Source organism: Aquarana catesbeiana, linkage group LG01 (genome assembly GCF_042186555.1).
Source record: "Aquarana catesbeiana isolate 2022-GZ linkage group LG01, ASM4218655v1, whole genome shotgun sequence".
NCBI lineage: Eukaryota > Metazoa > Chordata > Amphibia > Anura > Ranidae > Aquarana > Aquarana catesbeiana.
In genome coordinates, this window is record NC_133324.1 from 309,413,941 (window position 1) to 309,558,119 (window position 144,179).

The 144,179-nt window shown below is 42.5% G+C and overlaps 4 protein-coding genes across 9 annotated transcripts in view; 2 read left to right on the forward strand and 2 right to left on the reverse strand.

Moving 5' to 3' along the window:
* Nucleotides 1–4,665: 4,665 nt before the first annotated feature.
* SRRD (SRR1 domain containing) lies at nt 4,666–37,639 on the reverse strand. 2 transcript variants are annotated; one of them, XM_073629368.1, is made up of 8 exons: nt 37,570–37,639; nt 32,745–32,923; nt 24,955–24,995; nt 22,114–22,331; nt 18,792–18,890; nt 12,748–12,899; nt 9,350–9,395; nt 4,666–5,911 (listed from the first exon to the last, which is right to left on the reverse strand). In XM_073629368.1, exons 2-8 carry the CDS (start codon nt 32,900–32,902, stop codon nt 5,720–5,722), a joined length of 906 nt encoding a protein of 301 aa, XP_073485469.1. In that variant the 5' UTR covers nt 32,903–32,923; nt 37,570–37,639; the 3' UTR covers nt 4,666–5,719. The 2 variants fall into 2 exon arrangements, with proteins under 2 accessions (XP_073485469.1, XP_073485470.1); XM_073629369.1 differs by lacking the exons at nt 32,745–32,923; nt 37,570–37,639 and adding an exon at nt 25,364–25,628.
* Nucleotides 37,601–104,861, forward strand: HPS4 (HPS4 biogenesis of lysosomal organelles complex 3 subunit 2). 2 transcript variants are annotated; one of them, XM_073629366.1, is made up of 15 exons: nt 37,601–37,721; nt 40,440–40,514; nt 42,325–42,466; nt 46,683–46,773; nt 52,777–52,920; nt 54,390–54,497; nt 55,398–55,511; nt 57,621–57,715; nt 58,395–58,461; nt 69,781–69,811; nt 72,682–72,778; nt 74,791–75,685; nt 97,630–97,762; nt 102,025–102,133; nt 104,509–104,861. In XM_073629366.1, exons 3-15 carry the CDS (start codon nt 42,429–42,431, stop codon nt 104,678–104,680), a joined length of 2,094 nt encoding a protein of 697 aa, XP_073485467.1. In that variant the 5' UTR covers nt 37,601–37,721; nt 40,440–40,514; nt 42,325–42,428; the 3' UTR covers nt 104,681–104,861. The 2 variants fall into 2 exon arrangements, with proteins under 2 accessions (XP_073485467.1, XP_073485468.1); XM_073629367.1 differs by lacking the exon at nt 58,395–58,461 and having other exon boundaries at nt 72,699–72,778.
* A 24,788-nt stretch (nt 104,862–129,649) lies between these two features.
* On the forward strand, nt 129,650–136,928 carry LOC141144024 (uncharacterized). The gene is made up of 3 exons (XM_073629370.1): nt 129,650–130,315; nt 132,404–132,545; nt 134,893–136,928. The coding sequence occupies exons 1-3, from the start codon at nt 129,667–129,669 to the stop codon at nt 135,107–135,109; spliced, it is 1,008 nt and encodes a 335-aa protein (XP_073485471.1). The 5' UTR covers nt 129,650–129,666; the 3' UTR covers nt 135,110–136,928.
* A 4,178-nt stretch (nt 136,929–141,106) lies between these two features.
* The window catches only part of ASPHD2 (aspartate beta-hydroxylase domain containing 2), a 163,455-nt gene continuing 160,382 nt past the window's right edge, over nt 141,107–144,179 (reverse strand). For all 4 annotated transcript variants that reach the window (XM_073629401.1, XM_073629393.1, XM_073629379.1 and 1 more), the window contains one exon: nt 141,107–142,468. In XM_073629401.1, the coding sequence (XP_073485502.1) occupies nt 142,359–142,468 (110 nt within the window). In that variant the 3' untranslated portion in view covers nt 141,107–142,358. The remainder of the gene's footprint in view (nt 142,469–144,179) is intronic.

Consider the following 144,179-nt stretch of genomic DNA (forward strand, 5'->3'; position numbering starts at 1 on the left):
GAGTTGTGCAGGTTCAAAGAGGAATTTCGCTTATTGGACATTAGGCAGTCTGCAAAGACCTACGGCTCAAACCTTGAGGTCATCCAGTTGACATCTTGTATTACAAAATTGTTATATTGCATGAGATCCCGCTTACGTCTCTACAATATGTGAGTTGTGAACCTCCTGCGCAGGTGACCAGTTGTTTGTCACTCTCAAAACCTTCAATAAAAATGATTGTACCAGTAAGAGGGAAACTTCACAGGACAGGAGGGTCATCAAAAGATTACAGTTTATCTGAACCAATGTTTTGGTGGGGACCAACCGGGTTATATCAAAGTAACAGTCACCATACCTTACAGTGCTATATGCTAAAGGTAAATACCATTCTCACAAACTTTACCCATCCAAATGTGCAAAAAATAAAATACACAAGGTAACATCAACAAAATCACTTTTAAAACCCAGTGTGCAGCAACCTGAAAAGTTAATTTTTTAGCCCGTTTTTCTGTGAAAAGCAGCAGAAAAAAATGTCATAGATAAATTATGTTCATCTGCTAAAGAAACATACACTCATTATAGAATTTTGGTAACTAAACATACACATATTATAGTTTCCTGTGGTGATGACAATTATCTAAGTGAAAAAAGACAATACAAAAGTACAAGACAAAAAAGTCTCAACCAGGACTTATGGTATTACAAAAATGACATCCTGTCCAACACTTTTATGTCTCATTCAGTTAGTGTCAGTGGTTTAAAGTCTAAACCCAAATACAAAAATGTAATATATTGCAGTTAACCAGTCCTTAGATGTGGTGGCGACACTTACTGTACTTTACTGAAGAGCAGCGTTGTCCCCCTAGGCTGCTCTGCTGATTGGACTACAAACATGCACCTTCCTCATCTCTATTATATAAAGGGGAGATGTGTGGTATGCAAAAGAAAAGACAGCTGGAAAGGCTACCTTCATTTGGAATAACAGTACAGAGCATAGGGCACTAGATTTCTAGCATGATCAACCAATTTTAGACATCTTTAGTCCATTTATTTACAAGATGATCAACACACACTCCCCACTGAAGATAGCCACTGTATCTACAATTACACCCTGCTTAAGGGTGAAACATGTAAGTGCGCTGATCGTCTCAAAGTATGTTCTATATGGGTGTGCAGTGATTTGCCACATTTGTGCTGCTGTTGTTGAGCAGGGACAGGCTCATCAGTAGGGTGGACACCCAACGGTGTGCAGGAGTCCTCACCTGCTTGGAGGATTGTCAATTCATTCCTGGGGATTTTGTTGCACCTGCAGAAAAGGTAACTAGCTTGAAAAGGAGAAAACAAATGCAGTCATTACATATAAGGCCCCTTTCACATGGGCTTTGTTGGCGTGTGTTTCAGCCACCTGTCAAAACTTGGCAATGGCCACCAAACAGCCCCGTACATACTGATGTGGCTGCAAGGCTTTGTGTTGCAGCAAAAAAATTAAGGTGTGTCACGTTCAGCATCCGGTACCACCTGCCAATGCACCCCTTTGAAGTGAATAGGGAATGCGCTGCAACTGTGTCTGATGGACATGGTTTCTGCAACATGTAGAGGGATTTCAGTGTAAAAACCCACTTCAAAATAGGTGCGTGGGAGGCAGCACATCACCTCTTGATTGCCTGCTAACTGTGGGCCAGCCACTGCTGACAAAGTGATCCACCAAGGCATCAGCACCACTGCCCATATGAAAAAGGCGAAAGGACTGGTAAGCTGCTTATACAGTATTATTTTCTTAATTAAAAAGTACCTCTTTCCTGCCTTGAAAGAAAACATTGGTGTAAGCACTGCCTAGAAACGTCTATGGTTAGCAAATGCCTTTGTGGGTGTTTGCAGTCATTAGTGACTGCAGACAATCTGGCGTTTTCAGTCCTTTTTAATCTGATAAAAACATCAGCAAGTAGGAAAGTCAACTTATGTAATAAGCAAATATGGCTTCCCCCAGGTGCATATACAATTACAAACTATATATAAAACTATTTCTTTAAACATTAACACACTTTGTAGGAGTTAGCTGAAGTTTTTTTTGTTTTTTTTTTTCACAAGGATCATATATTCAAAAACAGTCCTTTCTTCTGAGATCGTCACAAAAAGTGCACCTATCCTTTATTAGATATTTTCATATTGGATCAATTCTTATTTAAAAAAATAGAATTAGGTGTTTACAAACAACATGGTTTTCATACCCGGTTTAAAAAAGTAGATGTAAACCCTTCCTGGATGACATTTAGGTTGCTAAAACACCATCTATCATAAACAGTTGCCATATATGTTTTAATAAAATGCAGCTTTTGCTGTTTTTTACATTCATTTTTTCTTTTTTTTTGCACGACAGTGCTGCTTATCTCTCCCTGACTTTTTTTTTTTGCATCCAAGACCCCCAGACTTTTATTTTTTTTTTTTGCTATTTTCTGTCTATGTGTATTTGCTCCAATGTCTGCTGCACATTATTGCTCAGGACTGGCTTCCTGATAATAATGGTAGACCATGCCTGCACAATATGTGTTATATCACTCCAGGTTACATATTATATATTCTACTACAAAGCAAGTAAATATTTGTTATTTTTGTTTCACAATCAAAACCAGCAAAGTGACCATCAGACTAGTATGCAGATCTCATGTGGGTTAAGCAATAGGTAAATACCCACTAATGGCTGACCTAATTTAACACTGACACATAATTGCAACGTCAGAAGCTAAAGGCTCAATGACCACTTTCACAAGCTTGGGGTTCCATTCTTGTTCTTTGAAGACCTTGCGATAAGCTATAAAGACTAGCAGTGCCTGAATAAACTCTATGGAGGCCCCAGGCAGTCAAAACCTTGGGGTCCTTACAGGTTTCTCGTGGGTGTGCTCTAGTGGGATAACACTGAACTAGTAGTGTGTATGTCAGCCGCTATACAGTATCTCACAAAAGGGAGTACACCCCTCACATTTTTGTAAATATGTATATATATATGTATATGTATATATATAAAATATATATTTTATTATATGTTTTCATGTGACAACACTGAAGAAATTACACTTTGCTACAATGTAAAGTAGTGAGTGTACAGCTTGTATAAGAGTGTAAATTTGCTGTCCCCTCAAAATAACTCAACACACAGCCATTAATGTCTAAACCGCTGGCAACAAAAGTAAGTACACCCCTATGTGAAAATTTACAAATTGGGCCCAGTTAGCCATCCCCCCCCCCCAGTGTCATGTGACTCATTAGTGTTACAAGGTCACAGGTGTGTTAAATTTGGTGTTATCGCTCTCACTCTCTCATACTGGTCACTGGAAGTTCAATATGGCAAAGAACTCTCTGAGGATCGAAAAAAAAGAATTGTTGCTCTATATAAAGATGGCCTAGGCTATAAGAAGATTGCCAAGACCCTGAAACTGAGCTGCAGCACGGTGGCCAAGACCATACAGCGGTTTAACAGGACAGGTTCCCCTCAGAACAGGCCTCACCATGGTCGACCAAAGAAGTTGAGTGCATGTGCTCAGCATCATATCCAGAGGTTGTCTTAGGGAAATAGACATATGAGAGCTGCCAGCATTGCTGCAGAGGTTAAAGGGGTGGGGGGGGTCAGCCTGTCAGTGCTCAGACCATACACCACACACTGCATCAAATTGGTCTGTATGGCTGTTGTCCCAGAAGGAAGCCTCTTCTAAAGATGATGCACAAGAATGCCCGCAAACAGTTTGCTGAAGACAAGCAGACTAAGGACATGGATTACTGGAACCATGTCCTGTGGTCTGATGAGACCAAGATAAACTTATTTGGTTCAGGTGGTGTCAAGCGTGTGTGGCGGCAACCGGGTGAGGAGTACAAAGACAAGTGTGTCTTGCCTACAGTCAAGCATGGTGGTTGGAGTGTCATGGTCTGCATGAGTGCTGCTGGCACTGGGGAGCTACAGTTCATTGAGGGAACCATGAACGCCAACATGTACTGTGACATACTGAAGCAGAGCATGATCCCCTCCCTTCGGAGACTGGGTCGCAGGGCAGTATTCCAACATGATAACGACCCCAAACACACCTCTAAGGCGACCACTGCCTTGCAAAAGAAGCTTAGGGTAAAGGTGATGGATTGGCCAAGCATGTCTCCAAACCTAAACCCTATTGAGCATCTGTGGGGCATCCTCCAACGGAAGGTGGAGGAGCGCAAGGTCTCTAACATCCACCAGCTCCGTGATGTCATCATGGAGGAGTGGAAGAGGACTCCAGTGGCAACCTGTGAAGCTCTGGTGAACTCCATGCCCAAGAGGGTTTCAGCAGTGCTGGAAAATAATGGTGGCCACACAAAATATTGACACTTTGGGCCCAATTTGGACATTTTCACTTAGGGGTGTGCTCACTTTTGTTGCCAGCGGTTTAGACATTAATGGCTGTGTGTTGAGTTTTTTGGGGGGGACAGCAAATTTACACTGTCATACAAGCTGTACACTCACTACTTTACATTGTAACAAAGTGTCATTTCTTCAGTGATGTCACATGAAAAGAAATAATAAAATATTTACAAAAATGTGAGAGGTCTACTCACTTTTGTGAGATATTGTATGGAGCTGACCATCACTACCATACATTACGCGTACGTAGGTTGCACCTATTTAATTTTGCAAACTGGCAGCTGAAAGAAGATGACACAAACTGTGAACCAGATGTCTATAGTTTATGTACTTTAAGTTGTTATTGGGTTACATTATTACAGTAATTTCTCTATAAAGTCTTTAATGTAAAGTTTTCTGAGTTGATTTATGCTTTCAAGCTTCATTGTAATTTTCTTTCAAGGTCAAATCTATTTATTTTGAATCGTTGTCACAGGGCCTTTAATCAGCATGGGGCCCATAGGCTGGTGCCTACTCTGGCACTGAAGACTGGAGCGAAGTGAGGTGGAGTTGTTGCTCACAGTATAAAATTAAATGGCATGTTTCATTTTTCTAGTGCTGTTTAGAAGGTAAAACCTAAATCCCTGCATAGCTGCTGTCAACAAGAGGACACATTTCGAAGATAAGGCCAGCAGCCATACACGCGTAGATTTCTTTTTTGCAGCCTGCAGGCTGACTCAGAGGAATAAATTCAATAATTTTAAATTCAATAAATTCCTCCATCTACGTCAAACAGTCTGAATACCTGAACAGTCATGTCTGACAGGATGCAGTCACTGTACAGCTGATAAATTAGCTTGTTGGTGTCAACAGGGCCACCCGAGCCTTGTATGGCTAGCTTAAGAATTACATTCCCCAAAATACCTCCACCTTATAGAGATGCAGTGATTACATCTCTCGCCAGCCACTGTCATCTTCTCCCCAGGCTACATCCGGGTGCCGGAAGCAGACAGGCAAGTGTTTATTGCATGTCTTTTCTGCAAGAAAGCTGCCTGCATGCAGTTTTTTTACACATTAAGTTTAGTTCCACTTTAAAGCTGACCATACATGGACTGAAATTTGTCCAGTTCATCAGGAACACAGACACCTATGTTACGCCCCTACATAATTTGTATGAATATCTGTTATCTGTTTGGCTTCAGCCGAGCACAGTCCTAGTTTATTTGCCCATACCTGACAGGAAACCAACACAATTCTGTGTAGTCCTCCATGTATTTCCAGTCTGTAGAACTACAGGGCACTTAGCAAAGTCGTCATATTACCGAAGATGTGCAACTTTATGAGCCGCCCTGGTTGGATGACAGAGTACTTTCAGTACTATATTGTAAGACTTCGGATGATCTCCAGGTCACCACACTCTTCATACTGAGGTTCCTCCAGAAGCTGCCATAGATCTTTAGGAAAGGTTTCTAGTTTGGTAAGAGGAAAGCTATGTATGGATGTGTCATTAAAGATATCGCTGTACTTCGGGCACTCTGGAAACAGTGTTTCTTCTACGGCTTGTAAACTCTGTAGTGAAATAAAGGATGAGAAATTATAGTACACTTTGGTTTTATCTAAACACATATACAGCACCAGGTACTACCATCTTAGCATTTTCCATAATCATTTAAAACTTTAACAAAATAACTTCCCTTGGGATTAATAAAATATCCCAAATCTGCAAACAGTTTTAACTTACAAATATGCTGATCTTCCCTTTTTGAAATAAAAATTCTAGGCCATCGTAGCATCATAGTACCTGTTACTTAAAGCTGAAATCCAGGCACCACTAAATACATTTGTAAGAGCTGTTTAAAAGGGAAATGATTTGAATTTAAATGTTTTCCAGTTCTGAGATTTACACAGCTCTGCCACACAGCACAGCCCTGTCTGGCACTGCAGTTGACCTGATTTTTCTCTGCTGCAGTTAAGTAACACTTACTTAGCCTGTGACTGGACAGTGAAAGTGAAAGCAGCCGTCTGATGAGCTTATCTCTCAAACTCTGCTCTCTCTTCCTATCAGCATGCTCCATGTTAGTGCTTGTGACACTTCTCTAAATATGAGCTGTATTCTATAGGGACCGTAAGATGCTTATACTAATTAAAACAAAGGTGCTTACATTTCTTGTATTAAAAAATTATGCATCACTGCATTAATTTATGTCTTTTATATATGCTTGGAGTTCAGCCTTAAGGTGGTAGTAAACTCTGTTACACCACTTATACCTACAGGTAAGCCTATAATAAGGCTTACCTTTAGGTATTGTGAATATCTCCTAAACTTGCACTGTTTAGGAGATAGAGTGTATGCAGCCGATGATCAATGGCACATGCGTTCTGAGGCTGGGTTCACACTGAGTAATGGAGCGGTAGGGGGTTCAGTGTAGCTTCATTCACTGTTTCAGGTCCGATTTCAGTCCGAATTTTTGTCTGAATTCGGGCCTGAGACAGACCAAAAGACGCAAAGAACTTCTGTGCAATTCGCACCGGAGCCACTCTAGGTATGTGTGAACCGGCTCCATAGAGAGCCGGTCACAATCTCCTGACATACGAATTGGATGCGTAATTCTCCGCATCCAATTCCCACTGGTGTGATCCCAGCCTGAAGGTCTGGCATACAGTGCCGGACCTTCAGAGCCCTTGCCTTGGCTCCCATGCATGCATCATCACGCCCCCAGCCACTCATGTAGCCGGAGGCCACAAACCTGAAAAGAAGACCGGGGAAGATGGAAGCCCTCTCAGTGGTGACAGTGCGGTGCTGGAGGGCTTCGTTTTAAGGTAAGTTTCTCTTAATGTGCTAGTATGCAATGCATACTAGCACATTATGACATTGCCTTGCAGGGAATTTTTTTTTTTTCACCAACTGCAGTCTACTACTGCTTTAAAGAAGAACATTATACAAGCAATTTGGTTACATGGTTTAGGGGTTCTTTATGTCAAAATATTCCTTCTGCTACCCAAGTGCCTAATTTTGTCATGCTGAAAGCCCTTCACTGAGCCCTTCCACAGTCCATGTTTTTGTGTTACAAGTTTCCCCCCTACTTCATACAGAGATTTTCAGTCTGCTCAGTACTTTCTATTCTTTGGATATGTTGCACCAAGAGAAGAGAGAATTATATTTCCAAAAACTGGAGCACTTAATGCCCTATAAGTACACCTGTCATGACAAATACACAAGTGCTACCTCTGCAGACCTCTCCTATGGAATATGCTTTTCACCTGGCTATCATTTTGATCCTTTGGGTTAAATTATTTGAAGCACTGACTGGAACCAGTATGGGGATAAGTACTTTTTTTTTTTTTAACTTTCCCGATCTACATTGGACGTCAGTGACTCAGAAAGTACTGGAATCAGTCAGGCAGCTAGCTTTTTCAGGAGGAGATTACCAATTATATAAACGTACTGAAAAGGTAATATCCCTTATATATGTTAAGATGTCATAGCAGCCAAAGTCATATCCATAAAGGAAAGTATTTTTATTGTGGCCCAAGACCGCTATGAATCGTAACTTACTTAAAAATGTTGATTTTTTTTTTACAAAGATACATATACTCATAGGGGTTGCCCCAAAAAGTACAACAAAGTTTGGGCTAAATGGCTGGCTGAGCCCTCGACAGCGGTGGTTGGTTGATTCCTACATATATTATTATTATTGGGAGCGGCTTAAGGCTTAATGGGTGCATAGGGCTCTTTACTGGACTTTTAGAAGTTTTATCTTCCCAAAGAAAAATACCCCACTGTTCACAATCACACCTTATTCATGTCATCAGTTTTCAGCAGCATCTATATTTGTGAGCAACTATATTGTCAAGGATGAAGCACACAAAGGGCAACATTACAATCAAAATATCTGATGAACACCTTGAGAATTCATTGAGAATTGCTACTCCATCCATGGAACCAGATATTGATGTTTTAATTTACCAAAAACCGTATATCACATTAGTTTTATGTTACCCTCTCTTACTTTTATATTTAAAAAAAAAGACGTTTTATCACTCAGATAGGTACATTATCTAATCAGTTAACTTGTAATCTGCCCGACTTTTTCTGCTCATTAGTAGAGTTGGGCGAAAAGTTTAAGCCGGGCAAAAGTTTGGCCTGAACATCGCCTGTTTGCCCGTTCGGTGAACACCTGAATTTGTGGGATGCTCACCCGCCGAACGCCCCACAATGCACTGCATGCTGCACTCTAAGCAAAACTTTGCTCAATCAGGGCACAGTGAATAGCTGGTTGTTAAGGAGCAGGTCTGGCCGCGACATCCTTAACAATGGATGAGACATCAGCTGTCAACGGGCTTCCCCGCTGACAGATGAAAAAAATACATTGCCAGCCATAAAAAAAAATGTAAAAAAATTAATTAAACGGTGAGACCCTTATCCAAGCATGCAGCCTGGCAGGCCAGAAAAGGGGGGGGTCGCTCATCCCCCTCTTTCCTAGCCTGCCAGGTTGCATGCACCCCCATGCATTTTTTTACATTTTCCTTATTGCTAGCAATAGTATTGTATTGCCGGAAATTTAAATGTCATTTTTTTTTCTTTATAAATGTCAGTTTTGCTGCAGCAGGTTCTATACGCGGTACAGATGGGCCACTTTACAGGCAGACTAAGGGGACCCCCCCCGCACTATATTTTAAGAAAATTTTAATTTGTATTGTTTCACTTTAAGCATCTTTAAAAAAAAACATGTTATGCATTGATACATGTCCCCCAGGGCAGTACCCAGGCCCCCACCGTTTTTAAGGCCAATAAATTGCATATAAGCCTTCAAAATGGGGGGGGGGGGGGGGGGTGTTCGGCCCAACACTACTCATTAGCTGTCCTTATAGTTAGTGTATTTTATGTGTGGCCTAAGATAATTCCTCTTCTTCCAATGTGGCCCAGGAAGGTCAAAAGGTTGGACAGCCCTGGGGGGGGGTAAATCATCTGTTGCAAACAAAAACCTTAAATTAAAAAAATCCTACCTTAAAGATGTAAGTATAGTCTCTTTGCAAAACTCTGGATAGCAATCTAAAAAATAAAATATTTTACAAATGTAAGTATTCTACAACATTATACAGAGCATACGAAGGAAACAACCTATAAGCTAAAGTCTAGAATATCAAAAGTGGAATTACGGTAATATTTTTTTTAGGGCTCGTTCATGTTTTTTTATCTCTGAGATGTTTATCTTCAGAGAGCATTTGACAGGCAGTGAAGAAACACTGTATAATTTCCTCCCCACCTGCTTTAACTCCCTGAACCCTGCAGTAGAAACCCACAACTGTGTGCATTGCATGTGGTTGGAGGGCGACCCTATTCAATAGAATAGTTTGCATTAGGTGGAAGCTATGCCAGCTGGAAGCAATAGGGAGTATAATTCCTGCTAATGCTGCAAAACATCACGGCCATGGCATATGTACACTCTCGGCTGTTGCCTCTGTAACTAAAAGGGGTAGCAGTTGGGGGGCAGTAAAAAGTGGAGCTCAACTGCAGGATTTTACCACCCCCAACCTCACATGCGAACGAGCCCTTAGTCTGTTTTGTAGCTAACACATACATATGTGTGCATCAGTGTTTCTTTGCTCATAGATGCTGACACAGAAAAGTCCCAATAGTTCTGATGTCTGATAAATCCTTTTTGTGTTAATTTAGTCTTATAGGTTACAATTTAGTGAATTGCCTGAATAAAAGAAAACGAATGCAGCCACCACATCCAAAAACTGGAAAGATGCAATATATTACATTTTTGTTTTTGGGTTCAGATATGTTTTAAGGTTAGGGTAACAGTAAGGGTTAGACAAGAGGGACCAGGAGATTTTTTTTTTCTTTATAGGTTTTATTGGTTAGGTGACGACGGGGATACAATTTATTGTCAGCTTAAAGGAGAAGTTCAGCCTGAGCTTTTTAGACTAGGCTTCTCGAAGGGTCACAGGAGTGCAATTTGTTTTGCACTCCTGTGACCCCGTTTTCAGCGGAGAGCAGTCTGAAGTCCGCTCTCCACTGACGTCACTGCAATCAGTCGAGGCAGCGCGTCATCCCGACTTCGAAGTCCAGATCCGCCAGCTGCCTTGACTGATGGCAGCCTCAGTCTTTCAGTGAGCCGCTAAGATGCTGAGACGGCCGCTCACCGCCCCTCCACAGCTCAGCGCTCCAATGAGCGTGGAGGAGCAGAGCAAGAGAGCTGCTGATTGACAGTCAGCAGCTCTCCACTGGGGGGGTGAGAGAACTGAGCAATCTGCGGTGTTGGTTGGCTCAGTTCTCAGTGCAGAGATGCCAGGGGACATCTGCAACATCAATCTGATGCTGCATCCACCTTCTCCACCCATACTTCTCTTTTAACATGCATCTGTGCCCACACTATGGACAATAAACTATTTACACATTCCTAGCAAGCATAAAGGGCCATCCCTGGTCACTACATGTGTTTTTAATGTGAAGGTGTTCTTTTTCAGGAGTCAAAAAAACAATGTATTGTGAAATTTTGAAAATGAATTCATTCACAATGCACCTAGATACATAAATAAATGAGGACCTGTTTAAATGTGCTTTTACTGCTTGTTCTGTATATATCAATACTTATGCCGCATACAAACGGTCGTATTTTCTGACGGGAAATGTTCGATGGGAGCTGCTTGTCAGAAATTCCGACCGTGTGTAGGCTCCATCGGACATTATCCGTCGAAATTTCCGACAAACACAAATTGAGATCTGAATCTCAAATTTTCTGACAACAAAATCCGTTGTTGTAAATTCCCATCGTGTGTACACAATTCCGACGCACAAAGTTCCATGCATGCTCAGAATCAAGCAGAAGAGCCGCACTGGCTATTGAACTTCATTTTTCTCGGCTCGTCGTACGTGTTGTACGTCACCGCGTTCTTGGGGATTGGAATTTCCAACAAGATTTGTGTGACCGTGTGTATGCAAGACAAGTTTGAACCAACATCCGTCAGAAAAAAAACAAAACATGGATTTTGTTGTCGGAATGTGCGATCGTGTGTACGCGGCATTACAGTGCATGATATGGGCACAGGTTCACAATAAAACAGTATTAAACCCAAAATCAAACATTTGTTATATTTCAGCTTACCAATTCTTAGATGTGGTGGCTGTATTAGTTTCCTTTTTTAGACTTACTTACTTCTATTTTCATCTGGTCATCCAGCCAGTAAGTCTGTTGTTTTTCACAGCACAAACTTTCTGGCAAAAGTTACCAGTTTACATGGATGAGACAAACCACTTAACAGTGCCAGGAGTGATTAAAATGATCAGCTTTAAAACCAATACAAAGATTAAACACACACACAAAAAAAAATAATAAAAAAATAAATAAAATGATCAGCTTTAGTTATTCATGCAAAATATCACATTTTTGGTTTTGGGTTAAATACTGCTTTAACCTCCCTGACGGTAATCCTGAGTGTGGCTCGGGGTTAAATTTCAGTACCATTAGCAGTAACCCTGAGCCACAGTCGGGATTACATCTCAGGATCCTGGAGTGGTATACTTACCTTGTCCCCAGGATCCTGCGATGTCTCCCCGCTGTGTCCTCCGCTCGATGCCTCTGTGTGCTGGGCTCCGTTCCCTGCGAGCGTTGCGACGCACGGGGGCGGAGCCTGGCGGCAAATTCAAAAATTTGAAAATTCATAACACATACAGTACACTGTAATCTTACAGATTACATTACTGTATGAAATTATTTCACATCCCTTTTGTCCCCAGTGCTTTGTCCTATGCCCTGCATGCAGTTTTATATGATATATACTGTTCTTTCTGCCTGGAAACTGGAGATTGTCCATGGCAACCAAAAAGTGTCTCTTTACGTCAAAAGTGGTTTTACACCAGCTAGAAAACAGCGATAATAAATTAGAACACTTGCAGAATTGAGTGATAGTGAATCGTGGGGAAATTCATTTTATTATTATTATTATTATATTATTCTTTTTTATAATTTATATTTATTATATTATAATTTATGAATTTATGTTTCAAACTTTATCATACCCGGGATATCTACTAGACTCTTGTTTGGACAGATTTAAGTGTGTTATTGCTAAGAATTACAGACCTACAGTATAAAACGCCAAATTTCTATGCAAAATAATTATACCGCTTTGATACGCAAAAATCTGACAAAATCATACAGCAGGGGAGGCTACGGCTAGAATCAGGGACATCATTTCTCACTTAATTCCCTGTACTGAGAACTACCAGAGCTGCTCTTTTTGATTATGCTCCTTCCTGCTTTGGCACTGTTTGTAGGGCAGCTCACTAGACAGAGGTGATACGTTCTGGGTATTCAGCTGTCTCGATCTAAACACTGTCAAATCTCAAATCACAAAGGTCTTTAAAGCCATGTCATCAGGGGTATACAGCTTACCGTTCTTCAATCCCTCTGAAACTGTTGCCAATGATAATTATTTGTGACAAAGCTTCCAATGACCAGTTCCTCCACAGCAAGTTATTGTAAAGAGCCTTGCCACAATGTAGCATGTAGAACACTGTGGGTTTCTGCACACCACGCTTTCCTTCCTAGAATGATAAGAGAACCTTATGTAGCATCTCTTGGTAACGCTATATGCAGTGCCTTGAAAAAGTATTCATACCCCTTGAAAATGTTCACGTTTTGTCATGTTACAACCAAAAATATAAATGTATTTTATTGGGATTTAATGTCATAAACCAACACAAAGTGACACATAATTGTGAAGTGGAAGGAAAATGATAAATGGTTTTCAAATAAAAAAAACAAAATATCTGAAAGTGTGGTGTGCATTTGTATTCAGCCCCCTTTACTCTGATACCTTTGACTAAAATCTAGTGGAACCAATTGCCTTCAGAAGTAATCTAATTAGTAAATAGAGTCCACCTGTGTGTAATTTAATCTCAGTATAAATGCAGCTGTTCTGTGAAGCCCTCAGAGGTTTGTTAGAGAACCGTAGTCAACAAACAGCATCATGAAGGCCAAGAAGCACACCAGACAGCTCAGGGATACAGTTGTGGAAAGTTTAAAGCAGCGTTAGGTTATAAAAAAAAAATATCAAAAGCTTTGAACAACTCATGGAGCACTGTTTAATCAATCATCCAAAAATGGAAAGAGTATGGTACAACTGCAAACTTATTAAGACATGGCCGTCCACCTAAACTGACAGGCTGGGTAAGTAGAGCATTAATCAGAGAAGTAGTCAAGAGGCCCATGGTAACTCTGGAGGAGCCACAGCTCAGATGGGAGAATCTGTCCACAGGACAACTATTATTCGTGCACTCCACAAATCTGGCCTTTTTTGGAATAGTGGCAAGAAGAAAGCCATTGTTGAAAAAAAAAAAAAAAGAAAAGCCATAAGAAGTCCTATTTGCAGTTTGGGAAGCCATGTGGAGGACACAGCAAACATGTGGAAGAAAGTGCTCTGGTCAGATGAGACCAAAATTGAACTTTTTGGCCTAAAAGCAAAAGCTATGTGTGGCGGAAAACTAACACTGCACATCACACTGAACACACCATCCCCATTGTGAAACATGGTGGTGGCAGCATCATGTTGTGGGGATGTATTTCTTCAGCAGGGACAGGGAAGCTGGTCAGAGTTGATGGGAAGATGGAAGGAGCCAAATACAGGGCAATCTTAGAAGAAAACCTGTTATAGGGCGTACACACGGTCGGACTTTGTTCGGACATTCCGACAACAAAATCCATGGATTTTTTCCGACGGATGTTGGCTCAAACTTGTCTTGCATACACACGGTCACACAAAGTTGTCGGAAAATCCGATCGTTCTGAACGCGGTGACGTAAAACACGTACGTCGGGACTATAAACGGGGCAGTGGCCAATAGCTTTCATCTCTTTATTTATTCTGAGCATGCGTGGTACTTTGTCCGTCGGATTTGTGTACACACGATCGGAATTTCTGACAACGGATTTTGTTGTCGGAAAATTTTATCTCCTGCTCTCCAACTTTGTGTCGGAAAATCCGATGGAAAATGTCCGATGGAGCCCACACACGGTCGGAATTTCCGACAACACGCTCCGATCGGACATTTTCCATCGGAAAATCCGACCGTGTGTACGGGGCATTAGAGTCTGCAAAAGACTAGAGACTGAGGCAGAGGGTCACCTTCCAGCAGGACAACGACCCTAAACATACAGCCAGAGCTACAATGGAATGGTTTAGATCAAAGCATATTCATGTGTTAGACCCCATACACACCATTATATTTTCGGCAGATTTTTGCCTTCAGATTTACCAAAACCATATAACAGGAGGTCAAACCTTGAGAGTTTCAATTTGTATGGAATCAGGCAGGCCCTTGCATTACATGGTTTTGGTAAATCTGAAGACAAACATCTGCAGAAAATCTAATAGCGTGTATGGGCTTTAGAATGACCCAGTCAAAGTCCAGACCTAAATCCAATTGAGAATCTGTTTCAAGACTTGAAAATTGCTGTTCACAGACACTCTCCATCCAATCTGATGGAGCTTGAGCTATTTTGCAAAGAAGAATGGACAAAAATGTCACTCTTCTAGATGTGCAAAGCTGGGAGAGACATCCCCAAAAAGACTTACAGCTGTAATTGCAGTGAAAGGTGGTTCTACCAATTTTTGACTCGGGGTGCTGAATACAAATGCACGCCACACTTTTCACATATTTATTTGTAAAAAAGTTTAAAAACCATTTAGCATTTTCCTTCCACTTCACAATTATGTGCCACTTTGTGTTGGTCTATGACATAAAATCCCAATATAATACATTTATGTTTTTGGTTATAACGTGATAAAATGTGGAAAATTTCAAGGGGTATGAATACTTTTTCAAGGCACTGTAGGTTTACAAAGCATTAGTAAATAACTGTAAAATTCACAATGGAACTCGGGTGTTTGTTCAGTAAAACAGAATAAAAAGCCAGGACTGTTTTTTCCACTTTTATTTTCTGTGTTGTATTGAACTGCATCAGGATACTATTGCTCTGTGGTATGCTGAAATCTAGTAGGGGTTTAAAGCCACTACAAATTGTTTACTATGTGATTTGGTTTCTACTCCTGTCCTCTCTTCCTGTTTAGTGATAGTTAGTTCAATCTTAACTAAACCTTCTCTATTCCTTCCATGTTCCCTCAGTGAGTGTTAGTTATTTGCAGACACAGGGCTTATGCTGCATACACATGGTCAGAATTTCCGTCAAAAAAAGTGTGATGGGAACTTTTGGTCGGATATTCCGACCGTGTGTAAGCTCCATCCAACTTTTTCTGTCTGAATTTCTGCCAGCAAAATATTGAGAGCTGGTTCTCTATTTTTCCGATGGAAAAAGTTCTTGACGGAAATTCCGTTCGCCTGTATGCAATTCTGACGCGCAAAAAACCACGCATGCTCGGAAACAATTCGACGCATGCTCTGAAGCATTGAACTTCATTTTCTCAGCTCGTCGTAGTGTTGTACATCACCGCATTCTTGACAGTCGAAAGCAGAACTTTTGTGTGACCGTGTGTATGCAAGCCAAGTTGAGCGGAATTCCGTCGGAAAAACCATCCAAGATTTTTCCAACGGAAATTCCGCTCGTGTGTACGGGGCATTCGTCTTTGCTATTGTCTTCTTGCACTTCAAAACGCTAGAAAAAACATCCTGTGTACTGCAGTTATCTAAAATAAAATTCCATTGGATTCAACTTCTTGAAGAGTTGAGCTGCTTATGGACGGTGCCAAGTAAGCAGGTGACCATACTGTCCAGATAGACTGGGTCTCAGAAGGTATGTCAGTGCATAAAGCAAAATTTGAAAAATAACAGTGACAATGTGCAAAACACAGCAGCCCATATGAAAAGCACAATTTAATTTATATTATTGGCTTTGAGTAACTGCACTTTCTGTATTGTTCACGATCTTATTAAACAAGCTCAATAACATGTTACTGCCTATATAATTCTATAGGAGATTACAGAGACTGTAGACATATTACAAGAGATGGTCAGAGAATGGAGACATGATTCAGGAGATGTAGAATGGAAACCTGATTCAGGAGACTGAGGACATGTAACGTGTAATGGCTAAAGATCATTGTCGTTAAAGTCCATTTGCAAATCAATGCTCCAGCACCCACTACTGGGGGGTCTGCAAAGGGCTAAAAGGCAAGCACCAAAGGGTCGCACGTGGCCCTCTGGCCATAGGTTGAGCACAGGGGGCTTTAGGAATCCGCAGATAAAGAAATAAGGTATTGCAAATGTAATATGGGTGATGCCTATCTCAGTGGTAGATGCGTTTTCAGTGAGTACACAGCCAGCAGGAACTTCAGTTTTAGGGCGTGGTAGCCCACTTTTATTAAAGATAACAAAATGAAAGTTCATACACACATGGATTGCCCCCAAAGGGGTTTCTCTCCAGCAGAAACACAATAAATGAAAAATGCCAAGCTACCTGGCTCTTAAGGCTCACTCGGCCTTGGTTGTAGTACCATGCTGCACAGGCCCACTCCTGACCTCTAGGAAGGGGTTCTCCTGAAACTCCAGGCTTTGTCACCCCTCTGAGACTCATGGTTTCCTCTGGTCCCTTGGACTGTCTCTCCCTGTTGTCTCAGCTGGCCCAACTCTTGCCGTCCACTGACCTGGAACCTCTCCCACATGGAGTGCCGTCTCAAGGATATTGCCTCAGTTCCTAAACAGGATCACACTTCTCTCCTGGCTGCAGTAACTGCAACCACTACTCTACCTCTCTGGGCTATGCTCAGATCTGCCTTTAATGAATGTGTGCACCTGGACACACACACAACCTGCAGAATTTCTGGAAAACCTGGACACAAGACTGAAGACTCTATCCCACCCAATTTGGAGTCTTCAAGTCTCCAGCCCCAATCCAGACTTACCAAATCCAGAGAAAATGTAAAACATCATTTTCTCAGCTCACAAAGCTTCTGCTGGAACTTATGAAACTGACTCTTTGAGAGTCCTGTGTCCATTTTAACCACTTGCTTACTGGGCACTTAAACCCCCCTCCTGTCCAGACCAATTTTCAGCTTTTAGCGCTGTCGCACTTTGAATGACAATTGCGCGGTCATACAACACGGTACCCAAATGAAATTTTTAACATTTTTTTCCCCACAAATAGAGCTTTCTTTTGATGGTATTTGATCACCTCTGTGGTTTTTAGTTTTTGTTGAAAAAATTGAAAAATACAGAATTTAAAAAAAAAAAATTATATTTTTTTTATATTTTGTTATAAAATTTTGCAAACAGGTAATTTTTCTCCTTCGTTGATGTACGCTGATAAGGTGGCACTGATGGGCACCGATAGGTGACAGTGATGGGCACTGATGGGTGGCGGTGATGGGCACTGATGGGTGGCGGTAATGGGCACTGATGGGTGGCAGTGTTGGGCACTGATTGGGCACTGATTGATGGCAGCACTGCTAGGTGGCACTGATTGGCACCACTGGTGGGCATTGATAGGTGGAACTTGTGGGCATTGATAGGTGGCACTTGTGGGCATTGATGGGTGGCACTGCTGAGCACTGTGGGCACTGGCAGGTGGCAATGACTGGTGGCACTTGTAGGCACAGATGAGGCACCTGTGCCTCCTTCCTCTTCGGGACCGATGTCCCTTTGACATAAGCCGGTGATCGGCTTATTTTTCCTCCTCACGCTGACTTTTGTTTACATCATGTTATCAGCTGTCATTGGCTGACAGCTGATCACATGGTAAGGGTTCCGGCCCCTTACTCGGATCTGTGATCATCCGAGTCTCCGTGACTCGGTGATCACAGTGCGCACACCACGCGCCCTGCAGGGTGCGCGCAGTGCGCATGCACAGGGGAGGACGTCCCATGACAGCCTCCCGGAGATTGAGGTCCGCGCTGTAGCCGTCATTCAGCTCAAGTGGTTAAACAAATTTTCACAGAGACAGGGGCTCTCACTCTTACACAAAACATTAAATTAAGACTATCTAAGAATGTAAAAATTGCATGGATGTATATTTATTCAAGCCAGTAACTTATTACTAATGCCTACAGATCAGTATGATAGTAGCAAAAGTAGCAAAAGATTTCTCTTCTGGCATGTAGACCTTTTAGACCATTGAGAGGTCAATACACACATATACAGTATATATATTTTTTTATTCCAGACTACATGCTGTAAATTTTGGTTTTCCTTTTGCCAGTGGTGGAAGTTATAAAACCAGATTTTTTGTTTAGAATCCCATTTATATTCTCTACCAGACATCCATGTACTGTATTTCTTTGCCTTTCTCTTTTACAGCCCCTAGGCGTTTATTTAACTAGATTGTGAAAATAGCAACTACATGCTGTAACTCATGTCAGCTAGTCTGTAATTTGTCTGATTGGTTGCCATGCAAATCATTGACTTGTGATTCTGTTTTTAAATAAATCTAATCTGCTCTGCCAGCATTTCTTTCTTATATGAAATAAGTAGCACTTTATTAGCTTACCTCATTTTTGCAAATAACTTTTAAGTCCAATTCTTGAAGCACAGAAATCTCCAACGAGGAAAACACTGGATCAAATACATAGCACTGCTGATACGGAATCTGAAGGAAAAAAAAAACAAAAAAAAAACATTTAGACCCAGATACTCTAAAATACATAAGCACATTAAACAATATACAGGCAGTCCCCAGGCTCTGTAGGTTTGTTCTTTAGCTGAATTTGTATGTAAATTGGAACAGGTTGATTTTTTAAGTGTAGGTCTAGCCAAAAAAATATTTTTATGCTTCAGATAGCATGGCATAACATTTGTTTTGCTGTCTGTGAAACCTGTTCAGAACATTTCATCTCACTTTTTTCTTTTTTTTGAACATTAGATTTTTATTGAAAATTTGTTAAAGAGAAAGTAAACCCTGATGGGTTTACTTCCTCTTTGTTTCCCTGCAAAGGTAAAGCATAATCAGCCGATTATGTGTCACTTACCTGACACAGGTCTTTCCGGGTCTTTCCAGGTATCGTGGCTCCGGCGCTGTGATTGGCCGGAGCCATGATGACGTCACTCCCGCGCATGTGCATGGGAGCCGCCACTAACGGCATATCGCCGTTAGCAGCGGCATGCTCAGTGCACCTGCGCGCCGCTGTCTGCGGTGCATGCGCCGTAGACAGCAGTGCCTGTCTTTTTGCAAATATCTCTTAAACCGTGTAGGTTTAGGAGATATTTCTTTGACCTATAGGTAAGCCTTAATCTAGGCTTACCTGTAGGTCAAAGTGGTCTTTAAGGGTTTACAACCACTTTAAATAAGAGCATATGCAGATGCTTAAAAGCATATGTACCAAGTGATGCATGGTAAATACAATGAAGAGAAAAAGAAACAAAGGAATCAAGATTATGCAACACGACCATTTCAAATTTATAAATTGCAACACAAACCAATATATAAGTATGACTAAAGGGCCACTGGGTCATGTTTCACTATTTTGACCCAAACTTCACTCTATCCAGGGTTGCCAAACCTTCACAAATTAATTCTGACCAGGGAGAGAACTTCTGAAAGGATAGGTGCTAAGAGGGATTTCCAGTGTCTGACAAGCATAGTTCTGACCATCAAAACAATATAGGTAATAATTGTACAATATTCTTTCGGCCATTGATCGGTGTCTAGATTTAATATCGCTATGGCAGGATTAATGTGCCACAGTATTCTGGTGATTTTAGAGATTATAATAGATATCTTACGCCAAAAACTGGTTAAGCACTTGCAGGCCCTGAGTATATGGTACAGAAAGCCCATCTGCCTGCAGTTCCGCCAGCATATAGGTGAGCCGGTGGAGGAAAATTTGGATATATGTAAAGGTGTGTAGGACCATCTAGATACCATTTTTTGATGCAACTTCTTCACCTCACTTTCTGCTCTTGTGACAATTGGATTTTGAAAATTTTGGGTTGTCATGGAAACAAGGATTGGTGATCAAGATTTCCTCTCACCTCCTGTTGTCTTTCTCCTTTTGTAAGTATGAGTCATATGTAAGTCAGATGTATTTTGTGTCATCTCTGTGTATCACCTGAGGCTATTCACTTCACTGGGTATATGAGAGAGTTTACAACCACTTTAATATACTGACAAACACTAAGCCACATGTAATGGGATGCAGATCAATGTCTATAAAACTGAGAATGGTAAATATCTGTAATGCAGGGTTGGACAAATACAGAATTCAGGAGCCAGTAAGTCCAATCGAGGAGCCAGGATTATTTTTTGGAAACCGGCTTCATTGACAACAACTAGAGAAAAACTTCAAACGTTATTTGCAACTGTAATATATAAGGAACATTGGCTACCTGGCATTTGTCCAGCCCCACTGTAATGTTTGCTACAATCCATAAAAATGTATATAGTTGACCTGTGAGGAATGATTTATTCTCTGAAAAACTGGAGTTTCACCAGTACTAGATTGCTGTATAACATCTTTCCTTTAGACAAGGAAAAAATGTAGTCAACAAATGATGTATTTTATGGTAGAAGTTGACAATGCAAGTCATTCCTGAATCCAACTTCCCATAGCAAGCACAACTCCCATGTGAAAGTGTGTTCAGTAGGAAGTACTAACTTAAAGGTAATTTACAGCGGCCTTGTACATATGTCCTTTCTTTATAACGGCTAGGACTAAAAAAATATGAAACATTGCATATAAAGATTTTGAATCCCTGTGGCTATGCATCCTTGTTATGTTTTCTAGTTTCTGCTAACCACCTGTTTGAAAATGCTTGTTCATAAGGCTCAGATATTTACACTGAATAAACACACACACACACACACTAATGTGCCCCCATCCCTCCATAATGCCGCGTACACACGATCAGGATTTTGGTCGGAAAAAGATATGATGGCTTTTCCTACGAGATTCCGCTCAAGCTTGGCTTGCATACACAGGGTCACACAAAAGTTCTCTGAACTTTAAACCATCAAGAACGCAGTGACGTACAACACTACGACGAGCTGAGAAAATGAAGTTCAATGCTTTTGAGCATGCATCGAATTGTTTCTGAGCATGTGTGATTTTTTGCATACAGACAATCGCTTTTTCGGATAGGAACTTTTTCTGACCGAAAAATAGAGAACCTGCTCTCAATCTTTTGCTGGCGGGAATTCCGCCAGCAAAAGTCCGATGGAGCATACACATGGTCGCATTTTCCGATCAAAAGCTCTCATCTGTCTTTTGCTGGCGGCATTTCCGATCGTGTGTACGGGGCATAAGAGGTTTCTTTCAGGGACAGGGTGTCTGAAATGAAACTGCAGTGCTCTGGGAATCCTTTGTCATGGGTGTACTCTCTGTATTAAATGTTAATTTGTAAACCAAGATTGTGTTTGCGTGTGTGTATGTACATATATAAATTCTATATTTTCAACAGCAACACAGACAAAAGTAAAAAGCATTTCAATAATATTTTGAGTAGAGTAGGGGGAAAGCTAAAACCCCATCAGCTTTTTATTTCTTTTGTGTTGCAGATTTCACCTCACTTCTGTCTGGTGAAATTGTTATCATCAGGATAGTAGGGGGAAATCTCTCTAAACAGAGCCCTGGATAGCAATTAAATCTGACAGGGTTTTTTTTTTTTTTTTAAATCCTTCCCTAGGCTATCCAAAATTAAAACAAAAGAACACTTTGGGCTCTAGTTGTGATTAAAGTGCATTAAGAGTGCTTTAACAGGCCAGTGAATTTTCACATATTTTACATGGTTTTGCTCGAGTGCAAAGCCAATTTAAACAACGGCAGTCCCTAATCCACACTACTGTGTGCTGTGTTCTCATTAGTTCAGACTTCTACCTTAAACTGTTTGAGGAATAGCAGTAAGAAAGCCAGCTGATGCCGAGCTATGACACATGTAGTGAAATTTCCTAGACCATAACAGACACATTCATAGTCTTGCAGACAACGGTGAGAAGGCACAGCTTCCTCAAGGCACTGATTTTTCATTAACTCTCCATTGTCACTGTTGTCTTTTGAAACTGCTGGAGCTAGATTTTGACATTTGCGAAAACAACCTGCGGGAAAGAAAGGTAATAATGTCACTGCAGTTGGAGCTGGCTTGTAAAAACTGTGTCAATAAATGTTTGTTTTGCAACATTGCACTCTACAAAGGGCTTCACTTAGTTACATCATTTGCTTTTGCAATGTCATCTGGAATACAATTCGGAAAGTAAGGAAATCACATATTTAAAATGACATTATTTCATTCAGATGAAAGAAGTACATTTTAAGTGTTACAGAATCTTTCTCTAAAACAGTAAGGGCCAGTTTACAACACAGAAACACAGTCCGGATGCGTTTCTGCATGCAGGTTTTTGATGCGTTCTGACGCATTTTTGATATGGCGTTTCTTTTCCCGTTTTTTTTTTTCCCCCAAAGTTTTCTGGGGTTGTTTTGCTGTAATGCATTTTTGATGCGTTTCAGTGCATTTTGATGTGTTTTGTCAAGTTCTGTGCAGAAAAAATGAAGCATTTTGTACTTTTTTCTTCCTCACTGATCACACTGGTGTGAACTCATATAATCAACTGTCCATGCCTTTTTGATGCAGAAAAAAAAAAACTGCACTGGACTGCTTCTGGTGTGAATCGGCCCTTACTTCTAATAATATTGATTCTGGGCTATTACATCATCATTTTTTTAAATGGTATGTATTACCTATACAGTTCTGATATGGTTGAAGAGATTTATAGCCAATGAAAATGTTTTAAACTTGTATCAATAAAAGGTACTTACATGTGTAGAAAGTAGGGATGCACAGATGTTGATACCAAGCATTTGCGCAAGTATCAGTACTCCCGATACCGAAACTGATACTTTGCGGTGCAATTTGCGCCAATACAAAATGAATGGGCGCAAATCGCACTGCAAAGAATTGCATGTTATTTTTTACAGGAATGCAGTGCCATTTTTATCCGAATTGCATGTGATTTTCCCCCACTGCTCCTGTGTGTGTATGTATAGAAAGAGAAAAGGGCTAATTTGGTGGGCGGTTTAAAAAATGTTAGGACTGGAGGAGATGTAGAGACGATCCACCCCCAAGCTGACATCACTTCCATCCTATACCCACGGGGTCCCAGAACTTCACCTCCAGCCCTGTGAGCACCTCTAGCGGCCCTGATTTGCTATCATCGGCAGACTGGGACACCTATGTAGATTATTTTGCAAGTGGCCAGATATATACTGTGAGTTCTAACATTTTTTAAACTGCCCACTAGATGGCACTTTCCCTTTCTATACATGTACTGCATCCCTGTTCAAAACGCATACGATTCTTTGCAGTGCAATTTGCAACAATTTTTTGTAATAGCGCAAATTGCACTGCAAAGTTACTTGGTAACAGCGAGTACTTGACCGTAAGTATCACAGGCAAAATATTTTGTAGACATTGCTGAATGTCATATTAGCCATAAAAAAATAATAATTATATATATATCTATATATATCTGTCAGTTCAACAGGCCTATATTTACAGGGGTCCTATACATTTACAATGTTCCAGTTTGCAAAACAGGAAGTATAATAAGGGCTCCTTTACACCAGGTTTGTTGAGCTGTGTTGATCAGCATCAATGCTGATGAAAGGAGGCTCAAAACAAGGACACGTAGAAGAAAATTTTTATATGTGTCCTGCTCACATCACACGTGTGTTGGAATGCACTGCATGAAAATGTAGTATGTCTGCATTTTTTTGTTGAGCAACGCATAAAAACAAATATCAACCCGCAAAGCATGTTTTGCCTAGAGCTGAATGAAGTGTAATTTTGTGACATTTCAATAAGGTTAAAAAAAAAAGGAAAAATAGAAACACTGCAATATGCAACACACCAAGTCAAAGAGCAATGCATTTGGATAATAAAACGTATACTGAAGTGTTAAGGGAGCAATGACACTTCTATGTCCAGCAATGTCATCTGAATAATAGGCCTACTTTTACATTTAAAAAAACCTCAGTATTATTTTAAATAATTAAGTGCGGTCAAAATAAGAAACACAAAAATCAGAACAAGGGACATCATTTACAGTCAGTAGGATGTGTCCCTTGTGCTGATTCCTCTTCCGTTAGGTGAAAACCTTCTCCATCCATGCCACCCACCCTCATGATCTTCTGGGGTGGCGGGGGGTTATTAGAACTGTGGGAGCTGTAACAGGATCTCCTCAAGAGTGCCTGACTATTGTCTGCCCTTTTTCCCTAGCTCCTCTATTTATAAAAGCCAGCACTACAGCTTCTATAGATTAAACATGATCTATGAATTGAGGGGTGGACCTATCAATCATCTGCCCCTCCTCCATTCTTAGATGGTTTTTCATGCATAGAAGGCTTTGTCTCTATTTATTATTAGCAACCCTTTTCTAGTCTAGACATAAAAACACTTGTGAGGACTAATGCTCTTTCACTTATTTTCAATATTTTACTCAAAGAGAGGAAGCAGAACAGTTACCATATGCAAATATTTTAGGTTTTAAAATAAGTTTCAAGGGACCCTCGGTATACAATAATGTATAGCAGTTCACTAAAGATCTCTGCAAATTCGTTTCACTAACACTGAAGCCAAGTAGATTTTTTGAGAGGTGACATCACTTTATTTCTTTAACTGGATTTATGGTTTGTAGAAAAGGACTTATAATACAATGTACTCACCTTGACAGGATTTCCAAAAGTCAGATATTCTTAGGGTTTCCCTATTGGATCAAAAACAAAAACACATTCACAGCTAATACTTTTAGAAATGCTGGCACAAAACCATAAATATCATTCATAAAATATCACACTATTTTCAGTCCAAGTTATTGAAAGTCATTTTGATAAATGGATACATATAGCTCTCATATCTCCTCCATGTGCTGCAAAATGCATTTGATTTATGTATATGCACTAAATCAGTCACTGCAGCCAGATGTTATATCCAGCAATATTTGTTGCTGTGCTACACAAAATAAGACTTACATTACTCTTTCTTTATATACTTCCTTTGTGGTGGACTTTATAACCCTTGGCTGCTTATGCTGACCAAACGTGACTATTCACCATTTAAATGGACAAAACCTACCTGCACAATGATTTTTCGTAGTGCACCAACATCTACAGTATGGTTGCCTCTAACCCAGGATCTCTTCGGGACTTCCTTTTCTATGAACCTGGATTCCAAGTTTGTAACTCTGCCCACATAGAAACCATTCAATGTATACATGCATCTGATTATTTAGAAGCATACTGGCAATTTGTCCTTTACATAAATAGCCATTCACTGAAAGCCAGGCACACTCCAACATAAACTGGAGAAGGTCCTACAACAGGGGTAGGCAACCTCGGCCCTCCAGCTGTGGTGAAACTACAAATCCCATCATGCCTCTGCCTCTAGGAATCATGCCTGTGATTGTCAGGGTCTTGCAATGTTTAATGGGACTTGTAATTTCAAAACAGCAGGAGGGCCGAGGTTGCCTACCCCTGTCCTACAACATAAACACACAAGTCAATTCATTCAGTTGCATTCTGTCTTTGTGTGAAAACATATATATCAATATATTTTTTTATCATTATTATAATTTTTTGGAAATAACCAAGCGTCATCAGTGAAAAGAAGAACGGAGTCCTGGAAGAGATGGTATTGCCCCCAAAGAGTCCTGATCTCAACAATATTGAGTCTGTCTGGGATTACAAAAAAACACCAGCAACAGAGACAGCCTAAATCCACAGAAGAATTGTGGTCAGTTTCCTTAATGTTTGGTATAACCTGCCTGCCCAGTTCATGCTTTTTCTTTTTTTTTTAAGGCAAAAAATAGGTACACAAAATATTGATTTGTTTTTTTTTTCTGTTTATGTATTTTGCAGGTTAAAGCAGAACTAAAGGCAAAAAGTACCTACCTTAATTCCAGCTGTTCGACTCCGCATGCTCCCTCGCTGGCATCTTCTCCCCTGCTTCTTCCAGATTCCGGTCTTTAGAGGTATAGATTGGCTGACATGGGATGACGTCAAACCTGTGCTTGTGTATGGGCGTGGTCATCCTGTACATTCTACAGGGGATTGCGAATAGGCAGCTAGGTGTCTTTATTGCAGAAGAGACACTGCATGTCTCTTCTGCAAAAAAAAATTAAAAAAGCCTGTTTGCAATGTTTTGCTTTCAACCCTAGTTTCACTTTAATTAATAAAAAATATTATTTGCAAAATTTATATATATAGTTGTGCTCATAAGGTTACATACCCTGGCAGAATTTCTTGGCCATTTTTCAGAGAATATGAATGATAACACAAAAACATTTCTTTCACTCATGGTTAGAGTTTAGCCATTTATTATCAATCAACCGTGTTTACTCTTTTTAAATCATAATGACAACAGAAACTACCCAAATGACCCTGATCAAAAGTTTACCCTGGTGATTTTGGCCTGATAACATGCACACAAGTTGACACAAAGGGGTTTGAATGGCTTTTAAGGGTAACTATCCTCATCTATGATCTGTTTGCTTGTAATTAGTGTGTGTGTATAAAAGGTCAATGAGTTTCTGGACTCCCGACAGACCCTTGCATCTTTCATCCAGTGCTGCACTGACGTTTCTGGATTCTGAGTCATGGGGAAAGCAAAAGAATTGTCAAAGAATCTGTGGGAAAAGGTAGTTGAACTGTATAAAACCAGAAAGGGATATAAAAAGATATCCAAGGAATTGAGAATGCCAATCAGCAGTGTTCAAACTCTAATCAAGAAGTGGAAAATGAGGGGTTCTGTTGAAACCAAACCATGGTCAGGTAGACCAACTAAAATTTCAGCCACAACTGCCAGGAAAATTGTTCGGGATGCAAAGAAAAACCCACAAATAACTTCAGATAAAATACAGGACTCTCTGAAAACATGTGGTGTGGCTGTTTGAAGATGCACAATAAGGAGGCACTTGAAGAAAGATGGTCTGTATGGTCGAATCACCAGAAGAAAGCCATTACTATGCAAATGCCACAAAGTATCCCACTTACAATATTCCAAACAGCACGGAGACAAGCCTCAAACCTTCTGGCACAAAGTCATTTGGAGTGATGAGACCAAAATTGAGCTTTTTGGCCACAACCGAAAACACTACAAGGCCTATGATGAAAGGTACGGAGGTGGATTGCTGATGTTTTGGGGATGTGTGAGCTATAAAGGCACAGGAAATTTGGTCAAAAATGATGGCAAGATGAATGCAGTATGTTATCAAAAAATACTGGAGGAACATTTGCATTCATCAGCCAGGAAGCTGCGCATGGGACGTACTTGGACATTCCAACATGACAATGATCCAAAACACAAGGCCAAGTCGACCTGTCATTGGCTACAGCATAATAAAGTGAAGGTTCTGGAGTGGCCATCTCCGTTCTGGAGTGGCATCATTGAGCCACTCTGGGGAGATGTCAAACGTGCAGTTTATGCAAGACAGCCTAAGAATTTACAGGAACTGGAGGCTTTTTGCCAAGAGGAATGGGCAGCTTTACCATCTGAGAAGATAAAGAGCCTCATCCACAAACACCACAAAATACTTCAAGGTGTCATTGATGTTAAAGGGGCCAATACACGGTATTAAGTACTGGGGTATGATCAGGGTCATTTGGGTAGTTTCTGTTGCCATTATGATTTAACCACTTTACCACTGGGCACTTAAACCCCCTTCCTAACCAGACCAATTTTCAGCTCACATTTTGAATGACAATTACTCAGTCGTGCAACACTGTATCTATATGAAATTTTTGTCCTTTTTTTCACACAAATAGAGCTTTCTTTTGGTGGTATTAAATCACCGCTGGGTTCTTTATTTTTTGTGCTATAAAAGAAAAAATACCGAAAAATCTGTAAAAAAAATGCATTTTTCTTAGTTTCTGTTATAAAATTTTGCAAATTAGTAATTTTTCTTCATATATTTTGGCCAAAATTTATACCGCTACATATCTTTGGTAAAAATAACCCAAATTGGTGGATATTATTTGGTCTTTGCGAAAGTTATAGAGTCCAAAAACTATGGTGCCAATATCTGAAAATTGGTCACACCTGAAGTACTGAAGTAATTTCTTGAGACCCTAACATGCCAGAAAAGTACAAATACCCCCCAAATGACCCCTTTTTGGAAAGAAGACATTCCAAGGTATTTAGAAAGATGCATGGTGAGTTTTTTGAAGTTGTCATTTTTTCCCACAATTCTTTGCAAAATCAAGTTTTTTTTTTTTTACTTTTTTTTTTTTACTTTTTTTTTTTTCACAAAATTGTCATATTAGCAGGTTATTTCTCACACACCGCATATGCATACCACAAATTACACCCCAAAACACATTCTGCTATTACTCCTGAGTACGGCGATACCAGATGTGTGACACTTTTACACAGCGTAGCCACATACAGAGGCCCAACATGCAGGGGAGCACCTTCAGGCGTTCTGGAGCACCCAGGCCAATTCTGACATTTCTCTCCCACATGTAAAAATCATTATTTATTAGCAAGAAAATTACATAGAACCCCAAAACATTATATATGTTTTTTTAGCAAAGACCCTAGAGAATACAATGGCGGTCATTGCCACTTTTTATCTCGCACGGCATTTGCGCAGCAATTTTTTGAACGCTTTTTTTGGAAAAAAAACAGTTTTGTGCTTAAAAAAAAACAAAACAGTAAAGTTAGCCCAATGTTTTTGCATATGAAAGATGAAGTTACGCCGAGTAAATAGATACCCAACATGTCACCTTTCAAAATTGCACACGCTTGCGGAATGGCGCCAAACTTCGCTACTCAAAAATCCCCATAGGCAACGCTTTAAAAATTTTTACTGGGTACAAGTTTTGAGTTACAGAGGAGGTCTAGGGCCAAAAGTATTGCTTTCGCTCTACCGATAGCACCGATACCTCACATGTGTGGTTTGAACACCGTTTTCATATGTGGGCGGGACTTATGTATGCGTTCGCTTCTGCATGTGAGCACACAGGGACAGGGGCGCTTTAAAAATTTTCTTTTTTTTTTTTTTTATTGTTCATTTTACTTTATTTATTTTAGTTTGATGCTTTTTTCAAAAAAAAAAAATTTTACCTCTTTTATTCCTATTACAAGGAATGTAAACATCCCTTGTATTAGGAATATGGCATGACAGGTCCTCTTTATAGTGAGATATGGGGTCAGTAAGACCTCATATCTCACCTCTAGGCTGGGAAGCCTGAAATAAAAAAAAAAAAAAAAAAAAAAAAAAAAAAAGATCCTGGCTTCGATCGTAGCAGTGAGTCTGTAGAAGCACCGGAGGGTGGAGGGAGGGGGGGGACATCGCCTCCCGTAAGAACGATCAAGCAGTGGAACAGCCACTATGATGGTTCTTATGGTGTAAGGAATCGCCGGCTAAAAAAGCTGATATCTGAATGATGCCTGTAGCTGCAGGCATCATTCAGATATCCCCACACAAAGTCAAGAACGTCGTATGACAGCTGGCGGGCAGGAAGTGGTTAAAACGCATTTTTTTTTTATAACACAAAGTTGTCCATTTATACATTATTTCTAACACATAACATGTACATACCAAAAATGACACCCCGAAATAGATTCTCCTACTCCTCCAGAGTACGGCGATACCACATGTGTGAGACTTTCACAGGCTGGCCACATACAGAGGCCGAGTACAGCCGAGTATGGCTGAGCATGGCAGAGTATGGCTGAGCATGGCAGGGTATTTCAGAGTATGGCGGGGTATTTCAGAGTATGGCAGGGCATGGCTGGGTATGGCAGAGTATTGCGGGTTATTTCAGAGTATGGCGGGGTGTTTCAGAGTATGGCGGGGTATTGCAGAGTATTGTGGGGTATTGCAGAGTATTGTGGAGTATTGCAGAGTATTGCACAGTGTTGTGGGGTATTGCAGAGTATTGCAGAGTACTGCAGGGTATTGCCGAGTATTGCGGGGTATTGCAGAGTATTGCAGGGTATTGCAGAGTATTGCGGGGGTATTGCAGAGTAGTGCAGGGTATTGCAGAGTATTGCACATTATTCTGGGGCATTGCAGAGTATTGAGCGTTAGGGATGGCTGAGCATGGCTGGATGTCACTGTGCAGTGCTGTGGGCACTACACAACCAGCCCACAGCGCTGCAGCCATCCATCCATCCCCCTCTCCGCTCACAGTGTACCGATCGGTACACAGGAGGGGAGGAGAGGAACCGGCATCATCAGATGACGGAGCGATCACATGGTAAACGGCCGCGATCAGCGGCCATTTACCGGGATCCGTGATGCTCCGGGTCCTCAGGACCCGGCGGTCACGGATATGTTCAGGTGCGCGCCCCAGGGGAACTTTGGGAAGACATCATATGACGTGATCCCAGAGTTAAGCAACCGCCCTGCAGCCATCATTCGGCTATGGGCCGGTTGTAAAGTGGTTAAAAAGAGTAAACACAGTTGACTGATAATAAATGGCTTCAGCCAAACACTAACCATGAGTGAAAGAAATGTTTTTGTGTTATCATTCATATTCTCAGAAAAATAGCAAAGAAATCATAAATTCTGCCAGGGTATGTAAACTTAAGAGCACAACTGTATGTGTATAAATATATACACACATATACACACACACATAAATATTCATTTCATTATTATTCAAAGCATCCTGACTGTACAACATTTTTTCACAACTGCCTACATTTTGCACAGTACAGTGTATATATTTACAGTATATTTATATAGCGCCGTCAATTTACGCATACATTGTATATTCACATCATATAGATATCCACAATATTTGTGGTTGCAGCACTCTATAAATTTATTTCACAAGATCAAATAACAGCTTTTCATGCAAGTACGAAAGTCTGCTCTTCCTTAGGCTCGAGACACTGAATAAAAGAAGTTACATTATACATAATATAAAAAGAAGCAACATTTTATATAGTATAAAAAGAAGTAACAATTTAGTATTAACACAGTTTCTGGTTCCTGTTTGTATGATTTATATTATACTATGTAAAATGTTACTTCTTTTATTCAGTGTTTCTGACCTGAGGAAGTCCAGACATTGCCCCAAAGATTGTACTTGAATAAAATGCTGTTTTTTGACCTTGTGAAATAAATTTACAGAGTGCTGCAACCACAAGTTTTCCTATATACAGCAGTTGTTCTGCTGAGGTCAGTACTGTTGCAAGAGCACCAACTACTAACATTATTGTGCAGTTCTTGCATACATCCTTATTTTATATACACTCTATTAGCAAAAGTATTGGGACGCCTGCCTTTACACGCACATGAACTTTAATGGCATCCCAGTCTTATGCCCCGTACACACGGTCGGACATTGATCGGACATTCCGACCACAAAATCCTAGGATTTTTTCCGACGGATGTTGGCTCAAACTTGTCTTGCATACACACAGTCACACAAAGTTGTCGGAAAATCCGATCGTTCTAAACGTGGTGACGTAAAACACGTACATCGGGACAATAATCGGGGCAGTGGCCAATAGCTTTCATCTCTTTATTTATTCTGAGCATGCGTGGCACTTTGTCCGTCGGATTTGTGTACACATGATCGGAATTTCCGACAACGGATTTTGTTGTCGGAAAATTTTATATCCTGCTCTCAAACTTTGTGTGTCAGAAAATCCGATGGAAAATGTGTGATGGAGCCTACACACGGTCGGAATTTCCGACAACAAGGTCCTATCACACATTTTCTGTCGGAAAATCCAACCGTGTGTACGGGGCATTAGTCCGTAGGGTTCAATATTGAGTTGCCCCACCCTTTGCAACTATAACAACTTCAACTCTTCTGGGAAGGCTGTCCACAAGGTTTAGGAGTGTGTCTATGGGAATGTTTGACAATTCTTCCAGAAGTGCATTTGTGAGGTCAGGCACTGATGTTGGATGAGAAGGCTTGGCTCGCAGTCTCCACTCTAATTCATCCCAAAGGTGTTCTATCGGGTTGAGGTCAGCCCAGTCAAGTTCCTCCACCCCAAACTTGCTCATCCATGTCTTTATGGATCTTGTTTTGTGCACTGGTACAAATCATTTGGTGGAGTGGCGTATTATGAAAAGAGTTTTTTTTTCAGGGGTTGGGCTTGGCCCCTTAGTTCCAGTATAGGACTAACAAGTCACATGACACTGGGGAAGGAAAATGGCTAATTGGGCCCAGTTTGGACATTTTCACTTAGGGGGTGTACTCACTTTTGTTGCCAGCGGTTTAGACATTAATGGCTTTCTGTTGAGTTATTTTGAGGGGACAGCAAATTTACACTGTTATACAAGCTGTACACTCACTACTTTACATTAAAGCAAAGTGTCATTTCTTCAGTGTTGTCACATGAAAAGATAGAATAAAATATTTACACAGATGTGAGGGGTGTACTCACTTTTGTGAGATACTGTATATATATATATATATATATATATATATATATATATATATATATATATATACACACACACACACACACACACATATACAGGTTTACTCACATTGTGTCCCTAATTTTTTTAATGACATCTTTCACATTTACACCCAGATGCAGTTCTTGTGAAGATCTTTCAGCTTTACAAGGTGAGTTTCCTTTAATCTGCTGTGACTTCTTGCCTGCCTTCCTCTTGCTTACCACCTGCCAAGCATCTGACTCCATGCTGGGGAACAGCAAAGACACCTAAAGACAGCAAAAAGTTGACATGAGAAAAAAAAGTCTGAAAAATGTTTTTACTATTACTGACAAAAATAGCAAGAAACTGAACAGTACCAAATTTTGTTTGAATGGGGAAATAAAAGTAGTTTTCTATGTTAAAGGGGAACTCCAGACAGAGAGACTTTCTCATTTCTATTGAGTAAAAAAATAAATAAACAAATAAAGGGGCTGTCATCATGGAGTTTTTTTTTTACTTTAACAGCTGCAACATGTGAACTATACATAGAAATTATACACTCACCAGCATATACCAGAGAACAAAAACCCTGCTGCTGGGTCCTGCCATCTTTCACCTCAAACAGCATAGAAAAGTTACAACAAGGCTATAAAATACAGAAAGGACTCCAAAGACAATGCTACCATTCCTATGAATGTCATGTGTCACTGCACTCTGCGTTTCAGTGAGTGAATTGGAAAGAAGGGCTCTATGCCGCTGACTTTTCACAAAAGTCAACATTTGTATACACGTCATAATGCTGTTTAATGTACCAAGGCTGCTCATTTGCTGGAAGGCAGGAATATGTTAGAAAGAGCTGAGGGAATGAATTATGAAGATACCACTATATATGAATGCTTGGGGAATAAAAATATTCCATTTATATTTATAATTTGTAGTAGTGGTTGCTTCAGGTGACTAAGGCATCGATTATGTGATCATTGAAAAAGTAGAGGAGGAAGGGAAGAGGCAAAGGGATAATGAGAGGGGAAGGAGGAAAGGGGGAAAGGGAAGAGAGAATGAGAGGGAAGAGGGGAAAAGGGAGAAGAAAAAGAAGGGAAGAGGGTAGAGGAGACAGCAGGGTGAGGAAAAAAAGGAAATATGGGAGAGGGGAAAATGGGAAGAGGGAAGTGGAGATGGAAGGGAAGAGAAGAGTGGAATGAGGTATGAGGGAAGAGGAGAGGGGGAGAGGGAAATGGAAAGAGGAGAGGGGGTGACAGAAAAGGAGAATGGGAAAGGGAAGAGAAGAAAAGGGGATGTTGAGGGGTAAAGGGAGAGGAGAAGGGGAAGGGGAGAAAAGGAAATGATGGGGGTGAAAGGTAGAGGAAAGAGGGGAAGAGGGGAGGAAAGATGAGAAGGGAAGGTGAGGGAAGAGGTGAGAGAAGAGGGGAAGAGGAGAGGGGAATGAGAAAGGGAAGAGGAGAAGAGGAAGAGGAAATGATGGGAGGAAAGAGGGGGAAGTGGGGAGGGACGTTGAGAGGGGAAGAAGAAAGGGACAACCAGAGGGAAAGATTGGATAGAACAGGAGAGGAAAGGAGGGAAGAGGAGAAAGGAAGAGGGAAGATGGAAAAGGAGAAGGTAAGGGGGAAAGGTAAATAGGAGGAGAAGAAGGTGAGGAGGGGGGGGAAGAAGAGGGGGATGATGGGAGGGGAAGAGTAGATGAAAAAGGAGAGGAAAGGAGGGAAGAGAAGAAGATGAGGTGGAAGAGGAGAGGGACAAGGAGAAGATGGGAAGAATGAGGGGGAAAGGAAGAGAAGAAGGTGAGGGGAAAGGGGAGAGGGGAAGAGAAGAAGGCGAGGGGGAAGGGGAGAGGGGAAGAGAAGAAGGCGAGGGGGAAGAGAAGAAGGCGAGGGGGAAGGGGAGAGGGGAAGAGAAGAAGGGGAGAGAGGAAGAGAAGGTGAGGGGAAAGGGGAGAGGGGAAGAGAAGAAGGCGAGGGGGAAGGGGAGAGGGGAAGAGAAGAAGGCGAGGGGGAAGAGAAGAAGGCGAGGGGGAAGGGGAGAGGGGAAGAGAAGAAGGGGAGAGAGGAAGAGAAGGTGAGGGGAAAGGGGAGAGGGGAAGAGAAGAAGGCGAGGGGGAAGGGGAGAGGGGAAGAGAAGAAGGCGAGGGGGAAGAGAAGAAGGCGAGGGGTAAGGGGAGAGGGGAAGAGAAGAAGGGGGAAGGGGAGAGGGGAAGAGAAGAAGGTGAGGGGGAAGGGCAGAGGGTGAGGGGGAAGGGAAGAGAAAAAGGCGAGAGGGAAGGGGAGAGAGGAAGAGAAGAAGGCGAGGGGGAAGGGGAGAGAGGAAAAGAAGAAGACGAGGGGGAAGGGGAGAGAGGAAAAGAAGAAGACGAGGGGGAAGGGGAGAGGGGAGAAGGGAGAAGGCGAGGGGGAGAGAGGAAGAGAAGAAGGCGAGGGGGAAGGGGAGAGAAGAAGGCGAGGGGGGAAGGGGAGAGGGGAAGAGAAGAAGGCGAGGGGGAAGGGGAGAGAGGAAAAGAAGAAGAGGGGGAAGGGGAGAGAGGAAAAGAAGAAGACGAGGGGGAAGGGGAGAAGGCGAGGGGGAGAGAGGAAGAGAAGAAGGCGAGGGGGAAGGGGAGAGAAGAAGGCGAGGGGGAAGGGGAGAGAGGAAGAGAAGAAGGCGAGGGGGAAGGGGAGAGAGGAAGAGAAGAAGGTGAAGGGGAAGGAGAGAGAGGAAGAGAAGAAGGCGAGGGGGAAGGGGAGAGAAGAAGGCGAGGGGGGAAGGGGAGAGAGGAAGAGAAGAAGGTGAGGGGGAAGGAGAGAGAGGAAGAGAAGGCGAGGGGGAAGGGGAGAGGGGAAGAGAAGAAGGCGAAGGGGAAGGGGAGAGGGGAAGAGAAGAAGTCGAAGGGAAAGGCGAAGAGAAGAAGGCGAGGGGGAATAGGAGAGGGAAAGAGAAGAAGGCGATGGGGAAGGGGAGAGAGGAAGAGACGAAGGTGAGGGGGAAGGGGAGAGAGGAAGAGAAGAAGGTGAGGGGGAAGGGAAGAGAAGAAGGCGAGGGGGAAAGGGAGAGGGGAAGAGAAGAAGGCGAGGGGGAAGGGGAGAGAGGAAGAGAAGAAGGCGGGGGGGAAGGGGAGAGGGGAAGAGAAGAAACCAAAGGGGAAGGAGAGAGGGGAAGAGAAGAAGGCGAGGGGGAAGGGGAGAGAAGAAGGCGAGGGGGAAGGGGAGAGAGGAAGAGAAGAAGGTGAGAGGGGAAGGGGAGAGGGGAATAGAAGAGGGCGAGGGGGAAGTGGAGAGGGGAAGAGAAGAGGGGGAAGGGGAGAGAAGGTGATGGGGAAGGGGAGAGGGGAAGAGAAGAGGGGGAAGGGGAGAGAAGGTGAGGGGGAAGGGGAGAGGGGAAGAGAAGAAGGCAAGGGGAGAGGGGAAGAGAAGAAGGCAAGGGGGAAGGGGAGAGAGGAAGAGAAGAGGGGGAAGGGGAGATTGGAAGAGAAGAAGGCGAGAGGGGAAGGGAGAGGGGAAGAGAAGAAGGCGAGAGGGGAAGAGAAGAGGGCGAGGGGGAAGGGAAGAGAAGATGGCGAGGGGGAAGGGGAGAGGGGAAGAGAAGAGGGGGAAGGGGAGAGAAGGCGAGGGGGGAAGGGGAGAGGGGAAGAGAAGAGGGGGAAGGGGAGAGAAGGCGAGGGGGAAGGGGAGAGGGGAAGAGAAGAGGGGGAAGGGGAGAGAAGGCGAAGGGGAGAGGGGAAGAGAAGAGGGGGAAGGGGAGAGAAGGCAAAGGGGAGAGGGGAAGAGAAGAGGGGGAAGGGGAGAGAAGGCGAAGGGGAGAGGGGAAGAGAAGAGGGGGAAGGGGAGAGAAGGCGAGGGGGAAGGGGAGAGGGGAAGAGAAGAGGGGGAAAGGGGAGAGAAGGCGAGGGGGAAGGGGAGAGGGGAAGAGAAGAGGGGGAAGGGGAGAGAAGGTGAGGGGGAAGGGGAGAGGGGAAGAGAAGAAGGCAAGGGGAGAGGGGAAGAGAAGAAGGCAAGGGGGAAGGGGAGAGAGGAAGAGAAGAGGGGGAAGGGGAGATTGGAAGAGAAGAAGGCGAGAGGGGAAGGGAGAGGGGAAGAGAAGAAGGCGAGAGGGGAAGAGAAGAGGGCGAGGGGGAAGGGAAGAGAAGATGGCGAGGGGGAAGGGGAGAGGGGAAGAGAAGAAGGGGAAGGGGAGAGAAGGCGAGGGGGGAAGGGGAGAGGGGAAGAGAAGAGGGGGAAGGGGAGAGAAGGCGAGGGGGAAGGGGAGAGGGGAAGAGAAGAGGGGGAAGGGGAGAGAAGGCGAAGGGGAGAGGGGAAGAGAAGAGGGGGAAGGGGAGAGAAGGCGAAGGGGAGAGGGGAAGAGAAGAGGGGGAAGGGGAGAGAAGGCGAAGGGGAGAGGGGAAGAGAAGAGGGGGAAGGGGAGAGAAGGCGAGGGGGAAGGGGAGAGGGGAAGAGAAGAGGGGGAAAGGGGAGAGAAGGCGAGGGGGAAGGGGAGAGGGGAAGAGAAGAGGGGGAAGGGGAGAGAAGGCGAGGGGGAAGGGGAGTAGGAGGAAGGGGAGATGGGAAGATGAGGAGGGAAGAGAACATGAGGTCGAAGGGGAGAGGTGTATAGGCAGAAGAAAAAGTATTGAGATGGTCTATATACACTGAGACACATTTATAACCCACTGCTCAGCTTTATATTGGTCAGTAATCTCTCTGAATAGGGGTGTATGCATACTAGTGCCATTTGCACTGAGCTCTCAGGCCCCTCTGTACTCCCCTGACATATGCGGACTGTCCTGTATATTCTCGTACAGTACACGGGAAGTGTGTGGAGGGGAAGAAGCAGCACGTGCTCTCGTCCTTATGTATAGGTAACCAAGGAAGATCGTCTATATACACGGGTGGGGGGAGGACTGACAGTCGGGATATTCCGGAGATTATTGAATGGGTCAGTCTTGCTTCTCCCCAGCCCGCTCACTTACCTCTGCGTTCCAACAGCAGGCAAAGCGGAAGAGTATGTGCGTCCCAAGCCTCGCTCCTCCCCATGACGTGTATGTGGTGCGCCGTGTGTTTGGAAAGTGAGAAGGAAGCGGGGAATGTAGAAAGTGTCTGTCTGAGGATAGAGGAAGAGCAGGTAGGGAGGAGCGGGTTGCTGCCTCTGTATGGGCCTGTCATACTACCATTGTACGAATCCAGGAGAATAGGTGCTGTGTGTGTTATTGTAGAACAGTTAGGACACGTTTTCGGTGGATGTCTGTGCTGGGACTTGTGGTTCCACTGCAGCCTCTCACAGATGGGTTATTCAGGGAGGCAGACACCATTGTGAGAAGAGGACCCCCTCCCCCATTACTGAACACATCTCTTCCCAATGTCTGATCTCTGGGCACACACCTTTGTTAGTATTGGAGAATGATCCTGGACACTGACACCATGAATTGCTTGCTGACCGTTCCCCCATTCATGTAATGTCATTACGATGACTGCCAACAAGTAGTTAGGGGCCCATTCACACCCACCAGGTACATTGAGCAGCTTTCCCCTTGTCATTCTGTGCTGTCATGCAATCCACACATTGCATTGCTCTGCAACCAGTAGACCTTAAAGTGGAACTCTCCTCCCCTCCAGTCCAGCAATGCGGTGCCCCAGAACTCCCTGCTGGCCTCTGACACCCAGGTCTTGATCGCTGCATGCATTCATTGGCCAGGCTGAGATGACATCACTCCCGCGCATGCATGGGAGTTCAGCATAGCCAGATGTGCACAATGAGCTGCATGTGCACAACTCCGCATGCAGGGAGGTAGATAACAAAGCATGTCTTGTCTGCATTTAAAAATCCTGCCTGTTTGCCCATTTGTAATATATGTTTTATAAAGTTCCACTTCAATGTAATTTCAATAGGGTTTGCACCAAAAAAGAGTATACTGCAATCTGTTTTCAACGCGGTGGCTGCCTTCCAATACACAGCAGCAGTAGTGTGTGCTGGTGTAAATGGGAACTTTAAAGTGGTTGTAAACCTCTACGTTTACCTATTGAAGTGACTGGGTGAGTGAGTCAGGTGAGATGGAGATGAAACAAATCCTGCTACATAAGTTGGACCTGTTTATCTGCAGCCATTTGTCCTGTATATCGTAAAACTCAAAGGGATTTTCACAGATTTACAAAGCATGGATTTGCTGTTACATACTGTATAAGAGCTCTGAGAGCTGATTGGAGGGAAGGGACACACCCCTTCGCACAGGAACAGAACTAAGGATGAGCTCCGGTGTGTTCACACAGCCCACGTGCAGAGCCAGACAGGAAGTAGGTGCTGCGCTAATCACAGGCAGTGAGACATTTTCCTTATGCACGGCTGCAGAGATCGGGAAACGTCTCACTGCCTGTGATCAGCGCTGTTCTGACTTCCTGGCGAACTCTGCATGTGGGCTGTGTGAACATGTCGGAGCTCATCCTTAAACAGAACTGAAGCTGTCAATTAGCTGGAGGTCCCACCCCTGTCAACTTTTTAGCTCTTGGTGTCAGGAAAACTTGTCAGAAGTGACTCAAAGAATAGAGGAACTAGACAGCTTAGAGAAATGACATTTAGTGCTTTGGACAGAGGCAAGTAAGCACTATAGAAATATGTGCTTTGTTCGGTTTTTATGTCTGTGCTTTACAACCACTTTAATTTGCCAGTAGGGATTAAATAGCTTTAAAGGAGAAGTATAGCCAAAGCTATTTTGGATATACTTCTGGGGATCACAGGAGTGCAGTACATTCTGCACACCTATGACCCGTTTTCTGCCGACAGTGGGCAAGATTCTGATCGTATGGTCGGGATCCTCACAGAAGCCTGGACCACCACCTGACATAGTCTCTCAGCAATCTGCCAAGAGCATGAGCCAGCTCCACAGCCTGGCACTCCAGTGAGCGCTGGAGGGGCCAGCAGAAAGCCACTGACTGACAGTCCCAGCTCTCTGCTCGGAGGGGGGGGGGGCGATGAGTGATCAGCAGTGTTTGATTGCTCAGTTCTCACTGCAGAGCCAGGGGGGGCAGACGCAGCATCACACTAGATATATATAGAGATATTTATTTTGTTCAAAGGCCATACTTCTCTTTTTATCACTGATTTAACACTGTCATTAACCTTTCTCTGTGCTGTTCAAAGCAAAAAAAAAAAAAGTTTTGTAGTGCACTACAACATAGCATGCAAATGGCTCACGTCTACAAAACAAGTGTGTTGTGTAGGGTGGTCATTCACAATGCACCGTACCAAGTAGATGGCTTGCTATGTGTTTTACGTTTGTATTATGGCAGTGTGAATGGGCCCTCAGTCTTGTAAAGGAAGGACTTTTGTACAAGTTAAATCAAATGACTCTGCTCAGTTTAAATGTGGCTGGGGTCATTGGTTTTATTATCTAATTTGGTCAATGATGTTGTGGTTGTAAAATTAGGAGAAGATAGAGGAAGGAAGTGTGTAGCCACTGGCAATTATAACACAAGCAGCTGATTTGTTCATCTGATGTCGTAGTAAGGGTTGGACACATTTCTATACCTTAATAAAATTCTGTATGAAAAATCTGGGGCAGAGAAAATACAAGGGGTGATTTACTAAGGGGAAAATCTTCACTGAAAAAGTGTGAAAAGCAAATTCCTGTTCATCATGAATACTCAGTCACATGCAGATGCTTGTGTTACGGTTAGATAATTGAAGTGAATACCAGTCACTAGACTGATGCTTGTTTGCCACCTAATGGTGTGTTTGTAATATTACAGGCTGAGTGTGAATGAGTAGGAGGGGGAGGAATCATGGGAATTGTGTCTTGTGATCATTGATGTGATCTTGAGTTGTCTTCTCTTCCTTTGTTGTTTCCAGGCTGACCGGTTTGGGTGGATCGTTACAAAGTGGAGGAACTCCTGTGAAGGCAGCTGTGATCACCTATTGTGTGAGGTTGGTACAGTATATGAAGTGAATTTTGGATGCCGACAGACTTGGAAAGGGGGGCAGTCTGATCACATGGGATCACTTGCTGCATGGATGGGGGGGTTGGCAGGATCTCATGTAAAGTTCTGTTCAACTTACTATGAGGACACGGCACAGGTGTATACTGGATGATGGCAGTTGTACATTCAGGATCACGGTCTCTTTTGGGTGGTATGAGACCCTGTGATAGCAGTCCACAAATGACCAGATCTCTGATTTCTATAGATCTGCAGAGAACAGTATTATTTGTATAGCTAAAATAAATAATCTTATCAATTCATGTCCTTGTTTAATTTAAAACAAAATATATTCTTTAATCTATGTAAGTTAATAGAGTGGTTTTAGTTGCTGATCACGATATCTATTCTGTTTCCTGTTTATAAATGCAGTAGCATTTATGCTTTGCAGCCCATTTCGATTAATGCATCTGTTGTGTTAGGCAGATGCATTGACGTGCCTGTTGACGTGTTTTTTTTTTATGCATTTTTAAACTGAGAATTCAGAGTTGATAGCGTTAAGGTGGCCATTGATGGATAAGATTTTTGGCTGGTTCAACAGGGACCAAACAAATTTCGATCCATGTGTGCCACTGTAGTTGAACAGAAGTTGTTCTATCGAAGACTCCTGTTCAACCGCCCTGTCAGAAAAACACTGCTTGATCGCCTTTGATCTGTGTATTCTGACAGCAGTAGAGTCTCCTTTCTGTCAGAATACAATAGCGCAGCAAGGAGGATTCGCGATGGATGGGGGAATCAATTTTGTTTTTTTTGCTCAGCCCGCTGGCTAAACGAAAAAAAAAAAAACTGAACAATTGTATTGCTGGCTTTAACAGCCATTGACCCGGGCTTGTTAATACCTGTTGCCAATGTATCAAAACACGTGTGTTTTGATTTGCTGCCGTTGACTTCTATAGGCCTTGCAACTTACTAAAATGGAGTAGGGAAAAAAAGTGTATTATGGGTTGAACCTATGTATTTTAGCACATTGTAACACCTGTTTTAACATACAACAGTGTGATTGGGCCCTCAGGAGCCTCTGCACATTTGTCTGTTTTCACACAGCAAAACTCATTTTTCTGCATTAAAATGCATGTCAAATGCAAATTCATTATTTTCTTTGGAGCTGCTTCACATCTGTACATTGTAGTTTAGGCCCCTTTCACACATGAGTCATTTGCAGCGTGTAAAGCGCCTCTCCTCTCACTCCAGTGTGAAAGCCCGAGTGCTTTCACATTGGAGCGGTGCGCTGGCAGAACTCAATAGGAAGCCCTGCAAGCAGCATCTTTGAGGCGCTGTATGATCGGTGTATACGCTGCTCCTAAATCACCCCTGCCAATTGAAATCAATGGGCAGCGCCGCTTTTAACCCTTTTTCGGCCGTCAGCGGGGGTTAAAAGCGGGCAAAAAGCGCTGCAAAAACTACGGTAAAGCGCCTCAAAAAATGGCACTTTACTGCCGACGCCCGGGCGCTGCCAATGTGAAGGTGCCCTAAAGGTTAATTTCCCACATATGTGGCTTTTTGTTTACTTGTTGCCATGTTTCGTTTTATGATTGTGACATTCTGTTATGACCTACAGTTACAGAATATGAATCCCATAAAAAAATAAATTTGTTTTGCCTACTCACTCATGTTACATACTGTATATTACCAATTCCCCAAGGGGATGCAAACTTTTGAGCACAACTGTATCCCCCAGGTCAGTTCTTGGTGGATTTAATGTTTATTGCTGTTTGCAAAAGATTTTACGCTGACTGTTTTAACTGTGCTTGCTTTTGCAGTTGAAGTGAAGGGTATGTTCCTGCACAATGAATGCTGCATATTTGTCACCGTGAAGAGTTTGTGGCTGTGATGGGATTGAGTCATACAACTGTCCAGTAACTTCATGGCATCTCCCATTGCAGAACCAAAGCCAACATTATGGTGAGTCTATGTATTACAGAGCATTTCTTTCACTTGCAAAACCATTACCTTTTGAAACGTTGTAGGCCAGGTCAGGATTACTTTGAAAAGTTTATTATTATTATACAGGATTTATAAATTGCCAGCAGTTTGTGCAGTGAGAAGGGAGGGGAGACAGCATAGTTAAGCTTGCCTTACACGTATAGATTTATTTTGTTCAGCGTGCAAGCTGAATGAAAAAAATGTAACACATACTTACATCCAAGCTAACAGTGCAAATGGATAAAACCCACTGCCAGAACTGCCGCCTGTCATTACTTGAACAGTGCATGAATGGATGCAGGCAATGGTTAGGCCAACAATTTTCTAACAGGCTCCTTCAACAAAAGTTGATTGAACAAACAACTTTGCTCAAAACAGAGAGGTGCTGGCAGACCATACACTGCTTGAATTTCAACTTAGCCAGCAGGAATCAGCCAATATTTGAACAGTGTATGGCCAGCTTAATTGCTTCCCGCCTGAAGGGTGTGATATGACGTCCTGGGCTTGAAGTGGAGATATCTCGATGATGCCTGCAGCTACTGGCATCATCCAGATAGAGGGATTTACTGGCTAAAAAGAAAACTAACGTAAAAGCCATTCTAGCAGCTCATTAGCAGCTGGATTACTTTTACAAGCAGCAGGAGGGGGCATGTGGTCCCTAAACACCCCCGCCGCCTGTCAGCACCTCTCTGGGCTCTACCACAGAGCTGCCCGAGGACCGGATGGTTCCTGGCCATTTCTGTGATCCTGAGAGGCCGGAATTTTTTTTTTTTTTTTTTTTTAAACTCCTGCTTTCCAGAGGAAGACATTTGGGGTTGTATAGACCCCAGATGTCTCCAGAGGACCTGTCATGCCTTATTTCTGTCACAAGGGATGTTTACATTTCTTGTGATAGGAATAAAAGTGATAAAAAAAAATTAAATGAAAGGGTCAATGTAATATTAAAAAACAAATTTTTTTTTAAAGCGCTCCCGTCCCCTCATGCTTGCACACAGAAGTGAACACATGTGTAGGTCGCACCCACATATGTTAACTGTGTTCGCACCACACTTGAGGTATCGTCATGTACGTTATAGGGAGAGCAATAATTCTAGCTCTAGACCTTCTTTGTAACTCTAAACTGGTAACCTGTAAACATTTTTAAAGTGTCGCTATTTGAGATTTAAGTACTGTAGTTTGGCGCCATTCCACGAGTGTGCGCAATTTTATAGCGTGGCATGTTAGGTATCTATTTACTTGGCATAACATCATCTTTTTATAGTTTTCCAAAAAGTTGGGTTATATATTTTGTTTTTTGCATTAAAATTCATTAAACTGTCTTTTTTTTTCCCCCCCAAAACAATTGTGTTTGAAAAATCACTGTGCAAATACCATGTGACATAAAAAATTGCAACGATAATTGGACCCCTTCTCTTCGCTACCTTCTCCCTTGGTCACTTGATAACCTCCCACAGCTTCCAATACCATCTCTATGCTGATGACACCCAAATCTATAGCTCTACTCCTCGCCTCACTCCTTCAGTCTTCTCTCGCATTACTAACGGACGAGCTGGTAATATTCCCCTGCATCCGTGCCCTCCTTAATGACTTTTCCATCAAAATCAATAATGTAACCTCTCATGCCAGGGTACTAGGTGTAATCCTAGACTCTGACCTGTCCTTTCAGCCCCAAATCCTATCGTTGTCAAAAGCTTGTAGACTTCATCTCCGTAACCTCTCTAAAATATGCCCCTTTTTAACAAATGAAACCACCAAGCTACTCATTCGGTCCCTTGTTATCTCTTGCCTCGACTATTGCAACTCTCTCCACATAGGCCTACCTCTCCATAGACTATCCCCTCTTCAGTTTATCATGAATGCTGCTGCAAGACTTATCCACCTTATCAATCGCTCAGTGTCTGCTAACCCTTTTTCGCCAATCGCTCCACTGGCTCCCAATCACCCAGCGAATAAAATTCAAAATGCTAACTATAACATGCAAAGCCATCCACAAATCTGCCCCGAGCTACATCACCAATCTTCTCTCCAAATATCACCCAAACTGTCCTCTCCGCTCTTCTCAAGACCTCCTGCTCTCAAGCTACCTCATCTCCTTCTCCTATGCTTGTCTCCAGGATTTCTCCAGAGCCTCTCCCATCCTCTGGAACTTTCTACTTCAATATGTCCAGCTATCTCCTACTCAGGCAATCCCTGAAAACTCATCTCTTCAGGGAGACCTGTTACACCTCCAACTAATCTTTTACCACTTCCATCAGCTAATTCCCCACAGTTATAACCTTTTGTACCACCTGCCCCACCCTATTAGATTGTAAGCTCTTCTGGGCAGGGCCCTCTTAACCCTCTTGTATTTTATTGTATTGTAACTCTTTTGTCTCCCTTGTATATTGTAAAGCGCTGCGTAAACTGTTGGTACTATATAAATCCTGTATAATAATAATAATTCTTAGGGCTTTTGGAAGCCAGTAAGGGGATCAGCGGAGAGGCACGGTGGGCACAGTCATTGGTAAGGTGAATGAGTAAGAACACAGCAAAAATCCTATATGTCAAAATTGTTAAGACAGAAAACAGAAAAATATTGCAATATATCTATCACAACAAAAAACCTAGAAGGTGTGAAAGGGCTGGCAAAAGTAGGAAAGAAGAGAAAATCGGAGGAATAAAAAGTGAAGAGACAGTGGTGCACTGCACATTCCCCTGGGTTTCTTCAGTAACTGCCTTTAGAGTATATCTGCATGCTTGTGGCTAGAGTTCCCTAAACCATTTATAAAATGAATAAGGATAATGGTACATATACAATATAACTAAATAGTAAAACATAGTCTCAATTTTTTAAGGAAAGAGGAGTTTTCCTTTTTAAAGCTGAGCTCGGGGCGCTAAAACTTTTATTCAAATATGTGTTTCAATTATCACAAAGGAAATAAAATCCACTCACCATAGGCCTGTGCAAACCTAGATATTACCTGGTAAAGGTAGCCGTGACATGGTCACTGTGCTGTACATACTGTAGCCTATGCAGAGAGCATGGTTGTTGGGAGAAAAATTACAGGAGGGTTCAGCTACAAGACCAATCACCCTGCACAAAGAGAGAGAGCGGTAGTGGCTGTTCTGTAATACAAAAGGCTCTTGCCAAGTACAGGAGCTGTTCCGTGCTGGATTACTGCACAGATCTACAAAAAATAAACAAAGGACACCTAGTAAGAATACACATGGCTATTGCATTTAGAAAGTAATAGTTTAGCCTGTATTTCAGATTTAAAGGCTAAGTTCTCCTATGCAGTCAAGGGTCCCCAGGAGGTAATCAAGTTATGCAGCTTTAAAAAAAACATTGGATAATGTAAATGCATTACTTGTAGGCCATTTACGTCCCCTAAAAGCCTGGCTGATAAAACTCCCACCAGAGTTTAGTTAGAGAGAGAGAGCGTATGCATGAGAATTCTAACAAGGAAGCACACTTGCTTCACTGATGCTTTTGGACAAGCTTCCAACAGGCCATTTACATCCCCCAGAAGCCTGGCCAAAAAAACTCCCATCTGAGCTCAGTGATGTTTGGGGGGGGACGTATTCATAGGGATTCTAACAAGGAAGCTCACTTGCTCCACTGATTCTGAGGACCAAGGCACTCGTAGCACAACATATCCTGGTCACAGTTTGCAATTAGACAGTGGGGGATGCTTCTGATCATGCGACAACCGATCAGTGGTCACATGATTGGGAAGAGGCCTGTGCTTCCTGGAGCTAACACTCACTTAAAGGACCGCCATGAGGGAGCAGCAAGGTGGTAAAAACTACACAGCTTTTTATTATCTTCTGGGGTCCCATTACTGCATAGGTTGTTTTCTTTAAAAGGTAAACCTGAAGACAACTTGCGCTAGCTAACCCCCTTTTAAGAATGCCAACTGCCGGTCTGTCTCTGGCTGCAATACTTTGATACACTACTCTTGAAGTGGCATGATAAAAAAGAGTGAATTCAAATATGATCTGCATTCTTGTTCCAGATCAGTGACTAAAAAAGTACTAAAATCACTGGATCGGAACAACAATCCGGCAACTAGAATTTCCAGGAGTGGTTAGCAGGAACAGCCTTCGTATTCTCTCAGAATAGGAGTCCTTTACTAACCTATTCTTGTGTGAATTGTACTTATGCAAAATGCTTGACATTGTTTGATAATTTGTTTTCTTTTTATTATAATTTCAGGTTGAGTTACTTCTTCCTTTACGATGGTTCGAAGGTAAAAGGGGAAGGTGACCCCACAAGGGCTGGAATTAATTACTTTTATCCCCCTCAGGTAATCAGTGGTATTTTATGGGTACCTTAAATAAATAGGGATAATTGTAAACATGCAACCACACGCACTCAGGTTGAACTGGATGGACTGGTGTCTTTATTCAACCTTACTAACTATGTAACTATGTATTTACAAAAGTCTATACAACGAGCCAGGATCATTAAAAATGGTCTGACTTCAGAGGTACGGAAGAATACACATTTTTTTTTTTCCCTCCTCGGTTCTTCAAAGTAGCACTCAATCCTGTTCTACCTTTTGAGTGCTCTCCTACAGAGTGGACCTAAGCATCCTTAATTGACTTTCAGAAAGTCGTTGTTAACCAGACTTTAGGATTGTTAGCTAGGTGAAAATGGTGTCCCAGTTACCTGGGATACTGATGTCACGCATGCCAGGAGGCCTTGGGGTACTCGACAGCCCATGTGCAGCTGTGAGTCATCGGGGGCCATCTGTCTCTTCCTGGTTCTTGCAGCCAATCCCTGATGAGGTGCATGTGTGTCCATTAGGGGGCCTGATACAAGAGCCTAGAGGAGACAGTGGTTCCCTGATTACGTCATAAAAAAATGGCACTGTGTGACCCAGTGTGATGGTGAGATTTAGCAGATTGCAGCAGGACAGCGCTGGATTCACTGGACATGTGAGTACTCATTTTGACAATAATCCAGCGAACAAGACAAGAGGGGATTAAAATAAAATACCAGTGGGTTAAGTTCCTCTTTAAAGGATTTTACTCTGATAGCATCACTTTAAAGCATCTCTGTCAGTATTTTAAAAAAGAAAGCATACCTGCAAACAAAACAGTTAATACATCTGTACCACTGGCCACCCAGCTGAACTCTGCTGAGTCGAAAATCTAAGCTTGCTGAGTGATTTCTAGCATCTGGCACATTTCAGGTGTGTCAGATGCCTTGTCCCCTGCTGCATTCTGTGGTTCCTTCCAATAGCCCTTCTGTCACTACTGTGTCCTCCATTCATATAGGAGTTGGTGGATATGAGCACAGCAGGTAATGCCAGCGTCAGACACTCTGAGTCTCGATTGATCAACATTCTTCAGCAAGCTTGGATCTTCCACACAAGCAGAGTTCAGCACCATGGCAGCAGGGCAGGTAAGTATTGTTTTCTTTGCAGGGATGCATTTTGTTTGAAATGGCAACAGGCCTACTTTAAGGTAGTTGCCCAACATAGAGCCATGTGACATAAGGCTGCATGTTTTCACAGAAGTAAGCACTTGCTGAATGAGGCTGCTGGGTATTACATTGAGATAGAGTGATTTTTTTTTTCATTACAGAAGCGGTATTTACTGGAAAGTATACGCCATTGATTCATTTTACTTTGATCCTGCAGTTGCTGTTTTTTTTTTTCCCTTGATGTCTTCTACATATCTGACTTTGATAGTCCTACTCATGTTCATACTTTATTTTTCCCCATTGTCTGATCTCACTACTTGCTGCTTATGTAAAGGAAATCATTCACACCAAAAGCAGCATATATTGCATACAGTACATACAATACATCTGAGAGGCATTTCCAGGTGATTGCCTGTCCACTCTTTGCATTTTACTGCATCTTATTATTGCAAAGCAAAAAGAATGCAGCTTTTAATTGTGATCCTTCTTCCACCAGATGGCGCTCTGCTCTCATGGTGTATTGAAGATACATTAGTATTTTTTTTCATGGTCTGATCTAAGCAATGCATGCAAATCTGCTGATAAATGAAATTCTTTGTTTTGAATGCCTTATGAGGATATTTAATTGACCAGTAAAAGTAACAGTATGTACAGGATGTTCAGTTTTAGATCTGCTTAGTCATTGTGTAGAGATATATATATATATATATATATATATATATATATATATATATATATATATATATATATATATATATATATATATATACTGGTATATATATATATTTATTTAAGAGATGACATATCCTATGAAAAATGCTGTTTTGAAACCAAGTGCTTTATTACAGCATTTCAACTTATAAAATCAGTTTTTCTCCAGTCATCTTCGAGGACGGCACACCTGAGATGACTGAGTCCCACCTGACAGGAAACACAATCAACAACAAGGTTTAAAAGGCCCCTCCCTTCCCTCTTTCCCTCAGTTATTGATTGTGTTTCCCACAGGATGGCAGTGAAACAGTTTATTTTCTATCCTTAAGACCGAGGTCTGGGACCGAGGTCTCCCCCTGGGAAGTCAGATTAAGGCAGTCAGTGGTGGCTGCAGGGTCTGGCAGAGTTTCGCTCATTTCCAAAGGGGATCTTTCCCTTTCACAGTTTTTCTCAGGGAGGTACAGGTATGTACCCCCCCCCCCCCCCCCAGATACTGGTGGCTGTGGATACGGTGAGGATCTCCACAGCCCCAGGGACCTTGCATCTCACTTTCCTATCTGACGGTGGCGGATGGCTTAGGAGGGGCTGCTGGAGTATCTCGTTTTTGGAGGGATGGAATCCCTCATGCACGGCGTCCTGGCTGGATGGTGCGGCGCCAAGGGATCTCGGGCCTGCTGCTGTGTGGAGTCAGCGGAGAGTGTGCATGTCCGGAAGTGGACGACGCGTTCATATGGCGTCATTTCTGCCTTCCTGGGCTACGGCAAAGTGGCGGCTTACAGCATGGCAGGCTCGCATAAAGGCGGTAACGGAGCGGGGGTCCTGCTCAGGAGACGGCCAGTAGGTCTAGGAAAGCCACAGCTAAATCTAAGCAGTGTTGTAATTGTAATGAGAAACTCAACCCGCCAGACCACGCTAAACCCTTTTGCTTCAGATGCATTTATAGGTTGGCAGCAAAAGAGTCTGCGCAAGCTATGAAGGAGTGCCGGGCGGTACAGGCTGAGATGCTGGCGACCCTCCAGTCCTTCAGGGCTACTGTGGAGAAGTGGCAAGAAGCCCCTTCCACTAGGGAGAGCTCCCCCTCTCAGGATGGGACCTCAGCAAGTTATACTGGTCCCAGGGATTGGCCCCCTATTCCGACGAGAAAGAGGCAGAGGCCTCGGACCAAAACTCTTGCGAAGATGGAGAGGATTCGGACCTAGGTAGTCAGCCTGAGACTAGACCTGGAGGCCATCTCCTCACAGCCGAAGACATGGAGGGTCTCCTCAAGGCAATCTATACCTCTGGGGGTATTCAAATGCCAGCTACTCAGGTCTCAGCACAAGACTATACTATACAGGGGACTCGGCAAACCTCAGGCCAAGTCTTTTACAGTGCACCAGTCTCTTAAGGATATTATCCTAAGAGAATGTAAAGAACTGGAGCGGAAAATTTTAAAACTTCAGGCCTGGAAGCGTAGATGTCCTTTTAAGGCAGAGGAGGAAGAAAACTATTTTTCGAGGTCCCCAGTCAAAAGACCGCTTTAAGGGCAAGAAGGAACCCAGAAAGAAGTGGGGATTGGGTAAAGGCAAGGGAAAAGGAGGTATCCTTTTTTCCGGGCCCGGACCTTCCAACAAGGAGTCCAAATGACGCCAACATAAAGGTTGGTGGAAGGCTCTTGTGGTTCCTCCCCCCAATGGGAGGGGATCACTCAGAGCCCTTACATTCTAAGTCTTGTAAAGGAGGGTTACAGACTAGAATTCCTGTCCACCCCTCCTCCAAACTTTTTCCTTACCCATCTCCCCAGGGATCCACAGAAGGCAAGGGGCCTTTTGGGGAGTATCCGTGTGCTGGTGGAACAGGAAGTCATAATCCCTGTTCCTGTGGGTCAGATTGGCCGGCGGTTGTATTCCCACATATTTGTGGTGCCGAAACCCTCGGGCAAATTTCGACTGATTATAAATTTAAGGAGGCTAAACCGGTAGTTGCTGTATAAAAAGTGCCGGATGGAAAGCGCTTACACGGTCAGAAGACATCTCCAAGAAGGTGTCTTCATGGTCACACTAGACTTGAAAGACGCTTATTTACATGTACCCATTGCCCCGAAACACCAGAAATTCCTGCGTTTTCGCAGTTCAGACAGACCAGGGTGTCCAGCACTGGCAGTTCAGTGCTCTCCAATTTGGCCTAGCAGCCAGTCCGAGGGTCTTACAAAGGTCCTCGACGAAGTGGTGTCTTTTTTCTACACCTCCAAGGAATACCCTTGATCCCATACTTGGACGACATGCTAATTTACAGCCCAACCTGAGAACAGCTCCTGTCAGACCGAGACAGGGTGCTGTCCACTCTCAAATCTCTGGGTTGGATGCTCAGCCAGGAGAAGTCCTCCGCACAATCCAAGATCTTTTAGGGTTACCGGAGAAACTCGGTGACCCAGAAAATCTTCCTTCCCCAAGAAAAAATTACAAAAGTGCAGAGGGCTGTCTCCACTCTTCAGGAGAGAGTATTCTGGGGTTGATGTCGTCTTGCATCCCAGCGGTCCACTGGGCCCAGTTTCTCCTTTCAGGAGGTCGGAGCTTGGGCCAGCAGGACCAGCTGAATGTAACCACGGACGCAAGTGCTTGGGGCTGGGGGGCTCATCTAGGAGATCTCTTCGCCCAGGGTCATTGGGATCAGGAGCAAAGCTCGGCTTCCTCCAATTTCAGAGAGCTGCTAGTGGTCGGAAAAGCATTAAACTTTTTCAGAAACCAAGTCCCGGGGACAAGAAGTACAAGTCTTCCCCAAGGTGGAACAAGGTCCAGCAATTTAATGAGGCTCACCCAGGAAATCCAGGGAGAAGTGGAGAGGACAGTTCTCTCAATCTCAGCAGTCCACATAAGAGGGTCCCTTAATGTGCAGGCAGACTTTCTCAGCAGGCAACCCCTTTATCTGGGAGAGTGGGAGCTGAGCAGCGAGGTGTTTTCTCTGGTGTGACAACGCTTTGGCAAGCTGGAGATAGACTTGTTTGCTTGCAAGAAGAACAGGAAGGTTCACAAGTTCTTTTCTCTGGCCAGGGAGCAGGGCTCCCGGGGAGTGGATGCACTAGCATACAGGTGGGATTTTCCTCTGGGGTACGCGTTTCCGCCTCTTGTGCTTATCCCCCGGGTTTTGCAGAAACTATCCCTATCTGCACTGATGGGGACAGATAAGGCGGCACTGATGGGCACTGGTAGGTGACTCTGATGGGCAGCACTGTTGATGAGGCACTGATGGGTGGCACTGGTGGATGGCGCTGGTGGGTAGCACAGGTGGACACAGATGAGCCGGCGGCAGCTCTCCTTGATTGGGGCCTCTGACAGCAACCGGTGATCGGCTTTTTTTTTTTTTTTTCTCCTCGTGCTATGAACGCGGGGAGAAAAAATAGACGATTACTGGCTCTGTTTACGTCACTAGATCTGCTGTCATTGGCTGACAGCTGATCACGTGGTAAGGGGGCGGGATCGACCCCTTACTCTGATCTGTGATCCAGTGAGTCTCATAGACTCGCTGATCACAGAGCGCACGCAGGCCGCTCGAGCACAGGAGGACGTCCAAAGTAAAGTAGGTCGGCGCTGTAGCCGTCATTCAGCTATAGCGCGGATCTGAAGAACTTAAATAACAAACATGTCATATTTGCCTGCTCTGTGCAATGGTTTTGCACAGAGCAGCCCTGATCTTCTTTTTCTGGGGTCCCCCACCAGTGCTTCTGGCGCTCTATTTGAAAACGGGCTCAGGTAAGTATTTAGGGGGTGGGAGGGACTAGGAGGATCTGCAGAGAATACGTTAAGGTAACAAGCCTTTAGCCAGTTTAAAAAAAAAAGGTAATTTTTTTTTTTTTTTCTTGCTGAGTAGAGTGGGGGATGTTTAAAACTTTTGTCAAAAATTTTATGGGGGCAACTAAAAAAATTCACCTCCTTATCCCAGTGGCATGAAGTGATATGACAGGAGATCTACCTAGGAGAGATGACAATAAAAGCTTGTTGCTACTTCTGACCCTAAACCCACCTCTATCTAAAATTTAAGATAAAAAGTATTTTCTGTAGTACTACTTTAAAATGCTTTTGTGAATAAATATAATTTAGCCACTAAATACAAAATGTTGTCTTAAACTTCTTTTCTATGGGCTTTCTCAGTATCTTCTCCTTAACGCAGTCCCATCTTCTCTGCTTTTTAGACATGTATTGAACAACAAGAGTTACTGTGTGGACAGATTGCCGGGGTCGTTCGCTGCATGACCGAAATCTCCAAGTCTCCTCCAAACCTTATCAGGCTGCGTAAGCTGAAATTTGCTATTCAGGTTCATGGCGAGTATTTGTGGGTGAGTGTGCTTTGTTTGAATAGCCAATGTATTTCATTGTTTTGTTTTTTTTTTTTTGTTTTTTTTGTTTTTTTTAGGGGTGCTATAGGAGTTTACCAATACAATCTATATGTTATGTTTAAAGACTAAATAACTATTTTTGTGCTTCGTAAAAAAGTATGGCCAAAGCTTTTGGCCATGCTTCTCTTGTGGGTCACAGGAGTACAATTACTTTTGTCCTCCTGTGACCCAGAGTCAGCCTAATGTAGCAGAACTGCTCCAGGCTCGGGAAGCATTCCGACAATTTTGTCGGGATCTGTCCTGCTTTTATAAACAACTAGCTCCTCCTCTCAGCCAGCCTCTCTCATCCCCCTCCCCAGGCTGGTGCTCCAGTGAGAGATGATGACTGACAGTCCCCTGTTCTCAGAGAACTGAGCAATCAGTGGTTATGTGGTCACTCCGTTCTCGATCTTAGAGCCAAAGTGGGACAGCTGCAGCATCACACCAATGCTGTACCATGGAGGTGAACAAAAAAGAACTGAAGAGCTTGGGAGCAGCCACTGTACCAACTTATCTGATGTTAGTACAGTGATCTCCCCTGCTGAGCTATTGTGTTCTTACCACTCCCCCCCCAACCCCCCCCCAACCCCCCCCCCCCCTCAGAGCTCTCAGCCGTTCGGCCGGCTTCTGTTGGATCGGCTGTCGTACACACTGGGCAAATGTCGGCCAGTTTCTATTGAACCGGCTGATGCCGCCTGATATTCAATCTAGCTCTTTAGAGTTGTCCTAATGTGGTTCGAACTATAGTTTAAGTGGGTAACGGGAAGTATATCTACATTCCCTATCATAGTGGGTCCCCCACAGCACTCTTATAAACCATATACTATACTGGTTGGCTGCAGTGCACTTCAAAACTTCACCAGAAGGTGGCACAAAATGAAATGTAATTGCATAACTCATTATTACTGCACAAAGGGATATGAAGCAGAGAGGAGATTTTCCATTTTACTGGAAATCTCTTTTGGAAACATTTCTATTTCCTTTTAAAAGTTTATCTAAGGCACACAAATGCGGAGGAGTAAAATTATAAGGGCCCATCCACACCACTTTGGTCAGCTGTGGTGTGTTAAAGGTATGAACGGGTGCCAAGCGGCCCATTTTTTAGAATGGCCTACCTAACGCACCACAACTTTTGCATGCAGCATTTTCGGCAGCACACTGCAATGGTAGTGCATTACTGCTTGCTGAGGTGCCATTCACACTGGTGAATCGGCCCTAAGGGAGTAGTGTTGGGGTGTGACCTAACCTATACAAATTGGAGAAATGACTTGGGAGGTAGTCTAGAGGAGCTAAACTTCCAGTTTTTAGATTGTGCAAGCGGGTTGACAATTATTACATCACAGTGTACAGTATTCCTGTTATTATGGTACAGATTTTCTAGATTTGATCAATGCACCAGCACTTCTTCATTGTTTGCTTTCTTGTTAAAGGCACTTGGATGCTCAGTGGATGTTGCTGATGTCAGCTGCAAGTGTTTTCTGGACGATCTTGTTGGGCTCTTTCGGTTTTATAATGGACCCTTATGGCATGCTTATCAGGTAGGTATATTTCTGCTAGAGCCAGTTTTTGTTTATTTCTGCTTGGAGCTTTAAGTTATATTCCCATCTCTTTGTTGTAGGTGGGGTTCTTTGAATAAATCCTACACAAGTTACAGTAGGATCAATGGTAACGAGTGTAAAATAAGCCTAAAAATGCACATGATGCGTTTTATATCAGTTAAGGATTAAAGTGGTTCTAAATGTAGTTTAACAAAACAAAAAACAAACATGCCATACACACCTGCCCTGTGCAGTGGTTTTGCACAGAGCAGCCCCGATTTTCCTTCTTTTCAGGTACCCCGCCTGCGGTCTGGGCTCTCAATAGCAAGCCTCCTGTTATGGGTGCACTCGAGCAGGCTAGCTTCTGAGCTGCACTCCCATGAATGGACACACAGAGCGTGGCTTGCCCCCCCCCCCACTCTCCTCATTGGCTCCTTGGCTATGATTGACAGCAGCAAGAGCCAATGGCTCCCGCTGCTGTGTGAGCCAGCAAGGGGAGAGATACCCGGGAGAGCTGCTCTCATGCACATCGCTGGATTGAGATGGGGCTCAGGTAGGTATAAGAGGGGCTGAAAGGGAGCTGCACTCAGGTTTTTTACCTAAATGCAAGGTTTAAAAAAAACAAACCTTCTGCCTTTTGAACCACTTTAAGGTGACATTGCCCTATACAATCTGTTTGAACAATCCACGTAAGATCTACAATCAACTATGTTGTGCAAGGGCCTGCCTGATTTTAAATGGGTTGTTTAGGTGTGTCTTCCTATTACATAGTTTTGGTAAATCTAAAGGAGATTGTACAGAGTTTGTACAATCAGATTGTATGGTGTATGGCCAGCTTTACCAGCATTCAGTAGTTGTAATTTGTTAAAGCTTCTTTAACACTGTTTGGTTTCCTCTCAGGTCCGCTCTCAGGCAGAGCTGAATGAGGAGTGGAACCTTTACCTGGAACACATGCAGAATACTCCCGAGTTACACCAGATCTTCAACTCCCTCAGCCATTTGGACAAAACCAAAGTATGGGTTCCCTTTTTTGTTGGACTATCATCTCCAGGAACTGACTAAGCCATATTTTTTTTTGTAACGAGCTCTGGAGATTATAGTTGATGTTATGCATGCAATGCCTTGCTATTCAGCTTGCTGAAATGATAGGTTCGTTAGACATCTCTATTACAGATATTGGCAGTGAAGCAGTGGTTATCAGTCTTTCTGGCGTATGGCTCTTTGCCTGGGGACAAGGAACAATGCTCAGTTGGCAAACTTCTAAACCTGTTTCTGTAGCAACTGAGAGCTGGCTTTTAAATAACTGTCAACATTGTTGCATAATTATATTTACTGTAAGCCCCTATTGATGATGTCTGTGTTCTTATGTTGGGGAAACAAATATATTTCACAGTGTGCTGTGTGATATATTTCACAGTGTGACTGTTCTGTACCAGAAGGTGTCAGGGCAGTCATTGGATTTTACATACGCCATGTATGTACACAACATAAGTAGCCTTGTGAGAATACATATATATCCACGACTCTGTCTAGCCAAAAGAATACATTTTTAAAGGCTAAGCTCGCCGTTGGAACATACAGGGGGTCCCCGGGTTACAAACAAGATAGGGACTTTAGGTTTGTTCTTAAGTTGAATCTGTTTGTAAGTCGGAACAGGTAAATTTTTTAAGTGTAGCTCCAGCCAAAAAATCTATTTTTAAGTTTTGTAGATAGCATAGGGAAGGGTTATCACCCCTGTAACATTTGTTTTGCTGTCTGTGCCCCTGTTCATAAGATTTCACCTCACTTTCTGTCCCAATGACAATTGGATTTTGAAAATTTGGGGTTATTAGGGAAATAAGGATAGGTGATAAAGCATCAGTGGAGACACCTTTTTCCCATATTAACTCTTACAGGAGTGAATTTCCCTCCCTAGGGGTAGATTTCCTCTCACTTCCTGTTGTCTCCCTCCGTTTGTAAGTAGGAGTCGTTTGTAAGTCGGGTGTTTGTAAGTAGGGGACCCCCTGTATTCCACCCATATTTATGGTGTAATATGTAATGCAGGGGTCTCAAACTGGCGGCCCTCCAGCTGTTGCAGAACTACAAGTCCCATGAGGCATTACAAGGCTGACAGTTACAAACATGACTCCCACAGGCAGAGGCATGATGGTACTTGTAGTTCTGCAACAGCTGGAGGGCCGCCAGTTTGAGGCTTTAATGTGTTCCAGCTCGTGCCCTCCCTCATTCCTTTCTCTGTGACAGTAGATGGGGGATCCTTCATTTTTAAAATGGTACAGTTGTGTGGAACTCCACCTGCACAGCCACGTTATTCATTCATATCATTCTGTGAATAAAGAAAATCGAAGTCCTGTCTTTCACCATGGCAGACGGCTTGCAGTTCTCTATGAACTACGAGGGCACTGATAAGCTCTGTTCTAATCATTGACACTTTCCCCTGCTTTCTGTCTGTAGGAGCCTCACATTGCACCACTCATTTCACTGATCGCTGGTGCAATGCTTTGCAGGCTTCTGGTGGGGAAAAAAAATAAATGCACTTTTTTTTTTTTTCCTGTGTACATGTACATTTAATATTTTTTTTTGCTATAAGGTGAACTTAGCCTTTAAATCCTTCAATCTGTATTATTGTTTCTTTTTCCTGGTGCCTGATCATTTGCATGTAGTTGTCAGTCATTGTTTAATTCTAGCTGGAGTATTGGCTTCAGTAAACATGTAAAATGTATTACGGAAGTTTTCAGCATTTTTCTTAACGTTCTGGCTGTAGCTTTTATCAGATTTTTAAGGGTCAAACGGCAATAAATGTGTAAAGCTACAATCAATTCAGGACCATTACAGTATCTTTACATACTGTACTTATTAGCAATTTATTTGTCAGTATTTTTTACTTCTGTGGCTTCTGTTGAAGCTGATGTCCTTTAGACTGTTTACAAGCTACCATGTCTGTGTGATAGCAAGTAAGCAGGGAACCAGTCAGTACTATGCTGTATACAGACATGGGGGACAGCTCACAAGCTTCGCTAGTGAATATGTCAGAAGACCGACAATAAATATATGAATGTAAAAATAGATAAATTATATGAATATCATTCTGTTTGCTGATGATTCTTACCCCATTATGGTATGCAGGTGGATCCACTTCTTTTACTGAAGGCTGCACTCATTCTGCAGACATGTCAGCGCTTCCCTCATGTCCTGGCTGGCTGCATTATGTATAACAATCGGTAAGGCAAACATCCTTTAACTTTGGTCAATAGAGCATACTATGTAGACATCCATATATGGTGGAACGTAAATATGCGCTGAAAGAAATATAGAGGCTGTCATTGCTGGCAGTCTTTGAAAAATGCTAGTTGCCTAGCTGTTCTGATATTTTGGCTTTGAACATTTCCAAGCCATTGACCTAGGACAAGCATGCAGTAAGTAAAGTCAGAATTTCTGCATAATGGTTCCAGGTCAGTGACACAAGGGACTGAGGCTATTGTATAAGCATTACAGCCAACAACTGCCAAATGCAGAAGGCGAGGTCCAAATCTGGTGTCTTTTTTTAAATACACATTTAAAGAAAACCTCTAATTAACCTTATAAAACCATTTCTGAAGGCAAGGATGTGAAATAAGGTGCTTATGCACCATCAGACTACAGTACTCAGTGTGCTGCGCTTTACAACATGAGGGCAGACAGTACAGTAACAATACAATTCAATACAGGAGAGATCAGAGAGCCCTGCTCGTTAAAGCTTACAATCTAGAAGTATCATCCTTCAATCACATCAGTATATCGGCGTTGAATGCTTACTATTTACCTACTGTGTTCATATGATAAATTTCAAGCATGTGCATCCTATTTTACAAATAAAACAAAATGATAAACTGAAAGCCAAAAATGTATGTTCCTTTCTAGGATAGTGAGTACACAGCTGCCTCCCTCTTTGACTTCCAGGATTCTTCTACAGAGGCTTGTACAAGCTGTAAGTACCCTGGAAAGTATTGTATTTTTACCTGTTAAAGCATAGCTAAACCCAAAAACCAACAATTTATTGTATCACAGCCTAAAAGTTCTTAAATACAGTGGTTACATTTGTTTTCTTTGCTTTTTTCCTTTTTTTTTTTTCTTTTCCTTTATTTCCACCTGGTAATTCTGCAAATAACCCACTTCCTGTCTTTAACCTCTCCACTGTTTCTATGACGGGAGCCTTCAAACAAATGGGAACAGAGGGATTAGTAGTTTACAAGTGAAAGCTATTTTATGCTTTCAGGTCCCCTCACAGCACATGACAAAGACACAACATTTTTGGCAAGTATTTTCTGTACTTGCTGAAAATGTTCGTGTTGGGGGGGGAAAAAAGGAAATTAATGCAGCCAACACACTGCAAGACAGACAAGCTGCAATATATTACATTTATTACATTTCTGTTCTTGGGTATAGATATCTTTTAAAGTAGAAGGAAAGGCTAAAGAATAAACCTACTTTTGCTGCAGCCTCATGACTGCAAAGCTCCAGCTCCTTGCTGCTGGTGTGCAGTTGGTAGGAAGGACCGGAAGAAGCCACCCCCTCACCCCCCCCCCCCGGCAGGACATTGTATTCTGACAACGGGCACTACATACATTGATGCAGCCGCTGAACAAAGAAGGTTTCCCAGCTGGTCTATTCAACAGAAGCAGATGTAACAATCATCTTCTGTTGTGTGTGTGTGTGGGGGGGGATTAGCTACACACAGATCGAAAAATAGAAATCCAGCTGGTCTCTGCTAAACAGGCTGAATTTTGATCCATGTGTACCCAGATTAAAGGAGAAGTCCAGCCTGAGCTCATTTGGCTGGGCTTCTCCCATGGGTCACAGGAGTGCAATTTGTTTTCAGCAGAGAGCAGTCTGAAGTCCGCTCTCCACTTGACGTCACCAGGATCGGTCCAGGCACCGCTTCATCCCGACTGGAAGTCTAGATTTGCCAGGTGCCTGGACTGATAGGCGTCCCAGCGAGCCGCTGAGATGGCCACTGCCCGCCTCTCCACGGCTCAGTGCTCCAATGAGAGTGGAGAAGCAGAGAGGAGAGCTGCTAACTGACAGTCAGCAGCTCTCTGCTCGGGGAGCTGAGAGAACCGAGCCATCGGCGGTGTTCGATCGCTCAGTTCTTAGTGAAGAGGTGGCGGAGGGGCAGATGCAGCATCGGACCGATGCTGCATCCACCTAGGTAAGTATTATTATGGGGTAAAAAAAAACTTTAAAAAAAAAAAACAAACATACTTCTCTTTTTTAAAGGTAGCCAATATAATGAGAGATCACTGCTGATCCATTGGTAAGACTTTCTGGACATTGCACATACTAAGGAAATCTTGTTTTTATACATTTAACCCAGACTCTACGACAGGGTTTTTTTGCTCATATCATCTGCAAGATGTTAGAAAAAAAATCATCTAATGTTTAAATTACATATTTAATATTACTAGAAATCCACAAAACAAAAACAATGCATTTAAATGAAACCTATGATGAAAGAAATATGTAGGCTGCCATGATTTAAATCTCATTATGAAAATGTTTGTTGCTTGGCTTTCAAGCAGGTGCTTTGACTGTAGTACTTTGCCACTGACCCATAATAAATATAGAGATCGGGAGCTCTGATGTTGTACTGACCTCACTTGCTACATGCTTGCTCAAGGTCTGGAATGCATTGGAGGCAACTAGCAATTTTTAAAGGGAACTCCGCAATGACACCCACAATATTTGTCTTTGGTTTAACACATTTTGTTTACATATTTTGTTTACTCAATAAAAGTATAATCTTCAGCTCTCTGTGGTTACACTACCCATAACATACCAAGGCATAATTAGATAGAATTGTAGTAATTGCACTTCTTAAAATATAGCATACCTACCAAGAATATATATTTAATTTGGCTAATTAATTAACATACTAGCAAGCAGTCAGAAAACAGCATTCAGCAGTTTAGAAAGTTTCTAGGTTGGCTTCTCGTAACACTATTAAAGGGGTTGTAAAGGTAAAAGTTTTTTCACCTTAATGCATTCTATGCATTAAGGTGAAAAAACACAACTGACAATACCGGCCCCCCCAGCCCCCCCGTTTTACTTACCTGACCCCTCGAAAGTCCCGCGCTCACCCCCGACATCCTCTTCACCGCTCAGCCTGGCCGTTAATTGGTTACAGTGGATGGATTGAAAGCAGCGCAGCCATTGGCTTGCGCTGCTGTCAATCACATCCAATGACGCAGCGTAGCGGGGGGCTGGGCCGAGTGAGACACAGTGAGCAGCTATGGCCACCGGCTGTACAGGGGAACGCGCCCGCAAGCACTCAACACCATGCGAGGGAGCTCGCATGAAGGTGTTGAGTCCTTGCTGGGGGGAGCAGAGACAGCCGCTGAGGGACCCCAGAAGACCAGGGCCACTCTGTGCAAAACGAGCTGCACAGTGGAGGTGAGTATAACATGTTTGTTATTTTTTTTTTTTTTTTTAATTATCTTTAGTGATCCTTTAAAAAGTTTTTAAAATGGTTGTAAACCTCAGACAGGAAATATGAACAAAGCATATCCCTCTATAGTCTGTATTTGTCTTAATTAAGAGCACTAAGTCTGTCTGTTGCTTCATTCCTCTGCTATCAGCATGAATCACTTCTGACAAGTTTTCCTGACACCAAAAGAAAAAAGGTGACAGGGAAGGGACCTCCAGCTGATTGACAGCCTCAGCTCTGTTCCTGTGAGCTGTGTGAAGGGGGGGTTTGTCCCTTCCCTCTAATAGACTCTGCAGAGCTCTGAGAGCCAAACTTAAGCTCTCCGTCCCCATTTTTCTGAACTCTCAGACAAGCTTTATAAATTCTGGACTTTGAACGGATGAAGAGAAAACTGTAGATAAACAGGTACAACGTATGTATAAGGATTTTTCATCTGTGTATCATCTGAGGCCAGTCACAGATTTAAAAAAATGCAGGTATGCATTCTTCTTCTTCTTCAAAAAAAGTGGTGTTTCTTTTTTTTTTTTTCCTTTTTAAAGCAGCTAGTCTGAGCACCTGATTGAGTTAGTTTGAGCCTTATGCAATACATTATATAGCAGAGCTCAGACTAGGACTCAGAGATAACAGTGCAAAGAGCCTTTCATTTGGGCTTCAGTGCTTTAGTGTATGTATCTGAAATTGACATGTTATCTGCCCCTTGCAATCCATGCAGAGCTCAGACTGCGAGAGAAGCAGCACAAGGTACCAATTATTTGTGCTGAAGTGCTGGCATGAAATGTGCTGATAGGAGAGAAGAATGACAGAGAGATGAACTAATACAGGCTGAGTGTGAGAAGAATACCTGGTTGTTTTGACTGCAGTAGAGAACAATCAGGTCTGCAGGATGGTTTGGACAGTGGGTCAGGGTTGAGTAAATCTCAGGAATGAAATACACATCCTTTGGCATGTAAAACAGTTCTCAGATGTATTTATTGTGTGTAATAAGCTGTTTGCCTGGAATGCAGCTTTGAATAGCACCGATAATTTGGTGGATTTAAAGTTGGTCACAGTGCAATGTTTTATGGATAAATGAACATATCTTCAGTATATCATATAGTAAATACTGTATATAACCTAAAAAAAAAGCTCTGGAGATTACATACACGTTAGATTTCTTTTTTTCATTAATTGACTTTTAATGAATTACAAGAGGTCTCTTGGATTTTCCATGAATAACACAGGCAGTGGAAATATTTAGAGTAGAGAATGGGCTTATTTGTTAATAGCCCAGTCTAAACATTTATCCTGCTAGATTTCCAAACCTTTGAAGTTGGCATAGCAGCTAATAGGCTTGATGTGCATATGTTTGCATGGCCTTTGCCATCATTTCCATACTTTTGATGAGCAGATGAGAGGTCTGTCGTCCACCTAGTAAGAAGCATTGTTCTGTCAGCAAACATGATTTGTGCCTGTGTTTTTTGATCTGACTTTATCCCTTTAGTGTAAACTAATTAATCCTATCACTGTTGTTTGCCCATCCAGCCTTTGTAAGAGACAACCTCTGTGCAGGAATGTGTGGGCCAGCTCCTGTATTGAAGACTAAAATGAGGCATATGATATACATGTAGGGGGGAGACTTGAGCTACCAGTAGAAATATATTTTTGTCTCATTTTTTTTGCTGCCTAAATTACACATTTTTTGTTCCAGCTGGTCTTACTCTTCAGTCATATGGTACATACTTGGGTGTTCCCATTGATACTGGGGTAATATTACTGTGTTTATTATATTCGTTTATCCACATTCCACTTATAATTCTACTGCTCATAACTCAGAGCTGAGGCTTTTCAGGCTTCATTACTACGTGTCTAAACTTTATCATCTGTATCTAGAAATACAGTTAAAGGAGAAGTATGGCCCAATCTTTTGCTCATACTTCTCCTGTAGGGCACATGACCTACTAGTTTCTGTTTGTCAAACAGCAGCTAATTGGACTAGGTCAATGAACAACCAGGATCATCAGTGCCATGATTTTTAGTGCAACATATCAGTGTCCATCAGTACAGCATATTAGTGCCGTCTGATCAGTGCCACCTCATCCATGCCCATCAGTGCAGCCACATCAGTGAAGGAGAAAAATGACTTATTTACACTATTCTATAACAGAAGTTAAGAAACTTTTTTTTTTTCAAAATTTTAAGTACTTTTTTTAGTTTTGTTTAGCAAAAAATAAAAACTCAGTGGCGATTACATACCACCAAATTAAAGCTCTATCTGTCTCAAAAAAAAAATTTAATTTGGGTACAGTTTTGCATGACTGTGCCCTGTATTGAAGTCGTTAAAATCAGCAAACTTGTTATACTTGCCTAATCTGTGCTGTGGTTTTGCACACAGCATCCCCAATCTTCTTCTCATGTCCCCTGCAGGCGCTCCTCCCTTCTCCACCTTGGCCAGTGCCCCCAATAGAGGAGGCCCTGCTCTATGCGTCCAAAAGACACATGGGTGAGTCTCGGCCCCGCCCTGCCTTTCACTCTCTCCTCATTGGCTCACTGGCTCTGACAGCAGCGGGAGCCAATGGCTCCTGCTGCTGTCTCAGCCAATGAGGAGAGATAGTCCCAGGACAGTTGAGGCTCTCGTGCATATAGCTAGATCGAGGGGGAGCTCAGGTGAGTATGGCTGGGGGAGCAAAACATAGCTTTTTTTTTTTTTTGTTTTCTTTACCTTCATGCATAGAATGCGTGAAGTTAGTAGTAATAGTTTATTTAGAACATGTAGAAATTGCAAAGTAATCATAGAACAAGGCCCCTTTCACACTTGGGCGGGAGGTGCGTCGGCGGTAAATCACCGCTATTATTAGCGGTGCTTTACTGTCGTTTTAGCGGTGGTATTCGGCCGCTAGCGGGATGGTTTTACCCTCCGTTAGTGGCTGAGAAAGGGTTAAAAATCACCGCAAAGCGCCTATAGCCACCCCTCCCCGTTGATTTCAATGGGCAGGAGCAGTGTATACACCGCTCCAAAGATGCTGCTACCAGGACTTTTTTTCCCGTCCTGCTTGCGCACCGCTCCAGTGTGAAAACCCCCCGGGCTTTCACACTGGAGACACAGCAGCGGCTGTTTCGGGTCAGTTTGCAGTCGCTATTTTTAGCGCAATAGCGCCTGCAAACCGCCCCAGTGTGAAAGGGGTCTAATAGTCAAACACAAAAACAAACTTAAAACTGTAAACAAAATAATTTGGCTTACATATCCGAAAAGGAGTGTGAAGGTGTACCAGCTTATTTAATCCCACCCCATTTCCGTAATTAATCATAGTAAATTATCTAGCTTCCCATCAGTATAAAGTTTTACAATAATTAATAATTCTAATATATTATACTAATTAATAATAATCGTGCTATACAATCATACATATAAGGTAAACAACCTTCAGCCTTTACTACCACTTTAATATCGAAACAGGCTGATGCAAAGACAGAAGAGGCTGCCATCTTGGGCACTGTTGTGAGGCGAGCAGCTGAGATTCTTCCCAGGAAACAAACCTGCAGATTACACCAGGTGGGTGATTACCCAAGTGTAATCTTCAGGACCCCACTAGCCATTTTGACAGCTGGTCCTGTTCTGTGTGATTAGCAGGCATGCAATTGCCTGGTAATTGCCTAGCTGTCTTTGCACTCTGTATTTAAATCTCCGACCTGGAATTTCACCTGGTCAGGAAATAGGGGAGGGAGATCTTCCCAGTGGAGACTCTAACAATAAAGCCTAGGGCACACGGTGAGATTATCGGGCGAATGATCATCCGTTTTTTGTTTGGATGCTAATCTCCCTATCGAAAACGAGTAGGTTACTAAAGTACGAAAATTCTTGTACGACAGAATAAAAATTTGATAGTGATGTAATGTGTTGTAGTGTATTTGTATTGTATTTTCCAACAAACTGTGCTGATTACACAAAAATCGTACGGTCTGGTATTGTGCAAATTTTTTTTCCCCGTTTGTCCCTTCAGAAAATTTTTGTAGGACAGCTGTGTACTAATGGTCAGATTATCGTAAGATTGCTTCGGAATCTGTATTTTTTTGTACAATATTCTGATTGTGTGTATGGGGCTTAAAGCGGACCTTCAGTCATTCTTTCAACTTTCCATCTATTAAATCTTCTGCCCTTGTTTAAACTTTGGATAGTAAAACATTTTTTTCCTGCCAGTAAATGCCTTATACAGCCCACTTCCTGTTTCTAGTCTGGTCTCTTGTAAGAGTTTGCCAGGAAGGGAGGGCGGATGAGTCATAAGAGGGCCAATCAAAGCTGCAGACCTGGAGATGTGCCTCTGTGTAAATCCAAGAAGTGAACAGGCAGCAGCTTCAGCTGCCCACAGTTAAAATGGTTGCAGCCAGACTTAGTGGAGGGAGATTTATGCAGCATATATGGCAAGTACAGAATCACAGTATATATAAAATAATATGCAAAATGGTTGGAGGGAAGCTTCAGAATGGCAAAGATGTTTTTATTACAATTTATGTGAGCAGACTGCAGTTCCTCTTTAAAGGCCTAAAGTGTGCAAAAGCCTAGGAGTAATTGCACTCGAATCTCATCATGCTCCTTTTTGGGTGATTGGGTTAACCCCGAAAAGATTTTTACTCCTCCAAGAATCATTGCAACACTCTATCCAGTGGAAAAAGAGTTTACGAAAAAGTAGTCTGTTCTGGTAGCAGACCCTGTCGTTTCAGTTGTAAACATTATTACAAAATTAAAGATTCTGCTGACAAACTTTGAGATGCTTTTTAAAGGCTCTCTTTAACCTCACAGGCCCAGCTTTGCAACTGTCTTTGGCTGCTATTTCTGTTTTATCAGACTGCAGCTAGTTAGACTAGGGCATTGAGCAACTAGCAGTATCCCAGAAAGAAGGGTCACAACTTGGCAGAATAGACCCTGCCCTCCATGTTATTCTTTTGTGTTGATGTCCAAAAGCAAGTCATGACACAGATCTCCAATGTAGCTCTCATATTGAAGCTAAACTGAAGCTGCTTGCAAATATCACCTCACAAATATGCCCTTTGAAGGGGGACGTCTACGTGGTGCAGAGCTTGAGAAATTAATCAAAGATATAACTGAAGGAGAGGTCCTTCTACAACGGAATGTTCCAAAACTCCCTTTCTTGTTGTGGTAAAAACTAGGTAGCATTACATATATGCTTACATGCATGTGTATATGCTTAAAGATGAACTGTTCCGGCACAAAAACATTTGATTAAAAATATTCTTCAATGGCCACAAAGGATATAAATCCTCTCTGCGTGCATAAAATGCATTAGCAAACCCAGGCATTACCCTGTAAAAGCAGCAAAACTGTGTGAGGGTCCCAACAGGCTCCACCCACTACAGGCTGCCTGCAGAAAACTGCAGGAAAGAGTGGAGACAAGACCAGTCACCCTGCAGAAGGCGAGGGACCTGTCTTTATTACGGAATACACATGCCTCTTATATTTGCTATCCCAGTAGTCAGCTTTTTAAGCGGACCTTGAACTAAATTGCAAGGCCAACTATTACATAAGGCACCCCTCACCCCCCTCTCAAATCATCACATCTCAAACCTGTGGGGGAAAAAATTCAATTCCAAAGATCGCACCACCAAGAGGTGTGTGGGGACAAAGAGGCTACGGTGTGGAGACTGTACGCTACAGGATTGCCAAGGGAACGATTGGGTCTGGGCAGGTAGCAATTTAGAGGGAGGTCTGGTCGGGACAATTTGGATCAGCAATGGTCAGGCAATCTCACGTGTAAGTCTTATAGCTCTTTTGAAACCAGAGGTAGCTGGCAAGTAGACACAGCACCAGCCACTTCCAGAGCTGATGCCCAATTAACCTCTGGGTATTTGGGCATCACTGGAAGTGGAACTGGAAGTCATGGCAAGGATTCTGTGAGCAACACTGCAAGCATTGGCAGAGATTCTGCGAGTGCCATTGGAAGTACTGGTAGAAATTCTGTAAGCAGCATTGGGAATTCTGTCAACTCGTGGTGGAATTGGAGTTCCCCGGAATCCTAGAAATACAAGTATGGGAGATGTCATGGAAATGCAGAGATGGATGATGAGAGACGTTCCTAACGGGGCCTGATTGACATCCTCTAGGGCTGTGATCCTAGCGATGATATAGAATGAATGATGTCCTCTGGGGCTGTGCTTCTGGTGACGATACTGAATGATGTCTTTAGGGAATGTGCTCTTGGCGATAGTGCTGAATGATGTTCTCTGGGTCTGTGCTCTTGGCAACAGTGCTGAACCACATCCTCTGGGGCTGTGCTTCTGGCAGTGATGCTAAATGACATGTTCTGGGACTGGGCTTCAGGTGACAATTCTGAATGATGTTCCTAAGGATGTGCTCCCAGTGCTGATGCTGAATAATGTCCTCTGGTGCTGAGCTCATGATGACTATGCTGAATGAGACCCTCTGTGAACTGTGTTCCTGGTTGTGATGCTGAACGGCGTTCTCTAGAGCTGCGCTCCCAAGGATTTTTTTTTTTTACTGTAATTCTTATGACAATCTGGAATTGGCTCTTTTGACTTGGCTTATCTCTCTGATTCTTTTTCTAGTTCTTGTATATCTCATAAAAGTGAGTACACCCCTCACATTTTTGTCAACATTTTATTATACCTTTTCATGTGACAACACTGAAGAAATTACACTTTGCTACAATGTAAAGTAGTGAATGTAAAGCTTGTATAACAGTGTAAATTTGCTGTCCCCTCAAAATAGCTCAACAAACAGCCATTAATGTCTATACCGCTGGCAACAAACGTAAGTACACCCCTAAGTGAAAATGTCCAAATTGGGCCCAAAGTGTCAATATTTTGTGTGGCCACTGTTATTTCCCAGCACTGCCTTAACCCTCTTGGGCATGGAGTTCACCAGAGCTTCACAGGTTGCCACTGGAGTCCTCTTCCACTCCTCCATGACGACATCACGGAGCTGGTAGATGTTAGAGACCTTGCCCTCCTCCACCTTCCATTTGAGGATGCCCCACAGATCTTCAATAGGGTTTAGGTCTGGAGACCTGCTTGGCCCGTTCATCACCTTTACCCTCAGCTTCTTTAGCAAGGCAGTAGTCATCTTGGAGGTGTGTTTGGGGTCGTTATCGTGTTAAAATACTGCCCTGCGGCCCAGTCTCCGAAGGGAGGAGATCATGCTCTGCTTCAGTATGTCACAGTACAAGTTGGCATTCATGGTTCCCTCAATAAACTGTAGCTCCCCAGTGCCGGCAGCACTCATGCAGCCCCAGACCATGACACTCCCACCACCATGCTTGACTGTAGGTAAGACACACTTGTCTTTGTACTCCTCACCTGGTTGCCATCACACACGCTTGACACCATCTGAACCAAATAAGTTTATCTTGGTCTCATCAGACCACAGGACATGGTTCCAGTAATCCTTGTCCTTAGTCTGCTTGTCTTCAGCAAACTGTTTGCGGACTTTCTTGCGCATCATCTTTAGAAGAGGCTTCCTTCTGGGATGACAGCCATGCAGACCAATTTAATGCTGTGTGCGGCGTATCATCTGAGCACTGACAGGCTGACCCCCCCCCCCCCACCCCTTCAACCTCTGCAGCAATGCTGGCAGCACTCATACGTCTATTTCCCTAAGACAACCTCTGGATATGACGCTGAGCATGCGCACTCAACTTCTTTGGTCGACCGCGGCGAAGTCTGTTCTGAGTGGAGCCTGTCCTGTTAACCACTGTATGGTCTTGACCACTGTGCTGCAGCTCAGTTTCAGGGTCTTGGCAATCTTCTTATAGCCTAGGCCATCTTTATGTAGAGCAACAATTCTTTTTTTTTCAGATCCTCAGAGAGTTCTTTGCCATGAGGTGCCATGTTGAACTTCCAGTGACCAGTATGAGAGAGTGAGAGCGATAACACCAAATTTAACACACCTGTTCTCCATTCACACCTGAGACCTTGTAATGCTAACGAGTCACATGACATCGGGGAGGGAAAATGGCTAATTGGGCCCAATTTGGACATTTTCACTTAGAGGTGTACTCACTTTTGTTGCCAGTGGTTTAGAGATTAATGGCTGTGTGTTGCGTTATTTTGAGGGAACAACAAATTTACACTGTTATACAAGCTGTACACTCACTACTTTACATTGTAGCAAAGTGTAATTTCTTCAATTTTGTCACATGAAAATATATGATAAAATATATACAAAAAAGGGGTGCACTCACTTTTGTGAGTTGCTGTATTATAAACTTGTTATCATTGGTGACATTGCAGCAATTTTAAAATGTCCAATAACACCAAGCTTTTTTCTACAGAATTGTTTTTGGGAAATTCATCACTCCCGGGTGCACTTCAACCCTCGCATGACCTGTTTACTAAATCTGATAGTGATAGCTAGAAAAAAAAGGCATTTAAAGTGGAAACAAATTCTAAACAGGCATTTGGCAGTTAAGCCCTCTGATTAGGAATCGATTTCCCTGCCATATTACCTTTCTGTGACATTTGATAGGCTGCTACTTTCTGTGAGATAAAGTTGTCAGAAATGATAACCGCACACACAAATCATGAGGTTGTGCAGCCAGGACATACAAGGTGATAGTCAAATGATATTGATACAAAAATGTATTTGCATTTAAGTGTTTTTTTGTTTTGTTTTTCTCTGTGTGTGTCAGTTTTCTGATGTTTTTTCAATTATGACACTTCAGTTTCTTTTGGAACATTCATTACTATTATATTAGAAAATGTGACTCATAAACTATATTAGCTTTTTTGATGTACTGTACTGAAGTTTGCTAATATCATCACAAAGGTTTGGTAAAACAAAGGCATTGACGTCATAACTTTGTGTTCTCTTTACAGATACAACCAGCAAACCGCTATCGAGGTCCAGGTAAGAATTCTGATCGATTGTTAACTTAGACTTGAGGGGGAGTTTATTTTTAAGCCAGTCTCTGCTGAACTGGATGAGATTCAATTCGTTTATGGACAGGCTGATTGTATCCAAGTCAATCCATCGACTTGGGTGCAACCAACCTGTCAGATTTCTAGCATGCGATTATTGCCAGCGGCTATAGGTGCTAGCAGTAATCACTGTGTTCTCCCAGGAGGGACAGCCTGTGGTTGCAGGAAAAAATATCGCAGAATGTAGGTCTGCCTTAAGCCTGGCGCACATTAGTAATTGTTTTTACGTTCAACCCAGCGGGCCAATATTTGTCCCGTGTGTATGGCCCTTTAGATTAGCAGCGCACATGAATGAACCTTGCACTTTAATTATCGGACAGCAAAGGCAGGTTTCCTAACTCTCTCCTGACAGGCTACTTTGGTTATTTTTCTTATACGCTTGTTAAAAAAAAAAAAAAAAAAACTGTATTGTGCTTTCTTATGGTTTAAGTCCAGCTTTGGGCAGTTTGAATTTTAGTGAGGATGGTTGGAACTCTTGTTGTTTGTTTGCTGATGTCCAGAGCTATATTAGTTATTTCGCATCTATGACATTATTTGCAACAGGCTGAAAGTGAGGAAAAATCTCCAACAGAAATAAAATGTTTTTCCTTTTATATAGAATAGAAAAAGGCTAGAAGTGCTTCTAATTTTTAGTTTTGGGCATACACATTAAACACTTCAGCTGCAGAAGGTTTTACCCCTTTCCTGATTTTTGAGATACAATTGCGCTGTTGTGCGACGTTTTACCCAAATAAAATTGATGTCCTTTTTTACCCACAAATAGAGCTTTCTTTTGCTGGTATTTGATCACCTCTGACGATTTTTTATTTTTTTCTCTATAAAAAGACTGACAATTTTAAAAAATATATATATATTTTTTACTTCTACAAAACATTCTCAATAAAAAAATCGGATTTCATCATCAGTTTAGGCCAATTTGTATTCTGCTACATGTTTTTGGTAAAAAAAAAACCCAAAAAAGTGTATATTGGTTTGCGCAAAAGTTATAGTGTCTACAAACTATGGGATAGATTTATGTGACGGACAAATCTGACACTGAGCTTAGGTTCACACTGACAGCGGGAATGAAATTGTGCAAGTTCGGCTCGATTTCATTCCCGCATGTCAGTCCCGACTTCGAACGCAATTTCAGAGACATCTGTGTGAGTTCCTGCACAGATGTTTATTGAAAGTGCACCCCGACGTCGCCAAAAGTAGTACAGAAACTACTTTTGGGAATCGGTGCAGCGCAGCATTTGCGGTGTCGCACCGATTCGGACTGTGCCATTTCCGTCAATAACCGCCGATTTGGCATGCGATTTGAAATCATTGCAATGTGAACCAGGGCTAAATGACACTTTTTGGGAACCAGTGACACAAAAAATGCACTGGCACTGTATAAATGACACTGGCAGGGAAGGGGTTAACTGTTCCCTGGGAGTGTTTTCTTACTGTTTGGGGGATGGACTGACTCGAGGAAGGGGGACATCTGTGTTCCTGAATAGCAGGAATCACGGATGTTTCTCTTCCTCCCTGACAGAAAGATGGTATGCCTTGTTTACATAGGCAAACTACCGTTCTACCACTCCAGCGAGCGATCGCTGACTGGCTCTGCTGTGTCCAATCACAGCGGGAGCACGGCTCCAGCAACACACGCGCCCCAGAGCCGTGCACGAGAATCACGTACAGGAATGTGATTTTGCACTTAAGGGCCGCCCCAGCGCAGTAAATGTATGTGGGGCGGTCCTTAAGTGGTTAAAGGGACTCTTACTGTAGATATTTACAGTATCCCCCTAAGGCTGCCCATTTATCTTTTTGTTTTTCTAGCAGCCAGTTGAACAAAAAAAATGATCGAGGTGGATGGCGGAATACTCCCATTGTGTTCTGACGGCGGCGAAGGCCAGAATTCAATGGTCAGTGCTGCCAGCTATATCCAGCGGCACTGACTATCGGGAAGAACCAGAGAGGCTGGTTGTACAGCAGTCAATCTACTGATCGACTGCTGTACAATCAGGGTGCCCATATTTGGATTGAAATTAGTCCGGTCCCTGCTGAACCTGACGAATTTCGAACCATGTATGGCTGACCTAAGCTATCACCCAATATGAGCCATGGTGGCTGCTATTGCTAGCTTTCTTTCTTTTCACAAGTATGTTGATTAGGTAAGGCAGAGAAAAGGCAAAAGTCCTTTTGTGCATGCTTTTCTACGTTAGTGACTCAACGGGACATCCAAGCACATAATATTTTCAGAAGACTTTTGCTTCAGCAGTCTGTATATTTAGTCATTACAGGATTTTTTTTTTAGTGGTTAAAACAATAAGTATTCCAACTGCAGGATTCAAGTTTTTTCATGTTGTCATTCCATGTAACTGGGTCTGGTGTCTTGGGATGTGCATGTGCAGATAACAATATTAATGGGACTCTGGTGATCTTGTTTTAGCTTTATTTAAGTGATGTTTGTACTATAATATGTTGGTTCTGGCAGTTTTTAAAATACAGAAATAATTATAAGCTCTTGTTTACATTTTACACATCTACTTATAAAGTTCTTTCTGGGCCTCAGCCAACGAGACTTACAAAATCTCTTGAATGACAAAAAGCTATGCCCTCACCCACCCCACAATTATCACAAATGAAACCTAAATCTTTACTTTAGCCAAAACATAGCATCTCTGTGTCATGTCAGTGCATTTGTCACAAAACCCAGCTGCAATATATGCTAAGCGATATATTGCCTATCTTCAGAGTAGCCTCTATCTCATGAATGTCTTAGATGTGCTAATGAAAGCTAATTAGCTATGCTTTAATATTATTTTGTAGATGCTTTCTTACCACAGGACGTCTACATGTTTCCCGTATTTCTAATGGAAAAGGAAGCGACAGCACTGCGCCAGTACCCTGTCCAGTGGATGACCAGGTAGTGAAAAAGATACAGTCTGAAGTGTTGGCCTAACCAACCCTGAAAGTTGAATGGTCACTGGATGCTGGTAAGTTGAATGGCTCATTGGCTTTTTATGTCTCTGAAGAGCTCCAGTGCCTGATGAAGTTCCTGGTTCAGCCCAAAACTGAGTGTGATGTTAACAGGCATCTTTTTCTTTTCCACTGTCCAGAATGAAGAAGAATTGAAATTACTGTAACTGGGAGCTTGGCTGCAGAGATCTTATTGCTAGAGATATAAGAAGCCAGTAGGTGATTCATCTTGCAACCTTCAGCCCAAAAGCAAAATAACAGTTTTATGGGTACAAACTTTTATTCAGCTGCATTGAACTGAGCCTGTACTTTGCACATGCAAAGCAAACAGCAAGTTCACTTTAAAGCTACCTAATCTATACTCTCTTGATCATGTGACATACTCCGCTTTAGGGGCTTAGAACTATCACATGGAAGCAGGGGGCAATCATGTAAGCTTCAAGATGGCGTTTCTTTTCCTCTCTCCTGCAAGGTAAACTGGCAAGGGCCAATCCATTTGTCTGAGGGAGTGAGGGCCAATCCATTTGTCAGAGCGAGGGCCCATCTGTTGGGCCTGAGGGAGCCAGGGCCCATCTGTTGGGCCTGAGGGAGCCAGGGCCCATCTGTTGGGCCTGAGGGAGCCAGGGCCCATCTGTTGGGCCTGAGGGAGCCAGGGCCCATCTGTTGGGCCTGAGGGAGCCAGGGCCCATCTGTTGGGCCTGAGGGAGCCAGGGCCCATGCGCTGGGCCTGAGGGAGCCAGGGCCCATGCGTTGGGCCTGAGGGAGCCAGGGCCCATGCGTTGGGCCTGAGGGAGCCAGGGCCCATGCGTTGGGCCTGAGGGAGCCAGGGCCCATGCGTTGGGCCTGAGGGAGCGAAAAGAATAAGTCCTCTGTAATTGACTTGGTGCTTATACAGGGCTAGGACCCTCTTTTTGCCTCAGTGTAACAGCACTGAGCCCAAGAATGGTTAACCACCAGCGCTGTCATGTAGGCTTTTGCAGAGTAGGTCAGATGCTTCCTCATACCTGCGTACATATTCGCCAGCACACCATGGATCGGCAATTTTCGTCCAAAGAGTTTTAATGAAAAAGATCACATCACAAAGGAAGGAGCAACATTTCAGCATGCCTGACGAAGGAGTCCTGCGCGGCTTTGAAACGTTGCTCCTTCCTTTTGTGATGTGATCTTTTTCATTAAAACTCTTTGGACAAAAATTGCTGATCCATGGTGTGCTGGCGAATATGTACACTTGTTTGATGTTTCTAGGACACAACTGGTAATCGCTGCAGCACCCACCATTTTATGAGCCATTTCTACCAGGAACGTGTGCGATAGGAATAGTGATCAGACGGCTGCCTCATACCTGGCAAGCAAAACGGCAGGACAGAGAAGAGATGTTTTAGCAAATGGATGGGCCTTCTTTAAAGTGAACCTCTTGCTTTGACCTATATGAGCAAAGAACAGGTTCACTTTAAAATTGTGTTGCTGTTTGTGTTGCTGTTTGTATGCTATACATTTCCTTACTCTCAAAAAATGTCAACATCTCTAGTACTGTATAATGTATGTTTATATCTGTACAGTCAATGCCTGGTGTTCATTTTACATTGAGCAATGGGTCTGTTCTCAATTTATTCATACCGAAACTCTAGAAATGGGGCACATGCCACAACACAAGGAGACATGGTGCTCTTGTAGAGGCTGGAGCAGACACTGCAGGGGAAGATCTTTATTGATGGGTCTTTATAGTTGCAAGAATCCCTTGGGTGATTAAACCTTTTCTATACAAGTCTATAAAGTGTTATCAATTTTGGGTAGAATTTGGGTAGAATTGCACTTAGGTGATGATGGAATTGGTTGAAATAACCAGTATAACATTGTTCAGCCTAAGCTACCAGTCCATGTTTATATGTTCTGTCTGCCTTTGTTACTTTACAACATTACATTACACACCAACATGCTGTGGCTTTGCTTGCCTTTTAGAATACCAAGTTTTTCAAGGAGAACATCTAGCATGTCCCACAGCCTCAGTGAGGAAGCACAGATCAATCAATCACATGTTTCAGACGCAGCCTTCTTCGATGAAGGAAAAATGCAGGAGGAATCTTCTCTGACGAGTGCAAATTTTTTAGAGGAACACTCTGGGGGAATCGTCACTATTGAACAGGAGAGTGTTCTCTCAGAAACAGAATTTGTCAGTACTATCATGCCTACTGCCCTACAAAGTTCCTCTCCAGTACGGACACTTCATACATGTGATAAAACAGAGCAAGAGTCTATAAAAGTGGGTGACCCTGACAATGTGTTCATTGATGCCAGTTTGGAAAGTATTTCTCAGGTGGCTTTTGGTGACCAACCAAAGCATTTATCAGAAGGAGATTTTGAGCTCGGAAATGATCGCCTGTCCACAGGAAGTTTTGTAACATGTTATTCTACAGATAATGTGGAGAAGAGCAGCCCTGAATCTGACTTCTCCAACCTGGAGGACAGTACCGTTACAGTAAAAAGACAAGTTATAGAAGGCCAAAAAGAGCCTCCAACTATGGAAAGTTCTCCTGGAGACCATCAAGCACATTTACTTAATACAGTTGTGAGTTCAACAGAATTATTGGACATTACAGAAGGTGACACCAATATCACTGAAAAAGGTAGCACAGAAGTCATTACGCAGCTGCATAAAAGCAGAAGCAATAAGAACAATCTGTCACACACAACCTCTAGTATCACAGACTGGACCTTAACACTGGACTCAAATCCATCAGTTAGCAGCTCCAAACTGGTTAAGATGGTTTTGTATGTCCATAATGTGAATGGCTTAGTTCTATCTCTAATAGCAGAAAATGATTTCAAATACATCAAGGAATCCATTCAGGATGTGGTAAGTGTTATCCAATCTACAGCTACAGTTACACAAAACAGTTTATATGGTAAGACATACTGTATTTCTTTCATGTTCATTGAAGGACACAGGAATTCAGGTACAGTCAGGTTATACTGATGCCTGCAGGAGGATTGGACACTGGCAAACAGAAGAATCATAAGCCAGCCATCCCAGTATTTCCCCTCCTCTACCCAGCACGCCTGTGTTTTGTTTTTTTTTGGGGGGGGATTGCCCATTGTCCATTGTCCTGGGGGATGGACAGCTAATACTCCAGCTTATCTGAGCAAAGTCTAACTTTTTTTTTTTTTTTTTGTGGATTCCTATTCCATCGACTTCAATTTAAAACCTTGTTACATCACTGCTTGGGCTGGTCTCTATATAGCAGCTATCCGGATCTGAGTTTCCTCAGCTTAGCTGTACCTGGACCCTGCTGAATTGGATGTGCAGGACTAGCCTGGAATGTGACCTTTAGGCACTAGGCTGTCCATTGTGGTGCTTTCCAGGTCCAGAACTATGGCAAAGCCCCAGGTATGTCCTTGTCTTTGAAGATTATCTTAGTGTGTAGGGCTGGTTGGGCTGAAGTGTGGTGAGCTAACCTCACTAGCACCATTGGGTGCTGTAATAAATTTCTTGCTGCCATTAGTTGGTTCACTGCAGTAAAGGTTAAGGCTGAGTGACATGTCATGTGCATACTTCACACTCTTTCCTGCCAGTCAGCATTGGAGGAAGCACCATGCCACTTCTGATGTTGCTCCTGCGTGCAAGTACATCATAGAACTCAGGTCTCGAGTCAGTTACCACTGCCTGGACTCCTCCGGCCACCCGACCCTTTTACAGCACCAACTGCCTTGAGTTTGTGGGTACTTGAGCTTTGCTTCTCCTCTTGGGCCTAGATGCTCTACTACTGCTTCCCTAGCAGTGCTGGGGGGTGTCTGCCAGGTGTCCTGTGAAGGAACTGGGATCTGTAATCTGGAATTAAAATTTGGGTCTTCTTAGGAGTCTTTCTCCAATCCATTGGGTGAAGCTAAGTTCCGGACTCTGTCCTCTGGGACCACAGTCTCCACTCAGGACTTTTTGATCACGTGGGCTCAACTCACACATTGATCAGTGGGTTTTAATGCATTCCAGTGCCATCCCCTACAGAGTTTCAGGCCAGACCACTGGTCCCTATGACTATCTCTTATTGAGATTCAGAGTCTTAACAATTTTCTTTATGGAGACTGTTTTTGAGGCATCGCAGTCACCTGCCACTGCCCCAGATTTACAGGGTAGTGTGTTGAATCTTCTCAGTGTTCCCCCCTGCATTTTGAGTCTTAAGGCTGCTAAAGCTGCAAAGACTTTCCCTTTACATCTGCTGTTGGACACATTCTTCTGTACAGACTGGAAGTACCCCGAGGGGTCTTAAGCCCCACCTGAGAAAGTAACTGAAATGTTTCCTTTTCAGAGAGAATTCGTTAGATAGTGGACTGTTCTCACTGTGGAATACCCCAGCATGGGAGCACCACTATTCAGGTTGATGGTTTTCTTACCTTTAAGATTCTACTGACAAACAGGTAAAATCCTTCCCCAAACCTCAGTTTAAGCTAGTTGGTAGTATGAAGTAGCTATAAAACTCCTGGAGTGCTGGTGTGCCTAAACACAAAGAACATTAAAAATTAAATTAGGTATTTTAAATTAAGATGTCCAAAGTAAAGTAAAGTCAGGTCCCAAAAGTGTGTCCATAAAATTTGTACTTGACAGCAAGAAAACGGTGCAAACTGCTAGTGTTTGTGCGTGAATTCTACAGTGCATCGCCTCCCCAGTGTTACAGTGCACCTTCACCTTCCAAAAGTTCCTGGAATGTGTCCATAAAACTTGTGCAAAAGAAAAAAAACGTTTTTGCAAAATAGTGGTGTTGATGTGAAAATGCTATAGCTATAGTGTGCCCCTTGCTTTCTGACAATGCACTCACCAGGTCCTTGGGCCCTATTATATATGGGTCTGTATACACTTTGGCTCATTCCATCATGACTTGTGACCTTTCCTCCATTTCTTCATGAGTATAAGCCCCCTAGACAAGAGTCTCTCCTATAAGCATCCTTTCATATCAATAAATACTCCTCCAAGTCCACATTGTTACACATAAGCCATACCAGGAACAGAAAAGTCCACAAATAGTGTAATCTTGTTTGAATAAACATGTTAAAAACAATGCAAAAAAGAAAAAAACACATTTAGCTGTGTCTCCTCTGGCACCCTGAATTCAAACTTAGACACATGACCAACTCCGTTTCATCCACTCTTCAGAATCGGGATACAAATGTATATACCTTTTAGCGGAAGTGATGTATGGTCCGAAGCCCCACCCAATGCATTTCGTCATTACTAGGATGCCGTCAGGAGCAGGTAAGTGGATGGAAGAAATGGAGGAAAGATCACCACTCATGATGTAATGAGCCAAGGCGTATATAGATTCATATGTAATGGGATCTAAGGATATTGTGAGTACATAGTTTGAGAGATTGTCACGAATGAAGAAGCATGGAGGAGATGGTGCACATGGTTTATAGACTCACTCCTAGGACTTTTGATTTCACTTTGGACACCTTCATTTAGGAAAGGAGTCTCCAAACTGTGGCCCGGGGGCCAGATGTGGCCCTTTGCTTGCCTTTATCTGGCCCTTGGGGCACTATTGCTCCCACTGACACTGGCGATGGGGGCACTATTGCTCTCATTGACACCAGTGATGGGGGTGCAATTGCTCACACTCACACCAGCAAAACAGGGAGCTATTGCTCCCACTAACAATGGCGATGGGACATTTTGGACTCCTACTGGCTACAGCCTGGCCCCTCTAAAGTCCGAAAGGTAATAAACTGGCCCTTTGTTTAGAACCTTTTTGGAGACCCCTGATTTAAGATAATACATTTTCATTTTTGATGTTCTTTGTATTTAAACAACACTTTTGGAGTTTTATGGTTACTTAATACAAAATATATATATATACAAAAAATCTATCATGTATGATTAGTAATCTTAACCTGTCAAACTGTTTACTCTTCTCGGCATGGATGTACTCATTTCAGAGAACACATTGAGAAAATGGCTAGAACTTTATGCTTCAGTTATTATGGCTTGTTACAAGCTTTTAAACTCCTGTCCCACATGAGCCTGATTTCCATACAGATGGCACTGTGGCTGTGCATCATAATGGGTCCCTGGGCGGTCTCCCTTTCAAACACTTCGGTGCAGGGAGCCCCCCCTTCTAGCCTCAGGTCAATTCCTTGTTTCTACTGCCCCCTTTAGTTGCTCCTTGTCATTTCCTGTATGCTTTGGCTCCGGGCTCTATATTTTCCCCATTCTGTCTGGGTTCTTCCCACCTTCAGTCCCCTTATTCCAGCCCTTGATATATTTCATGTTCTGGAACCTTGCCCCATCTTGGGGAGGTGTATACCTTGGGAACTGTACACAGACCCCGCAGTAGGGGAGGCAGCGTGCAATGTTCACTTTGGGCAATGGATCCTGTGTTCGGTGCTCGCTTTGGTACAGTATGCAAAAAGTGTAGTTAGACGCAGGGTGCTTTTACAGGTCCAGGTCCATGGTCCATTCATTGGAGCATATGGGAAAATCAGTGAGATTTCTGCTGCAGGCCCTGAGGACACTGGAATTTCCTCTCAGGTTTATAGTTGACTTTGTTCCAGAGCAAGGGCTTACACTGAAACCCCCCGAATTGGGCTCCCTCACAGATAAGTAACATACAGCCTGTTTGTCTAAAGCAGAATTTTTTGCCATTTATGTCTGATCAATTCCAAAGAATATCAGCACTTCTGGAAACTTGCAGGTGCCAACAGCTGAAAACACTCTTCTGCCTCCTGACTATGATAATGCATCAGAACCTGATTTGCTTGGCTCACTTACATTTGCAGAAAGCAAGTGTGGCACTCACAGTTTAGCCAAGGCTGCTGAAGAACTTTCACCACCAAAATTGTGAAGTTCATTCTTTGGCATCTCACCATATGTTGCAGCTAACTATTGCCACTTTGTCAGTTGCCCAGACTATGGCGAACTCAACAGTAGTTGAGTATAGATAATCCTGTTCTTTATACAAGATTAGCTCTTGCCCCCGACCCTAATATTCTGTGTATAAGCCATTGAGAATGGTGATTCACTCAATCCCCAGAATGTCCTTTTATGGCTTAGAGCTTGGCTGGCTGACCCTACTCGGAAAAGGTACTTTTTGTACATGCATTTTTGAAGGTGAGCTCCTCTTTGGAAATACATTGAGGTGGTTTTGAAGTTAAGAGGGTCCCCACCCCACCATCCACAATCGCACCTTCCTATAGATTTGTCCTCCTCTACCTTGCGTGTACAATCTGTTCGTCCTCTCCAGGCATCATCATTTACCTCTGGTCCATCTTTTTGTGCCAGAGCCTTCATCTCTAAGCACACCATACTTTGTCAGAAACCTTATTCACAATGAAGGTTTGCCACTATACATGCCCCCCCCCAATCCACTGACTGTTTACATCAGCTTAGAGCAAAGGTGCCCCAGCCATTTGTGTGCCTTTCTAAAAGACAGCATTAAATAAAGCATCGCTATTGCTGCCCTCCCTTGTTTTATACTACCCCTTTTCTACCTGCAGCTTCACAGGAAGCTACACCTCCTGGCAACTCCAAAGTTACAAGGCGTGGTTTTGATTCTTCTCTTTTTGGAAGAAATACGAGGACTTTCCAAATTCTGCACAGGGCTCCTGTTCGGTTAGGATGTCCCATAATGGCCTTAAAGCATCTGTCCTATTTACTGTAGTAGCTAAGCTTCTGCCTGGTCCCATGTGGACCAGCTACAACAGCTCTCATATGAGAGTTCTTTTCTAGCTTTAATGCCAATTGCAATGTGATGTGTTATACTCCCTATCTATTCACACATCATTGTAGTCCTTGCTTTGCTGAAAAAAATTGCTACATGTGTTGTGCTATTGTATTAGGCCCTTATTTACACCCTTAAATTTAATATCCAAGGGCATCTTGTAGACCATTTGCTACAAGGTTTCTGAGTGTAATTTTTTGAACACTTTGCTGATTGGAAATTGTGTCCTTTTTCTAGGGCTTTTGCCCTCAGAGAAAGAGTCTTTCCTTCCATACTTGTGCCTATTCTTCCGGTGGTGTCAGGATTCTTGGGCTTCTCCAGCATAAAGCATGGGTGTGTTTTTTTTTTTTTTTTTTCCTCTGTTCATGTTTTCAAAACTATATTTTTTTGCAAGGTGGTTGTTTGAGTCTCAGCTGATGTGTGCTTTGCCCACAAGGTGCTTGTGCTGTCAGCTGGGCCAGTTGCTGCTGTTTCTATTTTGTTGCCCACCCCCTTGGCTTATTGCCTAGTGGTATCCCATGGTCTTAGAATGAATTCCTGTGTCCTGTACTGCACGATTAAGATAATATGAATTTTGACTTGCCTGTAAAGTACAGTACACAGGTCCCTTCCCACTGTCTTACAAAACTGGAGTTTAATGGATTTATATAGCTACACTGGAGGGCGGTCCCAGCAAAGCTTTTTGCCAGTGTCCAATCACCTGAAGATAGAGGCATATGACCCATAAATTCCCAGGTCTTGTACTGTATTCCAAGATATGGAATTTACAGGTAAGTCAACATTCCTAAAACCAGCTTATAGGAAGCTATTTAAGATTTAAACTGTCTCAGGTTTGGGGGTTCAGGGGCTCTCAACAGGGTTGTGGAATGTAGGCTGCTGTATGTGCCAGCTATTTATAGTAGGAGAAAAAAACACATTTGCTTTTTTACATATTTTTAGATCATCAGCCTTTTTTATGACTGGAAAAAATTCCAGTTTTTTGTGTAAGAAATAGAGTTTTTCATAGCCTTTAAAGTTAACTTGCTTTTTAAATGTTAACTCCAGCCTTAGCAACATGATATGTTACAATTCTTTGCAGGCTATTGTGAAAAAAATAATAAATGCACATTTATCCAGCAAATATATGTGCATTTATATATGTGCATTTATTCTTCTTCCTATTCTCTTCTTCTTTTTTTTTTTTTAAATGTGAATTTAGACTTCAAAGGGAGCCTGCCCGAAAACTAGTCTTAAGTGCCGGTTCACACTGGTGCGATGCGAGAACACTGCGAATCCACTGCGTGTTCCCGCATCGCATGTCAGTTCACACTGCCATATGCGAATCGCTGGGGAGTGTCAATACATTGTTAATGACACCCCCAGTTCAGTTCGGACATGGATCGGATCGCATATGTGTGAACACACATGCGATCCGATTCTGGTCCGAACAGAAAAAAGGGTCCTGTGCCTGTTTGCACCGAATGCAGTGCGATATCCGCCATACTATCTCTATGGCTGATATCGCACCACACAGACATCGCATGTAATGTGAACGGCAGTGCGCTGCGAAGTACATGCGATGTCTGTGCAATGTTTGGCATCGCACCAGTGTGAACCGGCACTTAGTCTTTCAAATCTTTCAATTAGCATCCTGCACATACTGTAGATCTTTGTCTTCTTGTCGTCCTTATATATCCTAATGTATTTTTTGTGTCTTGAGAACCTGTTGAAAGGGGCACACAAAGTTGTAACTCTGGTACACCCCTGTCATACCAGGTATGACATTGGCGTACCAGAGTTGCAACTCTGAACTGAAGCTGATATACAGTGATGTGAAAAAATAAGTTCACCCGCTTTCATTCATTGACCTCTATGTTATAGAAGGTCAATACACACCTGCCAAGTGTTAGATCTGCATTCGACAAATGATCTTGCACATTTCATGGAACTCAGAGTCCCTTCCTGGATTATATCTTCAGCATGGACTACTGCAGCCTTCCCTGGGGAAGCCTTATTAACAAAAAATAAAAATTTTTTTTTGAACTGAATAAAATATTACTCGCATAAAGCTATATATAAAGCGCTTTCCATTAAGTAACATCCACATCATGTGAACTCACAATACTGCCCAATACCTCAATCCGATCCCAGGGGCGGATCCAGAGTCTAGTCTCGGGAGGGGCACTGCCAGAAAATACGTTTTTTGGGGGCAATTTATCAGGGAAATGGCTGGTGTTGGCGCTTCAATCATCACAGCACCATGGTTGTTATGGTGTCAGGATGATTGAAGCGCATTTTTTCTATTATTACATTGTTATAAAAAATGAAATAGTTCAACTCACCATAATGCAGAATCAGTGGGAGCCCCAAGCGTGTCACTTGCCACGTTGCCTGCCACCAGATGCGGATTGTCACTTGCCACTTCACCTGCCACACGTTGCAGATTGTCACTTGCCATGTCACCTGCCCCCAGATGTGGATTGTCACTTTCCTGCTACAATTGTCACTTGCCACATCGCCTGCCACCAGATGCAGATTGTCACTTGCCACGTCACCTGCCACACATTGCGGATTGTCACTTGCCACATCTCCTGTCACACATTGCGGATTGTCACTTTCCACGTCACCTGCCCCCAGATGCAGATTGTCACTTGCCTGCTACAATTGTCACTTGCCACGTCACCTGCCACCAGATGCGGTTTGTCACTTGCCACGTCACCTGCCACCAGATGCGGATTGTCACGTCACATGCCACACATTGTGGATTGTCACTTGCCATATCGCCTGCCACCAGTTGCAGATTGTCACTTGCCACATCTGCCACACGTTGCAGATTTGTCACTTGCCTGCTACAGCTACAATTGTCACTTTCTTTTTCCCAGAGGGTGAGGCAGCAGATTACCAGTCAGGCAGCAGAGAGATGATGTAATCTCTCTGCTGCCCGTAGCTACCTGCACAGTGAGGGCGGAACTGCAGGGATGCAGGGCGGGCGGTGAGAGATGATGTCATCTCTCTGCTCCCCGGCCCGCCGGCTCCCTGATTGGCCAGCAGCCCGGCCGCTCTTTAAATGTCACCAGCGGCCAGCCCGGCCGTTCGCTCCCATCCGCCCACCCCACTGTCAGGCTTAGACTGTCACCAGCCCCCCCCCCCCCCGGCCGTCCGCTCTCTCACCCGCCCACTGTCAGTGACTGACAGTGGGCAGGTGAGAGAGAGGACGGCCGGGGGGGCTGGTGACAGTCTAAGCCTGACAGTCTCAGATTGTCACCCGCCCGGCCGTCCGCTCTCTCTCTCCCGCAGACCCAGCTGCCTGCCCTCTCCCCAGCATTCTCGGAGGGGGCAATTGACCCGTTGCCCCCCCCCCCCTGGATCCGCCCCTGTCCGATCCCTCTATCCTCTTGACGGCATGTTAGAATGACCTTTGGTTGGCGTGATGACGACATGGACCAGAGCAAACTTCGTCAGACACCCCATGAAAAATTTGCCAATTCAAAAACATAAAGGATTGTGGGACTTCTTCAGTATATCAATCGGTAATGGGGCAAGACAATTATTCAAAACGTATTAGCCATTGTCCACTGACTCCCCACAATCTGACAGTGTGACCCATGTAACCCAGCCAACCCACATGCAAAACAGCGGGGCTGGAAAGAACCCCATGAAAATTGTTGACTTTTTTCAACACATATGAAAATGCAATTATTAGATCATCATTCAACAGTGCCTACAGATAAAGGTAATTATCCTTAAACCAGTATTAAACCCCACCAAAAATGTTGTTGTATATTGCAGTTAACCAGTCCTTTAAATGTGGTGGCTGCATTTAGTTTTCTTTCCTATTTTTAAGGCTTTTTTCCTTTATTTTCATGTGGTGATCAAGCCAGTAACACACTTTCTGTCTTAAGGTGTCCCTGCTCTAGATGAAGGAGCAACAGAGTCACTTTTTGGACAGCAACATTATCAATCTACAACATTTACTGGCCTGATCATCAGGTCGAAATAAAGGAAAAAAACATTGGGTTTAACCTTGTTTTAACAAATAACACACAAAATCGATTTGTTTTTAGTCTCATAATCTGAATCAATACAAAAAATTGTCAAATGTAGGTAAACCCCTACATTTACCACCACTTCAAATCCATGATATTAGAATCAGTTGTTTCAGATTAGGTGCCAATAATTAGAATTCTTTTGGGCTCGGTTCACACTGCCGCGACTTGGGATCCTACTTGTGAGACTCCAAGTCACGTGACATGTGAAATCCCATTTTAGTCAATGAGAGCTGTCTTAATTAACACTACTGAAGTCACTCCGTCTTTAGAAAAGGGTCTGTACTACTTCAAGGGCGACTTCTATCCAACTTGTGCCCATAGACTTTAATGGAAGTCAGATCCTTATCTTAATTGATGTGATTTGGATCCGACATTACAGGAAGATTACACAGGCAATCCCTGAAGTTGCTTCAAAGTCGTGGCAGTGTGAACTGAGCCTAAGAGATTGTGCTGGTGGAATTTCATCTTAAACCTCAGCTATCTAGGGTCTGCTGTTCTCTGCTATTGACATTTGGTGTCATAATGCCAAGATTAAAAGAGTCTATAAAGAGATTGAAAAGATCACCAGTTATTTGAAATCGGTCATTTCCCAGTAAGAAAAAATACTCTACAATTGGTATAGGTTTTTCTAATTTGTCCAGGACAGTCTGGCCCAGTAAATTCAGCCCAAAACCTGACAGTCTGATGAAGTCTCCCCAGAATTGTATCACAGAATCTGCAGGTACGTTTTATGTGCATCTAAAATACAAAAGAGATTGCACCACCTTAACCCGTAAGGGAGGTGTGCCAGGAAAAAGACTATGCTGCTCAAAAAGATCATCAGCAATACAACAGTTTGCCATTAAACATAAAGGCAAAGACCATGCTTTCTGCTAAACTGCACTGTAGACTGATGAATCAAAGATAAAGTTGTTTGGCCACAGTAACAGTAGGCATGTTTGGCGCAATCTGAAGACTACCTCGCAGGGAAAGAACCTCATACAAACTGAAGTATGGTGGTGGAAAAGTTTTTTAGTTTGAGGCTTATGATTCAGGGCCTGGGTAGCATGCAGTCTTCAAATTGGCTGGGACTTCTGCATCATACAGGGGGTCCCCGGGTTACAAACAAGATAGGGACTTTAGGTTTGTTCTTAAGTTGAATCTGTTTGTAAGTCGGAACAGGTACATTTTTTAAGTGTAGCTCCAGCCAAAAAATCTATTTTTAAGTTGTATATCAAAGTGTACTAGATAAGACTCTGGGGTTAGCTGTCCGAAAGTTAACAGTAAATTGGAAATGGATCTTTCAACACAATGATCCAGAGCACACTAGCAAATTCAGAGTAATGGCTTAAAATAAATGGAGGGTTATGGACTGGCCTAGTTTGAATTCCGTTGTAATGTTGACTTATTTAAAATGGGTAGTTCATGCAAGAAGCCCACAAACATCTGGCAACTAAAGGAATTTTGCATGAAGGAGTAGTCCATTGCAGCAAATGCCAGGCACGGGTAGGTGGTTATTAGCAAAAATTACTTCTTGAAGGAATTTTGCAAAGGGGCAATAACCAGCTTCTGAGGCCAACAACAGAACATCATTTCATCTTCTAATATTATCACCTTTATCTGTAGGCAGTGTGTGAATGAAGATCTGTTTTTCTGATAATTTTATGTTGGAAAGGGTAATTTCCTTTGGGTGCACTTACTTTTTTACCTGACTGTACATGTTGAACTTATCCAGGATCAGGGTATACTGGTGAGTATTTGTTTCACTTGCATAGACTTTTTCTTTATTGTACATCAGGGGACACAGAGCACCATAGTAATGACTATCTGGGTTATATGCTACCTTTAGGTGATTGGACACTGGCAACCAATAGTAAGAAGGTTCCTCCCATATAACCCCTCCCATACAAGACGTACCTTTAGTTTTTTGCCAGTGTCTTGAAGGTGATGGTCACGGCTGTGGAAGCTCTTTCTTCAAATAATGTCCCAGTGAGGATGTTATAATCGGATCCATTCGGATGGTATATCATATTCAAGAACAGGGTTTTGCCTGTAACGTGTCCTTATGGAGCTGGACCCTTGTGATATGGTATTCCTGGTCTTTTACTTGCCCAAGGAAACCTAAAGGGTGCTTTACAGGTCCAGGGGTGTGGATCCTAAACAAAAGGGGACCCGGTCCTTGAAGGTCCTCAGTGACGCTACCCGCGGTGATGGGGGAAGATTGGGCCTATCTCAGGCCCTGCTGCGAGGATCGGTGAGTGCTTCCTCTGGAGGCCCCATTTATTACATTGTTGCTAGTAATGTTATGGCCAGATTATTGTGTCTTTTGTGCCCACTATAATAGTTCCCAGAGAGGCCGCAAGATACACTCAGGCGGGGGTTCCCGTGCGGGGACCGCGTGGACTGGTCGCGCGTGTGCGTGTATTAGATAGGGGAGCTGCGCCAACTCCCATCTGTGCGCGCTTTGGCATGTGCGGGATGGCGGCGCTGCGTGCATCGCAGCGTAGCGGCTTGCCGCATGTTCCCCGCGGACATGCGCAGTAAGGTCCCGGGCGTACGTCACGTGACGGCGCAGGCATATAGAGGGAAGTCGGGCGCCTGCGTGTGTCAGTGCTTGTCATATTGGCTCAGGTGAGCCGGGAGCCTGTTGCGGTGGGACACAGAGCTGGGCACATGAGTCGGGCATTTGCAACTCTTTAAAGGAGGCTATAGCTGATACAGCCATATAGCACAGTGAATTTCCTCATAACCTTGTAAGCAATGTCTTCCAGAAAACGAGGCAAGGGGAACAGGGCTAGTCCAGGGGTTAAAATGACTCCTTCAAAAACAGGAGATCAACCTCGGGCTACTGCAGCATCTATCTCCCCTGAAAGACCTGCGGCATTTAGCCTGGCTGAGCCATTGCATTTGTCAGGCGTAGTGGCCACCACCAATATCCCTGCATCGGCTTATGTTACTAAGGATGACTTAACGTCAGCCCTCGCTGGCCTTGAAGGCAAAATAGCAGGTATGATTGCCTCAGTAACACAAGGAGGGAAAAAACGGCATAGATTTCCCTCTCCTGAGCCTGGTCCCAGTGCTGAGTCACTTGAGCACCAGGACTCCCTTTGCCAGTTGGGTCCTTGTGATTTGGATCCAGAATGGGCAGAGGATTTTGAGGAGGTGGCCATAGGGGATAAAGAAGCAGAGGCTGAAGAGTCCTCAGCGGGGGACTCGGGTTCTGAAGAACCATTGTCGGCTTCGCAATCCCAAAAATTGTTTATCCAGTCTTTAGCTGAGATGGTGAGAGCAAGATTTAAGTTACCTCCTGTACAGGGGCCAGAACTTTCCTGTTCTACATTGGGATCCTTGCGACCTTAGCAAGGCTCCCGGGCGTTTCCTGTGCAGCCATTATTGGAGCAGCTGATTTACTCTGACTGGGACCACCCGGATTTACTTACCTCCAAAGAGGTTTTCTTTTTTATACCCTATGGAGGAAAAATTCAAAAAAAGTTGGGATACACCTTTAGTGGATGCTGCTATTTCTTCAGTGAATAAAAGCTTAACCTGTCCAGTGGATAATGCCCAAGGGTTTAAAGATCCAGCGGATAAAAAGCTGGAATCCTTACTAAAGGCCTCCTTTGCGGTGGCTGGGTCAGCAGTGCAACCTGCAGTTGCGGCTGTTGGGATTTGCCAATCCCTGAAGGACCGTTTTAAAAGATTGGTCAGGAACCTGCCTGTTCAGGAGGAATATTCTGACAAATTGTCAGAACTTCCTTGCGCTTTATGTTTTGCAGTAGACTCATTAAAGGACTCAATCCAGCAGTTGTCTCATTTTGCGCTACTCTCAATACATATGCACAGTCTTGTGGCTAAAGAACTGGTCAGCGGAGATGCCATGCAAAAGGCTGCTTGCAAGTTTTTCCCTTTCATGGGGAACGTTTGTTTGGAGAAGATCTGGATAAGTATATCCAAAAAATCTCAGGCGGAAAGAGCTCAGTGCTTCCTGTTAAGAGAAGGAATAAGCAGTCCTCCTTTTAAAATTCCTAACGCTCCTGGGCCAGGCGCCTCTTCTCCCAAGAGGTATCGACGGCCTCAACCACCTGCCTTTAAGAAACCTCAAGGTCAAAAGAGACCTTGGACTCCAAAGCCGGCCAAGGCCAATTCCAAGTCCGCCTTGTGAAGGGGCGCCCCCACTCTTACAGGTGGGGAGAAGACTGCAGTGGTTTGCAGATGCTTGGGCAAGATTGGTGCAGGACAGGTGGGTCATTTCCACTATAACTCAAGGTTACAAAATAGAGTTCCAGGATTTTCCCCGAAATCGGTTTCTGGTATCAAGAGTCCCATCGGACCCAGAGAAAAAGAAAAGCCTATTCCTAGCCTTAGAACAGATAGAAAGGCAGGGGGTGATTATCGAAGTTCCGCACAAAGAAAAATTCAAAGGGTTCTATTCGAATCTATTTACAGTGCCGAAGCCGAATGGGGAGGTAAGGCCCATTCTGGACCTCGAGTCTCTCAATTCCTTTCTAAAGGTCTGAACCTTCCGTATGGAATCGGTTCGTTCAGTAGTCGCATCCTTAAAAAAAAAAAAGGGGGATTTTTTAGCATCCATAGACATCAAGGATGCGTACCTGCATGTGCCGATTTTCAGTCCACATCAAAGATTTCTACGCTTCGCAGTAGAGGGGTGTCATTTCCAGTTGGTAGCACTTCCATTTGGTCTGGCTACAGCCCCTCGAGTCTTCACAAAGGTGTTGGCTCCAGTATTGGCTTCTCTAAGGTCCCAAAGGATATCGGTGATAGGATATCTGGAGGACCTTCTGTTAAAGGACCAGTCCTATTCCACCATGATAGAAAACGTTCAACTACCGTTCATTTTCTGAGATGCCTAGGCTGGATTCTGAATATGGACAAATCGGCCCTTCATCTAGTTCAAATCTTGATATATCTAGGCCTGATCCTGGATATGACCCAGGAAAGGGTGTTTTTACCCCCCCTTAAAGGTCAGCTCAAAAGTGGAGCTGGTCAGAAAAATCAAAAGGGTAGAAAGATCCTCAATTCGACTGTGTATGAGACTGCTGGGCAAGATGGTGTCATCTTTCAGCGCAGTTCCTTATGCGCAGTTTCACTCCAGGTTGTTCCAGAAAACTATCCTGGAGGCTTGGAACAAGTCTGTTCTAACTTTGGATCGTCCAATGTCTCTATCCCCAAGGGTAAAACAGGACCTCTCTTGGTGGTCAAAGACCAGCAATTTGAAAAGCGGGAAGTCCTTTCCGCCGGTAACCTGGAAAGTTATAACTTCAGACGCCAGTCGTCTCGGCTGGGGAGCAGTAATGGAAGAGGCCTCCGTACAGCGAAAATGGTCCCAGGTAGAGAAGACCTTGCCTATCAAACTGCTGGAATTCGAGCAGCTCGCTTGGCTCTCATATTCTGGACGTCCAGGTTGCGGGGGTCTCCGGTCAGAGTCCAGTCCGACAATTCCACGGTGGTGGCATACATCAACCACCAAGGGGGTACCCGCAGCCGGGTAGCCCAAAGAGAAATAAATCACATATTGGCTTGGGCAGAGAGACACATGCCATTTTTTTTGGCAGTCTATATTCCAGGGGTGTACAATTGGCAGGCAGACTACCTAAGTCGTCAGCAATTGTTACCGGAGGAATGGTCTCTTCACCTCGAAGTTTTCCTTCAAATATGCCAGCGTTGGGGGATGCCAGAGGTGGATCTCCTGGCATCCAGGTTCAATTCCAAGGTGGACAGCTTAATGTCCAGGACCAGGGATCCACTTGCCGTGAGGACGGATGCATTGGTGGTTCCCTGGGATCAGTATTCCCTAATTTACGCTTTTCCTCCGATCCAGATGCTGCCACACCTGTTACGCAAGATACAGGAAAAACAAAACAGTTATTCTGGTGGCCCAGGAGGTCTTGGTACTCACAGATTGTGAGGATGGTGGTAGGGGACTCATTATGCCTTCCATTCCGCCCAGACCTGTTGTCCCAAGGTCCCATATACCATCCTTCTTTACAGTCGCTGAATTTGATGGCATGGCTATTGAGACCAGAGTACTAAGAGACCGTGGTATCAGAGGATCTGTTCTGTCTACTTTAATAAATGCTAGAAAGCCAGTGTCTAGAAAAATTTACCATAGAGTCTGGAAGTCATACATCTCATGGTGTGAGAAGAGAAGACGGCACCCTCGCAAGTATACAATTGGGAGGGTCCTTGCCTTTCTGCAAACAGGAATTGATTTCAACTTATCCCTAGGAACCATTAAGGGACAAATTTCGGCCTTATTGTTTTTTTTTCCGGAGGCCAATCGCATCTCATTCTTTAGTACGAGCCTTTGTCAAAGGAGTACTAAATTTAAGGCCGCCAATTAAGCCGCCCTTATGTCCTTGAGATTTGAAGCTCTACAGAGTCAACCCTTTGAACCTATTAAGCGTATTCCTTTGATCCTATTAACTAGGAAATTGGTCTTTTTGGTGGCTATAACCTCAGCTAGAAGGGTGTCTGAGTTGGCCGCCCTTTCTTGTGAAAAACCCTTTCTGTTTATTCATCAGGACAAGGTGGTAATGCGGCCTCGTCCATATTTTTTACCCAAGGTGGTTTCCAGTTTTCACTCGAATCAGGATATCATTTTACCTTCCTTCTTTCCTAAACCTAAAACTAAGGAGGAAAGGTCGCTCCATTCACTGGATGTGGTGAGAGCTGTCAAGGTTTACTTAGATATGTCAGCCCCTTTTTGGAAATCTGACTCACTTTTTGTTCTGCCTGAGGGTCCTTAGAAGGGACAGGCAGCGACTAGTTCTACAATCTCTAGGTGGATTCGTCAGGTTATTATCCAGGCCTATGAGTTGAAACCCAAGGTTCCACCTCAATATCTCAAGGCTCACTCTACCAGAGGAGTTAGTACGTCATGGGCAGTGCGCCAACAAGTGTCTATGGCTCAGGTTTGCAAAGCGGCCGCTTGGTCTTCGGTTCATACATTCACCAGGTTTTACCGATTGGATGTTAGGTCTCAAAGAGAGACTATTTTTGGCCAGAGCGTGCTGCTAGCAGCTTTATAAATCTTGAGCCTAAAAAGGGGAGTCTAGGAATATTATGTTCCCTCCCCTCAAAGGCATTGCTTTAGGACATCCCAGATAGTCATTACTATGGTGCTTTGTGTCCCGTGATGTACAATAAAGAAAAATGTATTTTTAAAACAGCTTACCTGTAAAATCCTTTTCTTGGAGTACATCACAGGACATAGAGGTCCCTCCCCTCTTTTTTTTTCTGGGATCTTCATTGCTTGCTACAAAACTAAAGGTACTTCCTGTATGGGAGGGGTTATATGGGAGGAACCTTCTTACTATTGGTTGCCAGTGTCCAATCAGCTAAAGGTAGCATATAATCCAGATAGTCATTACTATGGTGCTCTGTGTCCTGTGATGTACTCCAAGAAAAGCATTTTACAGGTAAGCTGTTTTAAAAATACATTTTTTTTTCATATACAAGCATCTAATTCCAGTTAGCAAATTTTCATGTCTACACAAAAGCCTTACATTCTTATACCGTGAAGTGTGTCCATACAGGAGGGCTTCTGACTTATGTTTGATCATTGTTTGGTTATTTTTTTAGCTTTGAAAAATCTCCTAAAATTTTTATGCTGGCCCTATACTAGCTAGCTGTTACAAGCAGTGGCACCAGTCGCCCATGGAATATTTTAAAATTCGGTAATGAGCAACACCAAACTTTAAATATGCCACAGGTCTATGTTGCCTCAGCTAGACAGGTTTCCTATCAAATGGACAGGAAGTGAGGGGAAATTGGTGGGAGGAAGGTCTAAAACCTCTGTCAGAACTTTATTGTTGTCAGAGCCGTCATAATGGATATCTATTCGCCTCTTCCTGACCGGAAAAGAGAAAAAAATCTCTTTGAGCACACAGATGTACAAATCTTCCATATCTAAGCTCATATTTACAATTTGTAGCCAGTAGTTGGACCTCCCATTCGACTTCCACAGGAAAAATAGTTACATAGTTAGTAGGTTGAAAAAAGACACAAGTCCATCCAGTTCAACCTTAAAAACAATAAATAAATAAAATAAAAAATATCGTACAATCCAATATACCCAATTTTATACCCACAGTTGATCCAGAGGAAGGCACAAAACCCCAGCAAAGCATGCTCCAATTTGCCACAGCAGGGGAAAAAATTCCTTCCTGATCCCCCAAGAGGCAATTGGATTTTCCCTGGATCAACTTTACCTATAAATGTTAGAACCCAGTTATATTATGTACATTTAGGAAAGTATCCAGGCCTGTCTTAAAGCAATCTACTGAGCTGGCCAGAACCACCTTTGACGGGAGTGTATTCCACATTTTCACAGCTTTTACTGTGAAGAAACCTTTGCGTATTTGGAGATGAAATCTCTTTTCATCTAGATGTAAAGAGTGCCCCCGTGTCCTCTGGGTTGACCGTAAAGAGAATAACTCAACATCAAGTTCACTATATGGGACCCCTTTATATATTTGAACATGTTGATCATATCCCCAATTATTCTCCTCTTCTAGAGTGAATACATTCAATTCCTCCAATCTTTCCTCATAGCTGAGCTCCTCCAAGCCTCTTATCAGTTTGGTTGCCCTTCTCTGCACTTTCTCCAGTTCCCCAATATCCTTTTTGAGAACTGGTGCCCAAAACTGAACTGCATATTCCAGATGAGGTCTTACTAATGATTTCAACAGGAGCATCTCTCTCTCTCTGTCTCTGTCTCTCTCTCTCTCTCTCTCTCTCTCTCTCTCATACAAGAAAGGACTTTGCTCGCTTTGGAAACCGCAGCTTGGCATTGCATGCTATTATTGAGCTTATGATCTACCAAAACCCCCAGATCCTTCTCCACCACGGACGGATTCCCCCAGTTGTACTCCCCCTAGCATGTATGATGCATATTCTTAGCCCCCAAGTGCATAACTTTACATTTCTCAACATTAAACCTCATCTGCCACATAGTTGCCCAAGTAGGCAGTGCATTGAGGTTGGCTTGTAAATTGGAGACATCCTGTAAGGACGTTATTCCGCTGCATAGCTTGGTGTCATCTGCAAAGACAGAAATGTTACTTTTGATCCCAGACCCCATATAATTTATAAAGATATTAAAAAGTAAGGGTCCCATTACTGAACCTTGGGGTACACCACTGATAACCTTAGACCATTCAGAGTAAGAATCATTAACCACTACTCTCTGAATTCTGTCTTTTAGCCAGTTTTCTATCCATTTACAAACTGATATTTCCAAGCCTGTAGACTTTACCTTACACATGAGCCACGTGTGGGGAACTGTGTCGAACGCTTTTGCAAAATCCAAGTATACCACGTCCACAGCCACCCCTCTGTCCAAGGTTTTACTTGCCTCTTCGTAAAAACAAATCAGGTTTGTCTGACAACTTCTGTCTTTCATGAATCCATGCTGTCCGTTGCTTAAAATGTTTTTTACCAGCAAGAACTCGTCTGTGGTGTTTTATTAAACGCTCCAGTATCTTCCCGACTATAGAAGTTAAACTAACAGGTCTATAGTTACCTGGTAAAGACTTTGATCCCTTTTTAAATATAGGCACCACGTTCGCCCTGCGCCAATCCAGTGGTACTATTCCCGTCATTAATGAGTCCCTAAAAATTAGATACAATGGCTTTGAAATTACAGAGCTCAATTCTTTTAGGATCCGTGGGTGGATGCCATCGGGTCCAGGTGCTTTATCCACCTTTATTCTGTCTAAATATTTCTGGACCATATCACTACCACCCCCATTATGGACATGAGCTCCCCCATGCTCTTTTGTATACACAGAGCTGAAGAAAGTATTTCATAAATTTGCCTTCTCTTTGTCCCCAGTCACCCACTCTAGATTATTTTGTAAAGGGCCTACATGCTCAGACCTGACCTTTTTACTAATAATATATTTGAAGAATTTTTGGGGGTTTGTCCTACTATCTTTTGGAATCTTTTGTTCGTTTTGAATTTTTGAAACCTTGATTTCCTTTTTACATATTCTGTTAAATTCTTTGTAACATTTAAACGACACCAGTGTTCCTTCATTTTTATATTTTTTTAAAAGCTCTTTTCTTATTGTTTATAGCTTCTTTAACTTTGGCCGTGAGCCACATAGGTTTTGTTTTTAGCCTTTTAAACTTCTTGCCCATGGGAATATACTTTGCAGTGAGGTCCCAAACAGTCTTTTTGAAGAATTCCCATATAGTATAATATCACTCAATGCCACATCCAGTTTACACATCTAGCACAACTAAAAAAGAGAAACATATATCAGACTTAACTGGCAAGACGAGGAGCACAGACGTTATATGATAAAATTCAAATTTTATTGCATTCAGGTTAAAAAACACACAATAAGATATTAAAAACAGCAATAGAGCAGTTGTTGCTACGCATTACAGATGCCAACTGCAAAATGTCCACTCATATATATAATAGGCATATTTGATCCCCTGCTGATTTTTTATGTTTGTCCACTGACAAAGAACTTATCAGTCTAATTTTAATGGGTAAGTTTATTTTAACAGTGAGAGATGGAATAACAACAAAAATATCCAGAAGAACGCATTTCAAAAAAGTTATAAAATGATTTGCATTTTAATGAGTGAAATAAGTATTTGATCCCCTAGCAATCAGCAAGATTTCTGGCTCTCAGGTGTCTTCTATACAGGTAACGAGGTGAGATTAAGAACACACTCAAAGGGAGTGCTCCTAATCTCAGCTTTTTACCTGTATAAAAGACACCTGTCCACAGAAGCAATCAGATTCCAATCTCTCCATCATAGCCATGACCAAAGAGCTGTCCAAGGATGTCAGGGACAAGATTGTAGACCCACACAAGGCTGGAATGGGCTACAAGACCATCACCAAGCAACTTGGTGAGAGAGTGACAACAGTTGGTGCGATTATTTGCAAATGGAAGAAACACAAAACTGTCAATCTCCCTCATTATGGGGCTCAATGCAACATCTCACCTCGTGGCGTTTCAATTATGATAATGGTGAGGAATCAGCCCAGAACTACACGGGAGAATCTTGTCAATGATCTCAAGGCAGCTGGGACTATAGTCACCAAAGAACAATTTGTAGCACACTACGCCATGAATGACTGAAATCCTGCAGCACCCACAAAGACCCCCTGCTCAAGAGAGCACATGTACAGGCCCTTCTGAAGTTTGCTAATGAACGTTGAAAGATTCAGAGAACTGGGTGAAAGTGTTGTGGTCAGATGAGACCAAAATCAAGCTCTTTGGCACCAACTCAACTCGCCGTGATTGGAGGAAGAGGAATGCTGCCTATGACCCCAAGAACACCATCCCCACCATCAAACATGGAGGTGGAAACATTATGCTTTGGGGGTGTTTTTCTGCTAAGGGGACAGGGCAACTTCACCGCATCATGGGTTGTGGATGGGTATTCCAGCATGACAATGACCTAAAACACCAGTCCCTTAGAAAATATGTGGAGGGAGCTGAAGGTTCGAGTTACCAAACGTCAGCCTCAAAACCTTAATGACTTAGAGAGGATCCGCAAAGAGGAGTTGGACAAAATCCCTCCTGAGATGTGTGCAAACCTGGTGACCAACTATGAGAAACATCTGACGTTCTGATTGCCAACAAGGGTTTTGCCCCCAAGTACTAAGTCATGTTTTGCGAAGGGGTCAAATACTTATTTCACTCGTTAAAACGCATATATCAATTTTATAACTTTTTTTTAAATGGGTTTTCTGGATTTTTTGTTGTTACTCTGTCTTTCACTGTTAAAGTAACCATACCATTAAAATTCTAGACTGATCATTTCTTTGTCAGTGGGCAAATGTACAAAATCAGCAGGGGATCAAATACTTTTTTTCTCTCACTGTGCTCAAAATGTTTCCCCTTTTAGCTTTTTCAGGACTCCTAAAGAAAACTGAATGGTGACTATACAAAACAAGACATTTATACATCATAATATCACTCAAATCAATCACCCGTCAGGGTGATTTACACTTGAGTGATTTTCAGCTTGTAGCTCTAAAACACTCATCAAGCCAAATCCCATTCATTTCCATGGCCCCTGTTCACAACTGAGCATTCTGTCACCTGAAGCAAAATGCCTGTCGCTTAAAAAAGTACATGAGCTTCTTTTTGGCAGATTACAAGCGTTTTTGGCCCCATAGACTTCAATAGAAATGCGTGACTTGATGGTTTTCTGAGCGTTTTGTCGTGCGTTTTCTGCTCAGACAGCGGCTCTCCACTCCTAATTTCCTCCCCCTCTTTGTCCCTCTAGTGCTTTCTATTGGCTAAACAAAAAGCCTGCAGCTGTAAAACGCTTGTAATACATTTCGGAAAATGCTCAAAAAACGCATGAAATTCGCTCTGCTCAGGTGTGAACAGAGCCTAACACTTGTGTGCATGGTGGGCGCATAGGATAATCACTGGGCGGGCACCGGAATCTCAAGATCAGTGTAAAAGGACCACAATGAAAATACGTATATATCCTCCTATGTATGTGTATGTATGAGTTATGTACCAAAAGTACAAAAAATATCAATACCAATGCAGATGATGTGCAATATCTAATTAGTCACCATAGGAAAAAAAACACATTTACAGGACTCAGTAGATAATGGTCAGACAATGCAAACAGTCTTTTTACGATACCTTACAGATTTTCATTTAAATAAAAACTGAAAACCAAAAGCTACTGAATAAGAAAACCTATAATGCTCCATGAAATCTGTTTCAGGGGTGAACCCAACATTTAATGTTTCATCAAAATTTGTGAACTTGGAAAAAATGGATTTCAAACCTCTCTAGTTTCCCATTAGGCCTACAAAAGTTTAAGCAGTTTAAGTGCATTAATCCTTTAAATAATTTATTGATGTAATAGTGTGCAAACATTTAGTGTGTTTTTATTTCTAGTAGAGTGAATATTGTGCTGTTAGTGTTCTTACAAGAACATAGGGCAAAATGTGTGCTTTTACAGTATATTCATAGTGAGACATTTGTTGGCATCAAATGATAATTTTGCTGAATGTAGCATGACAGACACATCTATATTAACCTCATCTCTGTCTTTCCTTTGGCCTACAGCATGACAGCACTTTGGCTTCTCTGAATGGCCTAGAAGTTCATCTGAAGGAGACTTTACCCCAGGACAATAACAATGTGGCAAAAACTACTTACAACTTTACCCACTATGATTCAATCCAGAATATTCTTACAGGTGCATAATGTGAACTGTATTGGTCAAATCTGTTTCAAGTATGCTTGCTACACAAAGAAAGTTGTTGTTTCTATTTTGTGAGCTGCCCTAAAACAGACATCAATAAATAGTTGGTGGGCTGCATTTTTGTATTAATGCCACTGCCTGTGATTGACTGTTCTTTGTCATTGGTAATCTAATGCCGCGTACACACAGGCGGTCTTTTCGACCAGACTGGTCCGACAGACTTGCGGACTTAAGACGGACTTCCGACTGACTTTCTAACGAACAGACTTGCCTATACACGATCACACCAAAGTCCGACGGATTCGTACGTGATGATGTACACCGGACTAAAAGTTGATAGCCAGTAGCCAATAGCTGCCCTAGCATCGGTTTTTGTCCGTCGGACTAGCATACAGACAAGCGGATTTCTGGGTCCGGCAGGGTTACGACGTAAAGATTTGTACTCTGTTTCTATAGAATATATCCTACCTAACAAGAAAGCCTCACACCTCTGAACTGCAGGCTTGACCTGCATTTCGCCCTGTTGAGGGTGATTTGTATTGGGGTAGAAGCCTGTATCCAGCAAGCAATAAATCCATCTTTCTAATAAACGCTTGATCTTCTGGAATGCAGCAGTGTGTGGCTTAGTTCCCTTTTGTTGTGGACATGGATGTGGCACAGTTCACTATAAGCCTTGGCACCCATGGTTGAATGTGAGCTTAGGGCAGCACTGACCATTATTAGAGCCAGCTATGCTGTAAAAAGCAGCATTGTTAATCACTCACAGTCATTGAATAGACAATGTTTTGGTCATAGCATGGACCTTTCTCAAGTTAGGCCTATGTGAGGGCATAAAGAACTCATTTTGTTCTGTGTATTTTTTTTTTTTCAGTTGACAGCTTGGTTTCCCACAATGATTGCAGACATGGCTCCTGAGCTTTGTTTCTGTTCCGAAACCACTGCACAAACTGAGCAAAATGCACCAAAATCTTCAATCCACTTTATAACTAGGATGGCTTGTAGTAATCCCCACCTGGGATCTATGATTGGTCCTTATTGGGTAAAATGCATCCAACTAGGAGATTGCTATAGGCCAACCTAGTAAAAAAAAAGTGGATTTTGGGCTGATTTCCGTGTATATAGTGATTGTGTAAGACTGTTCATTTTCTTGTCCATTGTGGGACACAAATATTCTTACACCTTCAGGCTATACTACTGCCAGCAGAAGTAGTAGACACTGACAAACAGGAAAACTGTAGGCCAGCCCAAGGTATAATTCTCACACTTGCAGCATGTTCCAATGTTTTGCTAGTATCCTAGGAGTATAGACCTTTTTTTTCAGTGACTTCTCTACACTGCTTTTAGTGTTTCCTACCAACACACTGCTATCACGCTTGGTCATCTGACTTTTGTACTGTATCACATCTGGAGCCCCACTGGACTGGAACTTGCAGGGTGATCCTGGAAGCGACTCTAGGGCACTGGGCTTTCCAGGCTGATGCTGGTTAAGTTAGCAGTGGAGCGCGCTCCAAGTCTAGAGCCGCTTCATTGCCTCTGCACGTGCCGTTTCTGAAGACTCATTAATGAAAAGGTAATTCGGGCAGATGCCAGGAGCTCTTTTTTTTATTTTGGTCAATGGGAACCATTATGTTCCAGTTTCCTTCCTACTTTAAAATGGAAGGTGTTAAGACCGTGGGACAGAGCACTGACATAGTTAATGGGTGGAGTGGCACACGAGCATTCTGTGCTCTTTCCCATCAAATGGTATTGAGGAAGCAGTTCCCTAATGTTTCTCCTGCTACATAGAGCCACATACAATATCGGGGGGGCCATGCCTCTGAGTTTGAGCCTGTACGTTGCCTAATGCACTGCATCTGCAATATTCCTGATGGTTGACATGGGGAACAGCCCTGCTGTACCAGAGGTCCACAACACATTCTCCACGAAAGGATCAGGGAATTCTTGCAGCAAGCAAGGTCTTTTAGGCAGGTCTTGAGATGCATGCAGTCATCAGTTCCTGTTTATATTGGGTCTGTTAGCAGTTTTAGATTTGACAGTGAATACAAAAATCAGTGGCTCCCGCTGCTGCCAAAAGCCAATCAGGAGTGTGAGTCCCTGGAGAGGCAAGGCTCTCGTGGACATTGCTGGATCGAGAGGGGGCTCAGGTATTGGGGGGGGGGGGGCTGCTGCACACCGAAGAAACCTTGTGGCTTTACAACCACTTTAAAGTCAATAACTCTACACCAAGTTACTATATGGACCATTTTATATGCGAATATAAATCACATTTATATTTAACATCTATATATGTTGATCATACCCCCTTCTCTTAAGAGAGAATAAATTCAGTTCCTCTAATCTTTCCTCATAGCTGAGCTTCTCCATGCCTCTTATCAGTTTGGTTGCCCTTCTCTGCACTTTCTCCAGTTCCCTGATATCCTTTTTGAGAACTGGTGCTCGCTTTGGAAACCGCCGCTTGGCATTGCATGCTATTATTAAGCTTATGATCTACCAGAACTCCCAGATCCTTCTCCACCATTGATTCCCCCAGTTGTACTCCCCCTAGTATGTATGATGCATGCATATTCTTAGCCACCAAGTGCATAACTTTATATTTATTGACATTAAACCTCATTTGCCACACAGTTGCCCATTTAAGCAGTGTATTGAGGTCAAGTTGTAAGTTGGAGACATCCTGTAAGGATATTATTCCACTGCATAGCTTGGTGTCCTCTGCAAAGACAGAAATGTTACTTTTAATCCCAGACCCTATATCGTTTATATAATTTATAAATATATTAAAAAGCAAGGGTCCCAACACTGAACTTTGGGGTATACCACTAACAACCCTAGACTATTCAAAAGTAATAATTATTACGTAGTAGCATTACCTTATACACATTAGCCGTGTGTGGGGAACTGTGTCAAACGCAGAATCCAAGTATAATTTGTCTACAGCCACCCCTCTGTCCAAGGTTTTACTTACCTCCTCATTAAAAGAAACTTCTGTCTTTCATGAATCCATGCTGACTGTTGCTTAAAATATTTTTTTCTAGCAAGAACTCATCTATGTGGTCTTTTATTAAACTATTATTATTATTATTATACAGGATTTATATAGCGCCGACAGTTTACGCAGCGCTTTACAACAACATTAGGGCAGACAGTACAAGTACAATACAATTCAATACAGGAGGAATCAGAGGGCCCTGCTCGTTAGAGCTTACAATCTAGGAGGGAGGGTCAAGTTATACAAAAGGGTAATAGCTGTGGGGGATGAGCTAATGGAGAAAATAATGCAGTTGTTAGATGGAGGCAGGATAGGCTTCTCTGAAGAGGAAAGTCTTCAGGGATCGCCTAAAAGTGGATAAATTTGGAGACAGTCTGACAGATTGGGGTAGGGAATTCCAGAGGATGGGTGAGGCTCGGGAGAAGTCCTGGAGGCGGATATGGGAGGAGGTGATGAGGGAGCTAGAGAGCAGGAGATCTTGGGAGGAACGGAGATGGCGTTTAGGTTGGTATTTTGAGACTAGGTTAGTAATGTAGCTGGGGGCACAGTTGTGGATGGCTTTGTAACTTATTGTTAGTATTTTGAATTTAATTCGTTGGGCGAGTGGTAGCCAATGGAGGGATTGGCAGAGAGGGGTAGCAGACACTGATCGGTTTGTAAGGTGGATGAGTCTGGCAGCAGCATTCATGATGGACTGAAGGGGGGATAGTCTATTTAAAGGTAAGCCAATTAAACTATAGAAGTTGTATGCCATCTGGTCCAGGTGCTTTATTCACCTTTATGCTGTCTAAATATTTCTGGACCATATAAATTTTGGGCCATTGTGGATCATTTGGAGCTGTGTCAATTGCAATCCAATTGTGGACATGAGCTCCCCCATGCTCCTTTGTATAAACATAGCTGAAGAAGGTATTTTATACATTTGCCTTCTCTTTGTCCCCAGTCACCCACTCCAGATTATTTTGCAAAAAGCCTACATGCTCAGACCTGACTTTTTAACTATTAATATATTTGAAGAATTCAAGTCTCAGTCGGTCCCTGCTAAACCAGCAGAGATTCGATCCATCTATGGCCAGCTTTGCAGTACATGCATTTTCTGACATTTTAAAGCTCTTTTCAAAACAATGGAAGCGTGTTAAAAAAAAAAAAAAAAAAAAAAAATCACAAACCATTTCAGTGCACAGCTACACATTGCATTGCTTTTTGGACAGGAACAAATTGTCATTATCTAAAGTAATAATGTGTCCTTCAATATCCTTTCTTATAGCTAATCTTCCATCTTCATCAAAAACTCAAGACCGCCAGTTTCTTCGAGCTGCCAACTTGATCCATGCTGACTTTAGTGCACATCCCTCTCTCCTGGAGGTTACCATAAGGTAAGAGTAATTTCTGCAACTGGAAATCTTGCAGAACTGGCGGTTCACATTATGCAGAGAACACGCTGAGGGATGTTTCAGGCTACTGCATTTTATGAATGAGATGTAAAATGTGAAGTAATTACTATATTGTCCTGCAGATAGCTGTATCCACTCTCCATTTTTAGTAGTCCCCTATGTGTGATAGAAAACTAGCACTGCTAATAACCCTGAGAACACCATCTGTATGATGAAGCATGGTGGTGGTACCATCACATTGTTGTGTCAATGCTTTCATTGTCAGGGACTGGAAAATGTGTCAGCATGAGGGCAAGGTAGAAGCCACATACAGGGCACTTGCACAGAAAATCTTTCTAATAATGTGCTGTAGCTTAGGATCTGCTAACAGTATAGTGAACCAAATAGAGTTTCTTAACACAAAGCGCTGTTCTTTCTCTGAATTTGTGGTTGGATTTTAAAGTGTTACAAAACGCACAACAGTAAAAATAAGTCTGTTCATGCCATACATCATGCCAGTTATACTCACTATGGAACAACCTCTAAGGCAGGTGTCCTCAAACTTTTTAAACAGGGGGCCAGTTCACTATCGGTCAGACTGTTAGAGGGCCGGACTATAGTTCGGACGCGCTGTGATAATAGTCCCGCCCTCCTCCTACCTAGACCAGCTTGTGGCTCATTCTATCTCAACACTCCAAATCAGTCAATCATATCTAAGGCACCCCAAAGTGGACCACCCTAACCACAGCACCCCAAAGAACCCCACACTAGCGGGATGCACAGGGGGAGGCAGTGGGCTGGAGGGGGGGCTGCAGAGTGGTCAGAAGGACAGTAGGATGCACAGGAGAACAGTGGGATGGAGAGGGGGACAGTGGGATGGAGAGGGGGACAGTGGGATGGAGAGGGGGACAGTGGGATGGAGAGGGGGACAGTGGGATGGAGAGGGGGACAGTGGGATGGACAGGGGGTCACTTACACATACGGACTTGCCTCTGACTGTCTCCCTGACATCTCGGTTCTCACTTCTTCCTAGTAGGCTGTTCCTGAAGCCTGCGCTCTCCCTGCTGGACTCCTCTTCCTCCTCGCTGTCCTGGGACAAGGCGAGCGTCCCCTCCGCACCTCCTATCTGCCATGCCAGTGAGAAGTGAATCCGCGGGGCTGCGCTGGAAACTACACTTCCCAGCGTGCAGCGCGGCACATGGAGCCCTCCATAGAGATGACTGGGGTGGGGGAGGTGGCTTGTGTAGCTTGTCAGAGGAGCGGACATTCTCCCTGCCGGAGCCGACCTGGCCCCGGCCCGAGCCAAGCAGATCCGCCCCCGTCCGTGCCGTTTATTAGTGTGGCTGTTTGTCCTGTCAGGAATCCGGCTCTGGGTGGGGTGGGCCGGATAAATGTCCTCGGCGGGCCGCATGTGGCCCGCGGGCCGTAGTTTGAGGACCCCTGCTCTAAGGGGTTAATCCTCTGCATTGTGTAAAAAGAATGTTTGATCCGGTCTTCTCTGATCCTCCCCTTCTTGCACAGTCCCCAAACCATCTGCTGATAGAACAGAACATTGGGGACAAGTTGCACATGCTCAGTTTGGTGTGTACTGCTGGAGATTTTTTTTTTTTTTTAATTGGGATAGTGCATGTGATTAGCATAGGGCCAATCAGCCAATCAGCACAGTCCGGACAGAGGATCTGCCTAATAGAACAGTCAGGGAAGAATGAAAACTCCTCCTACAAGCTTTATCCAGTGCTCTGCTGGACACTGATAGAAGTCACAAGACTGCTATATACTGCTAATGAGAAAAGGTATTTAGCAGTTTATATTTACTAAAACTATTGCATTTCCATGCTCTGTGTACTGTGGGAGACCAGATATATTGAATGCAGGGTCCTGGGTTTAGTAACACTTTAAGGAGACTGTTTAAGTTACAAGGTGTAGAAGCTTCTCAAACTCACCAAGGAAATGCAGGGAATATACCCCATGCGTAATGCTACAGAAGGCTGTCATACAATACATGGTGAGATACTGTGGACATGCTGCAGTAGTAGTTGAGACAGCGAGGACGTGTTGCATTATATAGTCAGACCCCTGGGACATGTTATTGGTAAAGATCACTGACATTACAGCCCATTTACCAGTCGGCTTTCCAATTCATGACCATTGGGTTCTGAGGGCTGCACAACAAGAATTTAAAGGCCGCAGGTTGGGCACTAGGGGTTTATACAGCACAAATTATTTCTGGAGTTCCTTTTATATTTTATAGGTTTTACTTTGTTACTCTTTCATGCTTTATTTGCAAATGTATAGTTTAAAAAAAAAAATAGTTATGGTAATATTGTGTTGCGTATCAGATATGTTATTTGTTTTCTTCTTTTTGATAACCTTTGCAGAAATGGTTCTTCCGCCGTGTATGGATGCCAGAGCAGTGTCCACGAGACTTACTTCCAGCAGCTGGCACCACCTTTCCGGAACTCTGGAGGTCCAGATTCCCAGGACAATGCTTTCATGCTACACAACAAAGCCAAGCAGAAGCTGCTGAAATATGGGCTTAACCTGCTGTAAAAGAATTATTCACAACAAAGCTATTCATTGTGTTTCAATTATGGGTTCCACACAATCTTACCAATATACCTTCTACATATTCCAAATATAAGCACTGTGAGAATTACACTGCAGTTAATGGACCATATACTAAGTCCTACATTGTAAATTTCTCTTCTTGATAAACCCGTTTCTGACTAAAGTCTTCTGCAATTGTTTTTCTTTCATCACACATTATAGTAATTATTCAATCCTATATATGTGCTACTGGTTTGTAAATGTCCAATAGTGACTGTTAGTGATGTTAAAAGCTAGGTTAAAAATTGGTTAAAGTAGAACTATAGGCAAAACTTTTTTTTTTTTTCATTTTGGATAGAGCAAGGAATAGTTATAACCCCAGTCAGATTTTTTTATTTATGAACAGGATAAGAGCACGACCATATACTATACTAATACATCACCAAGTCATATAAAATAACAATATATAAAGTCCATAAATTCCAGTGAACAAATAAATAAATATATAAAGTTTATGCGAATCCAAGTAGGTTTTTCCAGTGCAACTTCAACTTAATCGGATATGTAGTATAAAGTGCCAAGGCAAACATTAGTGCAAAATTCGTGCTCCCCTCTTTGTGCCCTCTCACTCACCAGAGATCCAGGACTCCCATATCACAAGTTTTATGCGCTTTGAGAGGGTGGCTGGGCTTTGTAGTCCCACTGGCTGTATCACTGCGGCTTGCATTGTCCTCACTGAGCCGTCAGCAATCCTGTTGAGAAGTGTGCAAACGTTATGAGGACTGCTGGGATCTGTGGTCCCACAGGCTGTAACTCCAGCTACAAAAGGTGTTGTCCTCAACGAACCTCCAGGGATGGGTACAAATGGCAAAAGAAGCTATATAGCGTAATTGTGTATATTTATTTTATGAAATCCAAAATTCCAGGTAATCCACTCATATTAAAACATTAAAAACAATGTAAAACCAGAACTGGAAGTAGCCGGCCGGAAATGATGTAGCCCCCTATGGTCACCTGACCGGTTTCCTCCCGATCCCTTTGAAAACGACCCGTGGGCAGGACAAAACCGGTCAGGTGACCACAGGTGGTGACATCATTTCCGGCCAGCTACTTCCGGTTCTGGTTTTACATTGTTTTTAATGTTTTAATATGAGTGGATTACCTGGAATTTTGGATTTCTTTCTCGAACATCACGGGACACAGAGCCACAGTAATTACTGATGGGTTATATAGGTATCACTGGTGATTGGACACTGGCACACCCTATCAGGAAGTTCAACCCCCTATATAATCCCTCCCCCTTGCAGGGATACCTCAGTTTTTACGCCAGTGTCTTAGGTGATGGATGTGTAAAGATGTCCTGTGCTGAGCTCCAAAGGGAATATCCTAAGATCCTATACTGGGGCAAGCCAGGCGAACCGGATCCATTCAAAGTGTCTTTTCATGGCCGAATTGAATGGTACCCGGGCCTCGTGTCCGAAGAAACAAGGTTTTACCCGTAATGCTTCTCTTTTTAGAGAGCTGGACCCCGCAGATCAGAAAATGGCTTTAAACTTCCTAATTTCTGGCGAGGTGCTTTACGGTCCCAGAACTGTTGGATCCCCCTACTGATGGGGGCCCCAGTCTCTGACGGTTTTTTCAAACGGAGCCCACCGTGAGAGGTGAAGATTGGGTCTGTGTAAACAGCACCCTGCGGCTGGATAAGGTAAGAGGAGATTCCACAGAATTTTTGAGTTCTAGTGGCTTTTCTCCTTTAAGGTAAATGCATGCTATGCCTATTGTGACCACCGGGGGCTGCCAAGAGCACAAACCTACACATGCTGAATGTCTGTCTCAGGTGTTGTAATCGCTGTGTATGTCCCAGCGTATCAAGCAGGCTGCAAGCAGGTAAGGTGGATGGGGGGATTTCTCATGTTTGAATGTTCCCCCCCAGGCTAGAGAGGGGCCACAGAGGTCTAGAAAGTGGTTATACCACCCGGGCTCTGTGGCCTAATGGCCACCATCTCTGAAGATAGCCGTTCAGGCAAATCTTGTTACCAGTCTCCCTCCTTCCCCCCCCCCTATCCCCAGCCTTTTCTCCAGAGCATGACAGGAGAGTCGGCAGTGTGGGAAGCGCTCGTTTTTTTCAAAACTCGAGGGGGGGGGGGGCGGTAGAGGAGGGGGCGGGATGTCAGCACAGAGTGTTTAGACTCCCACTCAGGCCAGCTGCAGGCTATTAAAGGCACTCTGTACAGGTGCACTCAGCCTTCTGAGAGACACAGAGCTGACGGTCGCATGTAAGGTGGGACACAGGCATTCTCCTAGGCAGCATTTACTGAAGTAACACCAGACTGAGCATTGGGTAGCAAGGCTTTTAGCCCGACTACATCGCTCAGCGGACAGTGTTCATTTGTATACCTAACACCTTGTTGCTTTGCACTATGGGTAGAAGAGGTTCAAGCACCCCAGGAACCAGAGACACTAGGGGATCTCGTTCAGGTTCTGAGGGCCCCCTGTCGGCAGCATCCTTCCCCCCTAAAGATGGGCCAGGGACGGCTAGCCAGGGAGAGCCATTGGGGTCAGGGGCTACACCTGCTTCTGGCACTTCAGCCCCTGTATATATTACACAAGAGGTTTTTTCCTCAACCATTAATGGTCTAGAGGAAAGATTAATGGCCGTGATTACGTCTTCACTCAGTGGAAGAAAACGCACTAGGCTTTCCTCTGTTCCCCAAGACCCTCAGACAGAGGAGCTCTGGGATAAAGGAGATGAATCCCTTTCAGAGGATCGGGATGGGATGGATGATTCCTCTTCGGAGGATTCAGGTGGAGAGGGACCCTCTGCGACTTCCCAAGAGGAGAAAGTCTTAGTGCAGATCCTCACTGGATTGGTCCGCTCCACATTTAAGTTGCCCATACCTGAAACTGCTAAAGAATCCTCTTCTGCTTTGGGGTCACTGAAACCTTTCCAAGCAGCACATGCTTTTCCTGTTCATACTTTACTTGAAAAGCTTATTTATTCTGAGTGGGATCACCCAGACAAACGTTTTTTTCCGCCGAGAAAGTTTTCAACACTTTATCCGATGGAAGAAAAGTTTATTAAAATGTGGGGAATTCCGGCTATTGATGCCGCCATTTCCTCAATAAATAATAGCCTGACTTGTCCTGTAGACAATGCTCAGATGCTCAGGGATCCTGTAGATAAAAGGATGGAATCCCTATTGAAGGATGTTTTCTCCTTAGCAGGATCAGTGGCCCAACCTGCAATAGCAGCGATTGGAGTCTGTCAATACTTAAGAGACCATGTTAAGCAGGTCATCAAAGTATTACCTGAACAGCAGGCCCAGGGGTTTGCTAACCTTCCAGCGGCCTTATGCTTTGTGGTTGACGCCATTAGAGATTCTATCGTGCAAACCTCCCGTCTTTCACTGGGGTTGGTGCATATACGTAGAATCCTATGGTTGAAAAATTGGTCAGCCGAAGCACCATGTAAGAAGCTACTGGCTGGGTATCCATTTCGTGGTGCAAGGTTGTTTGGAGAGGACTTGGATAACTATATCAAGAGAATCTCTTGTGGGAAAAGCACTCTCTTACCTGTCAAGAAGAAGAGTAAGCGTCCCTCTTTCAAACGGACTCTTTCCCCAGCGCCGGGGGCTTCAGCCTCCAGGCAGTCTCGACGGCCGCCTCCATCGGGGTCCAGAGACAAGAGTCAACCCCAGGGACAAAAGAAGTCCTGGGGAAAGAAGCCTACTAGGCAAAACACTAAGACCTCTGCATGAGGGGGCGCCCCCGCTCACTCGAGTGGGGGGAAGACTGCGACAATTCTCAGAGGTCTGGCAGGAGGACTTCCAGGACAGATGGGTAGTCTCCACGGTAACCTTAGGGTACAAGCTGGAGTTTCAGGAATTCCCTTCTCCTCGGTTCCTCAGATCAAATGTTCCCAGAGACCCAGAGAAGAAGCAGTCGCTCCTTCTAGCGTTAGAGCGACTTTTGTCGCAGGAGGTCATTATGATAGTTCCCGCAAAGGACCAGGGATTGGGCTTCTGTTCCAACCTTTTTACGGTCCAAAAGCCAAATGGGGATGTCAGGCCCATTTTGGACTTAAGGGATCTGAACCGATTCCTAAGGATTCAATCCTTCCGCATGGAATCAATTCGAACAGTAGTTCCCACCCTGCAGGGAGGAGAATTTCTGGCATCAATAGACATCAGAGATGCATATCTGCATGTGCCCATTTTTCCTGCTCATCAGAAGTTTCTGCGCTTCGAGGTAGGAGGGCGCCATTTCCAGTTTATGGCTCTGCCCTTTGGGATAGCCACTGCACCTCGAGTGTTCACAAAGATCTTGGCTCCTCCTCTGGCCAGATTAAGGGCTCAGGGTATAGCTGTCATAGCATACCTAGACGACCTGCTCTTGATAGACCGGTCGGTAGCCTCTTTGAATGGAAACTTGAGGACCACGGTCAGGTATCTAGAACACCTGGGTTGGATCCTCAACTTAGAAAAGTCTTTCCTAAAACCAGTAAGAAGACTGGAATATTTAGGTCTGATTATACATACAAGCCAGGAGAAAATATTTCTACCCCAGGCAAAGATCACTGCTTTGAGAGAGCTGATTCTGACAGTAAGGACCAAGAAGGGTCCCTCAGTCCGCCTTTGTATGAGGCTACTAGGGAAGATGGTGTCTTCATTCGAAGCAGTTCCCTATGCTCAGTTTCACTCAAGAATGCTGCAACACAGTATTCTGTCGACCTGGAACAAGAAGGTTCAGGCATTAGACTTTCCGATGCACCTGTCGCATGCGGTGCGTCAGAGCCTCAATTGGTGGCTCATACCCGAAAACCTGCAGAAGGGGAAATCCTTTCTACCGGTTACCTGGACGGTGGTAACAACAGATGCCAGTCTGTCAGGTTGGGGAGCAGTTCTGGAACAGGCTGCGGTCCAAGGGGTATGGTCCAAGACAGAGAGGACCTTACCCATCAACATTCTGGAGATCCGGGCGATACATCTAGCTCTAAAGGCCTGGACTATCAGGCTACAGGGTTGTCCGGTCAGGATCCAGTCCGACAATGCCACAGCAGTGGCTTATGTCAATCATCAGGGAGGCACCCGGAGCCGAGCTGCTCAAAAAGAGGTGAACCAGATCTTAGTCTGGGCAGAGATGCATGTGCCATGCATATCGGTAGTTTTCATCCCGGGAATAGAGAATTGGCAGGCGGACTATCTAAGTCGCCAGCAGTTACTTCCAGGGGAATGGTCTCTGCATCCCGACGTCTTTTGGGCCATATGCCAAAGATGGGGGGTTCCAGATGTAGATCTCTTTGCATCCCGATTCAACAAAAAGATAGACAGATTTGTGGCAAGGACAAAAGATCCTCTTGCATGCGGGACGGATGCGTTGGTGATTCCGTGGCATCGGTTCTCACTGATTTACGCATTCCCGCCTATTCTGCTACTACCACGACTCCTTCGCAGGATCAGGCAGGAAAGGAAGTCGGTACTTCTGGTGGCCCCCGCTTGGCCCAGAAGGACTTGGTATGCAGAAATAGTAAGGATGACGGTGGGTTCCCCGTGGACCCTACCGGTACGCCCAGACCTGTTATCTCAAGGTCCAGTGTTCCATCCTGCCTTACAAACGATAAATTTGACGGTTTGGCTATTGAGACCCACGTTCTGAAGAGTCGTGGGCTCTCAGGTCCTGTCATATCTACCTTGATTAATGCAAGGAAGCCAGCTTCCAGGATGATTTATCATAGAGTCTGGAAAGCTTATATAACCTGGTGTGAATCCAGAGGTTGGCATCCCAGGAAATATGTCATAGGTAGAATCCTTGATTTTCTACAGATGGGATTAGAGATGAAGCTGGCCTTGAGTACCATCAAGGGCCAGGTCTCTGCTTTATCAGTATTATTTCAGCGGCCACTTGCTTCGCATTCTTTGGTCCGAAACTTTATGCAGGGGGTGATGCGTCTTAATCCTCCGGTTAAAGCGCCCCTAAACCCCTGGGACTTGAATTTGGTCCTGGCTGTGTTACAGAAACGGCCTTTTGAACCAATAAGTCAGATTCCTTTGGTCTTGTTGACAAGGAAATTAATTTTTCTGGTGGCCATCTCTTCTGCTAGAAGAGTATCAGAATTAGCAGCCCTTTCCTGTAAGGAGCCTTATTTGATTATACACAAGGATAGAGTGGTACTACGCCCTCATCCTAGTTTTTTACCGAAGGTGGTTTCTGATTTTCATTTAAACCAAGACATTGTTCTACCTTCCTTTTTTCCAGATCCCTGTTCTCCGGAAGAGAGATCTCTACATTCGTTGGATGTAGTAAGAGCAGTTAAGGCCTATCTAGGGGCAACTACTCAGATCCGCAAGACGGATGTTTTGTTTGTGCTGCCAGAGGGTCCCAATAGAGGACAGGCAGCGTCAAAAGCTACCATTTCTAAATGGATTCGACAGTTGATCATTCAAGCTTACGGTTTGAAACAGAAGATTCCTCCGTTTCAGATCAGGGCACATTCCACAAGGGCTATTGGTGCTTCTTGGGCAGTGCATCACCGGGCCTCTATGGCTCAAATCTGCAAGGCCGCAACCTGGTCTTCAGTTCATACATTCACCAGATTCTATCAGGTGGATGTGAGAAGGCATGAGGATATCGCCTTTGGGCGTAGTGTGCTGCAGGCAGCAGTACAGGGTCCTCAGGTCTGATTGCACCCTACTTGGTCGTGGTTCCCCCCCCTCAGGTAGCATTGCTCTGGGACATCCCATCAGTAATTACTGTGGCTCTGTGTCCCGTGATGTTCGAGAAAGAAAATAGGATTTTTTTTTATTATATTCTTACCTGTAAAATCCTTTTCTTTCGAAGGACATCACGGGACACAGAGGTCCCACCCCTCTTCTAATACACTATATTGCTTGGCTACAAAACTGAGGTATCCCTGCAAGGGGGAGGGATTATATAGGGGGTTGAACTTCCTGATAGGGTGTGCCAGTGTCCAATCACCAGTGATACCTATATAACCCATCAGTAATTACTGTGGCTCTGTGTCCCGTGATGTCCTTCGAAAGAAAAGGATTTTACAGGTAAGCTGTTTTAAAAAATCCTATTTTTATACAATGTACAGAATTGCGCTATATAGCTTCTTTTGCCATTTGTACCCATCCCTGGAGATTCGTTGAGGACAACACCTTTTGTAGCTGGAGTTACAGCCTGTGGGACCACAGGGCCCAGCAGTCCTCATAACATTTGCACACTTCTCAACGGGATTCCAAGATTTCTGATGGCTCAGTGAGGACAATGCAAGCCGCAGTGACACAGCCAGTGGGACTACTAAGCCCAGCCACCCTCTCAAAGCGCATCCGACTTTTGTTATGGGAGTCCTGGATCTCTGGTGAGTGAGAGGGCACACAGAGGGGAGCACAAATTTCTGCACTGATGTTTGTCTTGGCACTTTATACTGCACCTCCCATTAAGTTGAAGTTGCACTGGAAAAACCTACTTGGATTGAAATTTATATGTTTATTTGTTCACTGGAATTTTTTGGACATTATATATTATTTTATGTTTGATATGAGTTTTTATGATTTATTTGGTGATGTATTAGTATAGTATATGGTAGCGCTCTTATCCTGTTGACATTTTTAAAGGCACATGCACTTTGAGAGCAACAACCTTGAATGTTAGTAATCCCTTCTATTTATATTTAATTTTATTCTTATCACCAATTATTATTTTTTAATCACTTGTTTAGCACAGGAATTCACAGTGTTATACACTATTTAGTTAGTTTTTTTTATTTGCCATCTGTGTCCCATTGGGGAAATTTTCACTCACTTCCTATCCCATAGCCAAACAGGAAGTGGGAGGAAATCCCTGCAAATTAGGGGATTCCTTGAGGACCCCCAGTTCACCAGAACTAGTGTCCCCATTGGAAGATTTCCCCTCTATTTACTTTTTTGGGGACAACCCAAAATTTGGGATTTTCTTTTACTTGCACTTTCAAAGATAATGGTAAACAGAACAAATAGAGGGGGGAATCTCCTTAACCAGGGCGCAGACAGCAATAAAAACTGTCAGGGGGTCTAATTCATCCCCACTCTATCCAAAACTAAAAAAAAATGTTTTACCTTTTAGTTTAGTTATACTTTCAAGTGCAACTTAATTAAGTCCTAGATCTCTTCAGGCTGGCCCCTTTTGCAGGTATAGCTATGTAAAACATTAAAAATAGGTGCCCATCCCCACCAGGAGGAGACAGTGATTATCGCTAGCGGCTGTAGCAGCGGCTTGCGATAATCGCAAGCGAATCTGGCAGGCTGGCTGTACCCAAATTGATCGAGCAATCATTCAGCCTGCCCATTATTGGTTTGTATCTCTTCTGAACCGCCCGAGATTCGAACTGTGCATGGCTGGCCTTAGCTCCTAGTGGTGTTTCAACAACCTTTAAGAAGTGCTGAAGCCTGCTAGTACCTTCTTTAAAGTGATTGCAAAGGCTGATGGTTTTTTACCTTCATGCATTCTTCTTTTTTTTTTTTTTGTTTTTTTTTAAGTATACACTATAGTATAACAGACTACATAGTATAGGACGATGATGAAGTGAACATGTGCGAGAGCCAACCATTTTGCCTGACATTCTTTGAACCATTAAAATTCGGTCTAAGGCCTCTTTCACACGGACGATCCGTTCACGTCCGCCTGTCAGTTTTGTAGGCGGACCTGAACGGACGCTCCATAGGCCTCTATGGAGCGTCGGATGTCAGCGGTGACATGTCCGCTGACATCCAACCCGCTCCGATCCGAAAAAGTGTGACGGAGGAAAAACCTACTTTTCCATCCGTCATCGGATCGGGTGACGATGGACTCTACGGTCCGTCGTCATCCGATCCCCCATTGGGGAGAGCGGCGCTCTGACAGGTCCGTAGCTGCACAGTGTGCAGCCACGGACCTGTCATCTGCCTGCTCAGCGGGGATCGATGGAGCGATCCCCCGCTGAGCAGAGCGGGCTCCGTACACGGACACGTCCGTGTGAAGGAGCCTTAAGTGTGTTCGTTCGAGCACTAATACACTGCCCAACAAGAATTATCTTGCCTTTGTGCTGTGTGTGAGTAAAGAGATGAGCTCAGTCGTGTTATTTGGATATACCGTATTTATTGGTGTATAACACGCACCTTCACTTTAAGAGGGAAGTTTCTGGAAAAAACTTAAATTTTAAATAAAGAACTGTAAATCAAAATAAGGGTCGTGCCCATCTGCAAACCCCCAATCACCATGAATGTAGCACCCCCCATTGCCAGGAATGCACTCGCCATTGCCAGAAATGCACTCACCATTGCAAGAAATGCAGCACCCGCCATTGTCAGGAATGCAGCACTGACCATTGCCAGGAATGCACTCATCATTGCCATCAGTGCAGCCTTGGAGGGGGCAGGACGAGCGCCAAGATATCCTACAGGAGAATCTCCTGTTTACACAGAAGCCTCTTTAAGTGAAAGTTCCGCCTCCTTTGATGGACAAAACAGTCGTCCAATGGCAGCGTCGGAGACGGGACTTCCTATTACAGAAGCTGCCGTGTAAACAGGAAATATTCCTCCTGTGTGCATGGCACTCGTCCCGCCTCCTCCTTCCGTGGCAGCCAGACTATATATCTTTTGTGGCCCAGGTGCTGGGAGATCGTCGGGGGCCCACAAAAGATCTATATGTTTAGATAACCAGGTGGGCCATTCAAAACTGGACCGCGGGCTGCGATTGGCCCGCGGGCCGGACTTTGGACATGCCTGGTATAGAATAACAGACCTGGGACACCTTTGGGCTCTATAAGGAGAATAGTAATGCAGTGCACATAGTGTCCCCTCGCCCTCCCGTCAGGCCCTGTTTCCGAGCTACATTCATGTCTGGAAAAATGTGTCTGGGTTTCAGGAAGACTAAAACCCGGACACATGATTCAAAACCCATACTGTCTGGGTGAATTCTGGACAGGGAACAACCCTCCTGAGGGCATGTAGTGGCAGAAAAGAAATACTGTGTGGGATAGCTCTGGAGTGAAGGCGCATATTGCAGCAAAACTTTTTTTGTTTGTTTTTTTATCTATGTAAGGTGTTCATGGGTATTCAATTTTATTTCTGACCTGGAGTTTTGCTTAAAATAAAGTAGCAATAATGGCAAGTTTATCTTGCACTGTGATTCAGCAATACTTTGTGCAGGATAAGATGCCAGCAGTCTATTAGAAGTAGCATAACAGAATAAATACAAGGAAGACACTGATCAAATTTTGGATATGTTTCAAACCTAACAGATGTCTTTTATCAAGGGAAAAGTGCCTTATGCCATCTGCTACTCACATGCTATGTTGCTGTTACTTAATAAATGAACCCTGAAGTTTGTCAAGTAAGTTGATGACCGAACCCTGAAGTTTGTCAAGTAAGTTGATGACCGAACCCTGAAGTTTGTCAAGTAAGTTGATGACCTACAGAATGAGGGGAGTTTCTTCCCCTGTTTGTGTGGAGCACCAATCTTCCTCCATCCTACGTTTACAACTATGCATCTTTTAGTGCGTTTTGAAGTTTGCAGAAACTAGGGTTGCACCAATACCACTTTTTTAAGACCGAGTACAAGTACTGATACTTTTTTTTCCAAGTACAATACTTTTTTTTTTTTTTTTATGTTGTGTGACAGTGACACTAATATGCAGCACTGATAGGTGGCACTGATGAGGCGTGGACTGTCAGTAGTTTTTTATTTTATTTTTTTCACAATTTTATTTTTTACAATTATTTTTTATTTATTTTTTTTTTTTATTTATATTTTTTTTTTATAATTTATATATTTGTTCGTTATTTTTTTACAATGCTTTATTTTTGGGGGAGGGAGTAGATGGTGTCAGTGTTTTTCTTTTTACTATTTTTATAATTTCACCTTCTATTTATTTATGAATTATAATTTTTTATTTTTTTTTAGCAGCCCTGTTGGGGGGAGGGGCTTTGGTGAGATTTCAGGGGTTTAAACAGCTCCCTTTGAGACAGGGAAAGGGAGTGAGGACACAGATGCCCCGGTCCCTTTCTTTGCAGCCTCAGCTGCACTGAAAATGAATGGACAGGAGACAGCGGCTCCTCTCCATTCATAAGCTGAAGCATTGTAAACACAGGTTACGATGTTTCAGTTATGAATGGACAGAGTCCGTGATCATGGACTCTGTTCATTTAGAAAAGGAAGGAGCCGGTGACAGATTTACCGGATCCTTCTTTCGCTCTCCATCCTGACAGATCTGGGACTAGGGGAACTGGAGGAGGACAACAGAGAAAGGGAGTAGGACCCGGGGACCAAGAGAGAGGGAGGAGGACACGGGGCAGTCGGGGGTGATCTGTGCGGCTGTGGGGGCAGTTAAAAGCACCTATCTCCCTGTGTAACTCTCAATAAACCACCTGACAGCCACGGGAGGGAGAGGAGGAGAAGCGGCTGTCAGAAAAGCTATACAAGGAGATAGGTGCTTTTAACTGCCCCCACCGCTGCACCAATCACCTGTGAGGTTGCCCGGTCCCCCTGCTGAGCTTGAGGATGCCTGGCCCGATACAACAGGTATCAGATTAGGCATCGGAGCATTTGCACAAGTACAGATACTAATCCAAATGCTAGTATTGGTGAATCCCTAGCAGAAACACACTACAGTCCATTGAACATGGTTTCCCATGGAACACGTTCACATCTATGCGTTTTGCAGCCGAAGTGTTTTTGGAAAAAGTCAGTGACTTTTTTTTCTTGCGTTTTGCATCTAATAGACTTCAATGTAATCGTACAAGAAATGTAAGTGTTGTGTTTGTGATGCAATTATTGATGTGTTTTTAAGTTTTCCTTTTAAACACTGTATATAGCTGATTGCTAAGGAGCAGGTCGGGAAGCCGGCCGCTGTGTCCTTAACAACCGATGAGTCATCAGCTGTCAGCGGGCTTCCCTGCTGACAGCTTGAATGTAAAGAAAAAATGGCATGGGGTTCCCCCCAAAATCTATACAAAACCCTTATTCAAGCTTGCAGCCCAGCAGGTCAGGAAAGGGCCTGGCAGGTTAATAGGGACAAGGGCCTGTTCCCGACAACCCTGGGTGGTGGTTGTGGGGGTCTACAGGTAGGGAGCTTATTGGAATCTGGAAGCCCCCTTTAAAAAGGGGACCACCAGATCCCGTGTCTTCTCCCTCCGGTGTTTCTTCTCCCTCCGGTGTTTCTTCTCTCTCCGGTGGTTTCTTCTTCCTGCAGTGTTTCTTCTCCATCTTCTCTTTCCAGTGTTTCTTCTCCCTCCGCTGGTTTCTTCTCCTTCTTCTCTCTCCAATGATGTCTTCTTCGTCGGCTGCCCGCCAAAAATAAAAAAACACCGTCTTCCTCCAACGCTGACTGCTTCGGTTGTGTTGGCTCATGCTGTCTGCCATTTCTTATATAGCCATGGGGCGTGTAGTCAATAGAAGCGCACCAAAAATGCACCTTGCATGTTTAAGTGCGTTTGTTGAGTCACGAGTCACTGGTCAGTTTTTTCCCCAAGTGACAAGGGATGAAGATGCATGTAAAACTAATTATGCATCGCATTAAAGTTTAACACAATGCAATAAAAAGCGCACCAATGTGAATGTGTACTGCATACTGACCTGTGTCTGCTAGTCGTATGTAATAAAATTCAGTAAAAATACTCTTAATGTGTGTTATCTGAATTACCATTAACTTACTGCATGTCAAATGCATATTGACGCAATAAGGGGATTTATCAAATTGTATAACAGTTTCATGTTTGCTGTGAATTCCCTGTGCTCATGTCACATTAGTGATCCTGCCGCTGGCTGGCTAAACCCCCTGAGAGCTGGTGAGTGAGATTCTGCAACTCTTGAGTCAGAGAGGGAAAGATGGTGTTGGTGCAGGTAAGTACCCTTTTTGGAGATCCTGTTGCTGTTAATTTGCCACAAGTGATATAATCGCTAATGGGCCTTGAATGCTTAGATGTGAGCCCGGCCAGTATTACACATGGGCGATTTCATAATGTGCGCAGCCTGGGATCACTGGTTCCCAATTAGTGTTGCAGAGAATTTATAACAATATAGGAGCATGTACACGATCGTATCTTGTGGCACCTCTTATCACACATGTACCCTAGTTTAGTTTTTTTTTATCTAAGGCCCGGTTTCCTTTAAGCACTATTAAAAAAATAGATTTTTTTTTCTCTCCTCTTTCGCTCGCACTCTCAGTTGCTTTGAGGAATGTTTTTTTTTTTTTTTTTTTTTTTTAAAGGGCAGTGCTGTGAAATCAAGTTTCAGTTAACATCTAGTAACATTTGACACCCACATCTTCCCAGTCAATTGAGTGTAATTCAGAGCAGAATAACAAAGACCTCAATTTATGACACCTATTGTTTTCTGATGAGGACAGCTGAGAACTATTCAGATATTTCTGTCAGGTGATAAATGTAACAACTCCAGCTACACTATTTTCTCTACATGGACGTTAATAAGGTATGTGCACTTAATTGCTATGCACAAGGCGTATGTTGCTCTGCTCTGTATTTTTCTATTATTAATATAAATGAGCTCCTGCCTTGATTGTTGTGCCTTGTATGATGAAAAACTAGCCTGAAACCAGCAATCAGATTTGTGATACATCATATAAATTACATTAATAATCAATGACTTCTGAACTAAGCCTCTCCGGTAGCGTGCGTCTCTTCTGCTCACTCCACAAACACACTGGAAGTGTATAAAATGTCACATTCCCATTAATCCAGAACAAGCAAATATTTTTTATGATTATATTGTCTACAGAGGCTGCCAATGCATTATTATGAATCTAACCAGAATAAGATGTTCTTGTGCTTCTTCTGATCACTGGAATCTGTCACAAATGTAATTCCTGACTGGCAGCATTCAGATTTGGAGCATATGCAACAATGGGGTCATCTTCTTTGGACTGAAAAAAAGGAAAGCCTAGTACACACACAGGCTGAATGTCGGGTGATGTGTTCGGCCCGTGTTTGGCATCCGGCCTGTCAGAAGCCGGCCGTTTGGCTGACTTCTGTTGGACAAGCATGCTGGAAAACCAGCAGCCAACCGACTCCCGATCAGTGCTCTTAGCCAATGGCTGGCAGGGGGGCCACCCCCCTGTCAACACAATAGCGCAGCAGGGGAGATCGCTGTACTAAAGTTCGATCGTTAGTACAGAGGCTCCAACCTGAGCTGACAGGTTTTTTTGTGCAACCCAGCAAAAAACCTGATAGTGTGTACTAGGCTTTAAACTGAATCCAATAAAAAAACTTGCTGCATGATAATGAATACTTTTAGTAAAAAGTGCAACTATAGCCATAGCAGACAATGCAACTGCTATAGGATCCAGAAACGGAGGTGATATGTAGAGGTAGCAAGAGTATCTGGCTAATAAATCTGAACAAATTTAATTTACAGTATATATAGTTTAAGAACCTAGGATTGAGGATTTAAGAACTTTAGGATTGCTATAAAATAATTTAGTATTCTGCATCACTAGAGAAAATGTCTCTGTGATAGAAATTAGAGAGGCAGGAGAGTCCCTGAATGGTTTTATAATGGATCTTAAATGCATATAGTTACAGCTATGATTTCATTGTTTCTAAGTGCTTGTTATTGAATGAGAGGTGACACCTAAATGGCCCAACTCACAAGCAGTGTTAAGGTTTTAATCAATTCCAAAGCAAGACAGGCCATAGTTGTAGAGAAAACAAACTCTTGATACTATAACCTAAAGAAGGCAGGCAGAGGGCAAAGGACTAGTCCGCAAAATAGCTGTGGTCCCCTTGCAGCTGATCTTTACTGACTTACCATCTCCACTGTGTCTTTCTATGAAGCTGGCCATCTAATTAGAGGCAGTGCTTTTGCTTCTTCATATTCGAACCTCCAACAAGGAGAGCAATGAGCAACAAAATCGGGATATAACCAAATTTCTCCCCACTACTTCTGAGACTAGCAGTCAAAGGCAGCAGTGCCTTCGCTCTCACACTGAAGATATACAGCTATGAGACTGTAGGCACAAGACTGCCTAGGCACACTTGCATACCAGAAAGTGCTCTGCTATTTTTTAAGAGGCATTCCAGACAAAGGGAACATTTTCAGGGTGCTGCTAAAATACAATTCACATTTCTGACTTTTCCATATATAATAGCTCATCTTCACTTTTTGAGTTCAGTTTACTTAAAGCCTAGGAACATGCCATTAGATTTTTTGCGTTCAACCAGGTCAGAGCCATACACACTGTTGGACATTCAGCCTGTGTGTACTACGCTTAAGTTGTAATAGCCATCCCAAGATAACTTTCCTTTGTCCTTATCTCCATGTATGCGATCCTGGTACACCTAGACATGCTTTAGACGTGGGAATTGGCCACCAGCAAGCTGGATCTTTCAATGTAATATGTAAGAGGAAGGTAAAGATTACTGTCCATTGGTTAAGTTAAATAGCAATATTATCCTTTTATTTATTTGCCAACATATTACACAGTTCTGTATCATAAAATAATAAAAGGGTGCAAATGATGGGCTCCAAAAAGAAACCATAATGTAAGTAGGGGATATGTTGAAAAGACCCTTTAAGTCAGCTTAATCTTGCAGAGAAGTAAATTCCTAGCGTTTGCTCATATATTATGTGAAATTGCATAAAGTATAGTAGTGGAGAAGTCCAAGACCACAAAGTGGAATGTACAAAGTGTTAATGTATGGCCTTGTGTCAAAATAGATCCTCTATGTGAAAAGATTTTCCCATCCATTGCTACTTGTCTGATTAGCAAACCTGATTAAATGAGAATACATTATGCTTTACCAAACTTATCCAAACCAGAGGAAAACCAGGGTTTTCCAAGACACAACAGAGACAAAAGGGCAGATTTCCATTAATCTTCTTAATAATGAAGCTAAAATCCTTAAAGTGGGGGGTCCACCTATCTATCGTTTTTTTTTTTTTTTTTTTTTTTGAGTTCATTTACAAACTTTTCTTCTCAGCATTACATACTCACATATTGTGTGTAATATGTCCGCCTGTGTCAGATTTCGTCGGAAAGAATAACTTATATTATTCACTGCAGGCAGTTTCCATCTTCATTGTGGGCATTTGAAGCCCACAAGCATTTATTTCCTGGATGTGGTGAATGCTGTTGCGCCAGCATTCACCGCTTGTTCCCGCACATGCTCAGTGGCATCCTGGGAAGCCTGAGACTAGCTCCCAGGAGTCTGGGAGAGGCTAGAAACACGCCTACTCCCACGGGAGGAGAACCAGGAAGTGCAAAGAAGAATAGAAAAATAAAAGGTAATTACGGTGATTTAAATTTTTTTAAACGGCATGTCAGCATCTAGGCAAGGAAGAGAATACATACAGATATTGTTCAAAATTTGGGTGGAACCCCGCTTTAAGGCAACCATGAACGCTATCGGGTGGTTGGACATGCAGCACAATATAGCCACCATCAGGCATCTGAATTTTTTTTTGCTATTCAGTGACTATTCATATTTATTCAATAGAAAGAGCAAGGAGAGGTGTTCTGTAGACACCTTTGGTATTGCTTTATCAGGGGGAAACAATATTGACTGGATAAGGTGTTTCTCACATCTCATTGCTTCCTTCTTGTACAATCCTTGGCCAGTAGTGTTTGCTGCTGCGCCATAGAAATTACACTGTGGACACATCAGAAGTCTGTCTTCTAATGGCTTTTGGGCACCTTTAGTCTTCCGCTGCCAGAGCAGTAAAAGTAAGCTTAACAGATTGCTTCTAAGATGACATCTTACAGAAATTTATATTATTTAATCAACCAAGGATAGCATCAGTTTTTAAATTAATTTAACATTACAGACATCCTTTTTTTTTTAAATAGAATATAGTTAATTATTCTTGTAATAACAGTAAAAAGCACTTGAAAGAATTCCCTGTGAAACTCACATCAGTGCAAATATGCTAATTGTTTCTAGAAGTCAATGTTAATTAAATTGTGTTGATTGACACCTTTAGACAGATAAATTAAATGCATAGAATGAAAGTGCCCCCTGAGGGTTACAATTATGAGGCATAATCAACTGGAACTGGAAATTTTCAGCAGGCCAACAACCAGTTTTGTTTGGTGCAGAAGTAATGCACCAGTTTGTTGTACTGCCTTTGGAGCATAACAGGGACATTACCTGGCATTATATTAACTGGTGGATATAGATGTCAAGACTGAACGTTGTGTGGCCTTACATGGGAAGAGATTGATGGATGATACAAACTTTTTCTATAGGAGTGGATGAGCAAGAAAGAGACGATCATTGGCATGAACTTGTTAGAATATAAATATGAAATCTGCCATTTCTAACTTTCTGTTGAAGGTTCAGGATCCTGGGCTGTTATTCCTATTCTTCCTTCACTACCTAGTGAGTCACTAACCCAGAATAAGCATAGATCAGAGCCCCTTGATATGCATGCGCTACTTCAAATGAATAGCTCAGCATGCTAAGCATTGAAGCAGTAATAACAGCCCAACACCCTGAAACTTCAAAACCATTTTGCTATACTGTATATTTTAAATACTGATACTTCCACTTTTATAGTGGATGGGCATTTTGGGTAAAGGAAATATTCTGTAAATCACTAATATTTAGTCTCTGAATGATCAGAGCCTTCAGTTTACTGACCATTTTAGGACTATATAATTGGACTAGCCTATGCTATTAGGGATGTGCTGAAGTTTCTGGCCATAGTTGGATCGAATTTCGTCTGGTCCTTGCTGAACCGACCAAAATGTTATCCATGTATGGGTAGGCTGGTTGTACTGGAGTCTATCCATTGACTGCCACTAGCAAAAATCATTGTGTCCTCCTAGCCAGGAAGACTCCCTGCTCCTGTGGTTGCAGGAAAGAAAAATCAAATCATCTATGGCCTACCTTAGAGTTTCATTATATACATTCCTTTATACTGTATATGCTTTAAATCCCTTAATACAGCAATGATGGCTAAAAAAGTCCCTACATCATCTGCACACGACACTTGACCCTTCTTTCTTTTTTGTGAAGTTTATTACAAGATACTTTTTGCAAAATAGAAAACTAACAAAACAAAATTGCAATTCCTTCATTCTTTCATACAAGGTTTGACTAATAAACATACAAATATGTAAATTAGTCATCTTATATAATTATATGCTGCATGTTGCTTTTAAGCTTTAGTGCAAGTTACTTTTAAACGTTCTTATTGGTTTTCTTGAAATGTATACTTTCAGTCTCCTTCAAATGTGGTACTCAGGTCTGCTATATACAAGGCAATATACTATACAGCCAAAAAATGTGACCATCACACCTACAATTTATGGCCAAAAGAATGTAGACACCCCATCAAATGATTGAGTTCAGGTGTTTCCAGTGGGTATTGTTAACATACACAGACATTTTACACCATTGCTTTCAAACTTGTGGCAAGTCTGTATAGGATGTTTTCTGTTCCAGCATGACTTTGCTTCGTTCGCAAAGCCAAGTCCAAGTAATGGTTTGAAGAAACTTAGGTGACCTGCAGAGAAGCCTGCCCTCAACCATGTTAAACACCTTTGGGATGAAATGGAATGTGGAACCAGATCTTGTTGTCCGGTATCAGCACCTTTACTTAGAAAAGCTCTTTGGGCTGAATAGGCAAACATTTCCATAGACACAATCCAAAGTCTTGTGGAAAGCTTTTCCATAAGAACGGAGACTGGTATAGCTACAACTGTAGGACCAACCCCATATTGATATCCAACAACAGATGTAGATGTGATGGGCAGGTATCCACAAATATTTGGTCATATAGTAGACATGTCTATGTCACTTCTCTGAGTACTCTATTTGTACAACAATGATAAGATAATTTTGCTCGATGGCAGGAGAACTGGGAGACCTTGTACACACAAGTATTAAAAGGGAACATTCAGAGCACATTACAGTAACTTGGTTAAAAAAAAAAAAAAAGTATTTAGTAGTTGTTGTAAATGTCCACACTTAAGCACTCCACATGGAATCCTCTATGAGAGAAACACAAAAGCTGCATCTCCTTCTAGAAATGCTGATAGCCTGGTTGCCTGGGTTCTATACTTTGTTACAAACACTGACTCAGAAAGTATTGAAGCCAAACACGCCAGCATTTTCAGAAGAAGGTCAATAATGGCAGCCTCTCTATTCTTCTGTTGTCAGTTAGCTAGTGTGTGTACTAGTTAGCCTAGTGCGCACGATCAGAATATCATATGAAAAATACCGCTGATCATTAGTACACAGCTTTCGAGAGCTGATATGACAGGTTGTGCACAATTATCCAGTGGGCCAAGCACAAAAATATTTCTCGTACGATTTTCTTAGAATCAGTACAGTTTTTGTCTGAAATTACAATACAAATAGAAAACAATACAATACAAAGATTACATCACTTCCAAATTTTACTCTGTCATACGAAAATTTTCGGAACTTTAGTAACCTCTTCATATTTGATATGGAGACTAGCATGCAAAAAACAGATGATCATTCGTCTGATAATCTCATAGTGTGTACCAGGCTTAAATGTGGTCTGCAGCAGTCTCATCAATTTGCATTGTAGTCTCAAAGAGAGTGCCGCATGACCAAAGCCAGGATTTTCACACAGGCGACAGATGAGATGACAGCACCTGTGTATACACAGCAAAATGTGCTACATACAGCTGTGGGATCTCATCTGAAGCTGCAGGGAGGTGCCTTTAATTAAAATGATGGAAAAGCATGAATAGCCTTACCATGTGATTCAGGATTAATCTGTTACTCCTCAAAGTAAAAAATTCAGTTTTTTACTGTAAAATTAGAGTAGTACACCTGACAATTTGAATAACATTCTGTTGAAAGTTTTCAGCAAAGTGTTTTGCGAATAAACCCAGTGTCCCTGCCACATTAAATGAACAGGCACATTGCTATTCAGACCATGTGCCAAAACCAAAGACTCTGTTTATTTAATGAATTATGATCTTCTTGTTTTACTATTAATATTTAAAGTATCTGCATAAGGGGACATGGAAAAATAATATATAGTGATATTTGTTGTGGAGGTGAAAAATCCCTTCAGTATATCTAATAGGGGAGTGCAATAGCAGGTATAGTAAACAGATATTATCCTTTAGCAGCTGAGTGAATCATTATCATCATCATTTTTTTTTTAAATATTTCGAGAGTCATAAAAGCAGTTTTTTAAATTAAATTATCAGCCACATTTTATTGTACATCATGTGGACTGATCAATTGTTTTGATTATGAAGGAAAAAAAATCAGGTGCCTAAAACAAACATTTAGATTTTAAATTTCCCCCCTTTGAAAGAAAATAGTTTCATTTAATTTGCTTAAGTTTTCATAAATCAGCCCTGAAAAAAAAAAAAAAAAAAAAAAACTATACTCTGCTAGAAGGTCTAATTTTCTTCTGTGAATAAGTCATACTAAAGACAGACTCACAATAAACATGACTGTAGATGTCAGATGATTGCCACTTGACCAACCATATCAGATTGATTGAACTTCATGTCTATATGATCCAGTCAACCAACCTGATGGAATAGTAATTGGCCAACTGCAATTTTTTCCTCTTGGGATGGGCTGGTGCTAGAGCTCTACATCTTGCCTTCTAATGTATAAAGGTGCATGTTTGACAATTTGTAGGGAAAAAAAACTAGGTGTGGTTGGATTGTGCCGTATTTTTTTTTATCATCCTCTAATCTTGCGGCTGGCTACAGCCACACACTTTCTACAGTTCATTAAAACCTTACTCAAGGCATTAATTTCCGTAAATGTGTAAACGGTGTGTTGTCCAGTTTTAATTGTGTCTTAGCTTGTCTTGTCCCAACACATACTATTGGAATGCAATTAGAATGCGACCTTGGCAAAGATTTTCAAAGGTGTCCATATGATGATTGTCTTCCAATCTAGCCAATTATGGCCAGGGTGCTAAATAATTGCATGTCTCCAGATACTCAGGCGTCTGCAGACCCACCCTGGGCCACCATTCTTTACAGGTCCAGATTTCCATCTCTGGCACCTGTAGGCTTGCAGTTTCTGACACCCAACACAGCAACCCTCTACCTCAGGGATCCTCAAACTACGGCCCTCCAGCTGTTGCGGAACTACACATCCCATGAGGCATTGTAAAACTCTGACATTCACAGACATGACTAGGCATGATGGGAAGTGTAGTTCCGAAACAGCTGGAGGGCCATAGTTTGAAGACCCCTGCTCTACCTCTTTTAAACAAACCATTTTCTCACTCTACTGATCCTAACTTTGCTTAGAAAAATTTGTATATTTAATTACTGTAATCTACAGATAGTTAACCGCCATGCCTTTTTTTTTTACTAAGAAAAGCTGCCTCTTTTTTGGCTGCGTATTTACACTATGCCTTACGGTAAGCCTGCTCCTTGGTGATAAAAATGAATGTCCGGGCTGGATTTCCTTGGCATGTTGCTATTTGTTCAGCAATGGAATTTCTGCTTAGTGCAAAACCTGTATTTTCTGCTGACAAAGGAGTGCAAGTTTATCTCATAAGCCCTAAAAAAACAACTGTTCTGCAGATGTATCTTCCAAATTTAATTACATATTTAAGAGTATCTTTACCTGTCATAAATATAGGAATCTTTTTGGAAATTAAAAAAATTCCCCTATACTGAAGATAAATTCTAGAGTCTGCAAACTTCTGCAGTCTGATTCATAATAAAATAGACCATCTAGTAAAAAATGGAAATAAAATAATGATGCGCAGGCATTTCATGAGCCTTCCTGTTTAGTTATTTCACACCTCTCTTGATCACGGCAGACAGCACCCCCTGCAGAGGCTCATTACTATGAATGGCCATCAGCTCTGTATCCTGCAGATGTCTTTGTTAAGTACTTTGGGTAGCCAAAACAGTTGATTTTAACATACAGGATTTCCTAAAGAATTGCAGTTTAAGTTTTGGCCATCTGTAAACAAAAAGCATGTTATTTGAGAATTATTATAAAAAGAGCATGCCATATTGATGATGTACTTATAACCTTGTACAAGCAGAGCTGGCTCATTGTATCTTGAATGCTGTATGAGTTGCTATGCAACTGTATGTACTTGTTCAAATGTTTTATGTATCTGCAGTTTACTTTATGTACCTTTGCTAGTAGCACTTCATATTCACAGTACTACAAAAGATGATGGGACTATACAAATATATATTTCATAGATTTTTTTTTTTTTTACATTTGATCTGTACACGTAGAATGCACTTTAATAGCCTACAAGACATACAGGGGCATAATACAATTTTACTGCAATCTGTAAAGGTGGTACACTACATCAATGCAACATAATTTGACCACTGGTTGTAACCAGAATAGAACTTTACTATGCTATGAATATGGCGCATTCAATTAAGTAGCAAGGGAGAGTAAAAGCTTTCTTTCTAAAAAAAAAACATAATAAGAGAATGGGCTTATTTAGTAATGGAGAGAGCAATGTGCAATAGTCATTTGCAATCTTCAGAATTCATCTTTCACAAATCTGTCTGCATAATATAGAAATATTACTGGTTGCTAAGGGTCCTGCATTTTACAGTCTTGACACCATGTATGGATAAAATGCTTTTACTTGGTCATAATCGAGTGTTGTACTGTGTTAGCCATTGATTAATATAATAAGTTTGGAGTTTAACCTTTTGGTGCCGAGCGCACGCAAATATGCAGCCTCTCAGCGACCAGGCCTTGGCACAGAGCAGACACATATTTGCGTGCGATAGCGCTGACAGTGCTGTGCCGACCGTGTGCGACTCGCTCACTCCCGACACAGTAATCGGTGGCATGCGGAGAGTTCCCGATTGCCGTTTGTGATCCAGACTTTTCCAATCATGTGACAGCCAATCAGGGCGGTCAGGTGGCCATAAGCCCTTCCCACACCTCCTGGCATAGCAAACCCCTTAAAGGGCCGGAGCCAAGGGGTTAAGTAATACCCTTTGTTGGCTAACCTAAGTTATTAAATATGCAAGCGTTCAGGATGTCTTAGATTTCAAATGTGTATTGCCAGGAGAAGGGATCTAAAAGGTAAGCCTGCTACACACGGGCCGAATGTCGGGAGACATCGGCTGGTTAAAACAAAAACGTGTGTATGACTGTCTGTCTGACAGAAGCCAGCCATTTGGCCAGCTTCTGTCAGACAACATGCTGGAGAACCAGCAGCCGACCGACTCCCGATCAGTGCTCTCAGCCAATGGCCGACAGCGCTGATCGTAGTGTTCTGCCGGGGGGCTCAGCGGAGGAGATCTCTGTACTAACTTTGCATAGTGAGTGAGTTGAACAAAATAAAATACTCAGTGTGGACTAGGCTTTATATATAGATGGATCAAAATTCAGCCAGTTCAACAGGGACTGGTCAAATTTCAATCAGTGTGTGACCATCCCTGCTTAACAGAAGTCAATTGTTTGATCAACTTCTGTCAAAGGGACATGCTGTAAAACGTCTATCAACCAGCAGCTTCAGCCACTGATCAATGTATTCTGACAGCTGCAGGGGAGGAGGGGGGTTCCTTTATCCATGTTGCTTGTGTATATGAAGGAAAATTACCTTTAAAAAAAAAAAACTACCATCTATAAATAGCTTTAGGCATCCCTAAAGCTTGTATCTTTAATAAGTTAGCCAATAATTTTTGATTCCACATGGGCGTTTTGGGCGCACTCACCCAAGTTTGTGTGTCCCCGCACTTTGTTCTGCATTTTCTATAATATTAATATAAATCTAAAATAGAAAGAAAAATACAACAAGGAGAGCGAGACCCTTATAAAGAGTACAACAGGTGTGTACAACCAGGAACCAAACCAGCCAGGGATCTCATTGATAGTCAGACACCCAGCAGACATGACAATTCTTATAGGATTGGCATTAATTTGGAGACTAGTACTTTTTTATAGTCAATATAATCATACATTTTTATCTGCAATGAGACATTTATGTTTTAGCAGAAGACTGTGATACACAGTGTTACTGATGACATGAGTTAGACCTTTTCAATCTCATGTAAACAGTAACGGTCTTTTTTTTTTTTTCACTTGTGCCATCACAATCTGGAAAGTCACTTTTGTGAGTGTTTCAAATAAAGAAAAATAGATGTACCACATTAGCATTAGTGTATGTAGGATTGTTTAACTGGGCTGTTGGGAATGAATAAAATATGTGAATATCCAGGGAAGAACATGCTTCCTAGATAGATTGGGAAATTTTACATCTAGGTCTGTGCTGATACCTGCTAACTGACCTACTGTATTTATGGGGACAATTCAACCAGGCTTCATGGATAACTACTGCATTCCCAGAGAAATGTGCCCATAGAAGAGAGATGAGAAAGCCAAACTGTTAAAGAATTGCTATGTAAACATGTAAATTGATTGTCCTGAGAAACAGTAAAAATCAGCTGGGAATGTCCAACCGGCTTATTGATTCCTCCATTGGTCTGCCAGTAAGTGTCTAACAAGGACATATAATTTAAACAAACAAATCAGTGTTTCATATCAATCATTCTCCAGTGATCTCTGTGTGTCTATTTACACCTATAGAGGCAGGAGATGAAACATGCCTAGACACCTTTACAAGCCAAAATTCATCCAACATTGCCAATAGCTACTTCCTGCTGAAATTGAGGGAACCTTCCCAAAGACTATCCATCAGAAACGTACTGTATGCTTAGCTTGGTCCCATAAACATGTTGTGGTGCATAGCAGAGAGAAAATCTGCCTGTGCAAGCTTATATGGGGAAATATTATCAGACAATGATTATAAACCTGTCCGATTGTGTTCAGTCGCTAGAAATTGCTAGTGATGTCTGCAGACTGTTTCAAGGTCCAAAAGATTGGGCAATTGTCATCTCATGTCTATGAGCACATTTACAGCAGGACTGTTTGATGTCTAATTTGTCAGGACATGTTGAAAGCATTAGATCACTCATGCTCTTGGCTTTCCCATGCAGAGGTTTCTGACTTCAGTAAAGAGCTTAGGATTCTCATTACCATAATGGTAGCTGTGCAAACATGTCATTATCTCAGCTTGAGAAACACATTGTTCAGAGGTTTGACACCATCATCCTATATGAAAGGCTCTTTTCCATTCAATGCCCCTTAACACATCCTGCGAAAGGGCCTTTTGAAGGGGAAATAAGGCTTGGTGTATTTAAGCAAAGTTTGCAGACAACTTGGAAGCTATTTCCAAAGAGAGAAAAGATGTCTACATTGTGGCTCTGGCTATGTGTCCTTCTTCAAGTCTCCTGGACATTTCCCATGTTCTTAAGGAAAACCTCTGACCATGTACCAGTGCATGTCAAACCAGAAAGGGCAGCACAAACAAATATCCTCAAGAAACAGAGAGCAGATAATCAAAATAGAGACCGAATAGACACAATAATGGCAAAAATCACTGCTGACAGATTGTCAAAAGGACAGGACATCCTAAAATATCACAGGACACAGTGCAATTACATGAATCAGTCTTGGACATATTGGCACGATTCTACTGATAACCAAGATCCCAAGTCAGTTTACATGTTCAGAATATTCACTGGACCATTGAAGGCAACATTTCCTCAACGGAACCTCTTCCAATATGTGAGCAGGGTCTACAGGTGCTGCAAGCTTCGGCTGAACTGTCCTAAAATAAAGGGACTCCAGGGAACAATGGTGGATGGTATGTATTTTTTGATACATATTATACAATTTCTATTCTAATATGACTTCTTTATTTTAGTGTTAATTGTATAGTGATCGCAAAGAAGATCAACAGTCTTCTAGATCTAAAATCAAAAGCTACATTATGGAAAAGTTGTCTGAACTTGTTTTTATAATTTTGGTTTCAGGAGGAAGGACTTTAAACATCCTGTAATTCTTCTTTGCCATCTGTATCTCATTGGGGAGATTCCCCTCTACTCCCTGTTTTATAGACACAACAGGAAGTGAGAGGAAATCTTTTTAAATGTGTAAGAAATGCCAAGTTGTCGCTAGGGCAAGCATCTCCATGGGAAATGTTCCGCTCTATTGCTATTCTGGTGAATATTTCGATTTTGCATTTTCCCTCATTTTTGTGGGACCTAAGTTAGCAAGCATGGCATGCAAAAGGAGGCAAACATATGATAGTTTTTTGTTTTCCTGAAAATATCTTTTGTGGTCCCTACCAAAAGCAAAAATGGTTCGGTTTCAGTAATGCAGGGAACAAGAGTTGTATGTCCTCTATAGTTCCATTGTATTGTTGGTTTTTGATGGAACTATATAATCCAAAGAATTAATTCGAGATAAAACCATTTTCTCTAGACCAGCCATTCTCAAGCAGGGTTCTGTGGTACCATAGGGTTCCTATAGAGGTTGTTAGGGGTTCCTTGAGATGTTGATAATAGACCCTCATCTGATGGCATCTGCATTCAGATACAGAGCCAACAGCTCTTGGCAAAGCCAGAATCATGACACCAATTATCTTTTTTAGCTGTCTGAAAGATTCTTACTAACCATCAATCTCAAGGAGAATTTTTCCCCATTGACCCTTGATAAATTGGCTCCCCAAGACCTGAAGATTATTTTAGGGGTTCCTCAGAGGTACAAAATATGAGAAAGCCCACTCAGTAAGTGTAATTGTTGCTCGATTTTGCAGGCAATTTGTCTTTTATATTGCCTTATCTAAAGCAATATGTGAGGTTCCAGTGGTTAATTTGGCATCTGACAGATGGGGGACCACTCAGCCCTTAATATCTTATCTGTGCTGTCATCATTAAATGTACAAAACATACTAAAAGAATTTTAGGGATGGCATTTTTTTTTTTTTTTTTACAAAGAGTACCAATGTAACTATGCATATAAAATACCTGTGGGGTGCGTCTAGAAGCTGGTGATCACTGTAGTAGGCAGTACTCCATTGATCTCTACTAGGTTTTGGACCCCTGCAAAATAGCTGCCCTGGCCGACTCGTGATCAAAATTCAGCAGGGAAGCTGCTCTCATTGTGTCCACCAGTCTGCTACCAGATTAGTTCCCTCAGGTGCACTGAATCCTTTTTCCATCCGAGAATACTTCCTGTGTGTTTGTTCTTTCACAGGAGCCTGGATAGTCAGGGATAATATGCACAACTACAATTTTTTTTTCTGATTTTGCCAACAGTTTAGCAGGGCATGGCAGACCATGTTCTTCATTTATGTATACAAAACTTTACTATTTATATTTATTTAACAAGTGTGCTAGGCAATATTTTTTTTCAAATTAAACAAAGTTGCATTTGTCCTGGCAAGTATAATTAAAGGCAGAACTATTTTTTTTTTTAGTTCTGGATAGAGTGGAGATAGATTAGAACATCTATTAGTTTTTTTTATTGCTGTCTGTGCCCCCATTAGGGAGATTCATCCTATTTTTTTGTCTGGTTTACCATTACTATTAGGTGAAAGTAAAAAAATCCAAAATTTCGGGTTGTGCACAGAAAATAAAAGGAGAAATCTTCCAATAGTAGTACTAGTTTTGATGATGTGGGGGCCCCCAAGTGATTCCCTTAATTTGCAGGGACTTCCTCCCACTTCCTGTTTTGGCTATTGGACAGGAAACAAAGGTTACAAAAAAAAAAAAAAAAAACTCACATGGGCTATAACCCTCCCTTACCCTATCCAAAATGAAAACAAGTTTTGCCTAAAGTTCTACTTTAAGGTAAATATCCCCAGTGGGACACCGACCATTAAAAAATATACTTTACCTATATGAATTTGACTGACGTAAACTAAAAATCCTGTTTTTGTTTGGTACAGGTAAAAAAGAAATCAGCCTCTACATTGACCCAGACAATTTTGGCCTTTCTATTCGCCGTGCTGAATTGCATTTGGAGGTTTTAGCTGATGAACAGTTAACAGTATTTCCAGTGTTAACCATCAACGGACACACCCATTCAAGGTACCTACTTTCCATCATTATGGCTTTGTTAAATAACTGTTCTGAATTTAAAGCGCAGTTCCACACAAAAGTGTGGAAGCTTATCTGCTTCCTCCCCCATCCAGTGCCACATTTGGCACCTGTGGGGGGGGGGGGGATGACCTGTTTTTGACAGGTACGCTTCCCCACTTCTGAGAGACAGTGCCATGGTGCCATCCCTCGGAAGTCTGGCCCCCCTCCTCCTTTCCCTGCCGCCAGGCCAGTTAGAAAACGCAGCATGCTTCGTGCATGCACAGTAGGGAACAGGCTGTGAAGCCAAAAGGCTTCACTGCCAATTTCCCTTATGAAGAATGGCGACTGCAGCACCCAATAGCCGATCCAAAAATCGGCTGGGGTGCCGACATCGCGGGCTCCCTGGACAGGTAAGGGTCCATATATTAAACTTAATTTATTTTTCCCCAGGCAGAACTCCTCTTTAAAGAGACATTCATTGAAACAGCAAGATTATATGTACTGTATATTTAAATGTATAACTGAAGGCAATTTTGTTTTTAATATCGATAGAGTGGAGAAGAATTAGAACACCTGTCTTGTTTTTAGAGCTGTATGTGCCCCTATTAGGGAGATTCCCCCTCTCTATAAGTCCTATTTACCATCATAACTGAAAGTAAAAGAAATCTCAAACTTTGGGTTGTCCCTAGAACAGTGGGGATGTCTTTCAAAATGTACACTAGTTCTGGTGACAACCAGAGATTCTCTCACTTTAGAGGGATTTTCTCTCACTTCTTGTTTTAATGCAGGCCATATTTTTTTTGTCATTTGATATTAGAGTCTGCTGCAATATAGAAAAGTTAATAGGCCACAAGGTTTCTGCTGACATTTGGAGTGTGAGAGAACGTTTGTTTTATACATGGGAGGCAGGAGGATCATTCCGTTCATGTACAACAACTTTTAAACTGTATAAACTGCAAGCAACTTAGAAAAGGATAAGTGGTTAAAAACGTATAACTGTTAGTCAGTAAGCTCGATCAAAGTTAGGTAGCTTGATCACAGAAGGATTGGCGCCATCTTCTTTGATCTCTCTGATCACGGCGAGATAAAGGGGTAGACCAAATGGGCGATGATCTGGGTGTTGCAGGAGGTTGAATGTTTGGTTCTGGCTCAAGCAGGCCCAATTTAATCAGGAGTTCCTTTCCTTCAGTGATGTTATATACTGTGTATATTGTACCATTTTTTGGCACCATTAATTTGAAAGGAAATCCACGCTACCTGATTCTTGCAGTTTGCAGGATTGAAGCAACCTCCCTCATTCTGCGTCTCCTGTCTAGCTTTGCAGGGGAGATGTCCGGGTATATTTGAATCCCGCTACCATCCAAGTCAATGTTAGGAGTGTTCCTGGATTCACGCATGACATCGTCCTTAGTGAGAAAGTCTTTCATACACAGAATTACATCACAGGGAGGTTTATCAGGTGGTGGTTTAGGACGGAGAGCCCTGTGGATCCTCTCGCATGTGAAAGCTGATATTGGTTTATCAGGCAGGAGGTTGTGGAATAGTTTGGAAATGGCTGGCATGAAGTCAGTCACTGACTCCGGTATCCCAGAAATTACATTGTCTGCTTGTTTGGAACCCTCCCCCATTTAAAAACACCCAGTTAAAGGCAAAAATTGAAATTAAAAGAAAAATGTACAAAACCCTGCCACCCTAAAATTCATTCACATCCTGCAAGCGCTGGTGACATTGGGCCTTACTGAGGAATCCTGGGAAACATAAGGATCCCAAATCTTATAAGATTGCTCTAGCACTGTGCAGGGACGAGTTCATAAAAATATTACATTTTGCGCTCCTAATTTTCCAAAAGGACAAAGCATAAAGCTCACTTTAATGGTGACACTGCAGCAGCTTAAAATTATCTTCCCTTTGCTCCCTGAGGCTCTCTTTTCTGGCAGAGGGGTAGTTAGTTACAATTCATATCGGGTTCCTACATACTCTTTTAACAAACACCAGTACTGTCCAATGGGAAGAAAGGGAGTGAACCACTTGCTCGCCCATACCTGGAAGTACTGGACATGTCAGTGTGTCTCAAGGGACAAATGGGGAGCAGAATATAAGATGTTGCAGGATTAAGTATTTAAGTAAACCTGATTCTTTGCTCCCTGTTGGCAAAGTACAGATTCCCTTAAATGCCTGTATCAAATTGAGACACATGCCAGGCTCAGGTTTGCATTTGGACTAAAAAAATGTATTGTCCTAAGGTTTTTGTGTATACAAGAGGGTGGGGTTAGCTGGACACAAACGGGTATTATTCTTAAGTGATTTATTGCACAGTTTTCTTACCTCTACCTCTTACCTTTTCTTACCTTTGTAGGTTCACACAGTTGAGGAGTGGCCATATTATTGACTTAACGTTGGATGTAATGTTCCTGTTACAAGCCTTGAAGGAGAAAGAAACAGACAGCATGGTGAACGAAGAAGTGACAGAGCTAAGCCTGACCTTACACTGTATGAAGAATGAACTTCACGTACCCTGTAATTCCCATAGGGTGTCTCTGCTTCACGCTCCTTTCATAGCTCTTCGGTACTAACTGCAAAACTCAATTGATCCCACATTGGACTATGTACTGAAAGCAGGGAACAGCAACACTTCGTTTGAGATGCTCTTACAAAATGCCACATGAGCCAATGCCGCCAAAGACTGTCGACGTGTAACACCTGATTAGCCAGCCAGTTATAACAGTTATGGAAATATAAAAACATCTAGGATACCTCCATAATATATTGGCCATTTTATTCATGTCTACACTTGTAAATATATTTCTTTGGCACTTAAAAAAAAAAAAAAAATCAGAACTCCGATAACACTGGAGACTTATTAGAACTGTAGAAGTGGCTTGAAGAAGCTACAAAACATCTTTAACATTGCAGAACCAGTCCAGTTTAATGTGGCTAACTACTGCTAGATACATCATGACCCTCTTTAAATGAGTACCTTCACAGACATAATACTAGACAGCATTGAAAGTACATGGAATTACAGAGCAGCCTTGGACTAGAGGTTACATAGAGGTGTAAAAGGACACATTGCACTAAGATCAACTCTTAGCAGCAGAATGTGAACAGTTTAATTAAGGCTTTTTTTTCTGATTGACTGCAGTTTTTACTTAACACTACTGCTCTGTGTGTTATGTTATTAAAGAAGCAAGTACTGCGACCATGTATGTCATCCTGCTGCATTTACCAGGATTCCTTAAGATGCTGTGAGCCATTTATCTTTTTGACATGTCCCAATTTATTCCTTGAAGCATAACTAATGAAAACATCTCATTCACTCTTTAAGGCAGCGCAATACAGTTAAAATGCAATCCATCACGGACATCTACATTTTATTGGTCTGTGTCATCACCTCTCCAGGACTGTTAGTGACAACAGGATTTTTCTATCCTCTGATTAGTGAAATGGGGTAGTAACAATAGCATTACACTTTTAAGTTTATTGACTTCACAATATGGCACGTGTGCTTCAAACAACTGGATGCTTCACAATGAGAATGGCTACAGAAAATTAGCAGAAAGGTGTAGGTGTTGCCCATAACAGCGAGATGCTGGCAAATGATCTCAGAACAAGGACCCTGGGAGATGAGAGATCTATCTGAGAACAGCGGAGAGGGTTTCTCTGCAACTCTTTCGCCCCATTTTGGCTCAACATCCAGAGTTTATCAAGCACACTGGCCATTCCATGGTTAATAAAGAGCATTCCTGTGCTTATAGGTTAGTTAGCGTTAAAGTAGGTTATCCTGAAGTCACAACTAGTGTTTTTTTTGCGATTTCTTGTTCAGGACATACCTTCGAAGTGAGGGAAAGTCAAATCATTGATAATTGTCACTAGAACAAATGTTCCCATTAGAGCAGTTCATAAACGCCTGTTCTGGTTAAAATGATAACATTATGGTATATTTCCTTTAGTTCTCCTAAATGTAGAAATGTTAATAATGTTACGTTTAGCACTTTGTTTTTATTTGTAAATAATATTTATGGGTTTTTTTTAGTTAATATTTTAAATCATGTATAGATAAAATGCATATTAAGTTCTTCTTTTAAATAAAAATGTTAATCGTTAATATCTAAAATCTCCAAAGAGTTAGCAAAGTAGGGCTGTAAACTTTCAGCAGACTCTCCATTTTCATCAATGATACATGCAGTGCTATGTTTACATCCTATGGATGCTTCATTGAACATAAAATAAATGTTGAACAATGAATGACGGCTAGTCATGTTACTGGAACCTGTAGTTTTTGGGTGGAGTGCAAGATGCGTCACTCCATATGTATAAAGAAAAGTAGGTAATGTAAGGTGAAGATTAAACAGGAACTGCAGTCTGCTCACATAATTGTAATAAAAACATATTTGCCATTCTGAAGCTTCCCTCCAACTACTTTGCATATTTTATATACACTGTGATTCTGTACTTGCCAAATATGCTGCAGAAATCTCCCTCCACTGAGTCTGGCTGCAACCATTTTAACTGTGGGCAGCTGAAGCTGCTGCCTGGTCACTTCCTGAATTTACACAGGGGCACACCTCCAGCTCTGCAGCTCTCATTGGCCCTCTTATGACTCACCCCCCTCTCTTCCTGGCAAACTTTCACGAGAGTGAGAGAGAGAGCTGTGCATGATGTCATAAGCCTAGGCTTTTTTCCAGACAAGAAACAGGAAGTGGGCTGTATAAGGTATTTACTGGAAGGTAAAAAAAAATGTTTTACTATCCAAAGATAAAATAAGGGCACAAGCTTTAATAGATGGAAAGATTAAAAAATATGACTGAAGTTCTACTTTAAGGAGAAAAGTTGTATGAATCAAAATACATAGGAACCATGAAGATACTACTAACTAGTAATCCATATTTATATAAATATGTAGCACTTATTTGCAACAGAACACCACGCACCAAATAAATCAATCTCACATAAAAGTGATACAGTTTAAACACACACACAAAAAAACTTCAATTACATTTTCACAGTGAAAACTAAATCTATTTTCCAATCACTCCAAATTCTATCAAAAGTCCTTTGAAATTTGTATTCAGTATTTCAAATATTTATCATGAATACATTAGTGATTATACGCCTCTTCCACCATACACTGATCCCTTCATCAGAAATTTAGAACCGCATTCACCTGCTTTCTTGTGAATTTGAGAAGCTGGCGAGAATGAATGGGAGGACATAAGAGATTGCATCTGCTGATGCTGGATTCTTTTATAGTGCCAATAAGCACCAACGAGTGTAATTTTATACTGTTTGTAGTACATTTAAAAGGTTTTACACTATATGCTATTCTTTTTGCTTTCAATGTACCAGCTGAGGACCACATACATCAAGGAGGATTCATTTTGGGAGAAAAAAAAAAAAACATTGGTGTCAGGAATAGACACCAATGATATATTTGGTGGAGAAAATGTGGTAGTCTACAGCCTGGAGGAGCAGTATCCCTATATGCACTATTGCCTCTGATTAGAGAGGCAAGAAAGTTATTAAGTGGAGTTTCCATCTTAGGTGGAGGGATCATGGTGGAAAAAGATCAACAGGAGTTTAATTACTGAGATATTCAATATCTTTGGGTAAAGAATAGAAACATTAAACACAATTTTCAAAAGGACTTTTGACAGACTTTGGAGTGACTCAATATATGATGGGTTTTTATTGGGGAAAATCAGCTAAAGGTATTTTTTTTTTTTTTTGTGCATGACTTTTGTTTTAGAATAATTTATTTGGTGGGTGGTGTTCTATTACAAATAGGCACTGAATATTTAAATACATCTCTTAATGATTTGAGGTGGCTGATTTACTGTATATGTAACAGCTGTATTTGGGTAGCTTCACTATTTATAGAGTAATTAGAAATGTAGTACCACTACAGAATACTGTGTTATGTACACATCATTTTCCCATACACAAATGCTTGACAGATCCATAATAAATGGATTCAATATGGATTTATTGACACTGTGCACAGGTAATTCCCTGTCGGAGGATTATTAATCAAGATTTTGAATTAATATCCACGATTCAGGGCTCTCTGCAGCATGTCTGACCACACTAGAGAACTGAAATGTTTTCAGACGGTTAGCACAGTATTGTGAATGACGGTTATACAGTACAAGTCAATGTGACATTTGGCATATATCACACCACCTAGTGTTTAAAGTGTAAACTGGCCTTCAGCCAAATGCAGCACTATACCAGACCATTAAAGGAGAAAGCTTGTTTGGCTGTACTTCTCTTGTTGATCATAGGAGTGCAGTTCGTTCTGCGCTCCTGTGACCCGGTTTCAGCAGACAGTGGGCTGAAGTCACAGAGCCAGTCCAGGCTTGGGCAAGATCGCGACCATATGGTCGGGATCTGCCCACATGCCTGGACTGGCACCCAGCTCAGCTTCTCAGTGAGTCGCTGAGAGCCTGAGCCGGCTGCTCCCGCCCCTCCACAGCCCAGCGTTCCAGTGAGCGTGGAAGGACATAAGCAGAAAGCTGCTGACTGACAGGGAGCTGTGAAAACCAAAAGATTGGCGGTGTTTAAGCGCTTGGTTCTTATGCTATGTACACACGATAGGATTTTCCGACAACAAAACCGTGGATTTTTTTCTGAAGGATGTTGGCTCAAACTTGTCTTGCTTACACACAGTTACACAAATGCTGTCGGAAATTCCGAACGTCAAGAACGCGGTGAAGTACAACATGTACGACGAGCCGAGAAAAATGAACTTCAATAGCCGGTGCAGCTCTTCTGCTTGATTCCGAGCATGCGTGGACTTTTGTGCGTAGAAATTGTGTACACACGTTCGGAATTTCCAACAAGTCTTGTTGTCGGAAAATTTGAGAACCTGCTCTCAAACATTTGTTGGCGGAAATTCCGACAAAGTAATGTTCTATGGAGCATTCACACGGTCGGACCTTCCGACAACGACCTCACATCGAACATTTGTTGTCGGAAAATTCTATCATGTGCGGCCCATTAGTCTTAGAGCCAGCAGGGGGCCAACGCTGCATACACCTAGGAAAGAATGATTTAAAAAAATATATATATTCCCATAGTTCTCTTTTAATTGCACCCAAATGATTCTACAAAATGCCTTCACACTGATATTTCTATATTAGGAAAATAATCAAGATAGTTGGGAGATCTGCTTCTATTACTGAATCCATCTCCACAACTCTGCATTGTACCTAACATAATAATTTTATAATCTGTCCAGTCAGAAGGTGCTAGATGTGTCAGAAAATTCATTCACATTAAAGCCTGGTACAACCCACTAGTTTTTTTTTCCGTTCAACCCAGCAGGTTGAAAAAGAAAATCCCCAAAAAACTGAAAGCCTATTCAACGTTAGTACAGAAATCTCCCCTGACAGGGGGACGCGCTAGGTTGCTCTAGAATTCAGTGGACCACCATTATCTCAATGAATGAATGGGAATCTCAAGCGGAAAGCTATTTAAGCACAATAAATGTGAATGGCACTAGCGCTGATTTATGGAGTCAGAGATTCAACAGTTAAACCAGCAGTTGTGTCAGAGGATTGTACCCAACCGTTACCTACCTTTTACTCCTACAGGCCTATACACACAGTCACACACGAGCACCAAATATAATACCAATAATATAATATAATAATATAATATAATGTACCTAATGTGAGTTTGCCATTACCAGACTGATTAAGGGCTAGTTCACACCACATGCAGTCCAGTGCGTTTTTTTTCTGCATCAAAATCCCATGGAAAGTAGGTTATATGGTTTCCAACTGCATAGTTCACACCAGTGCTTGCATTTCCAGAAAAATTATTAGAACATGCTGAATTTTTCCTGCACTGGACTGCACAGGAATGCTGTAACACGCATCAAAAACACACTGGAACACACGTCCTTATTAAAGGTTAGCAAAAAAGGGGGAATGCATCAAAAACGCACAGAAAAGCATCTGGAACGCATCCGGACTGCGTTCCTATGGTGTGAACTGGCCCCAAGTCCTTTATATAGTGCCTTGAAAAAGTATTCATACCCCTTGAAATGTTCCACATTTTGTCGTGTTACAACCAAAAACGTAAATGTATTTTATTGGGATCTTATGTGATAGACCAACACAAAGTGGCACATAATTGTGAAGTGGAAGGAAAATGATAAATGGTTTTCCAAATGTTTTCAAATAAGTATCTAAAAAGTGTGGCATGCATTTGTATTCAGCCCCCTTTACTCTGATACCCCTAACTAAAATCTAGTGGAACCAATTGCCTTCGGAAAACAGCTAATTAGTAAATAGAGTCCACCTGTGTGTAATTTAATCTCAGTATAAATACAGCTGTTCTCTGAAGCCTTCTGAGGTTTGTTAGAGAACCTTAGTGAACAAACAGCATCATGAATTCCAAGGCACTGTATAAAACCATAGACTAAGGAATAGGTCTATGTTTCTAGAACCCCAGGTTAAATCCAGCAAGGATATTCAATGTAGTAAGAAGGCTAGTTGTACTCATGCATTGTCAGGTTAAACACAAAAAAAAGAAAAAAAAAAAAAAAAAAAGTACCACAGAATATATTTTTATCTTTTAGACACATTTTGTTTTTTATTATGGAACAAAATGAAGTCTGTTGCACTGCGAAGTACAAGACAACAAAAAGTTTTTCGTTTCCACATTAAAGACAATATGGCTGCTTTACAACCACCATAAACAGATCCTCAATTCTGGAGCTGGAACACTAGACAGACGTACTGGAAATGTTCCTTTTTATCAAACTGAAAACAAAAAAACACTTTGGTCGGATAAAGATAGAAGATCTCTGAAATTCCTTAAAAATAACTTTTGACCAAGCCCTTCCAATGCCCACAACTACACAAGTGAGCTTGTGTACATTTTAAGATAAATCTAAAGACAATTTAATAATTATTTTTATTATTTCTATATGTCAATTTCAAAAAAGTCTCTAGAAATTTGGACCAGTGAAGAAAGTCCAGTTTTTATTTAAATTTGATGATTTCAGCATTATAAGCTGCATTCAAAGGATTTGTGTTGTATACAACTATCACAGAATGCAGTATCTTCTTTTAAAAAAGATTTTTTTTTTGCCTAGCCATGGCTGAGCGGAGGGAGACCTCCCCTACATGATTAATGAGGGTGTAATACCTCGGCATGTCTGAGTGAGCAAGAAGATAATCCTACATGGCTGATCAATTTTGACATGAATCAGACTCCGTGGTCTTGTCCACGTCAACAAATACATTGCTTTAGGTCACTTCCTAAACTTGTATTTCAGAGTTGTATAAATATACAGTAGTAACATGAAACATAATATAGTAGTGCTGCATTCTAGTAGTGAATGGAAAATATGGTGTTAGCTGCAATATGAATACAATTCTTGCTAAAATCTCATAAGGGGAGAACAAAACTGAGCATTGTGAAGGATTCCCAGCCATTCCCTGAATGCTTTGATATTACTATATGCGCCTAAAAAGGTGTCTCCCAGCTTTTTGCCTCGTTTACAATAAGCCTTGAAGCTAAATGTTGGTTTGTGCTGTTTAGTTAATACGGTGCTAGGAGTCTTAGCCACCATATCAGTGCTCTCCTCTGCTGAGTAGAGTTCAGTGCTCTCTCGTGAAAGAGTTGTACGTTGGTTGATGCAATTACTTCTTTGTCACATTTCTACAATGGAAACCTATAGAGAAGCCAATGGTTAAATAGAGAACATAAGACATAGTTCTTATACACAGAATGGATTTTGTTAGAGACAAGCTTTTCTTTGAGGCAAGATCCCATGAGCATAGATGGTCGGTTGCGAGTGGTGGAACTGAATCAGCGTCCGGGAGCAAATATCGAATCAAGTGCTTGACGTTCAGCTGCTGCCACGTTGGGGTGCCACAGATCAACCATAAAAATGATTCGAGGACCGTCTTCTGCTGAACCTAAAATTCAAGAAACAAAAGGCATAAGAGAATCGTAGGATATAGGTGGTTGCATACAAGGAAGATTTTTTTGCCATCAAAACAAATACATTTTAAAGAGACTCTGTCTCTACCATTCATGTCAACAAAAATCTTCAGAAGAGATTATATGTGCATTTAACTTATGTTTGTCTGTGAAAGCTTCCTTGTATAGGATTTTAGAAACTCTCATATTGCGATCTTGGATGTGATGTCAGCAGCCACAACTGTCACTCAAGTGACACTCTATAGCAGGAATCTTCAAACTACAGCCCTCCAGCTGTTGTGGAACTACACGTTCCATGAGGCATTGTAAAACTGACATTCACAGACATGACTAGGCATGATGGGAATTGTAGTTCCTAAACCAGTGGAGGGCCATAGTTTGGAGTATTCGCTATAGTATTCCCCTTCGCTCCTCACCTGGCAGCTACATAAAAAGTGTTAGGTAGGGAGGCGAGGGCAAGGATGAAGGAGCTGGAACAGTACAGGGAGTAATCAGATACTCCCCTCCCAGAAAAGCAGAGGGCTATGATCAAGCAGAAAATAGGATTACTGTGGATGTGCTAGGTAATCAACTCTTCCTGGAGTTGCTACAATAGAAGAATAAAAAAAAAAATGTAAAGGAAAAATACTGCAAGTAAGCATTTAAAATATTTGATTTGTTTGCGATTTTACCTGCATTTCTTTAATTGCTGTCAGGGACTCTTCAAATGAGTTTCCACAGTTAATTTTACCACTGATCTCTGTGTGTGGTATCAAGTCCACAAAATGATATGGCCAATATTGGAGGAAACATTCTAGAGAATCAAGCCTTGTATATTTGTTGGATCAAGCCACATATGCTAGTGTAATATCCTCTCAAGCCTTGGCTTCAAGGAGTTGAGTTTGTTTAAAGCCACACAAGATGTAGTCAAAACAACAAGGATAGAAGGTTTGGATATACATTCTGAGGCTACTCATATATGGCAGGTCCAAAATACAATTCACATCAAGGAAATGCAGACCAAGTAACAGGTAGGGATGAGCTTTGGAATGGCCAAGTACAACTCAAGCCCAGCCAGTTTGCAATTCGGCAAACAACCAAATTGCTATGTTTGATCAATATCATCACAGAGGATCCCTGACCGGTTTGTTTACACACACACACACACACACACACACACACACAAACACACACAAACTGTCCAGGGACCTGTCATTAAAACTGCCTATAGACTGTTGGAATCTCGGCCGGTTCAACAGAGACCAGCTGAGATTCGAAAAATGAATAGGCAAGGCTGATTGTATCAAAGTTGATCAATCATACAACCAGTATGTCAGATTTTTCATGCGATCATTGCCAGCAGTTATAGCCACTAGCAATATTTACTGTGTGTTCTCCCATTATCACCAGCTAAATGTTTTTTTTTTTTTTTACATTAATACATGCCCCCCATGGTGGTGCCCAGCTACCTATGCCCCTTTTAAAGTGAAACTTGCAAATTTGTTTTAGCAGTGTTTCTCCCCCACAAACTTCCTCCGTGGGTGGTCTGTCAATGTCCAGCATACCATCACTAGTCTCTATTACCAGGCATTTGCGCTAGCACTTCTTGTAAATAAATATGTTAACATGGATTATTATGTTCATATACATACTCATGCATTCTATAATTTATGATCATAATGTAGGGGCTGCTTTAAGGCAAATGAC

Excerpts from the sequence above, each read along its gene's own strand:
- SRRD (XM_073629368.1), bottom strand. The coding sequence starts at position 32,902 with ATGGAGTCAGATGCTTGGCAGGTGGTAAGCAAGAGGAAGGCAGGCAAG. Across the intron at positions 12,900-18,791 it reads AAGTTATTTGCAAAAATGAG|GAAGGAAAGCGTGGTGTGCA; the intron begins GTAAGCTAATAA and ends TTATCATTCTAG. Across the intron at positions 5,912-9,349 it reads ACTATACTTACATCTTTAAG|AGTTTACAAGCCGTAGAAGA; the intron begins GTAGGATTTTTT and ends ATTTCACTACAG.
- HPS4 (XM_073629366.1), top strand. The coding sequence starts at position 42,429 with ATGGCATCTCCCATTGCAGAACCAAAGCCAACATTATG. Across the intron at positions 55,512-57,620 it reads GCCATTTGGACAAAACCAAA|GTGGATCCACTTCTTTTACT; the intron begins GTATGGGTTCCC and ends TATGGTATGCAG. Across the intron at positions 75,686-97,629 it reads AGGAATCCATTCAGGATGTG|CATGACAGCACTTTGGCTTC; the intron begins GTAAGTGTTATC and ends TTTGGCCTACAG.
- LOC141144024 (XM_073629370.1), top strand. The coding sequence starts at position 129,667 with ATGTCATTATCTCAGCTTGAGAAACACATTGTTCAGAGGTTTGACACC. Across the intron at positions 130,316-132,403 it reads CCAGGGAACAATGGTGGATG|GTAAAAAAGAAATCAGCCTC; the intron begins GTATGTATTTTT and ends TGTTTGGTACAG. Across the intron at positions 132,546-134,892 it reads AACGGACACACCCATTCAAG|GTTCACACAGTTGAGGAGTG; the intron begins GTACCTACTTTC and ends TTACCTTTGTAG.